Genomic DNA, 144179 nt, shown 5'->3' with positions numbered 1-144179 from the left:
ATAAAATAACCTACAGTCATTTATACAAATCGTTGGAGAGATGGAGCTGTTTTCCCATGTGCGCACTTATTTAGGTGCTGATCAGCATTAGTATAAATACCTCACAATGTGTCCTTCATACTAACTGTCATGGAATTTCTAAGGTTTCTTTTCTCTAGATCATACCATCTTTATTTCATGGAGTTATATATTTATTTATCCATATTAAACTTATGAAGCCGAGTCCTTGCTAGATTGAAGGGGGCTCCAAATTTTTTTATACCAGTGGTTCAGTGTAGTAAATGGAGGATACCTGATGGAGGCTTCATCAGGCCCAGGCTGCATTCACATTTTTCTTAAGGTATGGCTGTATGAAACTGAAAGTACTAAAGCAGTCACATTGACCCACTGTCCAATCAAGTCAATAGAAAACATTAAACGAAGTTCATTTTGGATCAGGCCTCAAATGCAAGGGATTGGGATTCTTACTCTTACTCTCTAAGTTCCCCACCTTAGAGGCTTTTAACATCTGGTTGACCTGATGATAATATAATAAGCCACTAAGATGATTACCTTCTTCATCTAACAGTCTCTGTGGTTTATGTTTAAAGAGCTCTAGAAACAACAGCATTGATTTTTATTTTTTTTTAACTGCGCACTGCTTAGCAATGTCTCAGACAGCTTTCAATTGAAAATGGAGAGGCATAAGGAACTTTTATTTCCCTGTTTAAATACATTCAGACATTTTTCCCTTAAAAACTGGTTAGACAAGCCAAAGTAAACTAAAGCACCAAAGCAAAGGGCAAGTATCTTATTACTGTTTTTTCCCATGAAGTTATTTATTCATGATATCTTCAGCAGGAAAAATAATTTAGAAATGTCTTCTTTCCTAGCTTTGTTACAAATATCATGGATAACACTGTAGCCTTTCATTAAAAGAAAGATGTCCTTTCAGTTTTTTGCTCTGCTCATTTTTTGCTGTATGCTAAAACCTGTCTGTAAGACCCTCTCTGGGACTGGGAAAAAAGTATCCTTTGTAGGCAGGTGGTCTTTCTTAGAGAATTTTCTGATTAGAAACACATGTTCATGAGTGTGTGGAGGCTTCTGTAATGTCAGAGTAAAACAGAGGCCAAGGAACTGGTTGTGCTGCATAAGCAAATGCAGTTGAAGTAGATCAAGTTTGTACTAGTGCTACTTTGCACCTATCAGTATGTTTATTTTTAATATGATCTGTTGCAGTTCTCTGATAAATACTGCAAGCTAGATTGAGTGTTGATGTTTTCTGAACTGGTCAAAGTGCATCCCATCACCCTGAAACACCCTGAAACAGGGCTACTGTTTTGGGGGCTGGGTGGGGACTTCCATGGTGTGTGTCAGCAAGGTGGACAGGTGCTCCAGGAGCTAATGCTTTTCTCTTTGGTTTCCTAAATCTCAGCGGCTAACTCAGTGTGGCTGTCCCATATGCATGTATACTTTCTTCGGCAGGAAACACATTTTCTTGGAGAGGACAAAGCTTGCTTATAATAACAAATGAGTAGGAATAGGTTTAAGAAAGATCCTCCTCAGTGAACAGGGCAACCCCTTCAATGCCAAGATTGCCTCAAAGCACCACAGTGCAGGGCAGTGTTGAAGGAGACCTGTCGACAGCATCACACACCAGGGGAACATGAGAAGGGACAGATGAGCCTGTGTCTCTTCCTACACTGCTACCACTGTCACCTGCTGCTCTTCATCACCTTCATACTCTTCCTCTTGCTCACAGCCATCATCACCAATACAGCACTTACTAAGTGTGGTTAAGAGAAGCTGGAAGGAGCTGTAAGTAGTGGGGAGAGAGAACACTGCTGAAGTGGCCAGAGGCAGCTGTGAGGAGCAGGTGGAAAACACTCAGGGGCTAAAGGGTGGTGAGTGGAAGTAGGCAGTAATGAAGAGCGTGCTGTAGAGGGACTGCAGTTTACAGCTCTAAAGTCTGCACTGAAACAATATGAGTTCTTGGCACTTCTCCCCCATTCAGAGTTACTTCAACACTCAGGTTAAAACATCTGAGTAGTTCCCATCCTCCAATACCTTCTCTCTATTTCCTCTGTGTGTTACAGACACACAAGCTTTCCTGTAACTCATCAGGAAAGGATCTGAGATTGCCCTCACTCCCTGTTGGGGATGTTCCCTGAGGAGTCAGGGAGACACATGGATATGTAAAACATTGGAGGGATGCATTCAAAAGGCATTTGCTGTTAATACTGTGGCCTCTGTTCATATTGGTGGTCAAATACAGGAGCCAAAAACTCAGCCAAAGACAGAGAACTTCACAGCTTTGTGTTTTGTGTTGCTGCAGTGCTGACTATGAGATATAGAGACCTTGAAGGACTGCTCTCTTACCACCTGACAACTTTTCTCAGAGCCATTTAGAAGCTAAAAGTCAGTGGAACCTCCTGTATTTTGGCTGTGGACAATATTATCTTGGGTATCATGTTTGTGAGACGTGAGTTATTTTTTCTCTTACCCCAGCTGAGGAGTCCTCTTTGGCAGATGAACTGTCAATTGTCACTAATGTGCCAATATCTATCCTATCTCCATTACCAGGACTGCACAGACTACATAGTTCAGGAGAGAAGATTTATCCCAATGTCAAACACATAAATTTTGAGTGACCAAGAATCAAATATAAATAAACCAAATAATCATAATAAAACATGGTGTATGCTATTCATGAAAGTGACATATTCATTAAGTTCACATGAGGATAAGGTGCTTTGTTGCAGTCAGTAGCAAAACTCCCACTTAATTCAGTGGGAACAGAGTAAAACTCCTTGCATGCACCATCAGACAGTTACAGACATTTATTATTAAAGTCTACATGCAGCTGGGATGATGACACATTTTTGTTGCACTGCATGGAATAAAGCAATAATAAGCTAAGAAAATTTGACTTTGGATTCGCAAATCAAACAGGCTTTTTCATTTTGTTTTGTTATGTATTTCCAGGGTGTACTCACTGATAAAGAGATTAGTTTCCATTCCTTCACACAGCAAAATATAAAAGATTGACAGACTCTTGGTGAGTCATGAAATTTCAGTGGAGCTGACCAAAATGTTCCTCATAAAACAGCACAAGCTTTAATAGCACCTGCTAAAACCAGACTTACAGTTCCACAAAGAATCCAATGGAACGCATTTAGGAATGTGCCAGATTTTACATGGCTGGTTTCACTCTGAAGAAAAGGTTTAAAAATCTCATGCAACACAATCTATTTGTTGATTTAAGGGCAGTCTGGAAAAGGTATTTAGGCATTTAATGATGCAAATAGATGCTCTGGTGAGACTTTGTAAAATGCACAGCAATCCTAATGGAGGATAGTCAAAACCTACTTTAACCACTTTCCTTCAAAGTTTGGAGAAATGGTCTTGGCTTCCTGAGTATCTCTGGCAACTGTGAAGCCAAACCACATTTCCAAGCCAAACAGCATCTTTTGTGGAAAGCTAGTGGCCACCTTGGTGCTGGAAAGGATTTGCTAACATAAACAGTAACTTGGAGATACTTCAGGTAAATGAGAAAGCAGATATGTCAGCTTGACTTTCACATGATATACCTACACTACATTATCTATTTACTTATTTGAAACACTGTTTTGATTTTTTTTTTTTTACATACATTTATTCACATTATTCTTCAGTAAAGATACATCACACGCGTTGAGAAAAGGCATGTTCAAAAATTGCAGTAATTGAAAATTTTGTGTTTCAAAGATGCAGTGAATTACTTGAACAGAGGAATTAAGCTGAAACAGGAAAATCCAGTCTGCATTTGCAGGCATTTTCTTTAATCATGTGATATTTTGCATTTATTGCAAAGAATCAAGAACAGCTTGTGTAGCTTCACTGGACCCCACAAGCTTTTCTGGATCTAGATATTAATTTGTACTATCAAAAAAGCAAGTGTTTAATTTGCAAACACTAAACAGATGGTTTATGCAATTATAAACACAGACCTCCTGCAAGAAGTGCATGGAGACTGAGGGTTGGTTTGTATGCATCCCATAATTTACGCCCTTGCAGCAAGGACAATATAAACAGGATCTTCTTCTTCCACCACGATCAACATCACTGCCAGATACAGACAGTTTTGGATGGTGTTTCTGGATAATCTTTAAATTCCATCTGCCTGCATGAGGACTTCCTGACCTGCAGGGTGAATTTTATTAACACTGAGTTCTTATGAAAACAACAACCAAAAACAACCCACCCCAAAGCAAAGCACAAATGCCTCCCTGTCTGCAAGACAGGTGGAATTGTAAGTATCTGAGTTTAGCATAATGAAGATGTTAAAATGCAGCTAGTAAATAAGAAATAATGCTGTACCTAAAGGTAGGAGCTGAGCATCATTTTCCAAGTTCCCTGAATTAGAAAGCCTTGCTGTAAGCATTATTACAATAACATTATAATTAACAACAGTTAATATGACAACAATGAGGGCGGTAAACAATTAATCTTCCTGAGAGCCCTCTGAGGCAAATAGATGAGTTTTTCTTGAGAAAACTTACCCAGGAGAAAAGACTCTCCCTCCCTGAAAATCCAATTAGCACCATCCTCTGCAGAACATAACGTGTGGTGCATGACTGTGGGTGGCTGTTCTATGCAACTTTACTCTGTCATCATGGTGGCTGTCTCTGGCCCCTAGCATTATCTTAAAGATGAAAATTGGACATTTTTGCTTGCACAAGGCTAGAAAGAGACAGAATCAGAACCCAAATGAGATCTCACCAGTCATTCCCAATTTGAAGTCTGTCACAGGAGGCACATTGTAGAATCATAGAATCATTGTGGCATTGTGGCCATTGTGGCACATTGTAGGCACCAGGACAAGGTCCACAGAATTCAATGCAGAGCTTCCTTCCAGTTAAAATAAACCTTGAATTAAGACCTATCGTGGTTTAAGAATGAGCTTATTTAGTGGCAGAGATTCAAATAAACCAAAGCCTTTGACTTCAACATCTTGTCCATTGGAGTGCCCAGGTGACTTCAGTTTCTATCAAACCACATTCCAGGTAAAAGACATTTGGCCTAGAAATAAAATGTGACAACTACTCTCTGTAGTGAAAGAGAAGCAATGACAGCACTTAATTTATCCAACATACAGAATACTCTAACAACAACTGGTACTTATGCTCTCAAATGTGAGGGTATATATAGCTTAGTCCAGTACTTTAATGTTTTAATTAGTATTTTGTTTGTATTTAAAAAGACATAAAACAAATTAACAGGTAACTAGTATATAAAGTTAATTAGGAATGATGTTGCTTGCTTCTTAATAAATAACCCTCTCTATTTCCTGTACCTATTTAAAATACTAAAAAACATAAAAATCTGATTACACCAGGAACTGGTAACATTGTAATGAGAAAAATATTAAAAATATGGCAGAAAAAAGAAGCTCCTGTAGTAAGTTTGCTACCCTGACAGTGAACAACAGAATCATAGAATAATCTGTTCTGTCTACAGGGGCTGTCTGGAGGGCATCTGTTCCCACCCCTTGCTCAGAGCAGGGCTAGCTTTGAAGTTGCCTTGGCTTGCTCAGTGCTTTGGCCAGCCGAGTGTGGAGGACCTCCAAGGATGGAGATTCCACCCTGTCCCTGGACACCTGTTCCAACAATGCATACATGTTTCCTTGTAAACACAGTAAGCTCACAAGTGAATATAATTTCAGTGAAAACTCTTCAAAAACATTTGGAAGCTCAGAAATAAAGCTAAAACTGTTAATATTAGTGATTTCTTATGGTGTTGGAAAAGTCTTTAAACACTGCCAGTGGTATGACTCAGTAGAAGAGAAAAAAAAATCCCGTATTCAGGATTTCACTGCTGATGTGACTAGAGGTTGCTGCAGCTGGAAAATCAGCCATCTGCTTCCTCCCCTTCTCCCTTAGAAAGTGCAGCAGCTGGAATTTAGTTGGAAATGGTTAGTGGTTTGTTGGGTCCTTCAAAGGAAGAACCTGTGCCAGTTTTTAACTGTCTTAGGCTTTACTATAAATGGCCCAATTTGCCCATTTACAAAAACAAACAAACAAAAGCACACAACAAAAAGCTACTGAGCACTTACAGATCACGATGATTTGGGAGAGGCAGATACTCAGCCCATTCAAAAGACTGGCATTACTTTTACTTGAATGACTTCACCCAAATTCATCAGGTTTGCTTTAAAACACAACAGATAGAAATTGTGGGTCAAAGGTGTGGGATTTTTTCACTCAGTAGAGGATAAAGTAATATTTGGAAAAGTACTTCTGGTTGTAGTGACCCAAGGATTATTACTTAGTGTAGTAATAAATCACAAAGTGAAGTGTTCTTCAGAACAGGATGATGAAAGGGTCCAAGTCTGTAGATTCCATGGTGGAAGCATGCAGATGTTTCCTTTATTCAACCATTTCATGATTAACAGCAAGTAGTGCTGTAACACTGCAGCAAAAGATTTTCAGGAATGCCTAGATTTATATATATATATATTTATATATATATATATATATATTTATATATATATATATTATATATTTATATTTATATTTATTTATATATATATAAATCTTTATATATTTATATATAATATATATAAATATTATAATGATAATATAAATATTATACAATTATAATTATATAATTAATAATTATAAATATTATATAATAATATTATAAATATTATAATATATATAAATCTTTATATATTTATATATATATAAATAAATCATCAGATCAATATGCAGCAACAAATGTATGATCTATACAGAGATGTGATGATTCTGTTACATTTGATATACATATTGTAGCATACACTCTTAGTCATTCCAGAAGAGTTAGTTGAAACTCAACCTACATCTTTTGGTGAAATCACTAACCACAAAAACAAAGAGAGAAGTACTGTTAGTCTAGATACTACACTATAGCAAATGGCAAAGTAATGATTTCTGGTGAATGTTTATTCCAAATATTTTGGAAAACATATAAGTATAAAAATAAAACAAATATAAATATAAATATAAATATTTGTAAAAATTATATCAATAGGTGAAAATGTTCAATTTAAGTCTGATAGTGCAAATGCACTCACACAGACAAGGTATTAATCTTGAAATATGTAGAACATGGAAATATATGGATATATAATGAAAGTATGAAAAACAAGTCTGAATCACAGCTATGTTATTTAACTGTAAAATACAGTTAATAAAAAATAAAGTCCAGTAAAAACTGTGGTTATGCTTATTGTTTGTACATGAAAATGTATTTCTCATCTTTACTCTTTCCTTGATTTGCCTATAAAGGGAAACCGAAGCAAATAAATGCTTATCCACAGAAATTGTAGACCACAGAAAACAAATATTTTCCTTGAAATCTCTTCGGTGGCCATGTGGAAACTTATTGCTATTTGCAGGGTGGAAAAGTGAGAAAGAAACCTTGGCTTCTGGGTATGAAGACATTTTTGAAGGATATAAAAAAAATAACTCCTCCTCTCTAATGTTGTCACTTCTTTAAAGTATGTCCACGTTTCTCTTTTCAGCTCATGTCTGTGAACTATGAGAAGCTGACGAGTAAGATATCTAAAATAAGGCACATTTAAACCTCCTGCTCTCCAACACTGAATGTTGTTTTTAACTTTGTACTTGGCTCCTGTCTCTTAAAAAAATAAAAAAATAAAAATCACATACTTGAAGTCTCCTTCTAGTTATGTAAACTTGTCTGTGGGTGAGGACACGGGGTAATACAAAATTTCAAACAACTAAGAATAAAACATTTACAGAATATAAAACTTCATTGCTTTTTGACTCCTTAAATAAAAAAAAAAATAAAAATTTCAAATGTCAAAATTCAAACATTAAACAAAAATCTGTGTAAACTAGCATTATAATTCATGCAGAAGTATTATCTAACTGTATCATAACTTTATGCTTGTTGTCTGAAGTACAGCAATAGTACTGAAATATAGGAGTGTCAATTTTATTCTTGATAACTGTTGCATTCCTGCGCATGAATTCCAGAAGAAATTCAGCCTTACCTGACACTGATGTGCTTGCTAAATGGGAGAGTGGTGCCTGTAAGTTTTTATGCATGATATCTCATAGTCTATATCTGACCACTTACTTCATTTAAAAAAAAAAAAAAAAAAAAAAAAAAAAAAAAAAAAAAAAAGCTAATAACCTAAGGAAGGGGGCTGTAACCAAGATATTTCTCTCTGTCAGCAGCACCCTCCTGGGTGCCTCCTGCCTCAGGAAGATCCTCCAGAGCTGCCCCTATCCTGGCCTGTTGGCTGGCAGGGAGGCTCTGACAGGGCATGCCACTTTCATCGGGCTGCTTGTGAGGTCTCCATCGCTGCGGGAAGTGGGGCACACAACCTACCTGAGCAACCCATCCATGTGAGAGCAAATGAACAACACGACACTGTTTTTGCATTACCCTTCACCCTAATATTTCAGGGAGATGGAGACCAGCCCCTGTTCAGCTCTCCCTGTGCAGCTTGCAGTACTGCTCTTTGGATCGCTTGCTGCATAGGAAGAGGGAAGAGGGCAGTGGCATTTCAAACCTTGCCAGTGTATTGGTCACTCAAAGCAGCAGAAACTGCTTTCATTGTACCTTGCTTTCAAAATCCGTGATCAGATATAATTCCTGAAAGGAAAATAAAGACATAAACAAAAAGATGATGAACTTTTTCCTCCTGGATGGAGAAAGAGTGGGACTGGGATGAGATCAGCCCCTGAGAATGTGGCTCCGAACTATGCACGTCCCACCTTGTTCTCTGGATGTTGTTAAATGCCTGCACTCCCTCCGCACCTGAAACTTTGAACTGAAGCAAGTTATAATCTCTGCATTAATATAAAGAAAGGCCTGTGCCGCTCCACTTTTCCACCTGCATGCCTCATTTGAAATGGCAGCATAGCGGTGATTAATCTGAGCGGAGTGTATTTTAAAGTGGCTGATATGTTCTCTAATGATAGGCCAAGCATCTACTTTTTATCACATATCTGTATCTATCTGCAGCTCATTTAAATTCTCATGTACAATGCTTTCTTTACTAGGAAATATATTCTTATCTCTTTTATCGCTGTGTAAATATCTTGCCTTTGTGCCAAGTTATGTCTAATAGCTCACAGCAAATCTTTACCTCACCTATGCTATGGTAAAATCTTCCTTTCTAATAAAATAAAAAAGTAATAGCATGTTTGACTTCAAATTTATTTTAACAGGGATAACATCTGAGGCAGAGTTAGTTACATAGCTCTCCAAAATGCAAGTCTATAAATTAATCATAGTTTAGCCTGGCTTTGTTTGTACTGTTCCCAAGCCATTACTACTATTTTTATTCCAATAGGTGGTGCTGTGTTGAAACCTAAATAATTTTCAAAATTTATGCTGATCTATAAATCCTCATTGAAGATATTAAAAAATTATTATTCCAACAAATTCCTATATGTTATCTGAAGGAAATGTTCCTATTTTCAATAATAATAAAAATACCCATTGTTAGAGGACAGTTGTAGGCAGCTCTTTTGTTTATTTATTTATTTATTTTTTCTTTCTGTTTTCGTTCATTTTTCTCAGTAGTTGTTGTAAGTGTGTTTTTAATACCAAGAAGCACAAACACCCAGGACTGGAACATTCTGTGTCAATGAAGCCTATCCCTTGTTATTGCTTGTGGCTTTGTCGTGTAATCCTTCCACAAATTTATAACGACTAATCTTAAAACAAGTTGTTCCAAAAGCCTAGTCCTGCAAGGATAAGAAATCTTAATCTCCATCCTAAATTGATTCATAGCTAGTTTTTCTCTCAATAGTGTTTATTAAAAAATGCCTAGGCTTTAGGTTTACTAGACCAAACAATGCAAAATTCTTTAAATCTTTTTCTTTTCTTTTCTTTTCTTTTCTTTTCTTTTCTTTTCTTTTCTTTTCTTTTTTTTTTTTTTTTTTTTTTTTTTTTTTTTTTTTTTTCTTCTCATCAGTCTTTGATTAACCCTTCAGTGTGCTGGTTCTCATTCAAGCTCATCTTTCTTGAACACAGAATTGAACACCATTTCATTCTATGCCAGTAGCTTATGAAAGAATTGTGCAAGGGAGTGGCCTTGCATTTCTTAATATCACATTTCCTTTTTTTTAAGGATGCATCACTCTGCAAATCCATTGTTATCCTGCCATCAACCTGTAGACACAGATCTTTTCATCTTGTTGCTTGTTTCCAGTCAATGAGCTCCTCTATCACAGGACAAGTATGTAGTGGTGGCCTCCCAGACTTGCTCTGTTAAATCTTTATGTCAAGTGTACAAGTTCTTCCTGTTTGCTTCTCTCGTGTTTCCTAAATTAGCATCCTTAGTAGATTTCATCAGAAAGTTTCATCAGTGCACTTCTTCATATTCTGTCAGGGACAAAATGATATTAATCCCTGCTCCCAATTCCAAAATCAAGATAATTCCAGATGTAATTCTTGCAATAGAACCTTTTTTTTTTTTTTTTTTTTTTTTCAGATCAAGTTCCCCGTACGTATTACTCATGGTTGTGTCCTTTTTAGTAATTATTCAATTACTATTCTTCTTCAAAACTAAAATGCTCTTGACGTAATTAAATTGTATGTTAAAGGTGGAGTAGAAAGATATAAGAGAGGGCCACAAAGCTCTTAGCAGGATGCTTTTCTAAAGTTTTTAAAAAATGTAATTTAGAAAACAAAGCAAAACAAAACACGAACATCTTACCAAAACTTGATCTGTTTTTCCTGGAAGTTGATGAAGGTTTTGCTATTGATTTTGATTGTACATTAGGGTCTGATGCTGTTTCCAAGGAAGTAAACAACAATGCCCAAATAACTGTTATGGAAACAGGACAGACTTCAGTGATCACAGTTTCAAATTTACTTTGGCATCTAAAGATATAGCAAAGTTTAATGATATTTCATATGCAGTTATGAACACAGAGGACATTAGATCCTTAACTTCTCTTGATTTAAATAAAAAAAAATAATAATCATTTGGTACCTATTTGCATTTCAAGGAAATGCACTCCTATTCCCCCTCCCCCCAGGTTTTGTAAAACAGATCTGAAGAACCTATCTTGTCCAATTAGGTAATCAAATACATCTCCAAACTTGGTAAGAGATTTAAGTATAGGATCAAATCCATGCTTTTTATTTTTTATTTTTTTTTATCTTTTGATCCATGTTTTAATAATTTTTGCAGTTTACAGTGACATCAACATCTCCAAACATAACTGCTTTGGCTTAAAACCCATGTCCGCTTTTATTTTTTGAAATTTCAGTTACTGAGAACTGCTTGTGTTTCTTCCTCTGAAAACAAACAAACAAACAAACAAAAAAACAGATTTTTTGTATTAAGTCTAAAAGTGTCCAGTGGCTTTGGAAGCTAAAAGATCTGGATAGCTGAAAATATACTCCATTTTTGAACTATTGAAACTGTATCTTAAAAACAAACAAACAAACAAACAAATAAAAACAAGTTGCTCTGAACTATCTTAATACAAGTTCCTATTTATGGACCAAAATTTCATTTGAAGATGTTGCCTCACTAAATACCATGTGCCATCATCATGCAGCGTCTCTGACCTAGTTTACGGTGCCTAGTTTATGATACCAAAACAGCTGCTCTGCTGTTTTGTCTTTGTTTCTGTAAAGACATAACATTTTCTCTTCCACAAGATACTGGAATTTTCAATATAGGAAAAAAGACATACCTGTAGTTCTAGTAGGAACAGAAGAGCATTTAAAGTTTCTTGGCAAAGTGAAAGTTATAAAATCATGATTTAATGGAACAATAATAACTTTGGATATGTGAACAATGAATATATAGTAAGAAACCTGTGAGCTTCAGTGCATTACTCCTGACTGATAGAAAGATGGGAAATTAAATAGGCCTAGAGGCTTTCAGTCTCACTTCTATCCATTCACAATGAATGACCACAAGGCCTTTCTTCTTTGTGCATACTGCATAGGTGGATTGCTGCAGCACTGCGTGGATTGTCACTGACTCTGGAGAAGGACTTAGGGTACATTTTCCTCACCAGTACCAGGAGGGGAAAGAGGCCAAGAGCACTGGCAGGAAGTGCATTGATGGGCAAGGTTGAGAGAGCTTTCAAATTCAACTGTACAGGTTTTCCACTCTTGTGTACCCAACTCTTCTAAAATAATTCAAAATTAGTTTCTTAAATATCTTTAGTTTCTCAATCAGTATCTCTGGAAACATCTTCTAGATTTCCAGATATCTGAGAATTTGTTCCTGCCAACAGATAGCACAGAAAGTACCACAGTTTAGTCTTTTCCACTACTACAATATAACATCTGGATCTTTGGTCTCAAGGACAAAAGCTGGCTAAAACACAAAAATTTGAATGACAGGATTTTTTTATTATTAATTTTTTTTTCATTTCGTTTTGATCTGAGCTCACCAAAAGCTAACATAAACAAACAAACAAATAAATAAATACATAAAGGGTTTCTCACTGTTAGCTGATTTTCATAGAGCAAAAGCAGGAAGCTCCTAAGGGTCTGCAAGCTGGGGCGGAACAGTTCCTCACCCAACTGTGGATGTTGTCATTTGCAATGCACATTAGGTTTCCAGCATGTAACACTGCCTGCTCCTACCCTGGTTGCATCATTTCTGGTGGAGGGAAGGGGAAGGAGACTTCACAAACCACCATTCCAGAAGAAAGTTGTCAGCATTCCCAAAATGTGTTTATGAGCATTATTAGTATTAACTTTAATGAATCACTAACCAGAACTGTGTGAGCAAAAGGGTGAGGCTTCAAGACATCCTGACAGTCATATGAATCAGAAGTTGGCTTCACATGGGCTTTCTTCTTCCACAAACATGAAAGATATAGCAGTGCAACTGTTCCTCAACAGTCCTTTGGACTAGTTTGATTCTGTATGCTGAACACCCTTAAACCAGGACTGAGTTCTGGCAGATGCCCCTACAGAGGTAAACAGCACTCCTAGATAAGTCTGTGCATAAGCAGACAAAACCACTATCAATTTTCTCTTGTGCTTGCATATCCATGCTGCTTTGTATTCTTTCTCACAGTCTTTGCAGCTCATGAAGGGTGGCACAAACTAGCTGGAATAACTGGAATGGATAAATACCATCCAGCTTGCTAGGACAAGTACAAGCTCATGCCTCCCAAGAAAGGCTGTAGGGAGCAGGAATGCAGAGCTTCCTTCCCGATATGAAAAGAGCATTTCCAGAGACAAAATCCACAGAGACCCCTAAATATTAATAAATAACACATTTAAGATAATTGTGGTCAGATTTTTTAATTTTAACAATATGGCCTGTTTTATCTGCTCAGAGAAAAGAAAGAAAGAAAAATGAAATGATGGTCTGAACTTTAGTTTCACTTGAAAATTCTTGTATGTAGATCTCAGATAATACCATCAATGCTTTGTTCTGATAAAGTATTAGTTAATGTGTGTTAATGATAACTTTCTGACATGTTTTTCTGATTTATCAGATATACATGCATGTTTTAGCATTACTGAATATTTCTTCTGGTTTTGCTCCTTCCCCGCCTCCCCCCCCCCGCACCAAGTGGTTGATCTATACTTTTTTTTTAAACAATGTCCTTGTGTAAAGTTCTCCTATACTGTGTATTTATCTACAGCTAGCTTTAATTAAGGTAGCTTGAATACAGGAAGCAATTGACTGCTGGCAGAAAAAGTAGCTCCATTCATATTCATCTACCATGTCATGGTAAGGGCGACAGAACGGTGGGGGGGGGGGGGGGGGGAGGGGGCAAAAGTATAATTTTCCCCTAACATCCTTAATTTGTCAGCTGAAACTAAGACGTAGACATCAGAGAAACCTACATATTCGGAATATTCCTACAGTTATGTGGTGCAGGATCTGAGATTAATTGGGATATAAGCAATACCTCGGCCATTTACTTTTCCTCTGCAGAGGGTGAATTTAGCTTGCATGAAACATAAGAAAGATTAAGCATACTGAGTGGTATAATAATGATTTGCTGGCAATGCTGGCAACTGTTTGTGGTTTTTAGTGCCACTTTCGCAGTTTAATCATAAATATATCCTTCTGGGATACAACATCGTGCAGAAATAACACAGGTTTAAATGCAAACTAATATGAACAAAAATCAACAAGAAAAAAAGAAATATTCCTTCCACTGCTATGTGTAGTATTTGTATTTTTGCATCTCTGTGATAAATCAGTTACAAGAAACAACAATTTAGCAGACAAGTACAGACAGAGCTTAAAATGATAGTGACAATGTTTAAGTAAATTGTTTTCATTTAATAAGATAATCATCAGTTTTGTTTTATAGTCATTGTGACATGCACTAAACAAAAGCTAAAAACACAGGTTAAAAGTCCTTGGGAAAAAAAGTATGCTCTTCAGTTTAATGAAAGAACTTATATTAAGGTTTCTAACCACCTTATTTTTTTCTTTCTAAAAAAGAAACCAGAAACTAAACAGAAAGCCTCAAAGTCAATTTATAAATGTCTGTTATTCAAAATTAAGGGACTGTTATTTACTTGGGCCTGACAAATTTTTGAATATTTGAATAAATGTGATTTTAAAAGTCACATTTTGTAAACCTTCATGTCAAAGAGAGGAACTGGTTAGAGATTTTTTAACACAAAAGTTTCTTGACAGAAACTGAATATTTGTGTTTGGAAAAGAATTAATTATACTGCAAATGAAGTCACTTATTTCACTATGGGTTCCCATGAGGAAGTTACGTTGATGTAGCTGTGGTTTATTATGCTGCTATAATTCTGTTGGTTTATTTGTCTACACAGTCAAACAGTAAGGAAAAATAATACTCTGAAACTGCTTTAAAATTAATTCAAAAATGAATGACTAAGGACCTGAGCCATGGGACTTACAGAACATAATACATTAAACAAGCAAGACCTGGGCCTGAAACCTGGATAATATTTTAAAGTATCCTGCTCCTGGATCCTCCTGTGTCTGGTATTTTTAGGTTCCTAACAGCCAAGTGGATTTGTGGATTTCTTTCAAATGCTGACTGCTCGCGACAGACTGAGTTATAAAAGAACTTGCTGTAAATCACATCAGACCCTCTTGCCATCATCAGCTAGTTAAATTTGAGGTACCTCTGGGAAAACTTTGTTTAAATAGCCTGTAGCTTATGGAAAACTGAGCTTTGCCAGTAGAATGGGAGCCTGTCATTTGAAACAAAACAAGAGAAAAAAAAAAAAAAAGAAAAAAAAAAAAAAAAAAAAAAAAAGAAGGAAAGAAAGAAAAAAGCCTAGCAGTACTGAACATTGAGTATCTCCTCCTGTACTGAGACCAGACACATCAGAATTGACGTCTTCCGTCAATGATCCCCATTTCCCCTACATACTGTACGATATGTCCAGCCAGAGGTACACAGAGAACTGTATGAGGAAGACATCTTTGGACCATAACCTTGGCAGGCCACTGCATTAACGCAGTTACAGGGCACTAGGCTTGATACCACCACATGAATGCGGGTGGTTCTCCCTCTTTCAGCTGCCTCAAAGAGCAAGGTGTCCTCAGGAGGAAGCCCTAAACCTCTCCTCCTAGGAGACACTTGGTTAACTAGATACGGTTAACAGGAGAAGGGGTGATCCTAGTCAGGCCCTCTATGATGAAATCCTGTCTCTCAGACAGGACTAGAGCAGTGTCTCCTCAGGCAAGATGGGTCTCCTCTGGCAAGATGGGTCTCCTCAGGCCACTTTGGGGACAGTGGTGATAAATTGGCCGCGAGGGTAGCTCCTTTCTGGGTAGCTCCTGGGAATCAGCACCAATTATTAAAGACCTCCTGAGGCAGGTGGCTGTTCACATGCAGCTGCGGAGCTAGAAGCGAGGAGAAAATGGAAACCTTCTCTCAGAATGAATCAGAAGGATGTCCTGCTGCAGAAATGGCTGACCTGGCTGAAGCTCTGCATCCATGCCACAATGGGAAGCACCAGAAGTGGGTGGCACTGCCACTCGTAATTCCCAAGCCAGAACATCCAGCTTGCTTTGAGCCCTGAGGAACCCTGTCACACCCCTCTCAGGGACAAGCACATGACTGAAAGCAAGGCTGGGACTGCTCAGATGAGTTTCCTTGTAAGAGTGGAGACCAGTATATATCCTACAGGTTACTAAGCAGCCATTGGGTTTATACCATAGTGGGGACTGGAATTTGTCCTCAGTGACCTAAGGGAGAGCAAAAAGCCCCTTTTCGTAACTGCCAGGCATCAAGTGATCTTTTTCCTATTTTTTTCCCATATTTTGGCAGAAAAAAATGACAGAGTATTTTCATTCAAAAAGTTCAAAATGTTTGTGCTCCAATGGCAGGAAGGGTTTGAACAGCTCTAATTATGAGAAGAATCATTCCAGAGCTTATGGGTAGAGTGCAGGGAAAGGTTATTGAAAACAAATCCATTTCTCAAACTGGAATTTTGCATATTTATAATTGTGGATTAACTCAATATACTGTAATTGAAATTAATATTGAAAAATCAGTTGAAAAGAGTACATAGAGCTCTACAGCTTTCAAAAACTGCAGTTGAAATAAAGATCAACAAGTACAAGATTGTACAAATGATTTTTTAATTAACTTTTACAGCTGAGTGCTTTCAATATGCTAGTGCTACAGAGTAGTATATGAATATAAAACACATTGGAGACTCTACTACTGCAACTAAATTAATAATTAAGTACAGTAAGTGTTGCAGCTCTAGGAACAGGGTTCTCTTTTTTTCTGCTGGAAGGTCAGATGAATCATAAGAGTAATGGCTTCATTGTTTGTGGTTTGAACTTTTGGAGTCAAATCCGGTACCACTGAGATCAGAAGAAGCTTTGTGCACATCTTTGGGAGAATAAAACATCTGAAAGATTTTTTAAAAAAAGATATCTGCAATCCTTATTTGCTCTCGAATACATTATAGGGTGATTTTTAATTTTTAATATTTATTTATTTATTTATTTAAAGTTACAACACTTTCACAAAAACAGTGGCCAACAAAGAGGAGTATGATTCTATTCTTCTTATGCATCTTTCCTGCAGATTGTAAAAGTTTGGTTTTGTTTTCCCTACGTGCCTCGGCACTTCTGGCTCCATCTGGAACCGGACATCAAAGCAGAACAATCCCACAAGCAAGCTAGCATTTCTTTCTTGAACTGAACCAGGAAGCACTGGAAGGCTTACAAAGGCACATGCCGTCCCAGGCCTGCCTCCAGAGCTCCACAGAAATTCATCACTTCAACTTACTTCTAGGGGCGTTAAATCACATTGTCAAGGACTGATGGTTAGAAATGCTGCACGAACCTATGTGGACTGCTTATTGCCTTGTTTTACACTTCATTGTAATATGTGTGTCTTAGAAGGGAAGGCCTCTTTTCAAGCACAGTATTATAGTAATCAGACAGAAAGCAGAGGAGAAGCTCATTCAAGTTAACTGGCAACATGCTGTGCACATTATGAGACCTCACTTTCAGTAGACTCATAAATTCCACAGTATTATGAATGGGGCTGTGTTGAAGAACAAAGCAAAATGGGCTGCCTTTAAACATGATTCCCTTTCTGCATTTCCCTTTTCTGAAGGTTGGTAACTTCTGAATTAGAGTAATTACTACAGCTTCTGGTTTGCAGCAATTAGTCTCCTTCCTGCTTTAACATACAGAGTATTGAAAAGGTCAGATCAGAAACAGAGAGGTTCCCTCCCAGTGTGTAGCTGCCTACATCACCCTGAGTGTCTATGATATATGTATTAATACATATATACTTGTCCTTATAGAAGTGACCAAATGTGAATATCCCTTCGATATTTTTCAAGAATCCTTCAGATATTTTTTTTTTTTTACAGATATGTTTAGCTGTAGTTCTACCTTATGTTCTTTAAAGAATACAGACTGCATAGAGCCACCGTTACTGTTCAGAATGATCCTTTTCCAGAGGTATAAAGAAGCATAAGATATGAAAACAAAATTATATTCCAAGAGTGAAATTCTCACTTACCTAACCAGGTAATTTAAATTCCTTTGCTAGAGATGCAAAGATAAAAGACAGAAAGTTTCATCTGACAGGGAAAGGCAGAACTGTGTGAAAAACAGCCATTTTGGTTCACTTAAGGTTTGGTTTCAAGTTGTAGCTGCGAGCTGCATTAATGGTTGGCCACTGCCAAAAGGGGGAAGCCTCACTCTCCGCACTTTCTTCCCTGCACCTCCCTTCCTCCAGGCTCCTTCCTCTCCTTAACCACAGTTCAGCCACCACTTCAGCTAGTGCTGGCATCCCTCTGAACACAAGAGAGACCAGATAACTCGCTGGCCATAAACAAAAATAATATTAAAATAATAATAATTATTATTATTATCTTGTTCTTTTGGGAAGGTGAGGGGATTTTTTTTTTTTTCCTCTTTTGGACATTTTAGTGAATCAAATGAGCTTCTGTCATCACGCAGGTTAGTGCTAGAGCTGGCTCCTGGCAAGAAGGGAGCAGGGAAGATGGGGACAAACAGCTCAGATGGAAGGCCAGGGGGAGAAGGGCCTCCTCCTGTGGTGCAGAACCATCAGTTCAGTGCCAGCTGTTTTAAGAAATCATATCCTTACAACATGAAAGAATCTGAATAGTTTGGTTTTAGTGGATCCCAAACCCAATTTTTGATTACATATAGGTTTTTCACCTAGCTAAATTATTTTTTTTAAAAAATACAGTATTTCAAAGTATATCTTTTTGCATTAAAAAAAAAAAAAAAAAAAGACATTTTGTTTTCAAATGATTTTTAGGTCTTTAGGATGAAATGAATACAGAATTTCAGATGAATTGTCATCTAGAATGAATCTTCACATAGGAACACTTGTTTTGAGTCTCATAAGAAAAGTTTTTCCCTTAAATTTCACTTAAAAGAGTTTGGCAGATTTGATACAAATTCAGGAAATCAGATGACTTGGCTGAATCTTTTTGGCTCCTTCAAGAAAAAATTACTTGAAAAATATAACTGAGATCAAATGTGTCTTCTGGCACATGCATATGCGAGGCTACTAAGAACTTGTGAGAAGGTACACGGGCTTTCAGCATCTTTGTAACATTTACCTCCCTCTCCTTTGTTGTTCTCTCTCCTCTGATTCATTTGAAGCTCTTGGAAATTTAGCTAGTATCAAGCTGAGTCTGGGTCCTGGATAAGGGTTAGCTAATGAAGTCCAGCTAAGAGGTAGTCTCTTTCCAGATAAAACAGAGATTAAGTTGATTTTGATTTTGAAACCTGCTGAATTTGATTGCCTGTATAAATCAAAAATGACTCCACTGAAATCAGTCAGATATAATTTGATTTCTGTCTGTCCGTATAATAATGCTGATCAGAACTGGTCTCCCTCTATACTGAATGTGGTACAAATAGTGATGGGCATGCAAACTCATGACTGATTTGCTGTGAATTTTGGCTGCATGCAGTGAATATCTGCACTCAAAAAATTGGATTAAAAAATATTAATCCCATCTCCAGACTTACCTGTAGCCTAATACAAAAAGAACAAATCTGATTTGTCTGAAGTGGGGCATGCTTTGTTAACTTCAAATTGGTGTTTGCCTGAGACCTCCTGGCCCTGAGCTCTGGCAAAGAGAAATGGCACCGCGCAGTGAGATTGTATCCTGTGATCAGACAGGATCTTCATAAAGGTCTTGAGGGAAGAAGGAAGCTCAGATGTGGGACTAAAAAAATTTTACATTATTTTGAAACTGAAGTGAGGTGATTACTGTTTTTCCATGAGTCATCTGGCATTACTATATTACACAAAGTTTTGTGTAGCACTTTGGTCTTTAGTTTACCCCTTCTTCCTCTTCCATACAAAATATACATGTACAGTTCTTAAGAAAGATGGGTCATTTTACTCAAAAAAAGGAGTGTTACCAAGACATGGAGCCCTTCCAGGACCCACATCAACACCTGGTATCTTTTCTTAGTGAAAAGCATGTCTGAAAGCACATGCTAGGAGAAGAAGGATTATAGTTTTCCCTTACAGCAATGGTTTAGATTAGGGTTCACAAGTGATATCTGTCTTTGTAGAAAGCAGGGAGCTGCCTATAACATAGCAAATCTCCACCACTGCTGCTGGTGGTGATGGTTGCTCCTGCCTGCATTGCTGTGCCAGTGACAACACCAGGCAAAGCAGTGTGGGTATTCCTTCATATTGATTTATTCTCCACCACTGATGACAATGGGGCTTTTTCACTATGGACATACTGCATTCCCTAGTTTGGATGCCCTCAGGTTCTCTCCCTTTCCTCTTTTTGTCTGCATCTCTCTCTCTTTCCAGGTTGGTTGTTTAGGTGCTCGAGCACAGCATTGCTGAAATTACTGCTCGAGCACATTGTTGAAACCTTGTGAACACGCAACCTCCCTTGCAGGGAAAGGGTTTTAGCAGGTCCTGAGTTATACCATCTCCTTTTCTTTTTTCCAGAGCATGAAAGTCATTTTCTTTCCCACTCTCTGACTAGACTTACTGAGCTGGGGCTGGTCAGTCCTGGCTTCTGCTCTCCCAGAGTTAAAAAACCTCACTAGGGAGAAGCCTTTAACACTTGGTCCAGAAGAGGTTTCTGATTTCTTCCTAATTTTGGCCTGCTAGGGATAATGCCCAGGGGCTCTGGTAACCATCTTAGTTATCACTTTAGATCCTACCACTTGAGAAAAAGATGAGGCATTTCCCACAGTTGGAAATGTAATGAGGCAAGAGACTGCAGTGCTTTCATTCAGTCCAAGAACATTCAGATGAGGCTGTGCAGAGCTCACTTGTTAGCAGGAGATTTAATCCAGTCTGTCAATTTATAAACGATAAGTAAAGGAACAGTGTTGTTGAGGTCCCAATGGCCTAAGTATATAATGGAGAATTTAAGTTCTGTAGAAAAAGGTTTTATCTTGTATTAAAAGAACAGATATAATTGGAAAGGACAAGTGTTTCTTAAATGTTTTTGATCATATTAGTCCCCTTGATTGAAGGGAGTTTTACATTACTCTTGGTACGTGGGTTGTAGCAGTAACCAGCTGTTTCCATTTGAGCTGGTGTACAGCTTGTGGCTGGGATGGAGTTAATTTTCCTTGTAGCAACCTGTATTGTATAGTGCTGTCCTTTGGATTTGTGACCAAAACAGTGTTGATAACATACCCTTGGTTTAGCTACTGCTGAACAGTGCTTGTATAGCATCAAAGCCTTCTCTGTTTCCCTCTGTTTCCCCGTTCCCTACCCTGCAGCAAACAGGTTGGAGGTGCTGGTTGGGAGGAAGCACAGCCAGGACAGCTGATCCTAGTTGACCAAAGGGATATCTCCCAAACCATATACTGTCACACTCAGCAGTAAATCTTGGGTGCAGACTACCATTGCTTAGGGGCTGTCTGAGCACTGGTCAGCTGGTGGTGAGCAATTGATTTTTCATCACTTATTTTTCTTTGCTTTCTTTTGTCTTTTTTTTTTTTTTTTTTTTTTTTTTTTTTTTTTTCTCTGTTACCCATTAAACTGCCTTTATCTCAATGTAGGAGTTTTCTCACTTTTACCTTTCTAATTCAATCCCTCAGCCCAGCAAGCAGCTGGATCGGGATTGGCTGCCCTCTGGGATTAACCCACAACAGCTGGGCAGTGAGTTTTTCTTTTGAATATGACTCTACAAATATCTTTAACCTCATTACTCAGAGATAAGACTTTGGCATGGCTTCACCAAGGACAGAGATATACTGGTGGGAGCATACCTGAAGTATGTGTGGAAACAGTTCAAAGGGATTTAAGTCATCTAAAACTTTGGTTGAACAGATTTTCACCTTCCACTACATGAAGTAAAATGGAACCATCTGATGGAAGAAAAGTCAAGCCACATACCCCTTTCCCTGTGGGCGTATCAAAGCAAGGCAAACCAAAGTAATGCAGTGTTTCTCTGAACAGCTATAGTGTAGCCTGTAAATTTCTGAGTGAAGACTTCAGAGTTAAAGGTAGTGCAAGACCCACCAGTGTTTTAGTACCTGGAGAAAGCAATTCTGATGCCTGTTGATTGCACAACTGAGACCTAATATATCTGTACATTTGCTATATACAGTACGACTGATCATGCAGAAGAACAAGTGACTGCGTACAATTCATCCCTTAGATGTACCCAGACTCACCAATTGACTTCTTCAGCAGTTTTCTGCCACTCCTGAGCTTGGAAAATAAATCATTTTTTCATTTAAGCAATGCTTAGAGAGCACTCTCAGCTGATGATTCCACCTGCCAGGGAGTGACTTCTGTATGTCTGGGGACAAAAAGAAACCACAGAAATTTTGGAGCTTCTGTAAAACTGTTTCTCTCTTTTACAACAAGCTCCTGTTCCTCCCATTTGTATTCTCCACACAATCACTTCTCAGAAACAAGCCCCCAACAAGGTATTGTTTGAAAAGGATAAACATAGCAGGGCTGGATTGTTAAATATTTGACAAGTGTTTGTGATATTTCACAACTGGCATATAAAATACCTTTTGTAGAAGGACCAGGCTTAAAGCTGTTTAGCAGTGCTCCATGGAGCAAAACCCCATTTGTTATGAGTTTGGGTTTCTTTTTTTTTTTTTTTTTTTTTTTTTTTTGTTCAGGATGGTACTCCCAGACACTCAGGGAAAGTAACTTGCCTAACTTCCCATTTTTCTTCTCCTTCTCCCACTGTCTTTTTGAACACTTGACCTCTTCCCACAATACACAGCCCTTATTCTTCAGCATATCTCTCACTTCTGCTCTCACTCTGTCTCAGAAAAAGGCTCAAGATCACATTAAGGCACATACCGAAAGACCAATGCAACTGTAGTGCAAATACATCTGTCACCTGCTCTCTGTCATTCTCTGCAGAGGTGGGAGCTTGCTCCAGAGCTGACTTGTAGATGCAGATAAGGCCTTATTTCGAATTGTCTAATTTTTCTTTAACTTTAGCACTGGCAGTTACATACAATGCTTGGTCTCATGCTGGCTTTTGCTTGCCACCATTCTCTTACTTTGAGTATACCTACCAATTCACAGTGCATCTCTTCAAAGTCTGTTTATTAACAAATTGTAAAGGACAAATGCTATCACTACTATATATTAATGCCTTCTAACTCAAATCATTTTGCTCTCTCTCCTTTTCCTGTATGCTGAGGAGTAATGAAAATCCCCCATAAACTGAGCAGCCCATATTCTCCTGGCTTCAGTGCTCATACTCTCAGCTCCAAATTGCACATTGCAAGCTGGCAGGTGTTGTCAAACCTTTTGATCTTTTACAAGGATTGGATTTACTGATCAGCCAGAAAGTTCCCTGCTCTTCCTCCAGTTTCTGTGGGCCAGGAACAATTTGTCCCCTCAGTCCTCTCTTTTGTTTATGATTTGATAAGATAGAATAGTAGATGGTCAAAAAAGAAAGTTTCCAATGTGCCCATATTTCCAAATAACTGGCACATGGCAGGCCCTCTGCCAAAGTGTGCCTACCAGCCAGCTAACAAAATGAGTCATAAATGTAGGTGACTTGAGAGTCAAATATTTATGGTGGATCTGAAACAAAAATGTCCAGGCTTGCTGCCATGCAGAAAAAGTGTACTTTTTTTTTTTATTATTTTTTATTTTTTTAAGTTTTCATGAGGGAAGACCTAGTGACATATGGTAATTTAATACTTGGGATTTGGACTGAGGTCATGAGCACCATGAAGTTTTGTCCTTAGTTTCATTAGGAGCAGGAATGCTGCAGAGTGAGTGGTGTGAGTGGTTTCCTTGTTCTCAGCATGCCTGCAATTGAAGCCCATAAAGTCTCTGAAATGACTGTACGGAGATAAACTTAAAAAACAATTTTATTTCCTCCTACTCTTCCATTTCTCAGGCTGGGCAGGAATCCTGAGGTATTTTCAGTGGAAATATTGAGAGACAAGTGCTTACAGAGGCATTTCCATCAGCTACACCAGGACAGGAACATTGCTTTGGCTATTTATCAACAGAGAAAATAAATTCTGATTTCTGTGCCAGTCAGAGCACTTGGCACAGGGCTAGATTAATCTGAGGATCTGCATTTAAGGGGGCTGGAACCGACACAAGACGAATTTTCTCATTATCATTAGCACTACGTTTGCTATTCTTAACAGCACAAAGAAGGCAGGGGTTACATACATAAAAAATCCAAATTGCTGCTCATTTGGACTGCACAAGCTTCCTTCCTTCATTCAGCAAAGCCAGATTTCTTCTGCTGCACCAGTGCTCACTGGCAAAGCATCATGGTGGCGGTGATAGGCCTTGGGCAGATGCAGGTAGGGGCACAGGCCATGTGAGGGCACCGTGTACCTTGCCCTCCTTGGAGGAGACAACAAAAGCCAGGACTCAAGCTCCTACTCAATGCGTGTCTTCCAGAGAAGAGGACTGATGGAAACAAATACCATATCAATGGACTTATTGTTGTCCCTTAGCAACAGGGGATGACTAGGAATTGTTCTACCATGAAGAAGAAATTTGGGAATTGTTTATTGTTGTCATTTTCCACATGATCCTTTGGTATCTTGGAAATGTACGAAACAAATGAAAATTTGTTTCCTTGTCTTCTTTGGCTTGTTGCTTAAGATATTCTCCCTTTCTACCTTTGGCTTTAGGGCTGGACAAGGCATTTGCAAACTGCTTGCATCATTTTAACAGGTAACTCGTTTTCCGTGAGACTTACTTAGAGGAAATCCCAAAGAATACAGTCTTTGAACAGGATAATACTAGAGGAAAAGCTACTTTCTAAAAGAATTTATAGTTTTCCAAATGGCCCCAATTTAAAAGAAATGAAACAAGAGTATACTCCGTTGGCTATGGCACAAAACTAATGCCAAGGAAATCCTTTGATAAGGACCTATATATCTTTGACTTAGGTTGGGCTTAGCTCTCTGTCAATGTTGTCTATTTGTCAGCATCCTGTGAGGATTACAAGATATATGAGACTGAAAACTTGGAGGAAATTTTAGAGTCAGGGTATGTGCTCATCACCTTTGTCTGCCAATGCTTGCTTCTGTGAGCAATGTAGTCAGTGCTGCCTGAGAATCATCTATACATTTTTGTCTGCAGTAGGTTTTCTTATGTCTAATAAGGTAACAGTTTTGGCTAAAAGCTTTCCAGCTGTTGAAGTGTCTAACATCTCTGTGTCTCTGAAGTGTCTCTGAATGTCTACTATGATTTGCAGATTTTCTAGTGTTCAAAACCAGCAGAGTTTTTACACTATCATTTTCCCCAATCATTTTTTTTTTTTTTTTTTTTTTTCTTCCCATCAGGGCTTCAGCATTTCAGGATCCTTACAGAAATATGTCTACTCTGAAACTTGTAATGCCCTCCTGATTCATCCCAAAGAATTAAAAAGTATTGAAGGAGAAAACTGACAGACTAAAACACTTTGGTACACAAAGAGATGCATAATATATATATACATGGAGCACAATTATATAATATTATTATATATCATAGGTTATATACAATTATATATTTCTTAAGCAAATGAGACTAGAAAGTGCTGTATCTATATTTGGTAGAATTCTATAGATGGCAAGGCATAGGCATTTCCAGCTTCCTGTACTAATGAAAAAATTAGTACTATTCTAATTACTTTTTTTTAAGTCTGCATTTCTCTCTTCCTCATCCCCAAGTCTTCATTTTCTATTTCATATAATAATAATAATAATAATAATAATAATAATAATAATAATAAAAGTCTGTTCACCTTCCACTTGTAAACCTTACAGTGATTAGAAAGAAAACATTTTTTTCCTTTTAATTTTTCCCAACTTTCTTACACAAAAAATTCCATTGGTTGAAGGGAAGTTACCCTAAGCACAGTCTATAACCCCCTTCCCCCCCCCCCCCTCCCCCCCCCCAAAAAAAAGGGGGGGGGGGAATGTCCCTTTTTGTTAAGAAAACATCCAAAACATGTTAATTCTGCCTGGATTATATTGGTCACATGACATCTGGATAAAATGGACAATGTTCTCAGACAGTGGAGATCTAGCAAATATAAATCCACTTGGCTTTGGCAGATAAACTCAGTTGTGTGACAACCCTTCTGGTTCACCTGGGTCAGTCCCAGAGATATTAAGTTATGTTGTTCTAGTCCCTGTTTTGTAAAATTTTTTTGAGTTTGGAAGGATATCCCTAGTTCTCTTCTCCCACTGCTGTCTATCAGCATAGGTATCTGGAGTGCTATTCCTATACAGGAAAAGAAGTGTCTGTTACTGGAAGCTCAGTTATTTCTGTCCTGCAGTGTAGCAACAGCTTAACAGGGAAAAGTGGCAAAGTAGTTTACCATGAATGGAGCTACAGTGAGCTTCAGAATTGTAGTTTCAGCTACTGAAAGGGGAAAACAGAGCAGCAATGTTTGCTCTTTTTCCCCCAAAGTTCCCTACTTGGTCTTACTGCATTTCTTGGGAGGGAGTAGAGTAACCAGGCAATCCTGAGTGAATTAGTCGGTGGTTTAAAAGTTCAACAGAAGAGTTCACTGTCTATTTGTTAATCCTTAAATTCAGCAGTTTTTCATGTAGAAGTTGTGAACAACACACCCAAAGCAACTGGGGAGGGAACAGCATGGTTGTTACCAGGAGTCTAAATTTGGAGACAAAATTTGTTTTAAACAATATTTTGTATTAGTAAGGGAAAAAGTGTTTCTGGTCTGAAATTTTATATAGCAACTTTCACCTCAAGATAATGAAAACAATCTGAGCTATAAACTCTTCAAAACTGGGGTTTATGGAAAGGCTGACAAATCCTTTACTGGAGCGATGTGGCCAGGAGCACTTTAAAAGATTCCCAGGGAGCATTATTGATCATGATTGCACACTTCCAAGGACTGGGGCTGAGAGGCTGCAGGCAGAAGGCCCTCTGTTTCCAATTAGCGTGCTGGCCCAGAGGCATGCCCAGCAGACGGTGCTTTGTTAGTGGCCAGCCTTCTGCTCCCCAGGGCCATGGGGGAGCACAAGGGCTCTGCACTTCCCTTTGCATCCCTGTCCACTCTGTGGCACGTGGAGTCCTGTGATGGACTGCATCACTTCTAGCACAGGCTACTGGTGTTATTTCTGTGAGCTGTGAGAATCAGAAGGAAAACTAAACAGAACAAAATAAACTACAACAGAAGAAAACAAACAAACAAACAAACAAACAAAAAAAACTAACCAACTTGGGTTTTTCCCCATCTTTTCAGTGGAATTAAGCATTACACATCATCGTAATGCTCACGTAAAAGGAATCAGCTTTTAGTGGGAGGGTACGACCTCACTTTCCAGCCTCTTTACTTCGGGTTTCGGAGCAAAGCCATCTGATGTTGGAAGCACCAGCAAGAGCCCATAAGTAGATGTCAGGAAATTCACAGTGGTGTTTTTGTGTTGCTTAATGAGCAACACTGCTGCTTGTAAAGACCTGAGGTAAAATCCTGGCCCCACTGAAGTCCCTGGCAAACCTCCTGCAGCCTTAAGTGAGGCCAGGATTTTACCCCAAGTCCTGCAAGCCATTAGTCATTTGAGGTTTTAATGAGTCCACTCCTGTAAAGACAGACTGCTCTTGTAGGAAAGGGTTAGCTAGATTGGCTCAGATACTACACAATTTAAACCTTAAAGGAAAGCAATTTTGTAGTGAAATTAAGGGACTATAAAAGGAATTTGGCTTTAGACAACTTGCTTCTGTTTGGATTTGGATTAGACTGCAATCTCCTTGTCTGTTTTTAGAGTACATGTCCCTGCCAGCATCAATAATCTATTTTCCTTAGTGCAAGTGAAAGGCTGTAATGGCTCAGAGGTGTAGTCTGGTATCCAGTGCTGCTCTGGATTTCTTCTTTGGTTTAGGAATCAGCCTACAAATAGTCAGACTGCAAGCTGCTCCTTAACGTTTATGTGCTGCCAACAGACGATTCATTGACACGTGGGCTGACACACTCCTTCTCTCCTGTTGCTCTGCTTCCAGTTATTTCTATATTTTTCCTGACCCCCTGAGCTAATCCAACTCCCCAGGCTCTTTCTCTGCCCATGTAGTCCCTCCCACCCCAATCTCAGCATTCACTTGCACTTGGCCTGATTGTGTTTTCGCTGGCAAAACTCCTTTTATCCTGTCCAGCAACGTATTAATCTTCAAGCACTTCCTTGAACTTTTCAGGTTCCGCCAAATACCTCTCCTTCCCCCACCTACTCCAAGGTAAATAAATCAGGACTTTAGATAGTGCACATCAAACATATCATTTCACCTCAGGTTGCAGTGTCACCTGCAAGTTAAGCTCATCAGGGCTAGAGGCTGGAGGTGAAGACTACAGAGAAATCCTGGAGGAGGAATGTGGAGGGGTAGCCATCACTCCTGATGAGCCCATAAAAGATCCATTGGTAACATTAGGAGAGCTTGCACTTGGGGGAGCCCAGATTCTACTGGCATCTGCTGCTGCCTCAGGGGTCTGTGTGCTGTATCCTGCCAAGGCATGGCTCAGCTCGCACTCTCCAAGCAGCAAAATGCTGAAAATTTATTTCCTCTGAAGTTGTCTCCTCCTCCATCCTGTCTGAAATGTTTTGTTTTGTTTTGTTTTGTTTTGTTTTGTTTTTTGTTCTTGTAGTTCTTGGGCACGCGAGGGGCTGCATAGAAACTATGCTTGTCCTTGGCTCATGTGCTGAGTGTAAAGCTGGAAACGCTTCCTGAGCTTCCCTGAGTCTATGTTCGTGCAAAGGCTAAGCCAAATTCAGCAAGCACTTGCCTCTGGTAGTCTGACATAACATTAAGGACACTGTGCTGCTCAGAGGCTGCCTTGCAGAAGATGCCTAAAAGCAGAGCCCCAACAGCCTGTGACAGTCAAAGATCCTTCCAGTGTCACACAAAGCAGTTCTTCACAAAGTGTTGCCAGCTGTATTCTGCTTTATTTTAACAGTCAGTTCTAAGAGGAAGGAAGGTTTCTACTATGAAATCACTGCTGAGAAATGGGGTGAAAGGAATGTTTCCCTGGTAAATTTAATTGATTATAAACAGGCAGATCCTACTGTAACGGGAAAGGACCATCAGCTACTTCATCTTTGTTGAAAGTACATAAATGAGGGACTTTTTTTTTTTTTTTTTTTTTTTGTAAAATCCCAGAAGTTGCATCTTTTTTCAATATGGATAAGCATAATTACTCAATTTGGCCTTGTCTGAAACAGCCATCTGTCTCCTTTAACATTCCCAGTGTTACTAAAGCCATTAATGCTTGTGGCTAAGTATGATGGAAAGTCCCCCTGTGCAGGAAAAATGGGTTGGGAGAGAGAAAGCTGCAAACTGTACTTCTGCCAGTGCAGCTAGAAGATGTGGGAGAGAGGAAAGGAAAGGTGAGGCTTCATCTATGGGATCTTTCATGTTTAAAAGTTGAGATTTAATTACCACTCAACAGTTTTTGTTATGGGAGAATAAGCCATCCTGCCGTAATATCCTTGCAGAGATACGCCTTTGTAATTTTGCTGTCATGGAGACTGACTGAGTCAAACATAAGCAGAGACTGTGGCAGTGAATTTACAGAGCTGACTTGGTACAAATGACAGGTGCTTTATCTCTACTAAGATTTTGTAACATGATGCTTATTGCATGCTGATTTATTACCTCCCACCTTTTGGCAGTGAAGGAACATAAGGAAAAAAAAATCCAAAGCCAAACAGAATAACTGTCCTAACTTGTACAGCACAAAACTGGAGAGGGAGCAACCTACTGAACATGCAAAGTAAGTGTAGCCATGTAAGCACAAAGAAAGTTTACCTTTTGTGAATGCCTCCCTGCTATACATTTGACCCCAGCACCAGAAAAGATGGGCAGTATCACAGAATTCCTGGACATTTATAATGAAGATCAAAAAGCATCCAAGTATTACTGGAGACCAAAATATGTAAAATGTACAATAACATCAGGTCACAGCTTCTTCAAGATTGATTTCAAATGCATTAGCACTCTGTTGTCTGTATAGTAACTCTTCCCAAATAAGCCAGAGCACTTGACGTCTTATATGGTCTTTCTGCATAGCTATTTGAACCTTGGCAAATCAAAAAAAAGTAGCAAATAATTTGTAGTTTGCACTGATGGGGAGTAGTGTATGAAGATTAAGGAGAATTAGGGGGAGTTAACTTCTACTCCAGTATTTAAGAGAGGAAAGAAAGGGTACTCTATGCAATTTGACCTACTATAATACGCATGACTTTTTTTATTTTTTTTATTTTTTTTTTTTTTTAATGCTGATTAATCCATTTTGGAATGTGTTCACTATGTGCCTTATCTTAATGTTCTTCCTCATGGTGACTATATTTTTCCTAATGATTTCAAATGAAAGGGAATTAGGACCTCAGCAAATGTTACTGCCACCAGCAGACAAAGGACCAGGCAGAAACACAAGTGTCACAAGCCTCGTCATTCTCCCCATTTGGTCAAGAACTTTCCATCACTGCTGTGTTTCCCAATCTTCCATGATAAATTGGAGGAAAAATTAATGAGAAGATTATTGTCCTGGCTGACTCTATAGCTGACTGCTCTGTTTCAATTGCACTTCATACTTGTACTGTCTGCTGTACTGTAGTTACATATATTATATGACAAGTCAAATCTGGGTTGAATGGAGTGCTGCCATCTCTTGGTTATTTTAGGCAGATACACTTACAGATTGTTTCATTTTTCTGCCACTCAAGAATGGTATGAGGTATCATAGAAAAACAGCTATTCTAGATTAAAATGTTTAGGCACTTAGGAGGCATAACTGTGGTTTTAATGTATTCAAGCATGGAGAACAGAGTACATTTGCTTGTGTATTGGATCTCTGTGTAACTTCTATTAAGGGTTTTTTAGCTATAAACTATAAACCAAGAACAGTTGGAACAGTTTGTATATAATGTGAACACCACAAAGAAAAAGAAGTGATGCTTTTTATAGATAATTGTAAGCAATGAAGACATTGAAATGCATGCATTAAGGAGTACTGGACAAGTAAGAAATGCTTATCTGATACTATGCAATTTCACAGTAATGAGAGGTCCAATTACTCATACTCAGGGTTTGTCAAATAATTTATTTGAAAATGCTTTTGCCATTATAAATGAGATTTTCCTTCCTTCTCCCTCCTAACTGCCACTGGAGCCAAAATACTTACTAAAAGTACTTCTGTGGTAGGAATCCAGAGCTACCTTCCTCCTGGGCTTTTCCAGAGCTGGAGACACTCCCCTTCTCCAGTAGTAGCAGGAGCCAAATGTTTGTTGGGTTTTCCTTTTCTAATTGAAAGCTGAAATATGGGGGTTGGGGGAGAGGGGGAGAAGGTATGGGAACTCTACTTGAATCCAGGATAAAAGGACAAACTTTCACTGCTCCAACCTCTCCCCGTCCCTAATTGCAAAGAAAAGAAGTATATGACAAGGATTTTAGAATTAGCAATACAGCACATTACTCACATATGTAAGTGGAGATATGTCCATTATGAATAACAACTCACATTAAAAGAAGAGGGGATTATGTTTATGACTGATGTATTCTACATGAGGATTATGGCTCCTCGGGGCCATGCTGTGGCTTCCTCAGAGCAGAGCTCTCAGAGGCTACCTGTCTGCCCCCTTCCTACACTGAAGCTAGAGTACTCCTCAGAGGACCAGAGGGCCATGTTCATACTTAGTCTGATCCTTGATTCATGCTAGGGATGGAATTTAAAAGCCATTCGCTTTCTCTTCAGCAACCAACATTGTCTCTGTACCTGTCCTCCCTTCTAACATGAGAACACAAATCTGGTAGCAGAGGCTTGACAACCTACCACCTCGTCACTGACATGTGTAGGAGAGAAAAGCATTGGCTCTTGTGCAAGCACAGAGCACATGGTGTCTGAGATCTGGAAAGGCTTCCTGGCAAGGGTGTTCTTGAATGAGCTGCTGTTATTGTCTGCCTTTGCTCCTGCTCATCCCTGTGCTTCAGCCTGTCCTAGCTCCCTAGCAGTCCTGTGCAAGGAGCACATGAGTTCTTTGTAATGTCAAAGACTGGAGATACCTTTGTTACCTTGTTTATGCCTTCTGACACATCTGACAGAGGTACCCTAATGTTTAGCAGCTGTCTAGAAGAGTGGCGTTAAACATCTCTAAACAAATGGTCCTAGTTGCTGTCAAAAAATGCTGTTTGATGAGTCTGAGTGCAATGGAGGAAATCCCACTTTGCCTTGTCTAAACTTGGAAATGATAATCTGAGAAGCAAGATAAAGTGCTTAATACTAGCTAACTGTACTAGACATGTTCCAGTACTCATCACCATTTCTTCCTCTTCTGTCCTGAAAGGACAGAGAGAGGGGAAGGTGCCATGCATTCCCTACCCTTTCTGCTACCCAAGGAGCATTGAGGTACAAGAAGTAGAGGTTTTCACTTAAAATGAAAAGAAACAAAATCTCTTTTGAATGAATGAATCTCTGAGGAGCTTAAGAGGTGCCAAGTTTCTCATTTAACAGTGTAAGCAGGGTCATAAATCTTCCTGCTAAGAAGCTGCTCAGTAGAGGCCACAGCTATGTCTTTGCTGTAGCTCCCTGAGCTGACAGCTCCCTTGGCAGCTAGTGTCATCTTCATAGCAGGTGCACAAAGCTTGTGTGCTTCATGCAAATTTTATGAACTCTTCCATAAAAAACTTCACCCCCAAGCCAACCTAAAGAATATGGTAACTTAAGAGTCAGCTCCCAAAAGCATGTATGATTCACCTCAGCTCCTGCATTTTAAGACCCTTGATCATTTCTCCCTTTCTCCTCAGGCTTACATTTGTGAGGTTTGCATTTTTTTTTCTTGTTTTGTTTTTTGTTTTTGTTTTTGTTTTTTTTTTTGGAAGTGATCACTTCTATCTCTAGCCTGAGAACTCTTGCTAAAGAAAGATTATCTAAATGGGTTATAACGGTGTTGTGTTTAGGGTGTTTTGACACAGCTTAGTCTGTTTTCTGAAAAAGTAAGCTTTTTTTTTTTTTTTTTTTTTTTAATAGATAATAGATTTCACTGTACTAATCATAGAATGAAAAGTAACTGATTACTGAGCTAAGTCCTAGAGTCATTCCTAGTCATAGGCAAACCACTTGTTTTTCAAACAGCCATTTCTTAACAAGTTCTACACGTATATTAAGATTTGAACTATAAGGAAGGGCCTCAGTGTCTTATATAGTAACAGGCAGTGTGGGATGGGTTCCTGTGGGGCAGATATAGTGAAGCAGCCACAGAAATCCTAATGAAGGCTACTTCTGCCAGTTTCTCTTTAAATGTTTAAATGAATTTTTTTTTTTTTTTTTTTTTTTTTTTTTTAAGGTAAGAAATGCTTTATATTTACATACATACACATGCTGCTAAGAAGGAATGTGTATAATGCCAAAATACTTTTACAATGATGAAATGACAGATCACCCGCAGGCTTAAGCCATCTTTATAGACTAAATTAAAAAAACAAAACAAAACAAAATAAAAAACGGTTCAAGGCACTCCCTCCAAACAAACCTTTATCTACTTCTTCAGGGGTGTTGACTGTGAATACTGAGGAAATCTCTGGGTGGCAATTTCCTGGAGAGACCTGGAGGAGTTGTGCTGAATTTGAATCTGTTCTTGAATGTGGGTGGCAGGGTGGAGGAGGGAACAAAGGTATTTGGTGTAGCTGTACTTATCTTCATAGCTATTCATCTACCAAAGCAATGACAGCACATACAAGTGTCACTGTGATTTCACAGTTTTGGTCTTGTTTATCATCATTTTTTCCAAGCAGTGCCTCAATGCAGTCAGGGAGGGGAAATACACACTATTGCTCTGCACTGGTACATGACTAACCCTGTTCAAATGTGCAGTCTTTTCCAGAAGTGATGGTTTTATGCCTTATTATGTTTTTTTACATAATACTACGGCATTATCTGCAGCTGATATATATGGAGGGTTGTTTTTGTGTGTGTGTGTTTAGTTGTTGTTCTTGTTTTTGTTTTGCTTTTTGCTTTTTTTTTTTTTTATCAGAAGGAAATAATGAAGATATGACTACTCACAGGAAGTGACTCAGGCACACATAGAAACAGTCTTCTGCCTTTCTGTGCAGCACATGTACCTTTATTTATGAAATTCATAGTTACGACTGATCCACTGTGTATTTTAGAAAAGGAAATCCATTTAATAGGGCAAGGTAGGAATTATGTATTCCTGCATGGATAGATTTGATCGGGACTGTAAGCTCAGGATAAGCAACAAGGTATACTAAGATAGGAATGCGTTTTGGCCAAAAACTGGTGCTTATTTGTGACAGAATCCTTTGAGATATGGTTTGCAATGAGAAACAGATCTACAGCTTTAGAGAAAGATTTGTTTATCGAGTAGCCAATACCCTTGTAACCTGTCAGCTGTCTTTTCCCTGTTGTGGATAAATAGAAGAAAATCAGAAAGACTGTATTTCCATGGATTGGCTGCATTAAACAGTTGTCAGGCTAAGAGACAATTTGGCCAAGATTTATGTCTGGCTCATTCAAGTTGGTATAAGTAGAACCATGATCTCTTACCCAGGCTCATCTTTTGACCCGCTCAATTTCATCAAAGATAAATTAAATACTTGAGTAACAAAAATGAAATGGATAAAAATGGATTATTTGTAATAAGGCGATGAATAAAAATCAAGCCAGGCTGTGCATGTCTGTGAATCTTGAATGGGATGTATCCAGAAATCTTTAGAGGCAGAAGTTAGCAGTAGAAAAACTCCAGTACTACTTCAGCATCAGGAATTAAGATAGAAATGGCATTTCTAAAATAGCTAAGGAGCTCTTTAGTACCTGGGGTTCTGTTAGCTAATATCTATTTGATGCCTATGTCTTAATCAGCTGTGAGTATCTCAGTAATTGACTTTTAATTGGATTATTTTTAAATAATTGCAATTGATGCTTGAAGGCCAGTGTTTAGAAAATTGAGACTTGAACTGAGTAGGATCTAGAAATGTCTACCTGAGAAACGTGTAGGACTCCTTATCAAATAAGAGTATAGGAAGAACTGTGGCTATGAGCTGAAACTAAAGCAATTGAAAGTAGAAAAAAGATGTAGTTTTTGAATGGTGAATAAAATAGCATTTGCAACTACTTACCTAAAAACAAAGTAAATCCTTTAACACTTGACATCTTTAAATGAAGACAGATGTCTAAAATATATTCTGTAGTTCTGCCACAGCTTACTGGACCTCATGTAGTAAGTACCAAGGTAAATTATTCTACAATTTATATTACATGGAAAGTCAGACTAGATCATCAATACAATCTCTTCTGCCTTTTTAAGAAGTGTGAATGTGTGTAGGTACAAAGGTAAGGAGGAATGAGTCCTGGCACTTTTGAACAATATGGTCTTCCTATAAAGCTTAAAAGAGGCAGCTCCTCTATGTTTACAAGTGCAGTTCAGCTTCTGATCACTGATCATAGTATCATACCTTTTCTAAAGTGCATAACTATGAACTCTTTTACTCTAGTTTTTGTTATTTAAGCCAGCCCTGAATTCATTCCAACACAATTTGTGTTGTGCTTTATAGCACTTCTATATAGTGCTATAGTGCTAAAATTCAAGAAATCAATTATGAAGAAGAAAGCAATTGTTACAGTACCCTGTATACCCAGACTGAAGATCCCACTTATGTTACAAGGATGGCTGTAGGCACAAATATTACGGACACAACACATGAGGTGTTTTTCCTTGACTTCATCTGTGAATGCAGAAAAAAATATGAAAAACTTTGCCCAGGCATGGTGATTTCTGCAAAAAATGTCTGCAGTACAATTATGTTCACAAAACCATATTACATTGTCAAAGGGTTCTGTGAACTCAGATCCGCAAGTAGACTTTGAAGGCTTTGATAAGAGTGTAGTGCACTGTCTTCATCCTGGGATACTGACAATCAGGAGGAAGGGAATGTATATGCCACTTGCAGAGGTACAGAAACACATGCATCAAAATTCATACAGCAAAGAAAAATGCCCATCTGAAGAGTGCAGAAACACACAACTCACCAGAACATACACCTGTGAATACACAGAACACAGGCCAAGAGCAGCATAGTATCCCACAGTGGCTGGTGCTGCAGGCACTAACAGGTCAAGTGGGAGTAAAAGGGAGGCAGGGAGGATGGAATCACAACATGCAGCCATGCTGGGTTGCTCTGGGAGCCTCAGTAGGCTCCTGCTGAGCACAAACCCAGCTGCAGGTAACTTACAGCTGGTGTGGATTATGTGAATGCAAAGCTATGTGGGAAGATGAAGCTCATTATATACCCAACCATCTCCTTCTGGTTTCATAAAGGTTTGTACACGGATGTCCCTGGTAGTCTTTTCTCCACTTGTGTCCTGTCCTGCATCCATATGCAGCCTGAAAACTGCCAAATACATGCAACTTTATCTCAAATACAGAGCACATGCTTAGGTCTCACCTGGTCTGTGGGACAGTGCTATCTTATTCTCTCTGGTGACCAGGCAACTTTTGCCACCTTTGGAGTGTCACTAGAGGTGCTGCTTTTGCTGTGATGGATATGCAATTCTGGTGCCAAGGCATTGTGTCTCAGGAGTGTCTTGACCCCTGCATGGGTCTGGGAAGGTGAGAAAGCCTGACAGATGATGAATATCTACCAGACAATAAAGCTTTGAAGTCTTAAACAGCAGAGAATAAGTCTAACAAAATGTTTTGAAGGGAAAGAACACATAAAGCAGACAGGAAGATTTGGTAGTTTAAGAACTAAATACAATTCAGGGAAGTAGTAGAGTCCAGGAGACAGCTTATGCAGCATGTGCAGGCACTAGAGAAGCCTGCAGCGATGGAGAGGAGTGAAACTTCCTTCTGTCAGTATCTTTTCTCATACAGTATCACTAGAACTGAGGGAAGGGACAGAAGGTATGCATAATATTGCATATTTTGATTTACCATTGTGATTTTTAACCATTTCTTACATGATTTATTTGAGAGGAAGTGGAAGGTAACACCTTGTGCATATGTGGAAACATGATAGAATCATATTTATTTGATGCCAATTTTAGGCATCTATAGTACATCTATAGTACCCTTCAAATGGAAGGAAATTACACTTTAATGTATCAGATTGTAACAGGATTTTTAACCCACTGTGAGATGAAAAGTAGAATCAATAGTGAGGACTTCTACTGTGATTATGGCTGTTGATTGGGAACTTGCTTAGAATAATCCACCAATTCTCTTCATTTCTTCAAGAGGTTTAAGTGAAAGGAATTATTATCTGGCAGTCTGGGTCAGCAGATAAGCCAAGACTATCTGATAGCTGGTTGGTAGCCCATGAGAAATAGAGGGCAAGTATAATTTTTTAAATGTTGTTTAAGTTGTGCAAGGAAAAATCTTTTGGATCTTTGAATAGGAAAACATTCTTCTTGTTTTTCAACATTATGTAGATGTTGTGAGTTCTGGCTTTGCCAAATATAGCTACTGATTCAATATACTGCTAACCACTGAAATTTTCACTTATCTGTGCTGTGGGTCTTGGAATTTTTAAAGTCCAGTGTTGTTGTTGTTTTTTTTTGTTTTGTTTTGTTTGTTTGTTTGTTTTTGTTTTTGTTTTGTTTTGTTTTCTAAACAGTGACTCCAAACATCCTTTACGGGAATGTTATTTACACAAAACAAACATTTTGTACATGGTAACAATTCACTAAATAGTTCCCCTTTACCTTTATTGACTTGTTGTAAAACACTTGAATTATTCATTGAGGAGAAAATCAAGATAATGCAGATCATTTTGGGAACCCAAAGATAAGAAGGAGCTTTTTCATCTCTGTAATAGACACACTTTAGCAGTGCTCATTGCCAGTCCTGTGAGAGTCCAGAATTGTTTGTCATCTTCCCACTACCTAAAGTTTGTTTTCATTGTTTTATAACTTCTGCCAAAATAATTGCTTTGAAATGCTAAAAATCAGCTGAAGGAGGTCTTAATCCAGAAACAGTGATACTCAGTTGGAAAAACCTTGGTAGGCTTTAGGATACACAGGGTGGAACTGCTTGCAGATTTACAAACACCTTTGGTTTATTTAACTTGAAAATAGCTTTGGATATGCATTTTTACCAATTTAGCAAGCACATACAGTCTAGGAGGAGAGAGAAGCAAAGCATTAATCTAATTACAAAAGTGTTATGTTTTAAATAATACATTTTCATCTGCAATAATTATTATTTTCCAGGGTTTTTCCTTTCAGTCTGAAAAATTCACATAATTTCTTTATGTACCACTTAGGAAACAGAATTATATATATACAAATATATGCTTTTCAGTAAACATACAAGCCCTTAGTAAGTCCATATATTACTGGCAGCAGGCGCCTCTTCATTTCAACTTGGCAAAGACCTGTAAGTTAACAGCTGGATCCAGTGCTGACTAAAGTTACTGGAAGGATTTCTTCTGACTTCAGTGGACTTTTGTTCAGCTTTGTTGTGTCTTTGACATTTGGCAATGATGACAAAGCACTGATGAAACAGTCCAGAGCAAATGTAGAGACTCCAGTGAAGGTGCGGTTGAGGAAAGTGACGTAGTCTTATGTTTGTGCCTATGGGACTGCTTGTCTTTTTTTTAAAGTCAACTTGACATTAACATTTAAAAAGCAAAACATAACCCATAAAATACGGATTCCTGTAAGCCCAATTCTCTGTCATAAACAGAGAATTTGTTTATGGCCAATGGATACCTCCTCAGGCCAGTGCTAGGCCTCTGGGTTTGACCTGTTTCTGAAGACTTGCACAGCAACATGGTCATACAAAGTGTTTTGCTTAACTGCTCTGAGGGCTCATAATGCTTGTGGATGCAGTCTTAGTCTGCAGAGCTGTCACTTATACAGTCATTAGTTCCTTTTACTATATTTTTACCTGTGTGGTGGTTTTACTCAGGTGGGCAGCCGAGTTCTACAACCACTGCTCTCTCACTCCCCCTCCTCAATGGGAAAGGGGGAGAAAATATGATGCAAAGGACTAAAGGATTGAGATAAGGACAGGGAGATCACTCACCAATCATTGTGATGGGCAAAACAGACTCAGAATAGGGAGATAGGCTTTATTGCCTATTACTAACAAGCTAAAGAAGTGAGAAACAAAGGAAATAAACCAAAAATGCCTTCCCTCCCACCCACCCTGTTCCACCTCCTCTCCCTGAACAGCGCAGGGGAATGGGTGAATGGGGGTTGTGGTCAGTCTACAGCATTTCATCTCTTCCGCTCCTTCACTCTCTGCCCCTGCTCCATGTGGGGTCCCTCCCACAGGATACCGTCCTTCCTGAACTGAGCCTGTGGGGGCTGCCCACAGGCAGCAGCTCTTCCAGAACTGCTCCCACATGGCTTCATACCACAGGGTCCATCCGTCAGGAGCAAACTGCTCCAGCACAGGTCCCTCACGGGCGGCAGCTCCCTGCTACTGTGTGGGCTCCTCTACATGGGCTGCAGCTCTGGCCCAGGGCCTGATCCTGTCGGGGCTCTCCATGAGCCACAGCTTCCTCCAGACCACATCCTGCTTCACTGGGGGCTCCCCCATGGGCTGCAGTGTGGTACCTCACTCCATAGTGGGACCCATGGGCTGCAGAAGGACAACCTGCTTCACCATGGTCCTCACTACAGGTCCTCACAAAGGGGAGCTTCTGCACCTGCACCTGGAGCACCTCTCCCCCTCCTTCTTCACTGACCTTGGTGACTGCAAGGCTGTTTCTCACTCCTCGCTCTCTCCCAGCTGCTGTTCACCGGTAGTTTTTTTTGTTTGTTTGTTTTTGTTTTTCTTTTTCCTTTCTTAAATATGCTTTCACAGAGGCGCAAACAACGTTGCTTATTGGCTGATCTCTGGCCAGCAGCAGGACCCTTATCTTACATGGGGCAGCTTCTGGATTCTTCTCACAGAAGGTACCCCTATCCCTCCCTATTCCACCCCCCCCCAAAAAAAAAAACCTTGCCACATAAACCCACTACAACCCTGTACAAATGGCATCCTTTTAGACAATGTCCACCACATCAGACACTCTGCCACTCAGATGCTGGACAAGTTCAGCCATTTTCCAGACTTTTCTAAAGATAAAAGAATGTAGTTTGCTAGCATAAATAGCATTATATGTATGATACCACTCACTGGTTGCTTTGTTGCCAAAAAGATATAAAGCTCCTAATTAAGCTTTTTCATCACAGGAGGCAGCTGGCGAAATATCCCATAATTAATACTATGATCATGCATGCATTTCACTTCCAAACAGTAAGGGCAGTGACTCCTTACTAACATGAAAGCTGTTAGAGTAAAGATGACTATAAATTTGTAGCATCTTTGAGCTTCCTTAGGAGCTCTTCTATTTGAGATAATCATATCGTTATTCTGCAAACAAAAAAGAAATGATGACCAACTGGAAGAAGAAACTAAGCCTTCATACGTTTTGAGAGAAGAATAGAGGCTTTCAGATAAATTGCTTTTTCTTGCTGGGCTCTCTTTAGCTGTAGTTAATTATGAGTGGCATATACAAGAAAAGACAAGCCAGTAAGAAAAGTTTACAGACAAAACTAAGGAAGCGTCCTAATTCCTCTGGGCATTTTAACATATTGTTGTTCACCACTAACCATTTGCTTTCCAAGTGATCTCACCAGGATACCAACAATGTAGATAGCTTCAATGGATGCTTGTTCAGGCCTAATAATTACAGTTTAAAGAACAGTTGGCTATGCATTGTCTCAGTCAAAATTAAGACACAAATTTTGTTCCCACAAGAGATTTGACTGTGTGTTTTTCTACTGAAGAATGTATAATGCAGAGTCCTGATGAACAATAGGAACCTGCGATCAAGACATAGGTTTTAGAATTGCTAATGTGGCTGAACAACTAAAGAATGTCTTTGGATGTCACAAAGGTCACGAGGAAGCAAACAACGACATGCACACATAATGAATGGCCAAAATACGTGAGCATACTGAAAATAACATTAATTTATATCAAAATAATTTATTTCTTATTCTAAGGGAAATTAGAATAAGCCAATTGTGTATGCAATTCTTTACAACTTAGACATGCTTTTGCATTAGGATGTGAGAACAGAAATAGCACAAGATATTCACTTGAACTGTTGTTTCCTACAGAATAAAATGGAGTATAAAATAGGCAGTTCAACAGAAAACTCTGCCTGCTCAGAGGTAGCTTATATTAATGAATGAATCTTGTTTCTATCAGTCATCTGGGTAGAGGAAAGTATTAGGGTAAGTTATATTGTACTTGTAATTGACCATCTGTGTATTAGGAACTTACTGTATTGGACGCTCTTTCTAGTCCAAGGAGAGAGGAAAAAAGAGCATCTTCAGAAGATGATTCATTCCATACATTTTAAGTTCACTCAGATGCAGTGATTCACCTTCCAGTGTTCTCTCTTAGATGGCTAATTTGAGGTGTGCTCAGTGTCACATTCATGGTAAAACTGGGGTATCTCTGAAGGTGACTGACTGACCAGTTTGCCACTGGTTTCTATAATTCCAAGCTTAAACTCAGCCCCATGGCAAGTGTACGTGAAAGAACCCAACCAGAACAGAACATCCAACCACTTGAATGGGGACAGGACTCATGGATGTCAAAAAGCACTTGAGGCAAAAAATAAATAGCTATAATGTGATGCTGTGGCACATCCTGCTTCCTCCTACTGCTGCTGCTGAGAGGATTCCTACTGATCTCTTTGCCTAAAAAAGGGCAGACGCTAGTACAGAGTAGAGTAGAGGTGGGAGGATGCTTCTGCTTGGTCTCAGTCTTCAGCTGAAGCAGTCCCAGCTATTCTCCTGTCCACAGTGTCCTAGGGCCCACCATGGCTCCACCTGTATGGGCAATGTCCATGAACTTTGCATTCCCCAAAATGAAGCTTTTCCACATGGCGTTCACCACTGACTTTGCAAAGGAAAAATATAGTCCAGTATAGTCCACCACGATTCAGATGACTCAATACTATGTGTTCAGGGTTTTTAACCATTGAGAACATCAGTCCTATCAAACACTATGCCATTCCTAGTTTTTACAATATATTTCTATGTAAATGCTTCTTTACTACTTAAAGTAAAGTTCAGCCTGGAGAAGAGGAGGCTCAGGGGAGACCTTATTGCTCTCTACAGGTACCTTAAAGGAGGCTGTAGCGAGGTGGGGGTTGGTCTGTTCTCCCACATGCCTGGTGACAGGACGAGGGGGAATGGGCTAAAGTTGCGCTGGGGGAGTTTTGGGTCAGATGTTAGGAAGAACTTCTTTACCAAAAGGGTTGTTAGACATTGGAACAGGCTGCCCAGGGAAGTGGTTGAGTCACCATCCCTGGAGGTCTTTAAAAGACGTTTAGATGTAGAGCTTAGTGATATGGTTTAGTGGAGGACTTGTTAGGGTTAGGTCAAAGGTTGGACTCGATGATCTTGAGGTCTCTTCCAACCTAGAAATTCTGTGATTCTGTGATTCTGTGATTAAAGCAGAGGTATAATGGGAGGAAAAGGAGATCATACAGTATATTCTCTTCTTTTGTTTGTTTGTTTATGTTATGCTAAGTGCCCCCAGTACCAACCCTGTATTGTGTGCCTGGGCAGCACAATCATGAGTATCTTATAGATCCAAGTTTACTGATATTAACATTTTGTTACTACTAGTCGTTCCTCACACATGATACTGACTATAGAAATGGTAACGATGAAACTTAAAATGCTGTAAAATATTCTGGAATCTAACACCTGGTGCCACAAGTTTCCATGTTTGTTACTGATCTATCACTTATTAACATCATGAACTTGGAATGAGTAATGATTCTGATTGTTTATTTATTTATTTATTTATTTTTCAGATCAGTTGATGGAGGTCATTGGAAGACTTTGAGGACAAAGGCAATTCCTGGGAAGCTTGCTGCAGTAAACCATCTGACAGATAGACATATATTTTCTGAATTGTTTGCAGCTTGAATAAGTTACATTAAACAAAAAGAACATTGAAAATAACTCCTTAAGGGTTAGAAATGTAGTTAATTGAGTAAGAATTTAATTGATAATTTTCTGTGAAAGCCTTTTGTAGATCAAGATGATGTCATCTACACTAGGTGCTCTGCTAGAGGTTTGCAAAGTCAGAATGCAAAGTAATGTGATGAGTCCTCCAGAGACCATTAAATTGTCCTGGCAACTTCATCTATTTGAAATGATTGTCAGTATGTATTAATAGAGGACTTTAACTAAAAAATAAATAAAAATAAAAATATAAAAAAATCTGAACTTAAAACTTTTATTTTCATTGGGCTAAAGAAGTTGGCAAGAAAGTACAACCCTAAGGACAGGCTCAACATAACCAAAGATATATATATATATTTTTTCTAGTCTCCTTGTGTGTTTCTATTACTCTTGAATCCTACTCTCATTGATATTGATTTAGGGACTCAATAGCCCCAGTTCTTTCGTGCCTTCTGGTCCTACCTGAAGATTTTTGTGACAAAATCAGAGCTACAGAGTCACAGACCTGCCAAAATCTCTGCCCAACCTTAAAAATATATGAGAGCATCTCCCAGGCAACAGCTATTTTAGAACAGCTGGGAATTTCACACATTTTTTATTTGAAATAGAAGCTCATTGTTGTTTTACAGTAGTTTTCTTGTTTCTAAAAGGAAATTTCCTAATTCTCTTGTTTTGACAAGAAAAAATCAGCTTATGACCATAACCATTCTTACATGGGCAAAAGTGTATGGGAGAGTCTTTTTCTTCCCTGGAGTACAGGAGTGAGATATGAAGCTTGGGAAAGTGTTGCTGCAGTTCCTGGGTGTGAAATGAAGGATTATAACTCAAAAGAGTTGCCTGGTCATGGACAAAGTACAAAGTTATGGCTAGATGTCTCCTTTTTTGAGCAAATAAGGGGCTCTAGATGAGGGGACTATCCAGCTCAGATACACTCTGTTGTGTTCAAGACTTGAAGTACTAAGTTCTTAAAAGGCTCCAAGTAACCATAAGCTTTCTCTGCTCTTAACATTTGTGTGTTGTGGTTATTATTTTTCACCCTGTTCCATCTCTGGGATCACTTCTACCTTCACATGTTCTACCTTGCCTCCTCTGATTCTTCTCCCAGTGGCTTCCGACCACATGTCCTGCTGAACCAGTTCATTGGGAGACAGTCCTTAAACCCCTAATTACACCAGGATGCTGGTGGTGGTGCTGGTGGTGTAGTAGGCTAAGCAAGAGGAAGCAACATTTAAGAACTTCTAATCATCATAAATCTCACTGTACCTAAAATAACTAATAAGCAAGCATGAGCAGAGAAGGGCGAATAGAGTTTAAGCTTTGAGAAATTATGTTTCTTGATTCCTATTATGATGTTTCTACAGGATAGTTCTGGACAAAAATTGAAGTATCGTCCTAAATCCCATTGTTTTCCATAGGCATTTCACCAAAAGCCTCAATATGAGTTGGAATGCTTCGGGGAGGAGATCAGAAAATGCCACAAAACATGTACATGGAAGTCTGTCCAGGGTTGCTTGAATGTTAAGAAACACTTGGCATCATTTCATCTGATACTTTCTGTAAATTTATTTTTATTTGAGAGAAAGAGAGAGAGAGAGAGAGAGAAAAAGAAATCATAATTTTTTCACATGCAAGTGACCTAAGCTGTTCTTTTGCACTGGGAGTATAGATGGTGCAATACATGATTTGGAGAAACTGAATCCATTGTATATGTTCCCCAGGACAATGAAATAATAATGTTTAAGTGCTGGCCACTAAAGTTCTTCATCTGACTGCTTTCACAAAATAAACATTGAGTTGGTGGTATTTTGAGATGGAAAGCCACTTTCACGCTGGCATAAAATCGTGAATAAGTTAATTAAAATGTTGTTTGACAGAAAGACTGTGCAATCTACATTTGGAACCTAGACTTAAGAAAATCAGATAGTTAACATAGGAATATTAAAAACGAACAAACAAACAAAAACTATTAATTTGATGATTGGCTATTATGGCCAACATTTCTTATACTCACTAGCTGTGTGAAAAATGACTCGAACTTTATTCAATAACATCGAGGAATGGAGCTGGAATTATGATAAACACTTGTGTATTTTTTTACACAGTAGGATCTGGTAGGATTTCATTCCTCTGAACATCAGATAAGGTTATGTCCTCTTTTTCTCTCAAAGAGCTATTGGAGAAGTTAGATCTGAAGCTAAGATTTAACAAAGTAAAAGTCATTCCCTCTGCATAGCTTTTCTGAAGTAAGACTGTCCATACATTGACAGAAATAAATCTAGGTAAAAAGAAGGTGCCAATTAGCCAAAAGCAAATATTCAATTCAGTTGTACATCATTTTACTGAATCTATAAGCTGTTCTTAGGTGAGAAACGATAATCAATTGCCACGGTTAAAAACAAACAAACAAACAGACATTGAATAAAATTGTCTACTGAATATGCCTTTCAAAGAAATGAGGACATTGAAGATAAAGTGCTCTGGACAGGTTGTTTGATTTCTCTTCTTCTGAAATGCTGTATTCATATTTTTGCCATGGTTGTTCTTGTGGCTCAGCAATTTTCCTGGCTGTTTATCAAGCTAAACCCAATAGCACACTGGGTGGTTACAACCTGTTTATAGAAACATCAAATTCCATACATAGTGTTGATTAAAAAAAAACTAATGTTCAGAATGAAATGATTCTTGTATAATGTCTTCAAGTTCTATTAATAGTCTTTTTTTTTTTTCCTTTCATGTTAAATTAAATGAAGTAAGTACAGTTTTATTTCTGCCAAGTAAGAATTTCTTTCCAGTTTACTGAGTATGCAAAGGGTTCAGAAGGATCTAACTCAAAAGGATCCAATTGATACATATATATAGTCTGTTTGTTTGTTTGTAAGGTATATGAACTCATATTTTCCAACTAACTTTGATAAAGGCATCTTTTTTTTTTTTTTTCCTGTTCTTATAGCAACATTTGTCTTCTGGATCATTCTTGCATGCTGTTCACTCATAGAAGTTAACAGCTGGAGTTACAGTTTGCAGGTTACCAGCATTGAACTAATTTAGACCTTTACTTTGTTTCATTAAGAACAAATGCAAGCTTGCCAAAGCCTATTCATACTGCTTTTCTCACTTCATTGTGCAGCACAGCTGTTTTAAACTTCCTAAAAGGATTCTAGTCTGATCAGCTGGTATTTATTGGCCTTAGAGAATATGCTAGGAGTACATACTTTTGATGTTTAAGAAAAAAGCAATGTTTGTTGTTAAACACTTCTGGAAAATGTTTTAACCACATTTAAGAGGGTGACAAATAACTGTTTTAAGAGAACGAATTTTAAATAAAGTTTCCTTTTGTTTTCTGAAGGAATGCTTCTTTTGAAATTATCAGATTCTCAGTCTTCTCAGAGAGCTGGTACACCAAAAATGCTTTTCTTGTTTCACTGACTACTTCAGACTTCTTTTCTCTTTTAAGTAGTTCCCAAAACAAAGACAGGAGTGAATATATTTTCCCAAGTGGAAATTTTTACATCTGAAAGGTGAAAGAAGAGGGAGGGTAAAGCACAAAATGGGTTCTATTAGTCTGAAATTCTACAAAGATTTTCAGGAATTCCAGCTAAGTAAATGTAATATACTGGAGCATTGGTGCTAGAAAGCAGGCTACCAAAGCAAAAGCAGTGTAGTTAGGGTGAAATTTACTGGTTCTTTCTACCATCTGCTTCCCAAGTCTTTCCTGAAAAGACAACAGAAACTCAGAAACTTCGGAAAATCACTGGAATTCCCTCCTTTTTTTCTTTCTCTCTCTCTCTCTCTCTTTTTTAATTATTATTTTATTTTTATTTTTAAGAGGCATAGACAGTTTTCAATACTCCTGTAGTAAACTTCAAAAACAAAACAACAGCAACAAAAGAAAAATAAAAGGATTTAACTAGTAGTTTAATTGCCCTGGGTACACACTTGTTCCAAATGTTACACGGGAAGTCATGACATATAAATCCAAAGGATGTAGGAAGCATTTGTCTGACTTAATTAAATCTTTGTTATCACCTGAGTGTGTTTGCTGTCAAGTGTGTGTGCTTTAGCGTCTTATTCCTTCTAGCCAGATGAAGAAACTATATTTTTCTTTTATCTTCCTCCATTTTTTGTTTCATATTCAGCAACTTATTGAGTTAATCTTTTCACATACAGTAGCGCAAGGCCTTAATTTTGCTGTTTTTAATAAGAACAGTAATATACAACAGAAACCATGAAAATCCATGTGGTGTACTCGTTGATACCCAGTTGATATGAATAACTCAGAAAATGTACAACATTTTCTAGGGCCAACATGTAAATGATTTTCATACAGTATTGTGAATAGATTAATATATTTGTTAATCAAGATTTATAGGATTCTCTAAAATGTAAAGCATGCCCCTTTACCTTATCCCCTATCCCTTGCCCCTATCCCTTACCAAGGGATAGCACAGTCATATTTAAAGAAAATGTCTGAGAATGTTGAGTGAGTACTCATCACATCTTCTTACCCTCAGCCTCTTCAGAAAACTCTGAAGTAGTCCCTGTTGGACAACATATTGTCAGGGAGAAAGGGCAGCATAATACCTGAATTTCCATTATTAAAATGCTTCAATCTTTTCATTTTTTTCCCCTGTTCTATCCAAAAGAGAGCTAAACAAAATATGGGGAATAATTAAACTTCAGGCAAAGTGGTAAAGAAGAACCTAGGAATTCTGATACCAAGTTCTCAGCTCTCAAAAATAAAAAGATCCAGACTCTATTTATGTATTTATTTATGTATTTATTTATCTGTTTGTTTGTTTGTTTGTTTATTATTTAATTGTGCAGGAACTCTAAGAAACTTATATTTCTCTGTCTCCTATTTGTGGTAGAGGTAAAACATAGGGGAATGGGGGAATGGACATAAATAAATACTATTTTTCTATAATTATTTTTAAAACATCTTGCTTGCATACTTCTGGCATTCTGACTTGCTGGCCTGCTTCTCACTATAATATTTCCTCTAGAATCTGTGAAGGATCTCTAACTACTTCAAATGCAAAATGGCTAATGTCACAGCTACTATTTCACAGTAAGTTCATTATGTAGTGATAGCTGAAATAATTTTTCTCTCTCTCTTCCTCTCTCTTTCTCTCTCCTATTTTTTCTTAAAATATGAGTCACACATGCTTATTTAGCCCAAGGAAAATACAAGAACTGAAATGAAAAATCCATCTCCAAATCCTCTTCTCTCCTGGTTAGAATTGCTCAGCTTCATTAAGCCTAATGGTAGAGTGGTGTTTTTTTGACCATTTTAGGCAGGAAATTTTTGCAGTAACATAATTTTATTCTAACTCTATGAAGTCTTCCACAAAACTAAATGCAATTACCTATTGTGTCTATGAAACACTTGAATGTGAAACAATGACTTTTGTATGGAGTAATTTCATTTCAAATGAAAAGGGAGTTAAAATATGTTTTCCTGATTGAAATGCCCATTTTTCCCAATACTCAATATGTTGAATCAAACATCCCTAACATAAAGATGCAAATCTGAACATAAAGATGGAAATCTGAAATTTATATTACTTACCTTTTTTTTTTTTTTTTTTTTTTCCTTCAAAACCAGTTATGTATCTGCTCATACATTTTTATTTTTTTTTTTTTGGTCTTTTACAGAGAATGCAAGAAACAGACATCTAAATTCCAGCTTAAATTTATTAATGGTCAGTTTTCTCCTATTTATTCCTGTGCCAACATTGTTTTTCCATCTCTACTATTGAGCTGTTCATATTTTATGAAAAGCAGTCATGTCCCTTTTTATCCTTTGTTATACTATATTAAGCAAGCCAACTTCTTTTTCATGTGACAGGTTTACTCTTTCCTTGTTTATCCTATAATGAAAATTCCTTCATCAAGTGTATTGTAAAAACTTTGTCTGAGAAACCCTAGGATTTATAGTGTTTTTTTTTTTTTTAACTTTATAGTGCACTAGGAATGCACTCATTGTTTTTATCCTAAATGTTGTTATATGGTAATGCTTTTTTTTTTTTTTTTTTTTTTTTTTTTTTTTTTTTTTTTTTTTTTTTGATATATATATATATGAGCGGGTGCAGAGAAGGGCGACGAAGCTGGTGAGGGGCCTGGAGAACAAGTCCTACGAGGAGCGGCTGAGGGAGCTGGGCTTGTTCAGCCTGGAGAAGAGGAGGCTCAGGGGTGACCTTATTGCTCTTTACAGATACCTTAAAGGAGGCTGTAGAGAGGTGGGGGTTGGCCTGTTCTCCCACGTGCCTGGTGACAGGACGAGGGGGAATGGGCTTAAGTTGAGCCAGGGGAGTTTTAGGTTAGATGTTAGGAAGAACTTCTTTACAGAAAGGGTTGTGAGGCATTGGAACAGGCTGCCCAGGGAAGTGGTGGAGTCACCATCCCTGGAAGTCTTCAAAAGACGCTTAGATGTAGAGCTTAGGGATATGGTTTAGTGGAGGGCTGTTAGCGTTAGGTTGGAGGTTGGACTCGATGACCTTGAGGTCTCTTCCAACCTAGAAAATTCTGTGATTCTGTGATATATATGCATCTGGGAAACTAATGTAAAAGTGTGATTCATAGATGTTCCCAGGTATTCCTAATCTGATTAAACTAAAGGTTATCACATCTCCTGAGAGTCTTCAATGTCCTCTATTTACCTGCAATGTCTTTCATCTCAGAAGTTGTAGGAGGGTTCTGTCTATCATGTGTGCTCAAACTTACTGTCTGAACAGTAGCAAAAAGTTCACCAGAACAACTCCCTACATTCTTCAAATAGCTCCAGAGCAAACTCTTTGAGCACAGTTAAACTAAAAAACTAAACTAAAAATTATGTTCTTAGCTGTTGTTTTTAGTGAACTACAGAGATGTACAGTGCCCTGAGTATGACATATTACTCAAAATGAGATCTACTAATGTAATTAAGCATGGTGGAGAAGCTACACTGGGTGGTTTGTTAGCAGTTCCCCCCCCCCAAAAAAAAAAAAAAAAGTAAAGAAAAAAATGATCCAAAATTTCAAAAAAAAAGTAAGAAATATTTATCATTGTGATGATTTTTTTGTTGTTGTGATGATTTACTTCCTGTTTAAAAATTAAAAAAAAAGAAAAAAAAAGAAAAAATCTATATTTACCTTCTCCTGATTCCTGGCTGTGCAGAAGCATTAAGATGTTAAAAGAACCTATGATAGATATTTATCCAAAGATATATGCATATTATGTTCATTCTTATTCAAAAAGACTTTTGAAAATATTAAAAATGAAAAAAAAAATAATATCTATAATTAAGCAAAAAGTTCCTATGGAAATTTGTGACTGTCTGAAGTATATTTCTTTCTATGATGTCTGTGATTCCAAGTGATCTTATGTCTGATGTCAACTATATAAAAATATTTGTCACTTGTATTAAGGATTCTTGAAATTATAGATTTACAAATAGAAACAAACTATGCTTTGGAGAGGCCTACTGAAAAGAGTTTTGTTTTGTTTCTGTAACATGCATGAAAGGATTTTAACCTCAAACACAAGAACTGAAACAAGTATGTAAAAGTATATAATAATGTACTTGAATATAAGGTTTCGAGTTTGTTACTAGTACAACTAGCCTCGTACTATATGGAATGAAAATGCTTGCAAACTAAGAGAATATTTTAGATGTAAGTACAGAAGACAGGAAATAAGACTGTGTTTTCCAAGAGGTGCAAAAATCTCTAGCAACATTATGATGGAGACTGAAATAGTTTAAGTTAACATTAGCCAACAGAATGAGGTACATGATGCATATTGTTGTGTCAAACCCAGGGATGTAGCCTACATGTTTGTGTTGGAGTTTTACAGCTTACAGATAAAAATAAGATGCTTAGGGAAAGGAGAATTTGTTTTGAGAAGAGGTCTGTGCCATCTGTCCTTTATCTAGCAACCATACTGGAGAGAAAGCTTGTAATCTTGAAAAAAATCCTACAGGAGCTGCTAAAAGTCTGTCTTTATCAGAAAATTTATTTGACAACCAGTAATAAAGAGAGTTAAGTTTATATTTTATGCAAACATATGCTATATATAATAACTATATTACCTTTCATAATTTTAATGTGGTTGTTTAAATGGAGAAACCAAATCGAGGAACAAGTATTTAATGGGCCTATTTTTATCAGTGTATTTTATCTAATAGTTTACAATGATTTATGTGACATTACGTGTCAGTAATTACAATGCCATTTTAAAGAAAGCTTTTACATCTGGCATAGACTGTACTGAGTACTGGAGTTTAATGTCAAGGAAGATGCAATAAAACAGAGAAAAATAAAAAGAGCCTTTCCCCCTACTAATAAATCCAAACAGAGTTCTGTTTCTGTTCCAGTGACATCAGAGCACTGGATTGATACCAAGTCATTCTGAAAAATGTCTTTAAGAAATATATCTTCACTCTGCAGACATGAGATGTAAGGATTCAAGTTATAAGAATATGTTTTAGTACAACAAATCAAATAAATAAGCAATTAAACATTTTCCCACAAACTAGAATCAGAACATATTACGTTATTACATAATTTATGGGCATGAACTGAAATTTCCTACAAAACAAGCCATTGTGTCTACTTTTACAAGCTAACTAGCAGCATGTGATTGTTTCTTGTATTTCTTAAGGGATATAAAAAGTTTCATTTAAAATACTTTGTTTATTGCATGTTACATTTCTTTCCATATGTGCTGGGCTGTATCATATCAAGTTGACTTCTAACTGCAACATAAAACAGAGCAGGACAATAGGCTAATATCTACCAACTTCTCTCTTTAATTATGTGCTTTCCCACTATACATAACTGCTCATTGAGTTTCATCTGTGTTGGAAGGACAGCTTTGAGTTCATTTGTTAGGCTATACCTTTTTTGGTTTTGGCATATCAACTAAGCCAGGTACCATCTCTAGTGCTCTCTGCTGGAAGTTATCAACTGCTCATTTTCACATGCAGTTGGCTTCCTAATCCACTTTAACCAAGTGAGTTAGGTTAGCAAAGGCCTAGACTGTTTGGTTTTCCTGAAATATTTTATAGGGTTTTCACAAATCTGGTGTGGCCAAAAAGTGTTGAGTTTCCCAAGGGACGCAGCTGCCCCTGGAATGGTGTTCTAATGCAGCTAGCACACTAGCTAGGAGGAATAAGGTATCTAAGAGATTGTAAATGTAGATTAGGTACACAGGTGCTTTAGAAATCCTGATACTTGCTGGTTAGCATTTTTACAGTAACAAAATTAAAAAAAAAAAAAAATGTTTTGGTGTAAATACTTCCATCCATGGAAATTTGGTAAGTTGTTTAAGTATTTTTGTGAAGAATCATAAAGTTCCTTGACAGACAAAATAAACTGAAGAAAGTCCCATTATCCAGAACTGTATGCTGTAGTACAGTCACAATCACTGTAGTATACACAATGACAAAACAATACAAACAATTTTGTTTTAAATTTTGTCTTCAAACTTTTAGCCCTAGGAGGCTAGCCATAGGTGCAAACATTTCCTTAACCACATTTTTTTGTTGTTTTGTTACTGTTTGATTGGCTATTATAGCGTTATGGGGTGACAAAGTGTCGTCTTTTTTTTTTTTTTTTTTTTTTTTAAGGAAGTGCTTAAGTCTATGGCTGTAAATATTCTTATTATAACAGGTCCTGTTCCACATTCAGAATGAGATATTCTTTGTGCATAACTCCATCAGCATGCCTTTGAAATTATAATGATCTGACAGCAAAAACTAACATGAATCAACTGCATTTTAAATACTTTAAATACTCTACTGGATATGGAAGTTATCACCTATGTAAGGTGATTCATATATCACTTGAAGCATACATTCACTGTTTCATACTGGTAGATGGCTTACCTCATATATTTTTTCCCCATAAAATGTTTATATCAATTTGCAGTTCAAAAGAAGCCACACCATTAGGATTTTTTCAGCTTGTCTTTATTTCTAGTTTTAGACTAGTTAATGCTTTGTAATACAGAAAAACAATTCCAGACATGAATTTTGTATACACATGTTTTTCTTATTTTCTTCTCATATTTGCTCTTTCTAGTAATAACCAGTTTTTCTGTTTAGAGGTTCATCAGTTCACAGGAGATTTTAAGCTGTTAAAAATGGGCTGATGCTTAGAAACTCCATATGTGAACATGTCTGTTTCTCCACAATATCAAACTGATCTTCTCAGAATAATCCCTCAAATGGCCATCACTCTTACAATAACAGTATTAATAATAATGGCAACCATATTTCTAATGGTGTATTATTATAATATTGAAGGACAATTATCCCATAATTTGTCAGCAATACAGCTAAGACAAAGACTGGAAAGAATACATGATCTTACAAAATGCCATGTCAGGGTTCTATTTTGTTTATCATTTCAAAATGAAATAAATTTAGAACTAAAAGAAATATATTTTTTTCTCTATATCTGTGCTATATCCATAATAGTCTATTTCTTTATCAGTTTCAGCAATCATAATTATATTAGCTTTAAAAATATCATTCCTTCATAATTAAATCCAATGCCAGAATGCTTACTATTTTTCCTAGCCTCAAAAGTTCACTAAATTCTTCCCATTCCAGCTTCCCCCAAACAAGAGCAGAATTAACCAAAAATGTCCAAAGAGCTGAGAATATCAAGCTGTGAGTAGCTGAATAAAGAATTCTTCAAACAGGATGAGTGAGCTTAAATGTCACTGAAACATATGGTGAAACAGTTTTCTTGACGTGCCTGATTCCAAACCCATTAAGGGGAGCTGTTCCACTGACTTCATTGGGTTTGAATCAGGCCCTATAAAAGGTATTTTAAAATGCTTTTACAATGAATGCCAGCTAATGGGGGTTCTTTTCCAAATGAATATGATCTGGTTTGTCCAAGAAAGTTAATTTATGCTAGATTGGAAGCCTAGTTTCACACATTTGAGTATTCCTATGAATGTTCTGGGTTAGACTTTCAGCTGGCATGTATCAGCCTAATTCCATTAAAGTCTATATGTCTGTGACAATTTACATCTGGACCATGCTTTTGGAACCCATGTTCTAAGTCTTTGGAGATTTTCTCATCATGTCTCACTGCATTTTTCTTGTTTGGTGTTTCAAGTATCAGTTGAAGAAAAACACAATGTCTAGGAAAACAGCCCAAACTCCTTATATATGCAAGGAAAGACACTAGAAATTACATGAGAGGCACTGCAAATGGGGAAAAAAAAATATCAGAAGTCTGGATATCAAATTTTCTTCCGTAAAATTTTTCTTCCATGCAAGGGAGACTGTTAACAACTTTGAGGCAGCAGCCTTTTTGTGTATACTTTTACAAAAATATCAGCCACTCCCTTTTTATTAGCTTCACTAGGAAAGATCTCTGACAGGATCAGACTCATACAGCAGCATGTGAATCTTATGTGAATACCATATTGTTGCAAGGAGAGATAAAATACTTAAGAACAACAGATTGTATTGTGGAATACAATTTTGCTTGCCTGAAGTTGGTGGGATTTTTGTTTTCTAATTTAATACACCATTAATCAAAACATTGACATACTACAAAAACAAACAAACAAACAAACAAATAAATAAATAAAATCCTTCTCTATTTTCTCGATTATGAATATGTCTAGACAAGAAATGAAAGCAGATTGTAAATTTTGGAAGTGAGTTCTTAACTTGTTCTAAGAAGAAATAGTCTTGTAGAAACACATCTGCTGCACTTTTTACAAATTAGGAAGCAAAGGAATACTAAAGAGATGATGAGTTTGAAGCCAAAAAAAAATTCCTGCTATCTTAGTTATTTAAAGTTCAAATGTTAAAATTGGCTCAAACAAAAAGCATTTTGCCATTGCCTATTACAGTTTCTCATAAAAATATGGTGGAGGGATGGAGATGGTATTGTTATGGGGTTTGTCACATCTTCTGATGTCACCGCATTGGATGATGCTTGACATCATATGATGCCTTTTGTGTTCAATAAATGCCAGATTTAGTGTTAATTCAACAGGAAGGTGCAAGTCTTACAAAATCAATACTCTTCAGGTATGTGTGATAAATTGCCTTCAGCATTAGAAGTGTAAAATTCATTTGCTGAAAATTCACTTAGATACACATTCAGAAAACTTATGACCAAATTGTGTGTACTTGACTATCACTCAGTCAGAAAGGTGTTTCACTTCTTTTTAGAAATGTACGTAAACATATTTCCTCTCCTATTGGCTTAATACTAACTGTGGTAAGTAGATCACTTTTGAGTTCATCGTTTATCGACCTTTAGTTCTGTGTCTGGTGCAAATTATGATACCAGCTTAATTTACTTGTATGTTAAGCCACAAAAACTGTGATTATGATCCTGAGTTAAGAGTTTTCATTAAAATATTTTCCTTTAGCAACACAGATAAATTGTAAGATTTGGGATATATTGGTATTTCAGTGAATAATTGTAGTCTGATGAATTATTTACATGTGAGAAATCACACAGAAAATAATTTAAATCAAAAGATATGCTTTCCAAAATTATTTTTAAGAAAAAAAACACTTTTAAACCAACAAAGTTGCTGGGAGCCGCATTGTATGTAGCTGTCTTCTATCACTCTGTACAATAATCCCTCTCATCCCTTCAGAGAGCTGTTTACTCCCATACTCCATGAAAGACATTTGCTTTCCCCTGCACAGCTGTAGGCTGGGCTTACCTAATATCTCAGAATATATTTAATTGCATAGTAGTCCTTCAACGGGGAAAACAGGGAAGATAGGAATTGATACAGAAAATGTAGAGTGCTGTCAAAAAAAAAAAAAAAAAAAAAAATTAAGTATTAGAAAAGGGTGTTATTTAAATGACTACATATAGTTGAAAAAAAGGGACCTTAGCTACCCTATCAACATTGAGCAAGGATTAGCAAGTAAGAATTGGCCATTATTGCCATAGGAAGTGATGGGATCACAGTCATCCCAGTCAGAACAGGTCTGTAAAGAGCGGGCAGTACAAGCGAGGTAATGTAGCAGTGCAGATTCACAATATCATAGTAGCAGATGACTTCCAAGTAGGCTCAAAATGTATTTGGGATTTGGGCATTTTCAGAAGCATGATTAGGTTTAAGATAAGTGATGTAATTGAGACCTACTTCTGCTTGTACTGCTTACATACTACTACTTACTATTGTGTTTTCCATCCAGTAACTTTGATTCTAGATTGTTTTCCAAACACAGAAACTTTCATTAGTACTGTCACTGCCAGTGTCTACAAGGATGTGACATACAATTCCTAAGCTTGATACTATTAAGCAGGGTATGATTCTGTAAAAGTCTATCTTTCCTTAATTTCCTCATCGGTAAGGGAATCATGATATTTCAATTTATAGTTCACTTAGTCTTTGTAATAGAGTTTCTTCTTTTAACCTTCACCAAGTGCTGCACACTGAATCAGAAAATACAGTGCAGTGTGTCCCACATCCTACACATCCAATCAACACTTATTTCAAACTTATTTCACTCTGCTGAAATCACAAGTTACTGCAAGCTTAATCCATATTATTAAGTACACTTTTGAAATAAAACTCAGTCCAGTAGCCACCTTTAATTTACTGGTGCTTTTTTTAAACGTATTTTGAAAATATTTTCTAACATTTTCTCTCTCTCTCTCTCTCTTTTTATTTATTTTTTTTTATTATTTTTTAGTTATATTGCTAAAATGGTTATAAGCAATTAAATAAGGAGAGAAAATCACAAAACACTGAAGTATGAGTTAAAGGGAGATAATGTTAAACCCTGGAAACTTCCTGGAAGCAAACCTGGCAATTTATGAAAGACAATGAGGCAAGTAAAGCACTGAAGAAAAAAATATGTTTGTTTGTTTTTCCTTCACATGGTTTGCAGCATGAATCTTGCATGCAGAAGGTATTTGGGGGTAGACACGGGAATCTGTTTCCACCCACTCCTACCCCTCCTAGACTGTGAGTTCCTGGAACTCAAATTTTACACAGGTGAGATAATTTTAGGTGTAGATATACAATGAATCAGAGTGTGTTGAATCAGTTCCATGGTGAGTTAAGATGTCCATATGAATACAATCTTTGTCAAAAAAGCCCCTTGGACCTGATTTTCAACCTGCCCATTCTTTAAAGCACTTGCAAACTTACACTAAAAAATATACCTACTCACATCCAGCAGTGCAAACATTTGCATTAATGCATGACCTGTTACTTAACACTACCAGTACACAAGTGGCAGAACTGGCATTCAGGCATTCAAAAGATAATCTACACACACATAATACCACATGTTTGTGCAGGTGTTAAACTCAGTCAAATCTGTAGCCATATGTACATGAAGGAATAGTTTTGTACACATGTACCATCAAAGGCCAAGAACAGACTTGGCTGCAAATATAGTCCCTACTACTTCAGCACTGGCGTAATTTTACTTGCATAGAGTTAATTGATGGCATAGTGTGGGAAATGAAAGACATAAAACAATAGCAAATATTTTTAAAGGTCCTATAATGCATGCTGGCTAGGAACAGTACCGTGCATTTTATATTACAAAGCAGTCCGGCTTTTTTCATCTCTCTGTACACTTTGGGACTAAATGAACTCATGAGTCCACTACACATGCTTATGAAAGCCCACTTAAAACTGAACAAAATCACTCCGAAGCTGAAACAAGTCAAGACACTGCTCATCTCTTACAGATTTACCTAGCATGGACTCCTTTATGAACTGTGTATGTTTTCTTAACTCTACGTGGTAACAAGCAATACTGTTTATAATAATAACATCTTTGGTCTACAGATGAACCTGCTTGAAAAGCAATAATGTTTTTCAACACTGTAAATGAGCTCTAAGCAGAAACTAACATTCAAAAGGAATTGCAGTTCCTATCACACTTCCACTTTATTGCAAATACCAGTCACACCAAACCCAAAATCTACCTCTAAAGAGCCTTGCATTACTTTAGGAAAAGAAATTGAAGGTCTAGACAGAAACAGAATGCAGATTTTGATAGCAATGTCCCAGAGTTCATTAAGGTCTACTTCAAAAGGTTTTCCCTACAATTATGTACCAGTAGGTGAGTACTAAGCCATGTGAAAGGTGTACTCCTGCTAAATCCAAAGGTCTTTCAGTAGGGATATTCTGTAGGGCTCTGTTCTCCTACTGCATGTTTAACTTCAGAGTAGCTCTAGTGATTTCAAGGAGAAGCTTATGGGGAACGAAGTAGTCCTACTATACCGTTCTTTAGAATGTGCTGATTATAGATAAAAGCATTTTTTAATGAATATGCTTTTATTCTTATAGGGAACTTTAATCCCTATGTATGGGCCAAGGGAAAAAGTCAAGGAGTAATCACAGGAATATATTGCTCTAGAGTTAATCAAGTGGCAAGGATGTTATAGGATAGAATCTCATAAGAAATATCCTCAGATAAAAAGATTAGTGCATTTAAATGGAATGAATGGATAAACAGAAGTAGGTTTATGATAAAGAATGTTTTTATTATTACTTCAAAGGGTATACATTTTTAAAAAAGTAAGGGTATAGTTAAGAGACAGGATAATTTAGGGACTTAAATGCAAAGGACAAACCCAACAGAGAGTACTTTAAATAAGACATAAAGACACACACACAAAAATCTGTAATTTGTCACTAAATTGAGAAAAATCTTTTAAGAGAAGGCTCTCCAACCTGGCAACCCACTCAAAATAATACCAGCATTAGGAATAGAAAAATGAAATGAGCATTCGGGAAAAAGGGAAGACTTAACATGGAGTAAATGCAGCAACTAAAATAATTAGTTATTGTATAGAACACCAACAAAAAATATATAATATATATAATTAAAAATAATGTCAAGAAAAAGAACAAAGAAAATGCAAGTGAGGCCATGCAAACAGAGGGGCTGGTATTAAGGATAATCTATAGGTAGCCTCCAAGATACTTGGCCTTCATTTTCAAAATGAACCAACCAAACAAAAAAATAGCATTGGTCCAATGGTTCCTGACAAACAAATAAGCAAATCTACACCAAAAACACCTCTTTTTTTCACCTTTCCCTAACCACCAAACTAGCCACTTTCTCAACACACAGGACTGAATATCCAGTATGCAAGAAATCAGATTACCAATATTGAGTTAAAATGATTTGAAATGCTTCAGTAAGGTCTGTGAATAGAATTTAAATTCAGTTAACAGTCAAGAAGAATGAAGAAAGGCAAGTTTAGGTCTGTTAGACAAAAAAATAAATAAACAAATAAATAAAAAGAAGAAAGACCTGAGAATTACAGCACAGTCAACCTAATGGTAGTAGCTAGAAAGATAATGAAACATGTAATTAAATCATCAATTTATAAGTGTTTAATGGATAATGAGATGAGAGGAAAGAACATGAATAAATCTGTCAAGAGCATATCATGGCAAATCAGTTTAATTTCCTTCTTTTAAAGGGAGTGACCAATCTGAAGAAGTAAGAAATCTGACAATGGGGAAAATGCTGAAGCATTTTGTTTCAGCACTTTCTAGACTAAATATTCTGTTTAGGAAATGCTGAAACAGTTGCATTTAACATTTTTCTGAAATCACATTCACATTTCAAAAATTTGATGTAAATATGTCTTCAAAGGTTATATAATTTTACAGAACTTAAACCAAAACAAAATACTTCATGTTGTATCTCTCATCCAAACACAAATATTTTTCCCCATACTTTCAACTATAAATAAATTGTAAGGGATTCAAATGTTGCTATAATCAGGCTGATGATCACAGAATCATAGAATGACTTGAGTTGGAAGGGACGTTAAGGATTATCTAATTCAAACCCTCCTGCCATGGCCAGGGACAGTTGGTTTCATATTCCCCAGAAAAATGGAAATAATAATCAGCTTAACTTTATTGAGCAAGATTTGAATGAAATATTAAACAAGCTTCTTTAACTATACATAGAACCAAACACTGGAACAAGACAGCTAAAAAGGTTATTAATGTTTTCTGAAAGGCAGATCAGAAAACAAACACTGAACATTGATGGTGATGGTCTCTCTGTGTCATTCTGCTGTTGAATGAATCCAGTGACATATTGAGATCTTACCCAACCTTGTATTGCTACTTAGCCTTTAACATCCTTGACAGTGAATGCAGTGATGGCCAACAATTTTGCTGTCACCATCATCTTCAAGTCAGGCTCAAGATATGTGTATGCCCTTTGGATCAAGATCACAATTTATGTTTCAGTTACTGCAAAAACTATAGATTTCTAGTACAATATAGTGTTTAAAATGAATAAAACCCTGTTAACTGCAAAGATGGAATGGCCCAATGTGGGTGTCTTAAGAGGGTAGAAAGAAAAAACAAGATCCTAACAATTTCCATGAGTAGTTAGATGTAAAAAAAAAAAAAAAAAAAAAAAAAAAAAAAGGAAAAAGAAAAAGCATTTCCACTTAACAATACAATGTTGAAGCTATACCCATTAGCAGTCACTTCTGTAAATGTCCATGCTACAAAGTTAAATCGTACAATAAATGAGAATGTGTATATCTAGGACATCAGTTCATTAGAACTAGATTTTAATTTATTATTTTTCCCACACAAATCATGCTCTTAGTAAATCCAAAATGTTTAATGAAGACATATCCAGAGAGATAGCTGTGTCGAAACTGGAGAGAGAGAGAGAAGATGAGTAAGAAAGAAAGCGTAAGTTTAGTAGCTGCTGTGTGATATATAATACAAAAGAATGAAATTAATGTTGGCTTGGTATGTGTAATGAAACAAGAACTTTTAGCAATCAGAACCAGGACTGAACAGTCAAGCTGCGTAGTTACAGTTGCAGTTAGAAGCATCAAACAGATTCAAAGGTTTGTGGATTTGGGACCTATACTGAAACAAAATTTAGAGTCTTTTAAAAGTTGTCTGAATTTGAATTCTATGCTTGTAATCAGCACTTCACTTAAAATTTCCACTTCCAAGTAGAAAAGAAACATTTTTTCCTCCTCAGAAAATAAAAACTTTCTTCCATCATTGCTTGTCTCCAGTTGCCTCTGTCTAGTCCCATTTGTTGAATTCCCAAGGGTATTTGTCAGAATGAGATTAAGAAATTAGAGGGAACCATATTATGCATCTGAGGAACTTGGCAAAGAGACTGTAGCTAATTGAGATATTTCATGGACTAAGATGCCCTGGCTCCTTGCCCAGTCATCAGACCCCTTGGAATAAGCAGTAAGATCATTAATTTGCAAATTTAATACCAGCTGACCTTTGAACCCCTCTTTTTCTGAGAATAAAAAGAATTGTCTGGTCCCTGTAGCATTGAAGAGTGACACTTTAATTCTTCTATTTTTCATTCCCTTTCCTTTTGCCTAAACATTAACTGTTCTTCTTTTTCTTTTTCTTTTTCTTTTTCTTTTTCTTTTTCTTTTTCTTTTTCTTTTTCTTTTTCTTTTTCTTTTTCTTTTTCTTTTTCTTTTTCTTTTTCTTTTTCTTTTTCTTTTTCTTTTTCTTTTTCTTTTTCTTTTTCCTTTTCTCTCTCTTTTTCTCTCTCTTTTTCTTTTTCTTTTTCTCTCTCTTTTTCTCTCTCTTTTTCTCTCTCTTTTTTTTTTTTTTTTTTTCCCCACAGGTCACTGACTGACATGTTGATGGAGATTAAATAATTTCTCTAACAACTTCAGTGGATTTCTAGGATTATTTGATGCCTTCATGTAGCTATCCTGCAGGTGCTTCAGACAACAAGAATTCCAAGTTCTATTATCACTTTGGTCTGGGGTTTAGATATGAGTTAGGGGTATAAATGTAACTTTATATGTATAGACAAGTAATATGTGTGGATCTACATTCTATGGTCTATAATTGTGTTTCATTTGTCTTTGTTTTCCATATGTGTGCTAATAATACTTTTCAGTATTTAGTTCTTCCTTCTTGTTATTCAAAATTTTATGCTGTATATACAATTTAGAGACTCCAGTAGTTTCAAAAAATGTTTGAAATATATAAGAAAATCACCAAGTTTAACACAGACAAAACTCTGAGTTGATTATTTTAGTTTTTGTTTTGTTCTGTTTTTCTCTTACCCTATTGGTTTCAGGGATTCTTCTTAGAAAAACATATTCCTCCGTTACAATTAGACCTGAGCAGTGTAAAGAACAATGTTTTTTGTGTGACAGTTCTTGTCTATTGACACATACAAATACCATTTTCCTCCTTCCATAGACAATCTTGTACAAAGGAATTCAACACACTTTCTCTACAGTCTGAAGCAGCAGCATAGAGTAAGTCACTTTTCTTCATCCAACAGCCAGACTTCACATTGCCTCTGTTCCCTGCAGTACTTCAATCAGTGGAACCTTCCTGGTTAACTCAAGTTTAGAAACTTCAGTCATCTTCAGAGTGACTTTTACAATCTTATTTTCTTTGGCCACCAGGAAATCGTGCTTCTTTGTCCAGCTTAAAAAGTCCTGAATGCTTGATTTTTCATAATAGGTGTGGTTTAATAGTATATAACTTAAAATGGAAGCACTTATGAGTGTGGATGCAGATCCCAGCCCCTCACCACAGGAGTGACTAGCCTTACCCAGGCAAGGTAGACAACATCATCATCTTCTTCTGACACACCTCATTTATAGTGATAATAGCAATGGTATCTGTAGGAAGCCTTCATGGTGTTGGATCAAGTCCTGCAAGGGACGTGACAGAGGAGCACGTAGTTTTTAGATACTTATCAAGTTTGAGTGCTGAGTTGTTTATCTCTGTGTGTTAGCACTGCAACATTATTGGCATGTGCAAGGTTAAAATCTCAAATGCTAATGTCCTGAAGAACATTAAACAGTGAAGTGACAAGAGCGGTCAAGAGCTCTCTATCTATGCTTCTTTATGACCCACTTAATGTTAAGTTATGACTTGCCTGTGTTGCCTCTGGCCCTTGATAGCTAAAGATGGTATCAAACTAGAGATCTCCAAGAAAGGGTATGGTTGCTTATACTGTCTGCAGATTGCTTGATCCACATCCACAGAAAATTCATGGATGATATCAAACCAGAGGTAATGGTGAATGCATAAGAGGGCAGCCTGCCACAAGCAGTCTGAGGAAATGGGCTGACAGGAATCTTGTAAAATTCAACAAAGGAATTTCCTGAGTCCTGCATCTGGGAAGAAACTACCTAATACAACAGCACAATATGGGGACAGACAGACAGGAAAACATCTTTGTAGGCCCTGAAAGTTCTAGTGGACAACAAGTTGATCATGAGCCAGCAATGTGCCCCTGTGGCAAAGAAGGCCAACAGTTTCATGGGTTGTGCTAGGAAAAGCATCACTAGGAAGTAGAGGAAAATGGTCTTTCCCTTCTATTCATCTCTGATGAGACATCTTGAGTGCTGGGTCCAGTTCTGGGGACCCCAGTACATGAGTGGTATGGGTATACTGGAGCAAGTTCAGAGAAAGATCATGAAGATATGTAAGGGACTGGAGCATCTGATATGAGATGACACTGAGAGAGTTAGTATTGTTTAGACTGGAAAAGAGAAGTCTCGGATGGGTTCTGATCAATATGTATATAGACTTGATGGGGGGTGGTAGAGAAGATGGAGACATTCATAGTGGTGCCCAAAGGTGAAGAAGCAGTTGGCACAAACTGAAATACAAGAAATTCCAGTTAAACGTAAGAAAAAATCTTCTTTACTACTTGGATGATCAAACAATAGAACAGGTTGCAAGAATATTGTGTAGTCTCTGACCTCTGAAATATTCAATATTCAAGCCCTGACTGGACATGGCCTGAGAAATCTGTTCTAGTTGACCTTGCTCTGAGCTAGACGATCTCCACATGTGACTTTCAGCCTCAGCCATTCTTTGATTCTGTGACATCGTTTAGGCCTCCCCAGTACAAAACAAACAAACAAACAAACAAACAAACAAAAAAAAAAAGACACAAAAAATACAGGAGCAAGTGCAGGGATGATTATGGGGCCAGAGCAAATGAAATATGTGGAGGGGCTTACAGAAATAGTTTTGTTTAATCTTAAGAAGAAAAGGCTGAAGGGAGATCTTGCTATCTTCAGATGGTAGAGTATAAGACACAATGGAGACAAACTCTTCTCAGAGATGCAAAGTGAAAAGATGAGAGGTAGTGGATGCAAGTAGTAGCAAGGGAAATTACTATTTGTTGGGAGGAGTGGGTTAAAAGTGGAAAACTGGAGAGGAGGATGGGATCAGAAAGGAAGACTGGAGAGGAGTAAATACACTCGTGATCTTGCAGCTGGGAATGCATAAGATCTGGGGAGGAGCAATGTAGAAAAACTTAAATTATGTCTACTGCTGTTTGTGTTGTGTGTTTGACAAGTAGCTCATCTGTGCATAGATAACAGGTGTTTGGTAGACTTGGAGATTCCCTATTGGATGTGCTTGAGCTCCTGGCCTTGGTACAAAGAACAGAGAAGCACAGTGAGAATCACAGCATGGTGGTAAAAACTGTGCCTGAGCAACTCTTGATAAAAACAGGTGAAACCAGAAGGCTGGCAATCTCCTAGCATGGACCTTGTTTAGTGGTTCCTGCATTTCTGTTTGTGTGCCTGTGATCATGTACTTTTGCTTGGGTGCTGTTTCAGGGATTCCCTGGTTGGCAAGGTCATGAGAATAAATCTACTTTTTGCATTTTAGTTGTATGTTGTTGTTTCTGTTGCCTACCTGTGCTTAAAATTAATTTTAAAATAAATAATAAAAAAAAAATCACGAGGAAGTTGTTCAAACATTTATTTGAATTGTTGTACAGTGAAGTTGTAGAATCTCCACCATTGCAACTATTCAAAATTTGTCTGGACAAGGCCCTTAACAACCTCATCTCAATTGCCCCTGCTTTCATTGAAGGATTCCATTAAGTGGAATCACAGGTCCAATAAAAAATATTCTATGATTGTGTGATTTTATGATAGTAGATAAAGCAATGTGCATACTGGGATGTTTTCAAATCTTGGACTTATTTCTTTCTGTCCCCCACTCCCACTTTTCAGCCAACACACTAATGCACCACATCTGATTTTTATGTAATGTATTTGTTTCTTTTTATAATTCCTAGTGATGTAATTGTACTCAGCTTCACACTGGCCTTTGATAATTAGTTTTCTTACCTTGTAAGATAGTGCAGAAGCAAGTTCTATCTGTTTTCCTGTCTTTTATGAAGAGAAAATGTCACTTGTCTGTATTACGCACTGAAAGGATTTTTTTTTTTAATATATAAAAGACTGAAGATTCATGAGAAAAAGCTTGTTTGGTCTACCTTTGGCTAAAAGAAATAAATTTCTATCATTTCCAACATATCCAACAATCTGTTGTCTTGATAGCCAGCATATACAATTTTTGTGATGCAAAGTTTTTCTATGACACCACAGATTATAATCCTATTGTATGTACTAAGAATATAGAGTTGGAACCAAAATTTCATAAGTAAACCACAGAGTACTTTATATGCATACAATTAAAGGACTATCGACCTTGTTATCAGTACAATACGGCTACATCTATTCTAATAAAACAAGACTAAGGGTGTTGCACAGCAGTGAGGCTAAGAGGCTTGGAATGACCTGTGCTCCTGCTAGTAGAGGCTGTTTTAACTTCCAGAGCATGATGGTGTTATACAAATTTCTTGTTTGACACAGTCACAGGAGTCAATGTTCTGACTTAAAGGGAAAATATACATAAATATACAGGGAAAACACTAGCAGGAAGGGGACAGATGTGTGCCGCAGAAGAATTCATGCACTCCTGGGCATGAGTTAATGAAGGAAAACATTCCTGTGCACACTAATATTTGCTAGCATTAACTGTTCCTGCTTTCTTGACTTCTCTAACATCAGTAGTAACTCTCTGTCCATCCATTTTCTAGCAGTAGCAGATATGGAAAAGAAAAGCATTTCAATACTTCCTTTCTGGCTTTCCTATATGAAATAAAGGGCCCAAATGAGCTCAGTGTCTGCTCCTCACTCCAAGTACCTAGTGAAAATCACAAGCTTGGCTATATGAAGGTTTATTTATGATCTTCATTTTTAGTATTTAAATTTAGTCACATAGGGTGAAATAACTGAAGAAAATACCAAAAGTTTGAGCAGAGCCAAGAGTGGACCTGATATCTGTTGTGAGTGAATCAGGATAGTTTGGATAGTCTGGGGAGGTTTAGGTTGGAAAGCAGGAGACATTTCTTCTCAGAAAGAGTAATCAGGCGTTGGAACTGTTTGCTGAGGGAGGTGGTGGAGTCACCGTCCCTGGGGTGTTTAAGGAAAGGTTGGATGTACTGATTAGGGATATGGTTTAGTGGGTGACATTAGTAGTAGGGTGATGGTTGGACCAGATGATTTTGAAGGTCTTTTCCTACCGTACTGGTTCTATGATTCTATGATTAAAACAGATTAAGACAGTCTGGAAGGTTCAGAGTAGCCCTGTGGGGCAGACAAGAATTTACTAGTTTAGTTCATGAACATGAGCTTTCTTGCTTTCCTAGCACAGTACTGTTGTAGAAAGTGATGCTGAATAACTTCAAATGAAATAAAAACAAAAGCTGATAATATATAAGCATGTTAAATGATTGCTTCCTGGGGTTGTTTGGGAGCAGGTAGGAAGAGGTAGATTGGTGTGGTATATCTTCATACTTATCAGACTGGTAGGAGAGGAACTGAGAACAGAAAATAATGAGGGACAAGTAAAGAGGTATTGGTTTCTGCTGAGGAGTGGAGAGGGTGCATTTATTTATTTATTTGTTTGTTTGTTTGTTTGTTTATTGCATGAAGAACTTTAGGCATGTGTGAGTCTTTCAAAAAATAAAAAAAAATAAAAAATAAATGTATAGTAAAATTCCTGGAATAACTATGTGAAAGCACTTACCTCAAAAGCAAAAGGCACATCTTTTACTTTGCCTGTTTCAAGTAGAGATGGAGCCATTCTCTCTTCCTGACAGCTGAGTCAAGCTCACAAGCACTTAGTTATATTCAGTGTAAAAATGTCACCTCTTTCTAATGGAGATGTTTCACTGTATAAAAATCAGCTACATCAGGAGACAGGCTCCAAAATAATCTCACCTGATAGGGTGATATGTAAGATATGTAAGCACAAACAGGTCAGATTAGACCAGGTGTCTAAATCAAGTTATGAGTGTCCCAAGTACTAAAAACTTTGAATCTGTTTAACTGGCATTTTCTGTCAAAAAAGATTCTGTCAGCACTGCTTTACTCACCGATTAAGTTTCCACTGAAATTCACATAAATTAAAATAACTTTTTCTCCAACAGAGACTGGAAAAGAAACATTTGTTAGGAAAGAGGACAGGTTTTCTGTGACAGTTTGTCATCTCACTGCCAAATGAGAAACAAGAACAAGTCATGAAGAGCTCCCAATACCTTACTCTTTTCTGAACACAACAACACACGCATTTGAAAAAATGTGTGCTTTGTGTTGTGAGTGTTTATAGCAAAGGTGATTAATTTCACACAGTTTTCAACTAGTTATCAAGGAATGTGTACCTCCAGGCACAAGTTTTCTGGGATGTGATAGATCTATACAACTCTCTAATACCAAGGCTTAACTTTAAGGTCTGCCTAAACAACAAAATTATTGTTCTAAGGACAAGGAGCTAAAATCTCTCTAAAATAATAATAATAATAATAAAAAAATCTAAAATGAGGAGCTAAAATCTCAGCTCCAGCACCTTCCACAATTTGAAACTGACATTTGCAGAAGGGATTTCTTAAGCCTGAGATGTTAATAGTTCTAAAAGCAAACATTAGGGAAAAAACAAACAAACAAACAAACAAACAAACAAAAAAGCTTCATTAAAAGATCCTTGTGTTAATTAGTACAGAAAAATGTTGGATGCAATGTGCTCTTCACTATTTAAACTATTTGTTTAAATTTTGTGTCTGTCTGGACAATAAAATGAGTTTGCTCCCAGTTCTATTTAGCGTTGATTTTTCACTTCCTGCTTCTCACCATGAACTCAACATTGTTATCTTTGGTTTCTCTGCTCTGCACGAGATGTTTAAACAGAAAGCCACAATATTTTTATTGAAACTTTTTATAAAACCAGTAGTGAAATGTCTTCTGCCCTAAGTGGTTTTTTAAGCCACTGTGCTACAATATTTCCAGGTAAAACCCTAAGATGGTTTAATGAAATCACTGAAAAGATTTTTATGGATATGATATTTATAGAATCACTCTCTCTCTATATATATATATATTTTTTTTTTTTCTAGAGGAGGACTACAGAGTGTCCTGCATGGTGTACTGATCAGTTGCAGTTTGAGTCTTAAATAAATCAATTCATTTCTTCCTATTTTAGAAGTTACCCCTGTTTGTGTATTACAGTAATGTTAGAAATGTAATGCTGATTTGAAATCACTTGGAAGTCATATAAACGACTATTGTATATTGTCTTATTAAGACACAGTTTTAATGTAATTCCAAACAATTTTGTTCAGCTTTCATCCACAAAGAGCAATAAATACTGAGAGGAACTGGGAGCAGTGTACACTTCATCTGTTTCCATAATTTAACTGCAAATTGTTTGGTCCCATGTACGAAATATGTTTTTTTGCATCATTGAGTTGTCAGGGTGAATTGAGGAAAAAAGTTCCCTTCCCACATTGAATAATCTAAATTTTTGTTGTCCAGTCAGAGAAAAAAACATTCAGACATTGAACTGTCTGAACTGTTTCTAATGATTAGAAAGAAAATATTGTTTATTGCTCCAATTGTGGGTTGTATGTCTGTTGTAAGATGAATAGACACACTTGTGGCACTTCCTTTTTTTTTTTTCCTTTCAATCGATGGCCAATTTTTTATTACTTTTTTTTTTTTTTCCCAATCGCATCTTAGCTATTTCAATTTTAAAACCCTTGTTTATGCTGAACTTTATCCACGGTCAGATTAACAAATCAGATGAATATTCTGTGCAGGATGCATAATTTTGTCTGCTCTTTCTAATATGTTTGGAGGAAATGTCCCATTAACAAACAATAAGAGAAAGATATTTGGATGATTAAGGAACAATAGAACAACTGTGGGAAATAATTTGGAAAGTTCTGTCATAGATGTAAAATGGTATAAAACATGAGTGTAAGGAATAGAATTAATTGGGAATTTTCACCTACTATGCCTTTTTCTTCTGAAAAACAGGGGATCAAAGATCTGTGTGCATCAGTGACGCTGTTTTTGGTATTTGGTGTTTTGGTTTTATGACCTAAATCAGCTAAATCTCAGCCTGTAGACTGGTTGCTACTTCATATTCAGCATCTTCTTGTCAATTTTTTCTGTATTTGTAAAAATACACTCTGCCATAAAGCAACCTGTTCATCCACAGGTGCCAAAATTGAAAAGGAATTTGGGAAGTTGGCTTCTGTGAATGAAGAGGTGTGAGGTTGATTTCATTAGGAATGAGTTTCAAAAATATGCACCTCCTTCTGATAAAAGAGATTTAGCAGAATAACATGAACAGAACAAATGAGTAAATAAAGCTATATTCAAGTATTTTGTTCTTATTCTTGTTCTTGTTCTTGTTCTTGTTCTTGTTCTTATTCTTATTCTTATTCTTATTCTTATTCTTATTCTTATTCTTATTCTTATTCTTATTCTTATTCTTATTCTTATTCTTATTCCCTGCCTGAATTCTGAGCCTTTTGCAGACTTCAGGAAATAAAACCCCATTAAGTTGATCTATATCATCAACTAACTTTGAATATATATGTTAACTAAGTGTCATTTTAAAAGGGTGTCATGAATGCAAATATGTTAATGGTTAGGAAAATCTTTCTACCAACTTACTTATTTTTGCCTAGTGATACCTACAACAAACCATGGCTGAAGGAATGTTGAAAAAAAAATAAAATAAACATTTTCTGCTTTTTCTTTGCATATTAGAACCTATTTGAGCTATGAGTAGAAATATCAGTTTAAGCCTGATAAAGCATTTCAGCCTTTACATTTTTGCAAATAAAAGACAAACTTTTCATTGGTTGTTGTTTTTCTTGTAAATTAGGTGAGATCTAAGAATTAAAAATGTGGAATAAAATATAATCTAACAAATGAAACATTTCATTTTGTAGTGCTATATTTTCCACAATTTAAAAAAAAAAAAAAAAAAAAAAGACAGTTCCATTTCACAGTGATCTTTCCAGTGACCTGATCTCTAGAGAAGTTCCATAACAGCAAATTGAAAACAAAAGACACTCATATTACTTACCTGTTCAAGATAATTCTCAGGAAAAATTCTGAGTGAATTATGGGATCAAATCTGTGTTTAGCTAAATAGACTTTTCAATAACATTTTCTGACATTAAAAAAAATGAGAATATTCTGAATAATATATATATATTTCAGCTGTAACACTTTTCATTTATTTTTTAAATAAAAGTTTACAATTTAAATAGAACAAAAGATTCTTAAGCATTGACACTTTTTGAATTTGATACAATGCATAAGATCATAAAACTATTCATTGGGTGGAAATTTTGTTTTAACAAAAGTAATCAATACACATCTCACTAATTAAAGTAACATTTTAATGAAAAAATATGTAATTAAATTTAAGATAATATTCCAATTTAAAGTGAAAATTTAAATCATCCTGATCTCAGTGATGTTCTGGTCTAAAGTCATTATTTAGCTTGGAATGATTTGTAAAAACACCTTTTTTTTTTTTTTTTTTGTGAACGATCCAAAGGTCATTGATGAAAATGCAAAGACTTTCATTGGTTTCCAATGGAAAGACCAGCCTACTGAAGCTATTGTGTCCATTAGTTCTGTCATTTCAGCAAATTAGGAGAGCTGAACTGCTTCTGGAGCTGGAGGTAAAGTGCTTAGGGCTTTTCTTTTTGAAGAGTTCATATGCACTTTAAAATGACAATAAACCTTTTCTATACAGACCAGTAAGCAAAAGACAGTTGGAAGAGAAAACTGTATTCTTTAAATGTTCATGGTTTTCCCCCTGCAAAAGAGAAAGAAAAATATAAGGCAATAAATTAAGCTTTATGTTATGCATTACCATGTATTACTGAGCTTGTAATTTAGTCATTATGATTCCAGAATGCTATTACATATCTTGGATCTCTGTACTGAGTCCTGAATCAGGACATAGGCAGTGAAAACGTAAAAGCCTGGTTTCCCACGCTCTGCATAAGCTATTGTTATAAAAACAATTAGTTGGCAAGACTAATATCTGGAATAAAATAAGTTGAACTCTTTGAACACCTGCAGAGATATGAAGAGAAAGCGATCTGTTGATTTTTTTTGTTGCTGAAAAGTCCCATGGAACCTTTCTAGTGCTCACTGTTATCCTAATCACCTAAGAGGTCACCTAATTATCCTAATCATCTAATAGGTCGCCTAGGGCATGGATTGCCTATCCACAGTGCACACCTTACATTTTAGTGTTTGTCAAAGAGAAAAAAAAATATATTAAAAAAAAAAAAAAAAAGAAAAGATTATTTGTTTAAATATATACAAAAAAATGTTTAAGTAGGCAAGTATAGATTATTAATGCTATCAAATCTCGTATAACATGTTATGTGATATAGCTGAGGTAGCTTAGAGTTTAACCGCAGCAGCTTCCAGCTCACTGCTAGCTGGCTAATGTGAATGTTAATTCCTTGTATACACTTATTCAAACAATAATTTTTTATACTATCTCATCACGTTGTTATTAGTTTCTTTCCACCCTGTATTGCATGACATCCCATTAGTCCACACACAGTTTCAAGTGACGCATCCTATAATTATGTAATGTTGTATCATGCATTATCACCTGGGGCAAAAACAAACAGCAAAATTTTTCACTGAGGATGCAATTACTGAGTAAAGCTAACTGAGCACCTTCCATAGTGGTTTGCAGGTCTGATATGAGTGCCACACAATAGCTACTTAAGCTACTTAGGCTTGTTGGCAGAGCATGATAGAGTTGCTTTGAGTAAACTGTTTTGATTTTGTATGAGGAAGTTTCTTGTATTTTAATTGATAGCTATATTGTACAATTAATAAGCTAAGCCTATGAAATATAGTAGCAAATAGACAAAAAGCCTCTCTCTCCTATTGGAGATACCTGTGAAGTATATAGTAGAAGGAAACATTCAACATGGTGTCTGCTGATCCACAGCAGGACTCTTCTGCAATATATAAAAACAACATCTGCTTAGAGCAGGGGAACCATGTGCAGCTCAGTAAGATATAAACCTCTAACCAGAATGTTCAAAGCTGTATTTAGCCACACAATTCCCCATTAACGTTAATAGGAAGTGTATGGTTTTCATACATCCCTTTGAAAATTATATCCCATGAACTACTTTGAAACAATATATTCCCACAAGTGTTGACTCAGAAACCAGTAAAGAATACTGCAATTGCCATAATTCTGAATCACTGCAGCTTAAAAAGGTGGACTTGTTTCCCCCCAGATCCATGGGGTTCATGGTTTAGAAAAGAGCAGTGCTTTTCGATTTTATAAATAATGCCAATGGGATCTTCATTGTTTTAACAGCTATTTAAGAACAACATATTTTTTTCTGCATATCTGATGATAAGAACAATACTACTAGAAGAGGAATTAATTCTGTATTTTCATTTCTTAGAAGTAATGAGATTTTAATTATAAGTGGACAGTTTTTGATTTCAACTTTATTTTTATGGTGTGAACATATGAAGCCTGTTTACACATTTATGTGTTCTAAGAAAAAGAGTGTCCTTCTCACTATCTTGATTTTTTTTTCTTTCTTCCTCCATTATAAAATAAAAGAAAATTTAAAAACCTTACATAGTGAGTAATCAAGAAAAATATTTTGTGATTTGGATGAATAATTTGTTCACTTTAACTGTGAATGGCTGAAAATTTTCAAGATTTATTTATGACTTACTGATATGGATTTAGAAGAACAAAATGGACCATAAATGTTCTTGTTGCCTTCCTTGTGTTACTGATCATCCATCAGGAAGGTAATCCTGCAACTTCAGTATCCCTCTGGGGTTTGCATCCAGTCTAGTTCATTCAAGACAAAACCGATGATGGTTGCATTCTAAAACATTACAATAGGAGATGAATGTTGTATTAAAACTGTTGTTGTCCTCTGCCCAAGGATAAATGTCACTCATAGGAAGACAACCATAGAAATTGAATTTGAAGATGAATATATTAAAAGAAGGAAAAAAGGTTAATTACTCGTTTGATTTAATTGACTTAAATTCTCCAACCTGCATAAAATAAGGCTTAATGTGTGTGGTATCTGTAACCTATCCTTTTTTCACTGCCTTGTCCCTGCAACAGCTTGTGTTCAACGTTAAAAAAAAAAAAAAAAAAAAAAAAAAAAAAAAAGCAAACAAACAGAACCCTTTATCTATTCTCTGGGAAAACATTAGGGAAGTACAACTCCTATTCAACTGTTTTATGTAATATGTTTTATTGATTTTTTTTTTTTTTGCTTCATGCAAGGAAGTATGTTTTAGGATAGGTAGGAATGAAAGTAAGACATTGAATAGAGCTCCAAAGCTAAGAGCCTTGGATTTCCAGTTTCAGCTAAAAAATTTTTAGATAATTTCTGTTCTGGTCTGTAATTCTTTCTCCAAGCTTTATCAATGTGAGTAACTAATTTGCTGAAAATGCCCTTGGAAAGTCCTCCCAGGTTTTCAGGTAGATTTTATTACAATGAAAAAAAGGTTTCTTTCTGGTGTCAGGAGGAAATACTAAAAGTGCTTGCCCATGACAGGGATCTTCAACATGATGACATCACTTGCAATTCCTCTGTCAAGATTTCATGTCTCTGAATGAATACAGTGAAACAGCTCTGTTTTCTTTCTTTCAAACGCACAAAACACCATGAGTACATCTGGTTAGCCTGATCACTGACAGCTCATCAAAAAAGAAAAGTGCACATTGCACAGTTTTAATCCAAATGAAGTGAAAAATGTCATCTAAAGAGAAAGACTCCGCTGACCTTGTGCCTTCCAACTTTGTTTGCTATGTTTATCCACTCCTAATTTTAAATGGAGAGAAAGAAAAAGGTCATCTAGGTTCAGCATAAACAACTGGAAAAATCAGAGAGAAGAAGAATCAAAACCCAACTTCTATCTGTGAAAGTGGAAAATATTTCCAGCTCCCAAAACAGAGTCCATTAATCCCCCAAAACGGTCAACAATCAAGAGGTTATAGAGCAGTTTGAAAGATGATAACATATTGAGCACTTCCTTGGGATCAGTTTATGCCCTCTGAAGTTGGAGGTGGGCAGTCCACAGCAATGGGTCTATCACACACTTCAGAGTTTGTTGCTATCGAACACCTGACAGTGAACCATGTTGCAAACTGGTTGATTGTGATAGGATGCCAATGTGATGCAACACAAGATGCTGAAGATATAAACAACAAGGATGTACTTGCAAGGTGTTTGCCAAGAAAGCATTTACCCTGCTATGCTATTATCGTTATTGTTTAGTACTTTTGTACTTGGATTTTCTTCAAAAGTTAATAAAAATTATAGCTGGAAAAGAAGGATACATCTGCATTCATGTGAATTCCTTTAATGGGAAATTGTCTGGCTTGTCTTCTGCGTAAAATATTAGTCATATACCACCTCTGGATAACAAAGTTGGTTTATTTGAGGCACTAAGTTTCTATTTTGTGCAGCAGGGAGAAAATGAGGAAATCATGTTCAGGTTTTATAAATTCAAGAGAATTAATATCTTTTTTTTGTTTCTTTTAAAGTAGTTTGCTTGGAGTTTTTAGAAACTTTCCTCAGTAGGAGGCAAATTATCTCTGAAAGTCCAGGGTTGCAAACCTGCTTTTAGCTTTACTAACAAACAACAACAACAAATGGGCAAGAATGTAAAAATAATGCTGGAGTAGTGGGAGAAACATATAGCTTCTATAACACTATCCAGTTTGTGAGTCTAGAATGGATTCTACTGATATAGTAGATATCAGTACTGGTATACTCATATATCCCTGGACATACAGGGATAAGCTGTGATTACATCAGGAATACGATTCAGTGTAACCAGACTGAGTGAAAGCATCATCTACCAGATTCTAGCAAGGCATCAGTAACACCATGGGATCAAGCAGTGCCTGTGTGTGTATTCTTGGTTCATTTGGGAACAACAGTACAAAAGAACAGTGAGGTCAATGTTAGACTAGACAGTCCAAAGTTTTTTGATGTTAATTAGAGCTTTTCTCCTGATTTATACCAGCATTGGACACCAGTTCACCCTTTAATTTTACGAGAACCAAGTCCTATGAACAGACCTCAGTACATAAAATAGCAATAACCTTCCCGGCTTTCTAAGAAACAGAAAAAAATGTATACTTCCATTGATAGATAACAGATGATGGAAACATTTCTATATAACAGAATACATTTTTTTTTTTTCTTTTTTCCATTTACCAGCTACAAGCAAGGTAAATGAAATTTAGAAATTACAAACTAAGCTGAAGAAAGTATATTTGTATTCAGAGTAAAAAGAAAATATCATAAATTTTTACTAACACACAGGATTTCCTTATTGTGGAGACACCAAATATGATAAAATTTTTGAAATAACTGATGATGCAGAAAATTAGTAGTGTCTGTCTATGACGTCATTTACAGTTACAGAAACTCTACAATTAAAAGAGCAGGGAATTACCTTGTGGCACATCGGTATGGCTTATGATGTTCAGAAACAAATGTAACATTTTTATGATCCATTCCACACAATAGGTCTATATCTAACAGTAAATTAGGAAGTGCCAGGACACTGGTACTGGAGATGGAAGTCAATTGCCTATATTATTAAGCTATTATTAAATACTCCTTGGATTAGTTTTTGCCTGGACTAACTAGTGTTGTCCCTAAAAATCCCAGAGGTTTGGAAGTTGTCATACATGTTGATTTACAATGATTTGTGGTCCCACGTGTCCCTCTTTGTGGTATGAAAGGGGTTATAAAGCCTATTTCAGTGCACAGTCATACAAGAACACTTGACAATCTATTGAAAATTGAGTTTGAAGAGTGTCAGAAATACCAGCGTTTTTGCTAGGCAGACAATGTCTTCAGCTTCAGCCAGCAAGTGAGAAAAACTAATACCTACCAATCATGTCTTGCTTTACTTTAAAAAATTTGTCTGCTATGAATTAGGGGTATCTGACTGTAATTACTAACATTTTTAAAAACTGGGCTCTCTTATGTACACAAGTCCCAGAGAATTAACCAGTCTGACTTTAATATAATTTGATCATTATCCAGGTTTCCTACACTATAAAGATAATATTTTTACAACATTCTTCAGGGTCATATTGCTGACATAACTTATTAGTTTGACAGACTGTTATAGAAAATAGAGTGGATCTAATTCTGCCTACAACTCTCAGCATTTTTTTGTGTCTGACAACAGGAAGCATTTGTCACTAACTAACCATTACGAAGAGAAAGATAAACTGAGGCTGAGAGGGGTTAGACAGCAGATCAACAGCAGAACCTGGAGAATGCTCTAGATCTATATTTCTAGTAGCAAAAAAAAAAAAAAAAAAAAAAAAAAGTTTAAGGACCTGAAGGACCTGTCACTGAGGTCAGCTGGCATCGCTCATGTATGTAATTTCAGTTTTCATACCCTATAAAACAGTCCCATTTACACTGTCTATTGGGAATGGTCACTGGACTATGCTAAACCCTGGATTGTGTCCAGGTGTTGCTTGGGAAAGTGCTAGCTGGCCGGAATATTCTGTGGTCCGCGCTGGCAACAACAATCTGCTGACTGGGACAGTAATCAGATTCATGCCTTAGAGTGGTTTGGTTTACTGTCACAGGAAGAAAGAGACTGGTTGTCCAGTCTCCTCCTGGCCATTCTGACAATGAGAATGCTCACCTTCATCTGACTACTAAAGAGATCTAAGTAACAAAGTCTGCCTGAGTAGTTTATTGCACAGGACTATTATACAGGAAATATTATTTTAGGTATGCCAGCATTTTTAGGAATGTTAAAATGTCTGACCCATGAAAAAGCATTTGAGAAAATTCATATCTTCTCTGATATACTAAGTCTTCACAATAATTTCTTTTTCTAAGAAACTGTAAATACATCTGTCAATCAGAACACATGTCGAGATAGAGAACTATGGAGAGCGTCTGGCATTTCATATGTGGAGGTCAAGAGTAATGTCTTTCTGCATTGAGACTGCCTATGATTTCTTTGTTATGGGATAAAAACTGAAGTATATCTTCTTCAATGGACAATGTTATAGAAATGGCTCTGCAGTTGTTCAGATTGTGTTCTCTTTTTCATTGACTTAAATCCAATGTTTTCATATACCTTATTGTGTGATGTAAAGTTGGAAGAAACCTAGTTTTATTTCAAAAAGTGCTTCTTGAAGCAGAAATTAACATTTTAAAAGCTGTCAGGTATGTCTAGAAAATGATTTATATTTCCAGGTAATGTGGCCTTTGGAAGCACAGTGTATATATATATATTTGGGACATTCAGAGTATTTTTTAAACACTGTACTTTGAACTGCTTAATCATTTTTCTTTGTTAAGAGGAATTATGTGGTTAACTCCCCTCAGAACATACCGCATTAAACATTTGTCCCAAACCCTTCAAAGATGATAAACTATATTTTAACATTGCATGAACAATTTAATCTTTTATTTTGAAGCAGCTTGTGCATATGGCTAATAGAAAAAGAGCAAGAAAATTAATCCCCCAAAATATGTCTATATATATGACCTTTGCAGTAAGAATCCCCAAAATTTTGACCAATAAATTTGGGTTATTGCTGAAAACTGAAATGACAAGCAAGGTTCTTTGGCAAAGGATCTGAAGTGAGAGTAAGAAAGCTGAGGGCTTTGCAGTCAGTACACCATTGGCCTTTTTTTATCTGTACCACATTGTCCACTGAAGGAGGCCATTGGTTTCACTTTGATTAAAAGCAGATGCTTAAGACAGATGTTTGGAGTTCAAAAGAATTGAGTGCACGCTTATGAAATGCTTCCCTGCAAGGCACTCAGGGCTATGAAAACAGGTACAGAGTGTCCTCAGGTTCAAATTTCAAATATTCTAGGTAGAGGGGAAAAAAAAAAAAGGAGCATTCACCTCCTACAGACAGTTTTGTGTTTTTTGAGACTGCCTGTACAGTGTAGTCTGATTATACTTGAGCTTTGTCTGGTAATTTTCAGGGGAAAAAACAAACAAACAAACAAAAAGTATTATTACTGTATTATTACTTCTGTAACTCATATCTCTCCATGTCCCCATGGTGGGTTTAGGAGGAGGCGGGGTGGCAGAATGTCAAACTGCTGCTGCCATGGGGGAGAAGGGGTGCTGTAGTCTGAGGACAGCTGCATTTTTGTTATTGTGGGGCACCTTCCGATTTTTTTAAGTAATCACTTACCTATACTAAAAAAGTTCACTGCTATATTATCCAGTTGTGTATAAAATAGTTCAGTTGTAAAAAAAGGTGAAAGAAGCCTCAGTGTTAGGGCTCCCAAGTCACCTCCAAGCCTGGGGCCCCTTCCCACCTTCCCAGGACCCCACATCAAGGTTGCAGCAGGGCTGGGTCCAGCTCCCATCAGAATTGCCTGCCCTGCCTGGCCATGCCCCCCCCGCCCCGAGCTAGGCCTACCTGTGGGCCCAGGTCCTGGCATGACATCAGCCTGTCCCAGTCTCAGGGAGGTGCTGGGGCTGCCATGGTGCCCCTGGCTGCCCTGCTCCTGGGTGGGGATGCCCCCACTTCAGTTCCTGGGCCCAAAGAAAACACCAGTGCCAGGGTGAGGGCAGTGGCTGCACCTTTGGTGGGAATTTAAGTGGCTACAAGACAGAGTCTTGCCAATTCCATAATATTTAACTCTGCCAGATGTGGAAAGCAGCATAGGCACATACAAAGTGCTCCTTGGGGAGTGGTCCTTGTTTCACTCTAACTTGCAGACCTTCCCTGGTAAGCTGACATAACTTCCCTGTGGGCTTCCAGCTGCATGTGCATCACCATTTTCAAAGACAGCATTTTTTATCAGGCCTTTAAAAAAGCCTGAAGCTTTGGAGTTGTTGTTTGTCAGATCTCATGGGCTTTAAAAGTAAATGACAGTTGCATTCCTGGATAGATTCCCTACTGGATGAGCACTATGTTTGCTATAAACATGACCATTTGAAATGCTCCAAAGTCTTTGTAAGCAAACTTGTCTGGCATTATATCCTTGACAATGCGTGTGTTTTCCATTTGCAAATAAATTTCTGTGTCCCACAGGGGTTATAAAGGATTCAGAGGAACAAATATTTCTTTCCCTACATTATTTTACCTCATTTTAGGACAAACAATTGTATAATGTGAGTGACTTTAGTTGTTTCTATAAATATGATTATAATGTACTTTTTAAAACCTTTTATCCTTTTTGGGAACAGTGTAATCTGTTATGTGTTTTATTGGAAACACATGAAAAGGGTCCTCCATGGACAAGCTGAACTGGAAGTGCTTTTTGTTAACCAGCATAGTCTATATGCAAGGAACAGGAGAAAACCTGAAGGCACAAGGAAAGCACCCAGCAAGCTACATATTCTCAGTATTTTTCCAGTGACACTGCAGAAGCTCAGAAAGTTCTTGTAGGTGCATAGCGCTTGTACTGTTTTGGACAGCCAGGATAAGTTTTAGAAGGGATTCTTGACACTTTATCTTGAATTATTCTCTTCTTTCTGTGAGTCTGTAGACCTTTACTTGCACACTTTATAATTCTGACTTGTGTCACTAGAAACTAATTTAGGAAGAAGGTACAGAAAGTACCAAGGATTACAAATTTAGGACCACTATCAGCAAGAATAACAGGAAAGATAAGACACCTCTTAATGAGACACAGAAGATGCATCTTCTGTGTCAGAGAGAAAATCAGGGGAGAATGGAAACCCAGAAGCCAATGGATCACATGGTTTCAGGTACATGAGAGAAGAACCTAAGAGATACTGGCCTAAAAAAGTGGCATGGGTAGGGGTCACTAGAATGACTTCAATAAATGTGTCAGAGGACAGTTCTGAATGAGACACTGGTCGGGTGATTTAGCTTTCTAGAGAAATACACTTGTATCCAGGGAACAAAGAGGATTTTATGATACTCAAAATGAAGATACAAAAGGTATATATGGCTTGGGCTGATGATTTCATGGGAAAGTTGTATAAGGGGACAAGGAAGTGACACAAATATTTCCTAAGAAATAAACTAGGTACTCATATAGTCAAAATTTACACTATCCTGTTTCTATCCTATTCTATGATTGTGCTAATTATTCTTGTTTAAAATTTCTACTCCAATAAAGATCCATACCCGATTTTGCCCATAAAAGTATTTCCAAAACACACAAGTTGTCAAAGTGAGCTTATCTGCTATGCTCCTCAACAGCTTTCCTCTTTTAGAGTTTGTTTTATTGACTTTGACACAGACGCTAGACCTTGAAAGTCTCACAAAACTGATCTATGTAAGTAGTGGGCAAGAAAGCAACAGGCAGAAAAACTTATGAGCAGTAGATTTGAGTTAGTTTCTCCCATTGTTTTCTTGAATTTATTACCCAATTTAATCCTAAAAGTAATCTGGTCACACCTGAAACATATGTGTACTCAAAGGCTGACAGAAGAGAGATGTTGATACCTCTCAACCCAAAACTGCAAGCCTTGCACAACAGCATTTCTCTGACTCAGGGGCATGTGATGACAACCTGGTGGAGATTCAGCTCAGACAATACAAAAGCAGGAAGAGAAGTAGAGAGAAATTGATGGTAGAGATAGAGGAAGTAGCCTCAGTCCCTCAGCTGACTAAGCAAACACATTCATAGCTAAAATTGTTCACAACTTGGAGGACTACCAAGGTGCTTGCTGTTTGATGAAAATTCACACTAGCAGCTCAACCAGGTATTATTAATGCTGTTGACTGACACGCTGACTTTTCACTTTCAGTACAGAGCTTGCTACTGGTCTTTGGAACATCATCACATCAAGATCAGATTATTGCAATATATTCATTACAAGGCTACCCTATGAATTTTCTAGGTTGGAAGAGACCTCAAGATCATCGAGTCCAACCTCTGACCTAACACTAACAAGTTCTCCACTAAACCATATCGCTAAGTTCAACATCTAAACATCTTTTAAAGACCTCCAGGGATGGTGACTCCACCACTTCCCTGGGCAGCCCATTCCAATGCCTCACAACGCTCTCAGTAAAGAAGTTCTTCCTAATATCCAACCTAAAGCACCCATGGTGCAACTTTAGCCCATTCCCCCTCGTCCTGTCTCCAGGCACGTGGGAGAATAGACCAACCCCCACCTCTCTACAGCCTCCTTTAATGTACTTGGAATAGGTGTTTGCACAAAAAGTAATAATTTATGTACAGAAACAGTGTCTTGATGGCAGATGTTTTGCAAGTGGTATCTAGATGAATTTTTCAGCCAAATGCCATGTTTTCTGTAAGAGGCTCATCAGATATCACTCTTAAAAATAGCTTATGTGATGATAATTAAAAATGATAAAGATACATGAATACAATTGAATGAGATGTTTTGCTAGTAGCTTCTCTGTGAAAGAAAAATTCTTTCAACTTTATTACCCACAGAAATCCAGTAGAGTAGTTTTTAATTTAAAAAATGGAAACAGCATAGGGATAAGGAAACACAGGTTAAAAAAAAAAAAAAAAAAAAAAAAAAAGCAAACAGGGAAGAAGGTCTAGTGTTCAGAGAAGCAGTAAAGTATCTTTCAAAGATGTTTTGTCAGGAGATCAAGCTGAATGTGTAATGTATATTAAAAAAGACTTAATAACAAATAAAGAAAAAAAATAAACAGCAGAGAAAAAGTGGCTTTGAAAGTTTTTTGTTTGTTTGTTTGTTTGTTTTTAAATTCAATTATATTAAAACAGCATAAAATACAAAATATAAACTTTAACAAATCAAATGTAAGCCAATAATAACATAGGCCAACGTTCTCAAAATCAACTTGCTAAAGGCATAAAATTATTAATTGGAAGAGATTAATTAGGAAGCAAATATACCAGAAACTAGGGGTGTCTAGTAGTGTCTACAGGGTTAATAAGCAGTCAAGATATAAAAAGTTCTCTCAGAAAAGGCAAGAGTTTAAGAGCAGAGATAAATGATTTTTTTTCTTCCCTACTGAGTGTGAAGGAGCACAAAGAAGCTCCCATCCTGGAACAGTTATTTGTGGGGGATGAGTCAGAGGAGTTATCTCAAGCAGAAGCAACAGCAGAAAAAGCTTAGAGTACTGTTCATTAAATGAAAAGTAATGGGTCACAAGGCCAAGATAACAGTCATCTGAGATCTTTAAAGGAAATTAAATGCTAAGCTATTAAATGGTCTATTTTATTATTTTTTTTAATGTACGAGGGGACTTGTACATTATAGCCTAGTAGCCCTAATTTCCATACTTCCAAAATTGAAAAAATCTGTCATAACTGTAGACTTAGTAGGCATGTAGCTAAACTAGCACAACAGGAAAGAACCAACATGCTTTTTGTAAAGGGACATCATGCTTCAAAAGCTGCTTGTATTCTCTGAGGAAGAGAACAAACATATATCCATGAGATTCAATTAATAGAGTAGACTTTGTTTTTAAGAAGACTCATAGGCAATTCCTCATCAAAGACTATTAGAGAAATAGGCTATCACAGGTTAAGAAAAAGCTCCTCTTATGAACTTAAGACATAAGCAGAAATAAGATGTTATTTAAATATGCAAAACAAAGAATTAGGTATAAGCAGATTTCCCCAACTGAATGAAGTAAACTGCTATCTGAAAAGGCAGATAAAATTAATTAAACATAAGCTGTGTACATCCTGTACAGTGCATGTTCTAATGTGTTCTCAGTTAGCTATTACCACTCAAAACAAACAAAAAAACAAACAAACAAACAAACAAAGGTAATTTTTTGTCTATGAGTAATTGTGAGTTACTTCCTGATCAAAAGAAATCAAAGCCCACATGGATCCTAAAAGACAAATGGAACATTACTAATTAGAAAATTACAATATGTTACAGCATAAGTCTGGTGTGTTCATTTTCTGAATAACACATGGACATGAAGTTGGTTTCATTGTCTTAAAATTTATAGTAGAAAAAATAGAGTAAAAATCAACAGGAATAACACTGTCATAACTGGAATAATAGTGAAGAATGGCTATCATAGAAGTAGGCTACAAAAACTAGGACTTTCCAGTCTGGTAAAAGGAGGAGATGGATTTGAAGACAAAATTTGAATAATGAATGAGATAATGTGAGTAGGAAGTCATTAGTTATTGCTTCTTAAAGTGGAAGAACTAGGAGAGATCAAAAGAGAAATAAAGAGGTCTTTACACTGAACATAACTACAGGTTGCTAAGGATGCCAAGATGCACAGGTTCAAAAAGTGATAAAAATTAGTAGTTACTCCAAGCCCATTGAGGTTTACTTATAGAAAAATGCTATTGTGAACTCCTGAAGTCTCTACATCACATATTTCCTGAAGCTGGGAGGATATACTGTGAAAAGTACCCTGAAATGCTTCGGGCTTTAGTAAGCTTCCTTCCAGCATTTAGCACTGATCATTGTCAGAGGTGTAGTAGTGGGCTCCTTGCACCCAAGATCCAAATGAAATATATTGTTATACACCTCAGTGGGACAACTTGCTCCTCTTGATTGTCTGATAGCCCATTTACACAGATTGTCATTTCCATACTAATCACTAAGGAATTAAAATAAAAAATTGCTTCTCATTTCAGAAACGTTCAATTTAAAAATGAAAACTCTCATTTGGTCTTATACATTGCTAGACTTTATACCGTAAATCATCCTTAAATAGTTCTTTTTTATTTCTCTATAGTTTCTTCAAATAAAAATTAATAAAAAACTAACCATTTTCTCAGCTAACATTGTTAGGTATTTTCTTGACATTTCTGTAGTAATAGTCATAACTATGGAAAAGCCATAGTTTTGACAGAAGGGATCTAAGATGTAAGCGGAAGGTATGGTTTAAATGAGCTAGAAAATATGGTGTGAAGTGGGCTGATAGAATATCATATTTTATGCCCATGACTTTTTTCTTCTGGAGGGAAAGGTTGCCCATGAAGTAGAGTTGAAAACTGTGGTACTGAACCCTTGCTGCTGTTATTGGTTGTAGCAAAATAGTGACAAGTCAGTGAAAATCGCCAGCTCCCAGTCCATAGTCTGAATTTTGGAGATGTGGCACCAACAGGCAAAACTTGTTGAAAGAAAGATATGAAAATGGCATTAAGCAAGCTTTTTATCCTTTAATCCTATGCTATTACGACATAAGAATGATCTGTGATCTAAAACGGTGCAGCCAGAAAACATTCCAACACAATAGTTCTTTCACCTTCTAAATTGCTTTAAGTGCTTAAATTGCCAAAACTATTCTCATACCATCACTGTGACTGTAAAGTAGACTGGTGAGAAAGTCTGCCCAGGACAGCAATAAGAGAAGGCTAAAAGTGAGACGAATGCTTTTGCCAGCAACAGATACTCATGGAATTATGAGAATAAGCATCAGGATTTCCTCAAATGTCAGCTGTCATTTAATTAGGGCTGTGCACATATAAGGTAACTCCTGATGTGAGTTTTAAAGTAAGATTTCTCTGAGAGTAAAAGGCATCAGAACAACAGGATTACAAAAGATTATTTGCATATTCTTGCATTTTATTAGCTGTAAGGACTCATCTAGAAAATGGCTACACCTGTCAAAATGAAATCTTTTTATTTTATCTCTACTAAAAGACTAAAAGGCTGAAGTTTAAAAATTGTGGGTTAAAATGTGAGTAAGTGGATTGTGCCTTTATTTATTGCTTTTAATTTCCTGTGGGGTAAATATGTTACCAGGTCCCTGTGGCTACTTTTGTTATTTAACACTTCACTTTGCACCCTCGATGAGGTTTGTGAAGCAGCAGACTTGAGATCACATTGTCTGTGGGCTTTGCCTTGTTCACAGTGGGAGCAAGCACCATCTTCACGACAGCAACTCTGTCTTCTCTGGTGTGTAATTACATTTCCTCCTGATCACTAGGTGGGAAAAATCTGTGTGCTTGTAATTGTTTTCTTACTTGGTCTGGCCTATCAGCACATTCTTGATGAGTTAAGCTGTTGGCTACAGAAAGAAAAGGCTAAAGAAGCATGAGCTATGAAAACAGAACAAATTCACTTCGTTGAAGCTTCATGTAGACTGTAAGTTTAGAGGCAATGGGCACTAATTTACATTCTCACTTAAAGTTACCCTGGCTTTTTTGAATCCATATTTGAAGTTGATGCCATGGGCCTTCAGGTCTTCTGAGTGTTTGCTTGAGGATTGAGCTTGTCTGTCTTGACCAGTAATTCCATTTAACACAGATTTCAGTCTAAGATAAGGTGGCACTTTCTAAAAATTATAATGAAAGAACATTTTTCATGAATGTTTCATTTTCTGAGAGAAAAGATGGCATATGTTGTTGTTGTTTGTTTTGTTTCAATTTGTTTTGTTTTGTTTTTCTAACAACTTTTGCCAGTTAATAACAACAAAAATGTATTTACAGTTTTGTTTACTATCCTTCAAGCTGTTTCTAGGGCTTTTCTTGATAAGCTCTTTGAGTTACCCTGACCCCTTATTGTGCCCAAAGTTTTCGTACTTACTGTGGCCAGCTTCACTCTTTTGTCCTTGGCTCTACAAGTCACCTAACGCTCTCTGGCAGAGAGGCGTAATTTACATTCTGTTGTGGAAGGTAGGGTCAGATATTTGGAATAAAGAAGGTTATGAACTGCAGAAAACAGGCTGTTCAAACTGAGAGGGAAGTGACTTAGTCAAGGATAGATGGGTTTTACACTAATTTTGGCAACACAAAGTTCACTCTCTTAAAGACAGATGAAATAGTTGAGCTTAGCCATTTCTTACCAGCCGGTGTAACAGTGAGCAGAAGTAGTGGCTGTTGCCACCTAAGAAGCCTGCTAGCAGCCTGGCACCACAACAGTGTCAATGGTCTGTTGATGAAGAACCACAACTCCAATGTGGTCCAAGTGACTTTTGGAATGGACTGCTCTGGAAAGCTCTGCCAGTTACAGCTTGAAGTCTGGAGGTTCAGTACAGTGCATGCTCTCTCTCCATGTACTGTTGGGATAAGTAAAGCTCATTTGTTTAGAATGCTTTTTCTTTCTGTTTGAATACAGGAGAAAATGGAAGGAGACAAAGAGATGGGAGGTGTTACAGAATGACTGTACAGGCAGATCTCAAAATGTAGTGTCAGTGGTCTCTAGGCCAGGAAGACTTACAGTAAGGATATAAATATCAGGAGTGTTGCCAACAGTCTTGTGTTTGTTATTCCAGAGTACTAGACTTGGTTTTGTCTGCAGTCAAGAAGGTGTCATACTCTCATGACAAGTTACCTTAGATCGCTCCCTTTCCTCTTGTTCATTGACTGTACAAGGAGGAAAATTGGGTTTAGAAGCACCTGAATAGCCAGTGCTCTTTTCTCTCTTTTTCTTTCTTCTTTCTTGAAGTATATAATGGGTTATCAGCAATACTTTGGTATGTCTAAAAAAATCATTCAGCCTATGACTAAACATCCATACCTCAAGATTACTATTTTTTGTTTTATTACAAAACAGATACATTAATCAGTCTTGACAAAACAATATTTCAGATAAGAACAAAGTTAAATGAAAATGATTTTTTTGTTTGTTTATTTGTTTGCTTTTGTTTATGGATTGGATAGGTTTGTTGTTTGTGGGTAATCTTACTATTACAATGCCAATCTATATTTTCTCTGTTCATCAAGGGGACATAAAAACACAGGAACTTCTAGAGCGTAGTGGTCCAGTGGTCCTTCCAGTCCACTCTTTCCTTGAAAACAGATGCTTTAGAAATCAAATAAATTGCAATGATTCATATACAGGACTGCAGTAGAAGTCTTGCTTACCGTGTCAGTCCAGATAAATATATTTTCACCTTCCACTGCAATAATGTTGACTGCTTAATTTACCACTTTCGAGAAAGATGTAGAATAATAATTTCCAACAACCAAAAGACAAACAAACAAACACACAAACAAAACAAAATAGAACTCCTCCATGCTTCTGTCCTGAAAGAGACTGATCAGAGACTTGTGTCCAGAGGACATGCAATGTAAAATGGGTGCTAGCAGTTGAGCACAAGACACAGCACTGTGAGAAATAGAGAGAAACTCAGGTCTAAATAAAAGCATCTAGAGCCATTTTTGAGGCCTTATGTTACTTGACAGAGATATGACACAGGATCTTATTGGAGACCTATATCTTTTTGGAACATCTTTTGGAGTCTAAGCAGGACATCCTGGGGCACCAACGAAATGTTCTGTTAACTACACTTAGGTAGCTGTATGTCTCTTTTATTGTCAGAGGCACGTTACTGGCTGAGATGAGTTAGTATGCCTGCTCTTATACTAAATGTCATTTGGATTAGGCATCAATGACTCCACACCTCATTCCAGCACAAATATGCTTTTGTTCTTGTAAACTAGCCATAGTTTTGGCACTACAAGGGCATTCAGTCCCCTCTCTAGCACAGAGCTTAAGCATTTGCTTAATCATAAACACAAAGTGTTACAAACATATAAATCTCAGGTTTACAGACTGTAATTAAGCTTGATTTTAAGAAACTGCTTAAGTGCTCTGCTGAATTATTATCATAATGTCTTTGATTTTACGTGTTCAAGTCTACTATCTGCAAAAAATGATCTTTTTTAAATAGACACGTATTTCCTACATTTCAGTTTTATATAAGTCTCTAGAGATTATAATTTAGTTATGAGAAAATATTCCAAGAGAAGATTATAGTCAATGTAAATTTTTATGCTGAGAGCATTAAACATTTGTGTTTTCAATGGAAAAACAGTGAAACACAGTAGTTATGCCTTGATCTTAGGTTTTGAGGTCAATCCTGGTCACAAGCAATCTTTTAGCGGTCTTGGGGTCAAATAAAGGTCAGTTCAACATTCCTGTCAAATTGAACCTCACAAAAACAAAACTTTCAGAGGGAAGGGTGTAAATCCACAAAAAATGAAACCAAGGAAAATGTTTGCAATAACCTTTGCAGGAGTGAAACTGTCCAGCTTTGGGAACAGTTCTGCATATTTTGCTATCATTACAGCAAGTCAGCAGAAAAATAAATGGCTGAATTACTGATTTTCATGTACTTTTTGTACAGAGTTATAGATTTACATGTTTTTAAAGGTTCATCCTATTTTATTGACAGCAGGCTAAACCGATCATTTTGGAGCTAAAGGAACTATTTTTCAGTTGTTCTAGTGGGTTTTATCTTTGAGAATGCCCCTTAAACTACACATCTGACAATTTTCTTATTGTGAAGGTAACATTGCCATTATCAAATGGACATATACTTGAGTCAACAAAAGAACAAACAAGGAGGAGTTTAGAAAGTGTGAAAACTGAGAGTAGCTAATGGAATCTGCTGGGCAAAAGGACCAGTCTTCCTGAGAGGACTGTTTGTCATTTGGCTGTGGATTAAACAGATGCCCCAGGAAGTGTTTTTGCAATGAAGTATGAAGTTCGTGTTAATCCATCATATTTGTATTTCAGGATAATGACCATCCACATTTGAATTTATGTAAATTAACCTGGTCTGCAAATAAAGTCACTTTCAGCAGGTATATAATAAAGCAAAGCAACTTTATTGTTCTCTACAACTACCTGAAAAGAAGTTATTCGAAGCTGGGAGTCAGCCTCTTCTTGCAGATAGCTAGCAATGGGACTAGAGGGAATGGCCTCTTGTTGTACTAGGGGATGTTTAGGTTGGAAATTAGGAGACAGTTCTTAGAAAAGTAGTCAGGCATTGGAATGGATTGCGCAGGGAGGTAGTGGAGTCACTGTCCTTGAGGGTGTTTAAGGAAAGGTAGGACCTGGTGCTTAGAGACATGGTTTAATGGGTGACACTGGCCAGTTATCTTGAAGATCTTTTCTAACCTTAATGATTCTACGATTCCTTTTTTTCATCTTTACTTAAACAAACCTTGTCAGGAAAGGAATGATAGCAAAAAACATGCATATGTGTGAATGTTTAAAAGTTCATGTAAAATGAATTTAAGAGTCCCTCTCTAACACTACTAATACAATGGAGAATTTAAGAGCAAAATTTTAATTTTAAAGCCATGGATCCAATGCATGTAAGAACTTAATTTATATGACTTAATTGCATCCATATATATGTATAGGGGAAACAATCTACAACATATGTAGATACACAAATTGTGATTTTATTTTTATGTGTTTAAATACATGGTCACAGTATTGCATTCAATTTTTCCATTTGTAAACTCCAAAAAATATAGAACAAAGCAAACTGTGATGTTTGACTGCATATATTGTTCTATATGTCATAAGATACCCAAACAGCTCATTATTTAAGATCTAAATATCCACAGTGGCTGGAAAGGCATTCATTCTTACTGACAGCTAAGCCCCTACAATTCCAAAAATCAAGCATTTCCTAAGTAATTTGAGTACCTCACAAAGCATTTAAAACATATCTTAATACCATATTTTCATTCTGGAATAATTAAAAGCAGTCAAATTGGCACTTACCAAATTTCACAGAATCAAAGAATCACAGAATTTCTAGGTTGGAAGAGACCTCAAGATCATCAAGTTCAACCTCTGACCTAACACTAACAGTCCCCACTAAACCATATCACTAAGCTCTACATCTAAATGTCTTTTAAAGACCTCCAGGGATGGTGACTCCACCACTTCCCTGGGCAGCCTGTTCCAATGTCTAACAATCCTTTCGGTAAAGAAGTTCTTCCTAATATCCAACCTAAAACTCCCCTGGCGCAACTTAAGCCCATTCCCTCTCATCCTGTCACCAGGCACGTGGGAGAACAGACCAACCCCCACCTCGCTACAGCCTCCTTTAAGGTACCTGTAGAGAGCAATAAGGTCGCCCCTGAGCCTCTTTTTCTCCAGGCTGAACAAGCCCAGCTCCCTCAGCCGCTCCTCGTAGAACTTGTTCTCCAGGCCCCTCACCAGCTTCATCGCCCTTCTCTGGACTCGCTCGAGCACCTCGATTTATGCCACAAAAAATGTCTCTCTTTACATACAAAGAAGTATGTAAAATGTAAATCTCAGGAACAACTTTTAGGGGCAGAAATAAGTGCAATAATAATGAGCGGATCAGATCATAGTCCCAGCTTTATGTTAAAACAAGCAGACAAAACACACTATTGAACAAGTTTGAGGACCATGGATGTATTATGGAGTGTAAGTGATGTAAGTGTGTAAGTGTGTTAATTATTCCAGAAGATTTGGAGAATAAATTATATGCCATAAAATTTATTTTTAAGGTCCCAAGTCTCATCCTTTTCAGTCATTTTTCACACCTTCTGTGACTCTAATATCATGGTAGCAGCAGATATTATCCTGAATACAGTAGGTAAAAGGAATTATACTATTAATGAAAGAAAAATCCTGAGCTCAGCTCTGCAAAAGAGTAAGGTTTGAGTTCAACAAGGATTTTTATACGATGATAAAGACTTACCCATGAATACTTAAATTGTTGGATGAGAGCCTTTGTTCTTAGTTCTTGACTTTAAGATCTCCCTGTGACTTTGAGATGTATACAAGGTTATATACAAGGTTGTATACAAGGTGAATACACAATCTGTGCTTGTTATTATTTTTTACTCTAGTGGTACTTCAATGGCTTTGCAAAACTTAAAGGAAACTCTCCTAGATGTACATGATTATTTACAGCCTGGTGACATTCTGAATATTGTTTTTGTCTATGAAAAATTAACATTGTCCATGGAAAGCTGGTAACTATATTTATTATTTTACATATCAAAATAAGATTAACCATTCTTATCTTTGAATTGTGAAGGGTTTCTCCTCTCTCTTTGTCCTTGCTATGTTCTTGGCAAGAAAAAACAAACCAAAACAAAAACAACAACCACCCTCTTTGACCTTCTAGAACTTTTAAATCTCTCATAACACTTACTTGCTAGATTATCATATCTTAAGCTTTCAAGTACCTTTTATTTAAAAATAATAACTAAAAAAAAAAAAAAAAAAAAAAGAGATTCTGTTTACCTTAAACACAGCTGACAAATTCTTCCTTTTCTACCTCATTTTACCCCAACTAAGTTATGCTATGGAATATGTCTGCCTTATAAATGAATATTTATCAAGTGAGATTACATCCAGTACAACTCCTTAACCACAGAAAAAAATACATAGAATGATATGGCATCTTTTACTAACAAAAACTTTGCCTGCATTCTATGTAAAATATCTAGGTTAAGATTTTCCCCTTCCAAGGGAGCTCAAAAGTGATCAGATCAAAGTCACGAACCTAACTGAGAAAACAGAATTCAACATAAAAGCTTCCAAAAGACTAAATAAAACTTCTATGCTCTCTTAGAGTGAGCAAGGACATAACCCAAATGCTGCTAAAGCATGTGGGATTTTTTTTCTGGGATATGAATGCTGGCTAGATCACGTCTAAATCCAAGCTCTATAGAATGTTGTCCTGGTTTCAGTTAGAACAGAATTAATTTTCTTCCTAGTAGCTGGTGGAATGCTGTGTTTTGGCTTAGGATGAGAAGAGTGCTGATAACACCCCGATGTTTTAATTGTTGCAGAGCAGTGCTTATACCAAGCCAAGGATATCTCAGCCTTTTGCTCTGTCCTGCCAACAGGCAGGCTGGGGGTGCAGTAAGAGCTGGGAGGGGACAGACCCAGGACAGGTGACCCAAACTAGCCAAAGTGGTATTCCATACCATCTGACGTCATGCTAAACAATATATAGGGGTGGCTAGCTGGGGGGAGGGGGACAGACTGCTCGAGGTTAGGCTGGGCATTGGTCAGCGGGTGGTGAGCAATTGCATTGTGCATCACTTGTTTGTACATATTATTAGTAGTAGTACTATTATCATCATTGTATTATTATTATTATTATTATTATTATTATTATTATTATTATCCTGTCTTATTAAACTGTCTTTATCTCAACTCACGGGCTTCACTTTCCATTTCTCTCCCCCGTCCCAGAGAGGGAGGGGGGAGGGTGAGCGAACGACTGCGTGGTGTTTACCTGCCGGCCGGGTTAAACCACGACAAATGTATAGTATTCCAGGCACTAATTCTGTACTGTGTGTCCAAATACTTATGATAAGCTATCAGATATATGAAACAGATTGTTCCATCCTTACGTTTTCTAAAGCCTAACAGGAATTTAAATTTATGAGTGTGGCGGGGTTTTTTGTTTGTTTGTTTGTTTTTTAAATGATAGTTTTCAGGAGTTTAAAATTGGACACCTATGAAGTTTTCAAAGCAGGAACACACACACACAAGAATAATAAATATTTGTACAGTAGTATCATAATGAAAATGTCTCCCATTCAAAATCTCTAAAACCCATTTTTAGGCTCAGAACCTGTTCTGAAATATGCAAACCACAATTTGTGTTATCTTTAATTTTTATATTACCTTTATATGTAATATGTATGTGTTTGTGTGTGTGTATAAGGATTAAAATACGTCCTGTCATATGCATAAACAAATAATTGTTTTTGACATTCTCAGAGGTGTTGCTTTGTAAATGGTTGTCACAATAAGATGATAGGGGGTAATCATATTTTTTTCTTTTCATTTTGACATCAAAAAAAGTTGGATTTTTCTCACAGTGTATTTTTTTGGATGGTTTAAGAGGATGTTGTTTCATTGAAAGGCCTTTCTGCTAAGTAGATATGAGAAAAATGTAAGTGCTGCTGTTCAGCAGCACAATGGGTTTTGCCAGCTGTGCACTTGCGTACCCACAGAAGGAGCCTGGGAACACCCAGGAGACTGAGTGAAGTGGGCAGGACATGGAGGGCTTCTTTTCCAGTCAATTCTTTGTACTCCTGAATTTGGGCAGTGTCTAAGGGAATAAAGAGCTGAAAGATTTATATGTCTTCTTGAGGAACCAGAGGAATGGCACATCTACTTAATGTGAACAAAAGCAGTAACATGAACCCTGCTCTCTTCTCTACTCTTATGTCATTAGATTCTTAAATTATATTTTTGTTAAAAGTATGTCTATATCATTAAGAACTGAGACTTAACCAAATCCAACAACGGGCTAAACTGAAAATCAACAGTTTCAATAAATATCCCATGAAAAATACAACACTCTCCAAAGTAAAATCTGCAGTCAAGGAAATGGCTGAAAATTTTCTTGGAGGTCTTCCATGAGGAATTAAGAGTGTGTTGAGAACATGGACCCTAAGTCATCTGATCCCTCTCATACCATAACCCCATAATAAAAACAATCTCGGGACCACATGATAGGATTTAGCATGAAGAAAAGTTCAAAGCTATTGAAAATCCTTGAGGAAGATCCTAGAAACAGGTCAGTATCATTAAGAGGTTTTGAACTTTCAAGAAAGTTTTGGTACCAGACACTAAGGCCCCTGTCACTCTTGGAATCTGCAAGTGATTAGCCAAGACCTGTGAACAAAACAATGAAAGTTTATTTTTGCATTTCATTTGTAATTTAGTTGCTTTGTTTTGGAAAAACAAAACAAAACAACAACAACAAAACAAACAAAAAACATTAGAATTTCTCTTAAAATTAGTTAATAATGGAAAAACTATGATTCTCAGCTTCTTACAGAGTGAAAGGGAGGAAGACAGATGAAATCCACAGAATTAGGTACCAGTAGGAAGACAAAAGGAAATGGAAGACCTTGGTATCAGAGAAGAACTGTTAAAACCAGGGAAGTGGAGCAGTAAAGAAGACATGATACATAGCTGGACTTCTGTCAATTGAGCTAGAGATGCACAGAAATCTTCCAACAAATTATCATGTCATTTTCAGTGGAGACACATATGTAGTTTTGGTGAGGATGGGGTTTCTGTTCAGAAAGAGGTGTCTGAGAAGGCCTAATATATAACTGTTAAGGTGTTCACTGAGATATAAAAAATGGAAGTCAAGATTTTAATAGGGGTGGATTTGGAACAATGATTTGGCTCTCAGTCCCTTGTACCGAACATTCTCAAGTGTCTGTGCTGGGTGGGCTCTTTCACTGACCCCTGTTGTAGCTATTCTGCTTTACATACTGGAACAGCATCAGTCTTACATACTGGAACAGCATCACCCCTAATGAGGGCTATCATCTGTTGTTGGGCTTTTGAACATTGGCTAAGTAAATATTGGATGGGTGAGCAACTTTGGCTTGCTAACAACAGCAAGTTTCATTCCCTCTAATAATAAATGATCAATTATATGTACAGATTGGAAGAAATCAGAAAGACATTACAGGCTTTTTCCCTCTCCCCTCCTCTGCAATACCTATTTGAGATATTGGTACATTTATTTTCCTGAAACAAGCTGAATAAAGAGTTTGTCTGTGGTATTTCAGCTAAGTGTCCTTAGGATATTTGGGTTACTACCACTACTGCAGCTGCTACTACTACTACTACTACTACTACTACTACTACTACTATTGCTACTAGGAAAATATTGGGTTTGTTTTGAGAAAGAATGTGAAAAAAATTCTTCATTCTTGAGAATTTTGGTAGGACAGGTAAAGTTGTTCTTTGGTCAGGTCTATTCAATTCTGTGGTTTGATCTGTCTGTTTAAATAGCTGAACTCCATGAGCAAACACAAGAGTCAATTAAAAACAGAAGATAAATTCTGTTAAATAAATCCTCTTCTGATATATTATAATAATTCTGTTCTGATAAATTTCTTCACAGAGCAAAAAATGGCATGTGCCACGCACTTAAGCATATTAGGCATCTGCACAGATAATAACTGGCATGAACGTTCAAAATTCCAGTGTGCTCTACTTTGAAAATCTGTTCTTAAACATGTGTTTAACAAACATATCAGAAGGTTGATACACTAGAAAAAAAGTTTCTCAAGCAGTTTTTAAAATTCACTTGAAATAACCAAGTCAGTGAAATGAAGCTGGCAGTCTCACAAGACTGGGCTTTTCGGTTTGAAATCTCCTCTTTTGTCTGCTTAGGCAGACATCAAACCTTTTAGCAGTAGTAACTTGCTTAACCTGACAGCTATCAGCTATTTTTCACCTTGAAGGGAAAATTAATTGGCTGGACATGATAGTTTATTGGGTTTCCCTGTATCCAAGCCTTTCTTTCAGACTGAAGATAACTTTCTGTGCAAAAAAAATAAAAATAAAAATAAATTCCCCTAATTTTTCCATTAGGGAAGGACAGAGCTATGATATGGTTGTCATTGAAATCAAGTTTTAGTGTTGACAGGGAACTCTTCTACTGTCTTTAGCAAGGTACATGGAGGAATGTAGGGTAGCAGAATATCTCATCTTCTCACAGAAGCACATAAACTCATTTTGTTGTTGAATTCATTTTGTCAGAGTTTAGTAGATGCTTAGCGCAGAAAATAATTTGGCAGTAAGTACCACTCTAAAATTGGCTGGAACTGGAAGTGAAGCTATGAAAAAGTAACTCCAGTACACCAGCTAAAGAAGTACTAATCAGAAGATATGAGTATAATGTTTTCTGCCTTATATCTCTAGAGAGGAATTAGGCCCTAAAGATAGCCAAGCTTGTTCTAGAGATAGTTATTTGTATCATTATAACTGTAATCATTTTGTATCATTATAACTGTAAGAATTGTACAGCTTATAAAGCAACAGTTACAGTTGCTGACACAGCTTTGCTCATGTACTCAAGTGTTGCTTATTTTTCATCTTCACATCTGATCTTTTGCTAACCTTATTAATCATCAGTTAATATATGTTGAACAAAATCTTTTTTAATCAGAAATAAAGGAAAGGTCTTGGTAATGCGTCGAGTGTTCCTGGAAAGTGGATGTTGCTGCCTAAAGTTATTTTACAAACAGTTCTTGGTTTGATGGAGCTTTTTCATCCCTCCCTTCGAAAGTAAACATGCAAAAGGTTCCAGTCATATTTCCATTTCTCTTTCTGCCCAGTAGGAGTGTAAGAAAGCAGTATTTCTATGTGGGATACTTGACTTAAGCCAAGTATTCAAGTTGGCTTGAGAGAAGATCACATAACACATGCCAGAGGGACACCTCAAGTTAAACACATCATCTGGTTGGATACAGAGTCATTTTCACACAGGCTGGGGTCTAAATTAGTACTAGGGTCTTGCTTTTATCATCTACCTTACACACTTTCTCTAAGGGAGAGGAGAAGGAAAATTACCTTTCAGGGCAAATTGCACAAATAACAGCTTGTCAGGAGGGGCTGAGAGCCCTGTGAAAGTTGAAGTGTCAGGCCTGGTTTGGACTAGCAGAAGTTTGTCTTACTGATTTCTGTACCACAGCACCTGGATGGCTCCAGCTCCTCTCCCCACCCCCTTACCCCCCACTGCAGTTCAAACACTCTTCTCCTCCTTTACAGATCTAGCACTAACTTGTTATACCAGAGCTTTTTGTTTTACTGCAACTTCCAACACCAACATGCAGAATCTTGCTTTTATTAAAAATGTGCTTTTATTTCTATTTTCTGTACAGAACAAACTTTTTGGCATGAGAGCAAAATTTGTCTCATCAAAGGAGAGCAAAGCATAATACACTGCATTCTCATAACAATGAGGGGAGGCAGAAGGTGGTGTTTAGATATGCTTATAACTTATTTGCTTTGTGTGCCACAAATTCCTGTGGTTGACAGAATGCCAGCAGTAGAAATAATACTTACTACCTATGAAATGAGGGGCTGCCTTTCATCTGGAGATCAGAAAACTAGGGCTTTTACACTTTAGGCAGTTTTCAAAAGGCTTTTATTTTGTGCATGAAATGCAATCATATACCAGTTCTACCACGTTGATAAGAAACTTCTGATCAATATGGGAGAGTACTGGGACTTAAAAAAGAATTTGTAGGAATACATGGAGAACTGCTTACATGGGTTTCAGAAAAATATTTTTTTTTTTTCCACCAAAAATGTCTATCTGCCAAAAGGCTGTTAAATATGGGAAGTAACTTTGATTTTAACAAGTTATTTCATAAGTAAAGATGAACAACAGTTTTAGTAGGGTTGAAATGCTGATTTAGGACTTATTGGTATAGAGATTATTTTTTTATTATTATTATTTTTTTTTTTCAGATTTCAAACTGCTTATTCCACCAGTAAAATATACAATTAAACATACAGAAACCATAGTCATTACTCTTCATTTGCAGAAAGCTTTTTTTTTTTTTTAATTTATTTAAGCCATTGCCAGACTTTCCCCAAAATGTCAACTTGGACTTCTAAATTCTCATAACAAGTAGGGCCCCTTTAGGTGTCTGTGGTATTTTGACCTTGCACAATCACAATCATAAAATGGGATAGTTCATCTATTGTCTTCTGATAAACCCAAGTGATGGAAATCTGATATCAACGAGGAATGTATTTCTGTATCAAATGTAAAGAAAGCTATGTAAGGGAATATGATTAGAACTGGTAATAATATGATAATAGGAATGATAATAGGAAACTGGTTTAAGTAGAACTTCTAAATCCAGGTATATCTGTTTAAAATTCTTTTCAAATATTCATGCTTCAGAAAAGTAAAAAATCTCTGGAAATAGGACTACCATGGTGTACATAGCTATCTCAACAATAGGTTTTGCATAGCCCTTATTAGGCTTGTATATTGTATCAGTTGTGGACAAAATAAAAATAATAAATAAATAAATTAAAAAAAAAAAAAAAAAAAAAAAAGAGAGAGAGGTACTAACTTGGAAGTCTCCAGCATGTTAGAAAATATCTTGAAGCCTCTAGTTAATCCTCTATTTCAAGGAGTTATCACAGTTTCCTATTGGACTAAGCCAGCACATGGCCGAACTCTGAGTAATTGTAAGGGGAAATTATTTGCAGAACAGAAATGATTGCAGAATGGAAACAAGCAGGTGCACAGACATTACTTTGTCGTGCTCTGAACACAAGGCGATGGTAGGATAAAGCAGGAGGCTTCTTTGTGCAGATATCTTGATCAGGCCACCGACTCTTATAAATGAAGGAGAGAGGAAAAGGAGGACACATTCTTAGACTGCTTTTGTACTCAGTAAAGACTAAGAAAAGGTCCCTCTTAAAGGAAATCAAGTAGAAGCCCTGGATTTCACTCCAGAGGAGTCTGTCTTTTTCCACTGAGACACACTACCTACTATACTCTTTGTGCAAAAGCTGAACTTTGGGACAGATTGCTGACTAATCAGTAACGTAAATTCTTTTAGTACTAGCCAGCCACTAGCTCTAATACATTGCTAGTTTAAAAATAAAGCTCTTAATCTAAAGATATTCCTTCTTTTTCTACATTGAAAATTTGTCAGCAGTTTAACAGAAAATATTCTGGATATTCTCATACATTTTTTCCTACAGTTTTCCCCAAGTACCCAGGCCATTCAGTTAAAATTTAGTGCTCTAAATTATAGCAGTAGCATATATCTATGGCATGGGATCTATTGGAGGCTCTGATAATGTGGTTCTTAAACCCACCCTTTAGAAACCATCTTTGGTAGTGATCAAAGGTATTCTGACATAATTTTAAGTCAAATGCCTTGGATCTTTGTCTTCAGTAAACATAAAATCATCCAAAAGTTAGTGTTATCTGTATATACAGTACCAGTGAATTTTCTTACTCCCTGACTAAATGCCAAGGAAGGAATCACAACTCAATAGAGTTTGCAGAAGTCGGAATGGTTTTATTTGACACAAGAGAAAAAGCGGGCTCATAGAGGATAGAGTGTTTCTTTCCTCCTCTACCTTGAAAATTCAAGCAACATGTCTCCTTGTTTTCTTTAGCTCAAGATTACAGTTTCACAGCTCATCTTCTATAAACTAGATTCATGACGTTATTTGGAGAAGGAAGTTGTTTTTCTCATATACTGTCTCACACAGTGTGCTAACCTCTGACTATGGCAATCAGGATCTTTCTTATTAATTTCCAGTGGGAACTGCAAGACAAATGAAATATTGTTGACAACAGCAAGAAAAGGTGTATGGTATTTCAATGTACTGTTTTCTGAACAATTATGGGAAAATACTTGGTGGAAAAAGTTTCTGCCTTCCTGAGAGTTCAAAGATGGGACATGAAGTTCCTGAAATCTGTAATGAGAAATTATAATAATTACCATTTTAGGTTTGGTATAATTGACTTAGAACAGTTTTCATTCAGTTTGTGTATTGTCTACTATTTACGGTAAGAAGTTGAACAGAAACTACTACTAAGAATACAGGATGTTGGCCAGAGGCACAACTTCTTGTGAAAAGTTTGATTATGGGTGGAAATGGGGTTTGGATGGATAAAACACTACATATATTCATTTTTATCTAACATTTTTATCAAGTGTTCTTGGAAACAACATTTTTTTTTATTTTATTTTTTTTTCCCGTGTTTCACCAGTTTATGTCACTCTGAAGTCCTTGCCAGATGACACCTTCATCTTTGCAGGAAATGCATCATGCAGATGACTAATAGGTTCCAGAACCACTTACAACTGAGTATCAGGCACACTGCAAGTCATGTAGCTGTGCAATCACTCATGAGAAGGGAAAAAAAAAATCTAAAAATGAAAAAAGCATCCTTACTTTTACTGTTTCAGTTGTTTTAAAACTGTAATTTCCACATGTAAATTGGTATATTTTAATATATTCTATTATAAAATACTTCACTGTAAATCATAGATCAACAAGACTAAGATGGCTCTGCAAAGTCTTTTATTTAAATAAAATACTGCATTTATGCTAAATTCAACTATAATGAAGAATGGCAATCAAGAAGTAATATGAGTTAATTTGGTAATATGCAAAGGTTTGCATGGAGACTACTGCAGTCAATATGTGCAATTGGACAAGACAAAAAGAGTCACTGCAACCTATTTCTTTAATTGACTATTTATATGGAAAACTCTATTTTCAATTTTGCTTTATAACTAAAGCTTTTCATATGGATAAACTTATCCTTACCAGGGAAAGCTGTTCTTACACATGGAACATTAATGTTCTTACATGAAGGGTGGTTGTTTTATGCTTTTTTTTTATTCATAAGATAGTGAGTATTGTATAAAACCATCTGAGCTGGAGTTTATCCAAAACACCTTCTTGCGAGGGGTGTTGATGTTTCCATAACATTCCCCCCCAGAATTCAAACTTGTTCAGAGACAGATTTTGCATCATTAAGTGCTGATTCCTCATGTGTTGGATTCATGATTGATTGCCAGGCACACACATGGGAGATTTGTTCAATTAGGAGACATATCACTGACTTCTTAAGATTTATGTTTTTAAGGCTATGAAAGACTCATTAACGTTCTCCTTGGCTCTTAAAGAAGTTACATTTCTTTGGCTCAGGTTATCTTTGGAAAGAAATCTTTGCCATAGATGTTAATCACCAGTCTGCCAGATATTAAGGCTGTAATACATTGACATTTTTTAAAAAATATTAATCTGAAGATATTCCATCCTTTTATACATTTAAAATTTGTCAGCAGTTTAACAGAAAATATTCTGGATACTCTCACAGGCACATCATACATTTTTTTCCTACATTTTTCCCCAAGTACCCAGGCCATCCAGTTTAAATTTCCCAAACTCTTCCTTTTCCGTTTGTGATTCTCCAATAGAGTTCAAATTCAACATTCAGATTATGCTTTCTGTGGTTCAAAAAACTCTAGTGATGAAACAGTCTGATTTCAGATTAATAACTCTTCTTTCCCAGGCACCTTGGCACCTTTGTATTGCTCTCTAGAGTTATCATTTTATTTATATCTAGCTCACAGCAGTTGAAAACAAAGAAAAATAAATAATGCAACAGTTGGAATATGTGCATACAGTGTTGAGATGTGTAAAAAAGGACAAACGTTAAGGGAAGAAATTGCATTTTATATACATGTATTTTCTACATGTATCTTCTAGTATTCTCTGTTCAGTGTCTGTGTAATTTTCTCTCTGTAAATTCTTTTTCTTCTACTGTATTGCTATTCAAAAGTATGTTGCTTGGCCCTTCAAAATCTGGCAAATTAGGTTCAAAAAAGCATGTGAAAGTTCAAAGCTGTTCTCTATATATTCTCATCTCTTTGATCTGAAATTTCTATAAGTACAAGCTTTTCCAGAGACCTTACTTTCCTTCCTGGTAGCTGCCTGGAAAATATGGTGAGAATCCTCTTTTGTGCTTTATTTCTAAGCCTTCGCTTCTAATTCTGTTTTGAATTATTAAGTGAAAATATGTGTGAAAAAAAAAAATGTATATATGAGCATTTATGAATGTTTTTTAGACATTGGAAAAAATATATATATATATTTTTTTTCATTTAATTTTTCTCCTGTGAAGAAAGGCTGAGAGAACTGGGGCTGTTCAATCTGAAGAAAAGGTTCCGAGGTGATCTTATTTTCAATACTTAAAGAGGGCTTATAAAAAAGTTGGAGCAAAAACTTTTTGCTCAGTCAGATAATGACAGGACAAGAGGGAATGGTTTTAAACTAAAAGAGGGTAGGCTTAGATTAGAGGTTAGGAAGAAAGTCTTCACTCACAGTGGTGAGGCATTAGAACAGGTTGCTCAGAGAACTAGTGGATGCCCCATCCCTGGAGATGTTTTCGTACAGACACTAGTAACAAACCAGCCAAGTGTTCTATATGACAAAATGACAGATCTGTAACCTCTGTGTCATAGCTTTAGGTATTAAAAAGTAGCACAAAGAAATCCAGGCAGAGGGAAAGAGAGGCTAAGGTGAAAATGGAGAAAAGCACAAGATAAGTAAAGAAACAATGAGATTAATGAAGGAATACTGCTTTTGCAATTAAGATGCCTGTGTGGCATCTTACCAGATGATCTTACCAGATCATCTATAGACTGGAAATAGGATGAAGCTATTCACTCATTAGCCATAGAGATTTGACACTGCAGAGGCTATGTGCTTCTTTTATACATCAACTGATGCAGAAAGCACTCCAGGACCTGTGGCAGAGAGATGCTCTATTTTTCTGTACAGCCCTTTCTCTCCTTCCCTCTCTACTTCTTCCTTGACACTGTAGTCAATTTTGGCCTCAATCACCAGCCTATGTAAAAGAATAGAATAATGTTTTCTTGCTATATTGTAAACCTTTTTGGGCGGTGATCTGGAAATGTCTGATGGCTAATTTGCTAGCATGTTGTTTGCTACTTATTTTTCTCCTTATATATAGTATAGAAATCATATAGAACATTAATATGGATAGTATATATAATAACATATAGCAATAGTATATATAATGTAGCCATTGGTACACCAGACTGGGAAAAAAAAAAAAAAGTGTTGTATAGTATGTAGTATATTACAGTAACATAGCATCTTGTTGGTTAGTGATGATATGTTGATATATGTTGCATGGTAATAATCAGAGAAATGCTACAGTGATGAGCTTGTTTTCCCGAGCTCTTCAGAAGGTATGGAATCCCAGACACTTTTGCAGAAATAACCTCCTCCTCTGAAAATTTTCCCTTCAATTCTTTATTGCTACTTATCATTCTTTAACACTTGAACTCAGCATCAGCTAAAGTTCCTATTCGTTAACTCCATTTCCTCTTACTTTCATTAATTCCAAACAATTATGATGTTTGTTTACTCACATAGCACTGCAAATTATGCTAATCAATTGAGATTGCACCCAGCTGGGATTCCTCATGCTGTGTGGATATCTGTGGTTGTTGAAATGAAGAGAGATAGGTGTGATGCATTTAATTAAGTAATTTATCATCCTAAAAGCATGCCCAGACCAAAATTTTTTCTGCAGACTGCTGTCAAACCTCAAAAGCTTGGATCTGAGAGCTCATCTGAAACCCTTCCCGTAGAGAGGCTGCTGAACTACTGGAAAGGTCTCTAGAGAGTCTGAGTTTTTTAGAAATAGTTGATGGTTTATGTTTCTGTTTCCCTTTAGGTGCTTTGAAAACTGAGTTGTTCTGGTAGTTGCTGGACAGTTATGTAACCACACACAGTTCACTTCTGCTGAAAAAAAAATAAATAAATAAAATGAATTACAGCTGTGGGAAAGGTAAGGTTCACAGAAAAAAATAAAAAATAAAAAATAAGGGAAAGATGTTTCTGCATCATGCTACCCTGTCTTTCAGTCCTCTACTTCTACTGTTCATGAACTTTCTGTATGAGGATCTACCTGTTTGTTTTCTACCATCCCTAGACATTGTTGGTAATCCTTCTGGAGATTCTTTGAAGCATACAATAAGCTACAATCCAAAATATAGCAGTATAAAAAACACATTTCCAGTCTTTAGTGATTACCAAAATATTATTGGTTCCTTATGTAAGTAAAAACATTCTGATCTTTGTATGTTAAAGTAATTTCTGTGGATTGACAGAAAGAATTGTGAGTTCAGTGCTGACTAATAGCTGGAGTCTGAAAAAAAAAATAATAAAGAAAAAAATTAAAATGCTTATGCTTAAGTGATATATGGAACAATTCACCCTGGAATCTCACTCTGGAAAGGTATTTCATTTATCACTTTTCATATTGTGATTTACCTGATAGTTGCATTTACTCCCAGATCCTTACATATCATTACAGTAGGTGAAGCAACATCATTGCATATGCAATTTCCAATGCAAACTTCAAACATTTTCAAAATCTGAAGAGAGGGAGGACACTTTTTAAAATATACTATGCATATAAATAATTATTTGGAGCTACATGCTATTTCAAAAGAGCAAAAATGAAGCAACTGTTTTCAGCCACTTATTTTTCCTATGAACATTTTTCTGTTTGTCAGAAAAACATACCAGTAAGTTCCAGACATGCTCACATATTCGTAATATTGGCAAAAGTACAGTATTGCCAAGGGGGCACATTTGGAGGTAAATTGATTTCACTCTTCTAATGGAAAGAATGCATGGCATTCCAGAGTCTTTTGAAAAACACCAGAGTGAAGCAGCATCCCTTTACATATGCATTGGAATCATTCCTAAATGCATAAAGATGCTTAGGTGATTTTTAGTCAGACCAAAAAGTTATATCCAGATGTGAATAAATGGTTAGGCGGAGTGCTTTTTCTATGTGAAAAATGATCTATGTACCACAAAATAATAAATAACACATAGCAGACTAATCTCCTGGTGTCATCTTTGTGATGAATGAACATTATGGGGGATGAGGAAACTTGCCTTCTTCCTATTTTTCCTTCCATATTTTTAGATTTATATTGAGATGAAAAATGAGGATGGTGCATTTGCTGTTAAGTTAGTTTTTGAGATGCAGCCTATTCACTAGCACTGCTCAAAGAAATCAGCAGCTTGTGGAAGAAACTTGTGATGATATCTGGCCAGTAACTGATGGAGATAGAAGTAAGGATGGGGCTCTCTTACCTGCCTGCCTTCCTGTTGTACACCTGCTCTGCAGACAACCAAGAGAATATCAGTATAAAGGGATGTGCTTAAATGTGTAGAGGCCTGAGTGTTCCAGGGACTACTCCCCAGATTGCACATGCAAGACAACTGTCTGCATGTTTGCTCAGAAATTTGACTTTGAGGGCATCTGTAAAGCCAAGAGTTGTCTGCCTGGGCATTTAAGACGTTGCATAGCAGCTAAGAAAACTCCATTTTCTCTCCAGCTTCTTTAAAATCTTTACAAATACTTTCCAAAAGCATCATTTAAAAGACAGAGTGGTAGGTCAGCCAAAGCAAATGGAAATCCTTAAAAGCAAGATAATGCTGTCTTACTTTATTCAAATGCCTATGCAGGAAATCTCCACTGAAGTGGCTGACATATTGTTACAATATTTTTTTCCCATTGCCCATCTTATTTAATGTTCTTAAGAAGTCCCTTTTACCAGTATGTGCAAAGGAAAAACTCTACAGCACTGCTATGGTCATCCAATTAATCTCTGATTCCTTAACTTCAAATTCAACAATGGTAATGGTTCTTCTGACCCAGACAAGAGTGGATGGGGCTGTGTGTTTTTCACTTTCCTTGTAATTAACGTATCAGAAAAGGGGGCCAATATTCTCCTAAGAATATACTTTTCTCTCTGTGTATCTCAACTGATATAAGACAGTTTTTTACATACCTTTAAACAGAATAGTGATGATTCTAAGGGAGAATAAACAGCCATCATACCAGAGGGAAAGACAATGGCTTTTTTCTTCTCTCTACTATCTTGATATGATACACCTGATTTTGTTTTAAAAAGAAAACTATGCATCTGGATATAAGACATCTTGTTCGTGAGACCAATTTAAGTAAGACCAATTAATTTTCAGAAGAAAATAAAGGAACTGACTGAATGAGAAAAACTGATGTAGGACTTACTCCTTTTTGGTTCCTACAGGTAAGAAAACCATGTAGCTAAAAACATCCTTCATCATTTGAATCAGAAATATTTGTGACTTGTGCTGATGTAATCAGGGCACGCTTAGAAAAGGACATCAGCAAAGTGTTACAAGTGCATTTACAAGCTCTAACTGAATACTACAGAGAGAACTTTGCAGGCCTTTGGCTTCCAGATAATGCAGATGATTTTGTTTCCTTTCTGGCAGTCTCAAAAAAAGACAGGAGAGGAAGTGCTACAATGTTGGCTGAGCTGAGTATGTCCATCTGCACAGGAGTCTCTGGTGAGACAATATCATGAAATAGCCAAAGCAAGGATTTCCTTTTTCTTTCCCCTCCCCTCCCCCCTAAAACATGATATTCTGGTGGACTTTGAATACTGCTTTGTTTGTTTCTTTGTTTCTTTAATGGGTGTCCCAAATTATAGATTTGAAAAGATCTATATCTATATAGATCTGTTTAAAACAAATTATAGATCTGAAAGAAAATGTATGCAACTCCCTGCAACAGGTATATTTAGTACACCTCCCACACTTAATCTCTAGAATAAGATTCCAGATCTTCCAAATATTTTGGAGAATAATCTCAAGCAACTCCAAGAATAGCGAGCCAATGACAGGATAGAAAACAGATGCCTGGACTCTGAAGGCACTTTCAGAATGATAACTGGTCCTGTCAGCTATCTCAACATTTACCAAAGTGGGAAGGAAATCATTTTGGCTGTCATTGAAAATAAGAATTGTTTGATGAACAAAAAGTATTTTAAATCAGCACTTCAACACAGCTCCCTTATTCCCAGCACTAAAATAATTGGTGTGATACATTTATCACACACACAAGACCTGAGACAGACACCCCTAACTTAATTTTCCCTGTGGCTTTGGTGTATACCAGATACATAGCATTCTTTCTCTTAACAGGTCTAGCTGAAGAAGACCTGTGGGCCAGACGAGTAATCAAAACCTTTTGGTGGATTGCCCAGTTCACCTCACTCAGCCAAGATGTACTCCTTTACATCCAAGGCATCAGGCCAAGGTCATTTTCTGGTGTTTTTAGTGGCTGACATCAACAGCATTACTGAGAGACCTTGTGGGAGAGATTGGGGTCCCTGGAGTTCACCAGTAGGCAAAAGCCCAAAGAAGGTGTTTTCCTCATTTGGGGAAAAGAAGTGAAGAGTCTCATAGAACCCCTCTTTTTTGCTCCTGACCCAAATCAGAAAGTGCTCCTGCAGCCTGAAGTGCCCTGTAAATGACCTGAAGCAAGTCATTTAATCCATCTGTCCTTTGCTTCCACATCTGTAAAATGGAGATAATCCTTCTCTTCTTCTCCAGGCAGTTTGGAAGATAAATTCATTAATTCTTGGGAGTTGCTCAGTGCTTTGACAAATTGGGCTCTATGCATGCAACAACATACAAAAAAAAAAAAAAAAAAAGTGTTCCTGAAGCAAACCCTCTTCTCTCTGACAGCTGAAAGTTATAGGTTTGAACATACTAATCCACTGGGCCTTAAAACTTTAATCCTCCAAAGTCACCCTCGTGATTATTTTGCCTGGTTGAGCATCAGAACTGAACAAACAAATGCTGAAAAGTCAGCCTTGCAAAAGATTTCATTTAAGACATTTTGGTTTTGCTGAGGTTCCTTACCTCAAGCTCTCTGAAGAAAAAGAAAACAAGCTGATTGAATATTGAGACAGCTGCCAGACTTGGGTTTTGTCACAAAGACCATAGAATAGCAGCCATGGAACACAAAACCCAAATGTCTCACTGTGCCTGGGGAGGTAGGATAATAACCAAGAAAAAAGAGAAGGAAGGAAGAACATTTAAGGACAGAGAAAACTGTGATAAAGTTTGGCCCAGTGGGGCTCGATCAGGTCCATTGAAGTTTTGTGCATCTTCACAGGCAGCAAGCTCTAGGGCAAAAGCTGGAACATGGGTAGCATTAAAGTCTTGCCACTGTGGACATACAATATTACTGTACAACACAGTAGTCACCAGAATTGTTCACTTGCTTTAAACTTGGAAGTATCACTTTTATGATCAATACTAACTTAGAATTTGTGGATAGATCTACATATAAGATTTACAAGTTTGGTGTGATTCTAATCAGCAGCATACTGTTCAAGCACTATTTATGAGAACATATTGATATGGAAAACAGTGCTGGAAATTTTGTAAAAACACTTTCAGTCTGGTATGGAAACAACTTCCAAGAAGCTATTTTTGAGCAATTTCCACTTCTTGTCTTGTCCTTAAACAGGAAGCAGTAAGAATCATAACAATAACTATGTTTATGTTCCAAAACTTTGCAAACAAGTTAAAGTCACCGGCATAAGTACTGGGAAGTTTTTATTAAATTCAGATAAATTTTACCGTACTCATTTTATGCTTTCCTGACCAAAAATGCCTGTAAATGCAAAGGTATTTTAATCAGAAATGCTTTTTAAAAAACAAAGACCATGTCTCTGTGTCAATCCTTTGACAACAAAGAACTTATACAAGTTTTTCTCAGTTGGAGAACTAGTCTGAGAGGTTCTTGTCTCATGGTTTCTTCAATATATAACTACATTAATCATGTTTTCCATTATCCTGAATCTACAAATAAATGCTTAGCAAATTAATCTCATTTTTAAGTCCTCAGGAGTCTACTTCAGAATTTGATGGATGTCTATTCAGATTAATAGAAAGGTTTCTTTATTGTGCTTCAAACATACAGTTAGTCCAAGTGAGTGCCAGTAATACTGTGGGTGTAACGTGTTTGTCCTAGCTGTCCTTGGCTGCTAGTAAAGGAACTGACAACTAGTGAGCAGAATAGTTGTTATAGAAGGAAAAAAATAATAATAAAATAATAATAATAATAAAAGTATCTTACACCTGAAATTACTGCTAGCAGGGAGAAAAATAAAAAGAAAGAAGAGCACTTTTCCCTGTTTCATATCTATATATCTCCATTCACTCAGCATATTCTACTTGTTTTACTGGAGAAATCATTTCATCAGCTAATTGTGTTTGTAACAATCTTCTTCCCTACAGAGAGGATTTCTGTCAGTGACCTTCATGTTGAGCTATTTTTGTTGGTGGGGTTAATTTAGAATGTAAACCAGAAAGGAACTTGTTACCATTAGGAAGGAAAAACACCACATAACCTTTGTGGAAGTTTTATCTGTGGTCCATATCTCAAAGTCATAAAAACACTTTGAGTTAAATGACTGGTACCTGTGAGAATTGAACTAGGATCTTAAAACAATTTTAAAATTTAGAGCAAAACCACTACTCTTTGTTTTTTTTTTGTTCTTTCTTTTTCTTCTCTTGCAAGTTAATTCAGTATTTACATTTCCTCTGAGTTCCTCTAAATTTCTTCTCTTTACTCCCCTCTTACTTAGTTGGAGCAGATTTGTGTTTTATCTAGGTGATAGTATTTTATTTAGGTGATGGACTTCATCAGAAATGAAAAAAAAAATAAAAATCTAATGATCTTTTTTAAACTTTAAGGAATTATTAAGAAACACTGTACAAAATATTATTGTATGATTAGTAAATGAGTTCAGATGTTCATTGCCTGCACAGATTTACAAAAGGAGAAACTTAATAAAGATATCTTGTTGAAAAGGATCTCAGAAAAGTTGGCTCAAAAAGGAGCTGAGGAATTGAAGTAACTGCTTGTTTCCTTTCTCTGTTTTTAAATCTTTATCCTGAGACACAGAGGGTAGATTACAGTGGTGAAACAACATATGCCTCACAGCGCCATTACTTCAGTTAATTGCAGAATATGCAAGGATGGAAAGTAACGCATACTGTTTTCTGTTTGCTACAAGAAACATGCACAGACACACATACACACGTATATATATGTGTGTGTATATACAATACATACATGGATTTTTTTTAATTTTTTTTTTTTTAATGTTAAAACAAGATATTTTAATCCTCCAGGAAAGGACACTTCCTCCAGATGTGCGCCCTTTTCCAGACAGAAGTCTAGATGGTGGTGCAGAGCAGGAATAGGAGGAATGCTGTTTGGCACCTGCTTTCTGTTCAGATGAACAACAGGATTTCTGAATGCCATGGCATTGTAGCACACTTCAGAAACAGTGAAAATCTACAATGATGATATTTCTGCTGGAATTTGAGAACTTTTCACAGACACGTGACAAGACTTTGGGCAATCTGAGACTGAAATAAGCCTTTAATTAGAGTTTTTCAGAATCTTTGTCCCAGTTTAAAATTAGTCCTGCTGAGATGAATGCAAATTCAAATTCAAATGGAAAACAGTCTCCTCACTATTTTAAAGTGATCTGATCTGTATGTTTCATAACATCTCTGTCACACTAGCAGCCCTCTCTCAAGGAAAACCAACAATGAGGAATCTGCCATATCTCCAATAATCTGGCTTAAAACAAACAGTGCCTAGTTAACCTGACAAAAATATTATGCTGTTACTGAGTTTCATTTTGTATTTTCTCACTGTTTAATCTCCCTAATTGTTTTCAGTGAAACTGAGGAAGTCGTCTTTTATTCTGGATAAATTAAAAGGAAAAAACAAACAAACAAAAACAACAAAACTAAACCAAAACAACAACAAAAAAATCTTACATAATTCTATTTGTTTCTTAGTAATATAAGCATCCCTATTTTGTTTGTTTGTTTGGTTTGGTTTGGTTTTCATTTTAAATTTCCTTTTTGAAGTAAGAGCAAGTAAATTTTACTGTTTTCGTGTAAGAGTGAAACAGATCACAATAATGATCTCATTAATAGCTTTTTAAGAGACAGTATTACTGGCTAGTTTTTCAATGTATTCATTTGTTTATACATCCAAGAATGATGTTTAATTTCTAAGTGTTTTTGCCTCTGTAGGAGTTTATGTCTACCTACCTACCTTACCTACAAAGGAACATGAAATCCATCTCAGCATCACTGCTTTCTAGGATGTAATCCCTCTTCTTATAAATATGGCTGTACAGTTATTCCTGGATTAATGATCACGCATTTTGCTGTGCTAAACTGCTTATTTTACAACTGCACCTAATTTATCAAGTTAGTTTGATTGCCAAGTACCACTGATATGACGAAATGTGAACTCTCCAAAGTCATTCAAGGTAGAATTCATCTTGTCAAACTTAGCCTATTTAAAAACTGGCCATCCAAGTTGCATTAGCCACGTAGGCTAAAAAGATAGAGTATCTCTTGAGAGATAACAATAAATTTATATTTATAATGAACAGGATGAACCACAATCTGCAAATGCCTGGTTTTCCTCCATTGTGCGTGAAGGCAGATATTGTGATTTGCTTGGACTTCACTCCTAACTTGTAAAGGGATAAAAGACATGATCCCCAGTTTAAAAGTTCTACCCTTGTCCATTACAGTATTATTGATAGTTTGTCCTTCTGAACCACACCAAGAACTTCTTGTGTCTCTCTCCTCCCCTGCAGGTAATAATACTGAAGGAGTAGTAATTTTAGATATTTTAACAAGATCAGTTATACTGTATTGCACTGCCAAGACCAATATTCATGTGGAGATTATATGTTTTCTCTTCTGGTATCATGCTCACTGGGTTTCTCTTTGTGGTTTCTCAGAATATGTTTTGTTTTGTTTTGTTTTTTTCCTGTATTTTTATAAAATGTAAAGTGAAGTTTATGTTTATGAAGAGAGTTTTGGAAACCAGAAATATCTCAGAAGTCCAGTAAGGGTATCAAGAGGTCAAGTGTGCATTGTTCTGAGTGTAACCCTGAAGGCTCATGCACTCTGGAAAGAGTGGGCAGTTCTGAGCTTTGCAGTGGTTGACCTCAAGGTGGCTCACATGCAAGGTGTAGCTCAGAGTTTTCTCCACCTGGAATTCAGCTGACACTATGTTTCTCTCATAAATTTCAACAGATATCGGAAGATATAAATGATTTTTAATCAGTGGTAGACTGGGCCAAGTTTGAAGCCATGACCAGAAGTAGAGAGGCTTCCTTTCTCACAGGATATGTTTTTTTGGATCCTGAAGGTTTCAACCAAAAAAATTTTTTACACACAAAAAAAAAAAAAAAAAAATCTAGGCCAAAACCTTCCCACTTACATCTATGCAAACCTCATTGATTTCCTAGCCAAAGCCTGATGTTGTGAGACCCAAACCCTAAGACTCTAGCAGCAAAGAAAATAGAAAGGTCATGTATTTATCCACAGACCACTAATTTCCTAATTTTATGCTCATTATCCTAGATTATGAGACATCAGCAATGCTGTCCACTCTTCTTTGGTTGTGAATGTATTATAAACTTCACTGCACACATATACTTTATATCTGTCATAGGGAAAAAACGTCTTTTAAAATTGCCTATATTACACACTGAGAAAGTTTCTGTAGATTTAGAAATGAAGTGACCCTTAATTTGATCAAGATTGGGGATTTTTTTTTCAAGGAAAAGCAATACTGTGATTAAAGCACTGGACTGGTACTCTCTCACAAAATTCCTACTTTCTTCTAATAGTGCTTTCTGAAGCATTGAATTGCAGAGGCAAGTCTTTAATAAAGGGAGCTAAGGTACAGTAACAATACAGCAAAACCTAAAATGCACTCTTAGCTCTAGGAATAGTATTAATTACGCTGAAAAACATCTCTCTGTTAGGTAGCTATGTGACACATCTTCATTATTGGAAGGAGTTAGTCTTCTTCACCGGAATACTCAGCAGCTATGTCTGGGAGTTGGGACACTTCAGAGAGACAGTAGCAAGAAAGAGCCAAGAGATGCAAATTTGAAGTTCCCTCTCTTGACTGAGTTGGGTGTATGTTTCAGTGCAGTATTTAAGCAGATTTATAAGGATTTGTCATCCACCGTCCAAAATTACTTTAGTTTATCTGTCTCCACTACAGTTTTTTGAGTATTGTACATCAGACTTCTGCTGAAAATATCAAATCTATTCTGCAGAGCAGAATCTCCCTTTCTTCTCTGAATGTTGTTGTGTAAGAAATACTGCTTTTCTGGTTTCACATGGGCCTGACTTCCTTGGAGATACAAGCAATGATTTCACACAGAAAATTTCATAGCCTTTTACCATGGTCACTGCCTTGGTAACTTGTAACTTGGTAATACTGGTGACTCAAACCTCATAAGGATAAGAAGGATTCAGAGTCCAGAGGAGTAGCTACCATCCTGACCACTACTATCTCTGAGTGGAGGTAGACATCTAGGTAGTCAGTTGCTTTTCAGTAGGTAGAACATTAGGTTGAGATTTTTTCTCCCTGAAGTTTTCAGTAAGGTTATCCTAAACCTCTTTGCTGGACCTGGGATCTCACAGTAAGGACACTTAGGCACACAAGTCATGTGCTGAAGCACATGTTCCCACCCAGCATTAGGCAACCTTCTCCATGTGGGAGGAAGTGAGTGGCAAGACGGGGTCACCAGATCAGCACACACACAGCTACAGGAAAGGAATTCAGCAAGTGCAGCACTCCTGGCCCAGCCAAGCACAGAAAACACAATCCTTGAATCAAGATGCCAGTCAATGCTGCCTCCCTTTGATGTCATGCAAGATGGGAGGCATCAGCCACAGGTATGCAAACATGAAAGATGAATGCCATCAATCACAAGGGAGCAGCTGCCTCAGCAAACCAGACAGAGCATGGTTTTCCATTTGGCTAAAACAAATAAAATCCAGGAGAGAAAAGAAATAACTGCAAACATAATGAAGTCACAGCTGAACTCTTCACTGCCAAATACAGGATAGAAAACATAGGAAAATGACAGCTTTCAGATGCACATTTTATTAAGATTAGTTATTACAACAAAGGGGTGGGTTAGGAAAGGAAGGATATTCGCTTTTCTACTTAGAAAAGAATGTGGACTTCACGCTACACAAACAGTTGCCTTTCTGTGAGTTTCTTTGAGACTTTATTCATCACAGCAAGCAACATGCTTTCTGAAAAGCTCCACACATTTGCTCCACAGATGTAGCTTCCATTTTTTATTATCACTTCAGATCAGTTTGTCTGAATCCTTTTGTTATAAGCATTAAAACCTAGATCACGTCATTCCCCAGAGCTAGCTTTAAGGGAAATGTGGGTCCCTCACATTTGATGACTGCCCTGGGACTTCCTGGATCTGTAGTTTAGATGTGGAGGGTTGCACGTGTGCTACAAGAGAGCTCAGGAGTGGATGGAAACCTGCTTGATATTTTCCAGTCCTTCTGTCTCAGCTGGCAGAGCCGGTACTCTGTACTATGCTACACTTTAAATAGAAATGCCACAAAGCCAACACTAGCTTAGCTGACGTCTTTTCTTTTCCCTAGTCAGGACCTGATCCAGGAAAACTCTTCAGTTCAGGCTTACCTTTAATAGCTAAATGGTCCGTGGAACTTCTTACAGCTCAGCATGTACTTCAAAACATCTGTGAGAGGCAATTCCACTGGGCACATGTTTATACAGTTGTGTTTTTCTGACAATGTCCATGGACTGTGGTATAGTAGAAGGACAGTGACTTTGACGAGTTGTCAGGTCAGGCCCTGACAGTGAGCCTGTTTGGCTCCTTAGTGGATGGACTAAGTCAGAGTGAAGAATTAAGATGCCCTGTCCTCTATCTATTTAGTTTCTGTTCAGAAGAGTAATCAAAATTTTACTTTAATTCTGAATTATTCTGAGTGGAAAATGCAGTCAGTAAAGCAGTAACTGGAATAATAAACATCGTTTAGGTGATACACATGATATATGCTTGTAGCACTAAATATCAATACTATGTTTTCCCAGAAAAAGAACTTTCACAGACAGAAAAATATCTATTTTCTCCATACCAATTTTTATAATCTGCCTTCTTAAAAAATCTAAAAATCCCAAGAAACACATCAGTGTGGTCAGCTGAGGTTTGGACCCCTCCTCCTGTGTTCACTGGTGTCCTGGGATTTATTCCCTGCTCTGCACGACCTACCTTTGATCTAGGACTGCAGAGAGAAGTCAGCCAAAGACTGAAGCACTCCAATCAAAGACTTCCACGGTACTCAGATCACTTTTTCAGCTGTTTCAAATCACAGCAGCCTGTCTACCCAATGACACAAACCACAGAGAGCACACAAGTCTGCGTTCTTTCTCTTCGCTGGTGCCCCATTGACAAGTGGGTCGAATGCAAGTCTTCACGCTTCCTTTCAAAAGCCCTAAGCAGGACTGGCTTAAATTACTGAGTACACTTCATACTGCATGACTCTCATGTCACTTACCTTCTGCTGAAAGGATGGACTTGTCAACTTCAAGTAAATATTGTGATGCAGGAAACAAAAGCTTCCCGAAGGGCAACCCATGACCCTGGAGCTCACTCCTCGAAAGGCAGAAATGACGAGGAACAACCATACCAGGGCAAAAGACAGTTTCTCTTTCACTTGCCCTGTCCCACAGCTGCAACAGGGGATCAAGGAGAGAAGCAGCTGCTCAAGCAACTAATAAGCGATATACTGCAAAGTGGGGAGCTGTATTCTAGAGTGAGCAGTTAATATAGTTTGTCCTTCGTTGATAGCAGCTAGTCAAAAGCATAAAGCAAAAGGCAGGGTTTTGTTGGATCCTGGAAGTGTTCAGCATTTCATAAGACTGCACAGTTTATGCATTTGCAGTTCATCTGAGGTCAGAAGCACATGCCTGCCTTCACTTTTTTTGCTTGCCCCGTTCACTTACTCCAGATTACTTTTCCTGCTCCTTTAATTCTCAGTAGTAGCATAAAGTAGATGAGACTCAAGTGCTATAATTTATTCATTTTAGTCTGTAAAACAAGTGAATCCCCTTTTAAAATGTCCTTTTTAATACTGTGAGGTTTTAAAAATATTTCTGATGTGTGTGTGTGTGTGCTTTGTTGTTTTGTTTTGTTTTGTTTTGTTTTCATTATACTCAGTCTGTTAAGCATGTACTGATGAATTACCCTAATGGAGCATTAATGTTTTTTATGCTCTTGAAACTGGCTTGTAGTCCAAATTCATTTATTTTAGAAAGAAAACAAACTATTATTTAGGCTGTTGAAGGCAGTTGTTTTAATATTTCACATTTCATCTACTGTTCTAAAGAATATGGCTATTTACATTTTTTTTCTGTGTTTAAAGAAAACAAATATATCTTTCAAGCTGTGTGCTTTTAATGATAAAATTATCTTTTGTTCACATGTAAGAAAAGACCTCAAAACAGAAGAGACTGTTCTGTCTGTAGGACAGCACAGTTCTACAGCTGGTTACATTTTACGATGAAGTGGAACAAGTACTTTCGCAGCTATGCAGACCATTTAACTGTAATTAGCAGAGAAAAGAATGGGTTACTATGAAAGCTGTCTGGAGAATGATGCCCTCTCCACCCAATGCTTGCTAGTGGGGGGGGGGGACAGTTTCCCTCAGTTTCTGTGACAGACACCTGAGTGTTTGACTTTTCAATTAGGGATTGAAAAAAAAAAGTGTTGCCACTAAGCCAGAAAATTCTATTATATATATATATATATATATATATTTTTAGTGAAAATATAAAATATTTCAACATGAAAAGTAAAAGTATCTTTTTTTTTTTTTTCCTCCTTTTCAAATCATGTTTTCTGGGGACCCAATGTTAGTGACACAGTAAATCTTATGTATGACACTAAAAGTCTTTGGAACTACATTCAAATTATAGCTGTTTTGTATCCAGGTATAAAGAAACTTCACTATGTACTTAACCTTGTTTGCATACTTAAATACTATAAAAAGTTTGGTTGATAAATCCAAATACATTGCAACCTAGGTAAGCATCTGCTATCACTGGTGAGCCAAATTTTCTTTATATTTTACCTCTTTTTGGAACACTGGGCTTTTTTTGGTAGAAATGTCTGGGACTCATTAATAAAGGTTATACAACAACACATAAATCCAGCTTCCTTTAACCACACACAGAGGCAAATGGTTTTGTTAAATAGCAATTGTCATTTCAGAATGAATGATGATTTAAGATGCATTATGTCATTTTTTTTCATGTTGTGCCATTTGGTCTCTGATCAGTGAGGAGGCCCAGCACTTTCTATGGAATCAATTAACCCTGAGGACTGGTCATAGTTCTAACCTTATGCTTTAATGGAAACCACTGGACTCCTTCTTTAGCCACCTCTAACGTAATGTGCAACTTGAGCCATGTATGTGAGCCAGCTGGCCAGGAGAGCAGGGTTCCCTCCATCTCTCCATTTACATTGCTATGTGAGATACCTGGGAAGATGGAGTATTGTTTGTGACAGTAATTAAAACACATGGTGGCCTACCAGACAGCTAGGTGATCCTTGACTTCATTACCCAATCTAAGTCAGAACAGTATGCAAGGTGCTGCAGTGAGAAGAAACAGTGAAGTTCTCCATCTCAGGTTAAACTGGTAGCTGAAAATACTTGGTGACCATCAAAACCACCCAGTGAAATTCTAACTAAGGGATTTAGCTAAATACACAGAAAAACATAAACATATGAAGAAATAATTTTACCAATATATACTTGCATAACATTATTTCCGTAGTGTCAGGTAACATGTTTTAGCTGTTGTTTTTTTTTGTTTGTTTGTTTGCTTGTTTTTGTCTGTTTGTTTTTGTTTTCTACAGTTCTTTTTGTTCCTCCCTTAAATGTACAATTTTTTTTTCTAGCATGATTATGTTTCCAATCCTGGCAAAAAGCATGTAATATGTGTGTTATTTCTGTCTTTATTTGATTTTATACAAAATAAGTATATTTTGTATAAAATAAGGTAGAGCTTCTTAAGTTTTGGTTGGAAAAAAAAAAATCCAACCAAAGAATTTCCATAATTTGTTGCAAAATACATTCAAGCAAATAATAATAATAATAATAATAATCTAAAAAAAAAAAAAAAATCACCATTGCCTCAGCTCACATTACCCCCTAAAACCAAGGGAAAAAATAAGAATTTTGCAATATTCTTGAGAGAGACAGTAAATGTGGTTGCCTTCAGACCAAAGACAAAATACATTCCAAAGATGAGCATCCATACTAGCCAGTGACTTCCCAGAAGCCTGGTATTTCTAAGCTAAGCAGGTTCCTGCTTATGAGCCTCATCTAATTGCTCTGATTACAGATTCACACTGGGAACAAATAAAAATAAAAAATAAAAAAATAAATAAAATAAAAAAGAGGTGGTCTCTCCAGTAGATGGTTCCATGCCACTCAGTCAAAGCCAAAAAACCTCCCCCACAAACCAGCAGACCAGTGACTTTTAATCTCATGGTTCAGGGGCATTGTAACTCTATAGCCCTGCTCACATCCAGAGGAAATGAGAGTCTGTTGTGGAAAGTACAGTGCTGCATACAGCACACAGCATGCTTAGCTGATGAGTCGGCAGCAGCTGGGGACTGTGGCATCCTCATTGCCAGCCCTCTGTCTGCATGCTCACAGGAAGATCTGCCCTCAGCAGATCTGGGTGTCTACTTCTTGTACTTCACTCACTTTAGCCAAATTTTGAAACCAAATTATTGTTTATTTGTTTTACTCTTAAGGAGTGGTCTTTCTTGCCATTTATTTTGGAGATTTTAAAAATATACATCAGTTTAAATATCATATAAGAATGTTTATCTTCTAGATCTCCTACATGTCTTGTATCCTGGAGTTCATTCTCACAGCCACTGAATGAGGTTAAAGCTGACACAATGACAGCAACATTTCAGAGGGCCAAAATTAGCTGAAATATCATAAACATAAATCAGGGTGAAACAACAGGAAAAAGATACCAACATACTCATGATTAGGTTGAACCGGAGACAGGTCAGTGCAGGTGTGACTTAAATCCCTTCTGTCCTGAACATGTCAGCTGTGGATCATGAAAATTAATTTGACTCTCAGTTCACAGGGAAAGGGAAGCTAAAATTAAGGAATGCAACAAGTGACTGCATACAATTACCTACAAGCCTGAAGTCCAGAAGGCCTTTCTAGTAATGTTTGGCACATATAGGTTTAAGTATAGTTGGAATTAAAAAAATATATATATTAATGAGAAATCATATTTCCATTTAATTTGGATCCCATTATAAATGTTAAATAAATCCTTTGTGTTTCAGTAATCTAAATAATCCTTTCTCCTCTTAACCTAGGCTTTTGTTATTGTTCCTGAAAGTATTTAAATTCATAATATTTTATGGTTCCAAGATCACTGTTTTTATTGACATTTATTCCCTTTATATGATAATATTATTTTATTTATAAGTGTTTTGTTTGATCAAAGCTTTTTTTTTTTTTTTTTTCCCTATAAGAAAAAGCTAAATAGAGGCAAAAAGCAGAGAAGAGAATATGTCATAATCCCTCTTTGATGAGGTCTACTTCATGTTAACATTGATGTCAACAACAGCAGAATGAAATAAGCAGACTTCTAAAAGTCACAAGCCGATTATGGCCTTGTTCTGTTCCTCCAAGATACTGTATGAAGTGTGGTCTATACTGGACACAGATAAAAGACACAGTTCTTTTGATTCAACGGCTGAGGTCACTGGGCCTGTTCAGCCTGGAGAAGAGGAGGCTGAGGGGAGACCTCATCGCAGTCTACAACTTCCTCGTAAGGGGTTGTCAAGAGGCAGGAGACCTTTTCTCCATTAACACTAGTGACAGGACTCGCGGGAACGGGGTTAAGCTGAGGCAGGGGAAATTTAGGCTGGACGTCAGGAGGGGGTTCTTCACAGAGAGGGTGGTTGCACACTGGAACAGGCTCCCCAGGGAAGTGGTCACTGCACCGAGCCTCTCTGAATTTAAGAAGAGATTGGACTGTGAACTTAGGCACATGGTCTGAACTTTTGGGTACACCTGTGCGGTGTCGAGAGTTGGACTTGATGATCCTTAAGGGTCCCTTCCAACTCAGGATATTCTATGATTCTATGATTCTAAGTATGAAAAAAGAAACTACTGAAGAGAGTGCTACCTGACAGCAGGGATGGGATCCAGCTCACCTAACTATAGAAGACTATAGAAGTTTCAGGCAAGCTGAATTGTGTTCTAGAATCCTTCCCTAAAAAAGGAACCTAAATGATCAGGTTAGATCACAGGCATGTGTTTGCTCAGATTAAATTTTACCAAAGATATTTGCACTTAAAAGTCTAGTGACACAATGCAAATCTCACATAGTTGACTTAAACTGGATGGTTAAGTTATAATACTTTTGGTAGAAAAGTTTTTGTTTGTTTGTTTGTTTTTAAACAATGTAAATAATTACTATCCAAACAGGTGAACAGGTTAGCTCTAGAATAATAAGTTTCACTAAAATTCTTTATTTTTATTAAATATTATTTAAATATGTATTAAATTTATTTATTTTTTTTTCAGTTCTGATAGCTTAAAGATTTTTCTACTTTTGAACAGTAACATTCTCCCACAGGTTTGACACTGAGTGAGTCTGGCTGTGGACAGGGCACCAGGCTCTTGAGTTGAAAGCTGCAAGTTTTAAGTGATTTATTTCAGGGAAGAAATAGCCCCAACACCATCAGGTCTATGTTCTCCTTCAGGCTTTTGTTTTGCCTCTTTGTACGATAATTTTTTTTAAAACCAGGAGCAATTTACCTAGCACAGATCTTAGTAGTAACCAGCTCCTGGTCTGATACTACAAGTAATAAAAAGTACATCCACAAAAAGTTCTTCAGCCCTTATTGCTCCACTTTTCCTGCAATCCCTCTGGCTAGCAGAATGTATCTGAATACCCCTTTTGTTATTGCAGGTTGAATAGAGGCTAGTGGCAGAACAAAAACAGGGAGTGGGTCTCCTGCCATTAAAGCCACTCCTCTGTCCCCTGTGTTGCATTGTCCACACAGAAGCTTTTCTGTACTAAAGTAAAAAGAAAGAAGATGGTAACATCTCATTTGTGTGGTCATAAGACTTTTCTAAATTTCTTCACTCTGTTTTTGTTCTCATGGGATGACATATTCAAACCCAGAGCACATTAATGTCAAGCAAAGCAAGGAAAGAGTTAAAAGTTTGTGATAGGAAGAGTCAGTCGCAACTGTTGGTGGAGCCACCTGGTAGCCATTAAGAATTAGTTATGAGAGAGGAGTGAGAGATAAAGTAGGAAAGTTTTATAGCATAGGAGAGAATGTTCAAGAGGCAGTGCTGGGTTAGTTGTAGAGGTAGTAACCAAAGCCAGGTGTTTGAAGCTATCAAGAGAGAAGAGATTTATAGGCCTCTTCAATAGACAAAAAAATACATTCTTCTTCTGCCTGTAGGTAATGAGATACTGGTTGAGCCTAAACCAGCTACATACTGATACGGAGAAGATACCAAAATAGTGTGCAGGTTACTGGATCTTTGCTTAAGACTGTAACAATGATCCTAAGTTAAAATGGAGGGGCTTACAGGTGTTCCAGGACATGTCCTGTCTGTGTTTCTTGTTAACCTTTGAGGGTCTAAATTTTACAAGAATCTGAAGAACACCCTTCTGGCCACTGGTCTGGTATTTTTTAGGTAATAAAGATGGCTAAAAAGACAATCTGCTAACTTCTCTTTTTGTAAGATATGTCTTGCCCTGAAAAAAAAATGTTTCTCAATTTCTACTAGAGCAGGTTGGATGTTATTAATCTTTATTCTCAGTTGCTAGGTTGTCTGCTACTTCTTCTTTTCTGTTTTCCTGTTTGTAAAATCAAAATCTATGGTGAGCAGTACATAAATCATAATGGATATTTAACTAATTAAAAAAAAAAAAAAAAAAAAAAAAAAAAAACTTTTGAATTTTGATGTTATTTTCCCTTCTAAATAAGGTATTTTTATTTGTGACACAGGGCTTAAAATAAGACTGCTGAGTTGTCTTTCAGTGATCCTACTGCAGGACATCAATTGTAAAAATTTGGGGTAGCAAAAATGGCTCTGGGTACCCACTTCTGCCATGCAGTCTCCATGACAGGCAGCAGTGTTGGAGCTTCAAAAGGAAGGACAAACCATTACTTCTTGCCTTGCTCTAACCTGCAAACCAGGATCCTCTTCCCTGAGTCAGCCTTGCAGATGTGGTTACAAGTAAGTGGCCAGCTGGGGGACAATTTGCTTGTCTTTGAGGGTTAAAATGCATAGTGACTGCATTGAATTTAAATAAATACAACCTAGATTTACATTTCTCGAGTTCTGATAGGGAAATATACGTGTGCATTGTCTTTGTGGTAAAAATGATCAAAATGCAAACTCCTAAATGTATGTGTTTTTTTCTACTCATTTCTTCTGTGGCCTAAGTATTGTTATCAGAGATGCTGTTTTGTTCAGTGGTCATTTGGCAACCGTGAGTGCTGAAAACACAAAACACAATAGCAGATGTGCTAGAGCACTTATCTGTTCCCATGATCCTCTGACGAGCTATTAAGCTCATACATCTTAATGCCAGCAGAACTGGAATAATTTTAGAAATAGCTTTTGTAACACTATTTTTGGGGAAGTGGGAGGAGCAGAGCTGAGAAGATTGAATCTGCCCAGGGTGAGTATATAAGCTGTTCTCTGCACAGCCAAAATGCATTGGGCAAGTGACTTTCATTTTTGTGTGTGGACTGCCAGCAGTTTCTTAACAGGCATGCTGGAGCCTTGTAGGGACCCTGTTCCTTCCTCTTCCCCATGCAGTTTTCCCACTGCTGGTCAAGCTTTATGTTAGGTACTAGTTGAAATTATTTGGTCTCTAATTAACTAACAGTAAAGTACTTCAATGAAATACTGGCAGTAGTTCTGCATAATACTGGTTTAGCAACTCACTGGTAATTTAGGTGTTTTCCTGAGCAGAAAGTCTGAAGAAAGCCTGCATTTACTATTAGAGTACCTCTGACATGCCCTGGGTTTCAGAAAGTGTAATTTTATTTTTTTTTCCTTCTCCCTAGTGGTTTAAAAATGTAAGTGTGAGAGCTGGCCCGACAGACTAGCAATGACAAGGTTAAACTACGAATGTTTAGGAAATCCAAGCAGGCTGCCTGTGCCACAACAAAGCAATGCTGGCTATGGCTACCTGTTTCAGCAGACTTCTCCTCCTGTCCTCCATGGGGCCCAGGGACTCAGCTGTGCCCTGCAAAGCTTCCTGTTTACAATCACGCATCCTCCGAAAACAACGCACGCTCTGCTTCCCACATCTCTGAAGCCCTACAAGGATCCAATAACATCCTGTGACTTGCCGTCACTGCAGCCCTTGTTTTTCTGAGAACTGGCGGGAGAAGGCTCTCACAGGATTGTTAACAATCGGTCATCACCTTTTGGATGTGTCAGACTGCCGAGGACTCCAGGCTTAACTGACAAGGAAACAATATCAGCAAAACGTTTGGACTTTGTTCCTGTCATATATTGGTTCACAGTGTATTGCGGCAGTTAGTGCACTTCCTATGTGGAGGAAACATTTTGATTTAAGGCTGGATCTTACGTAGCCTTCAGAGCACTGATTGAACTGGGACAGTAGCATGATTCAGTACTGAATGGTCTTGGCAATTGCACAGCTTGTCTGCCCTGGTTGTCTCCTCACGGTTACAGCCAAGGTACGTGCACCATCTGGATCCTGCCAGCACCACAGCCTCCTTGAGGAGAAAAAAAAATCTGGTCTCCAGCTCCGTCCAAAGAGGAGCCCAGATTAAGATTTCATTCCTCCCATTTCTTCCTCTGTCCTCTGCCCTGCAAAACAGGCCTGGTGTCCTCAGTGGTTCCTTAACAGCACTCAGGAGAGAATGAACTGGCAATGATGAACTGGAATTTAAAGAGCGAAATACTCCCTAGTATTAAAAATAAAATATAAGGAATGAGCTATCTGGTACTGTAGGTAGTAACCCTTTTCTTCTAGGAGCTGCTTTTGTGTCATCAACAAACAAATAAATAAATACATAAAACTGAGCATGCTCTTTTTTCAAAAGTATGGTAGCTCCTGATTACGTAACCCAAACCTGACCCCATCCTTGTACCCACTTCTCAAGGGAAGAAGGCTGGTGCAGCAGGCAGCACCACCTCCTGCAGCTCTACATGGCTGGGCAGGGAGCTTCACTGCCTCTGCCCCCAGTCCCGAGAGCAGTGGGGTGCTGGTGCCTCCATGTTTGTGATATGTATCACGTGGAGATAGAGAGAAAAAAAAAAAAAAAAAAAGATGGGATTTGGCTTTAATGAGCAAATCTAGTTTTGCCATGTAGCATTGAGATTGCATGAGGTTTGGAATGCGTATGGCTCTTGTTTAAAGGCTACATCTAATTAAGGCCCTCCAAACATTTGGGATTGTAGATTCCTCATAGCATTTCCATTGTTCTTGAAGTCAAAATAGCAGCCTTAACCACGCATACCATATCATCAACAAGACTGCAGTTTAAAAGAAAGACTATAATTTGCACACCACTAGATAAAATGTATACTCTAGAAATTCTTTCCAACATATTAAATGATTTAATAGGAAGTAGAACTTAACAAAAATAAAGTTGCTATAAGTCTCAAAGACCCACCCACAATCTCTTATGAAGAAAAAATATTTTCAAACACAAAAAATCTGAAGGTAATACTCTTAAAAGATTGAATTCATACAAAACCCAAATCTACTGCTAAAGGAGAGTAAATTGGAGAGTAAATTCTTCTTCAACATACAGTTGAAATTAACACAACAGAAATGAAGTTATGGATAAATTAATACCCTTATTCCCCAAGTAAAATCAGTAATAAAATCAAATAATAAACCAATCCTTTTTTTCCCATACACACTCTCAAAAATAGACAACAGACAGAATTTGTATGAAAAGGGGCTCTGGGAAAAGCAATGAAATGTTGCCAGAATTCATTAACTCTACCAACTTAATTTTTTTCCCATCCATCTGGAATACACATACACACTGGCCTTCTCACTGAAAAATTGTTTCCACACGTGCACATACACACATGTAAAGTCAAACAAAAAGAAACCCAAAGGGGCAATGCAATTACCTGGCACATGCCTTGGAATTTTAATGTATCTTTCTTGTCTGTCTTTGTGTACGTATGCAGTACGTTTGTAGGACCAGAAATATAAACTTTATTCTTAAAAACTTTACTTAGTCCATTGCTGGAATACTGGCACATTATCAAGCAATAGATTTAGTGTCATGTTGCTTTGTTGACACTGGGTTTTTGATATTACCACTGGCAAGGTAGGACTCAACTTGCTAGAGTGATCTTGCATGGGAAGATTTCTTTTTGCTTGGAGGGAATTTTAGACACCAGCAGAGTGTTTTGTTTCACATATTTGACAAACTGTGTGACTGAGGTATATATATTTATTTCTGTGGGACTGGTATTAAAGCCGTAAACCTGTTGCCAGATCGCAGTAACGACAAAGGTGACTCAAGTTCCCTGTGAATTTTGCTGTGACTGAGCACCCTAGGTAATTCAGGAAAAGTCCTGCCCAACAGCATCCCATGGCTATTGCGTGATTGTGATTGAGTCAACAAAAGGCTGACCCTGAGTGAATTTACACAGGGCCAAAATAAACTTATCGGCCTCAATAACCTTCACACTTCTTTCTTCCTTCCTTCTATTTCAAAGCATGCTTGTTGCGCTCTGTGGTAGCACAGATGCTTTGTGAGCCTCAGTGACCTTCCTTTCCCTTTCTAAATCTTGTTATCATATTTCTTTCTCAATCCAAAATTTTATTTACTCTATGGATCTTGCTTCTGCAATCTCTTGAATAGGGCCTTGGCTCTTACATCTTTAGAATGGAACAGCTGCCTGTAGAGGGATGTAGACTGGCACTCATAAGGCTTGCTTGTCTCAAAAGAAAAAAAATTTAAAAAAAAAAGTAAAACTTGGAAGAGACCTACAACTTCACATTTACAGGCATCAGTCAGCCTCTAGTTTAAAGCAGATTCATTTATATTTTTCACCCCAGATTTTAGGCACCATCCCCTGAAGAAAAAAAGAAAAGATAAAAGAAAACATACCTGCCTTAACTGCTGGTCTGCCCATTTCCATGATCCTCTTTGTCTTGTGAGCCATCAGGTTACTTCAAAGACTGAAACATTGCCATTGACTTCTGTTATTTCCAAGCATCAGTGATTACTTAATTTTACAATAAAGCCAAAAGGAAATGTATCTTAACTAAATCCCTTACTAAATTCCTAACTGAAAATTAATAATAACACTGGTAATTTTACCAACTCAACCTGATGTTAGGGCCATAAGTAAACTTAGCTGTATTTATTCATGCTCAGTACACTGCACTATGGACACTGGTCTTCCTAGATCTCATTGGTATCCTTTGCCTGACTCCTTCACTGAAGCTGCAAGCACTTCAGCAGGTAAATTTAGCATCAGCTGTAAAACTCAGGCTGTCTAGATTTGAGTGATCCATGGACTTTAGCACAGGCTTCAGACAGATGTTCATTTGTGTTCACTGTATTCTCACATGGAGAAAACAAATGACACAAAGTGAAACAGTGAATTATGCAGTGTTCAGTAACAAATATTATGTTAAATAAAACCCTTAAAAAAAAATGTAGAAATGAAGTTATCATAGAATCATAGAATCATAGAATATCCTGAGTTGGAAGGGACCCTTAAGGATCATCAAGTCCAACTCTTGACACCGCACAGGTCTACCCAAAAGTTCAGACCACGTGACTAAGTGCACAGTCCAATCTCTTCTTAAATTCAGACAGGCTCGGTGCAGTGACCACTTCCCTGGGGAGCCTGTTCCAGTGTGCAACCACCCTCTCTGTGAAGAACCCCCTCCTGATGTCAAGCCTAAACTTCCCCTGCCTCAGCTTAACCCCGTTCCCGCGAGTCCTGTCACTGGTGTTAATGGAGAAAAGGTCTCCTGCCTCTCGACACCCCATTACGAGGAAGTTGTAGACTGTGATGAGGTCTCCCCTCAGCCTCCTCTTCTCCAGGCTGAACAGGCCCAGTGACTTCAGCCGTTCTTCGTACGTCTTCCCCTCCAGGCCTTTCACCATCTTCGTAGCCCTCCTCTGGACACTTTCCAACAGTTTCATGTCCTTTTTATACTGTGGTGCCCAGAACTGCACACAGTACTCGAGGTGAGGCCGCACCAGCGCAGAGTAGAGCGGGACAATCACCTCCCTTGACCTACTAGCGATGCCGTGCTTGATGCACCCCAGGACACGGTTGGCCCTCCTGTTATGGAGGTCTCTGCCTGACCTTTCCCTTTCAGCTGACAGGTCAAACTCCGTACCAGGAAGTATGTGTATTCTCTGTACTGAATTTGCTCTACAATGCTAATTAGACACTCTCTGGAAGAGGTGTCATCCTTGAGGAATAGCTGTTGAACTGAGGTCATGTCTGCATATCGTTTGTCTATGCTTCACTTTTATTTAAAGAATATGGAAATAAATGCTTACATCCTGGTCAATATTTCCTGCCCCTGCTAAGCATTTTCTTCCATTTAGGACTGTATCAGTGAGTTTTCTGACTGCTACGCTTGCCACAGTAACATGCTACTCTACAGTATTCTACACAATGCTTTATTGAAAGTTTTGTACATCTAAGACACATCTGTGGTATCTGAGCACAACGTGATCAAATAGACAGCATTTGCTAGCATGTAGGTAACCCCACTGACTCTTATCTCAATACAGGCTTTTCTTTTAGCACAGTCCTTTCTCTCATACCACATCACAGATAGTGGCAATGTTTCCAGAAACTATTCTTTTTCTGATAATAAGAATGCTACTACCATCTACATTTTGTTGTTGTTTGTTTGTTTTTAATTTTCTTCACTTTAGATACCAGTGGGACCTGCATTTAAAACTCATGTTTACTAACATTTATTTATTTATTTATTTATTTTAAGGAATTTAGGCCTTGCATTTAAGAAAGCATTATTGCAGACTCTAAGCAATGTAGGATCTGGTTTTATTTGTAATATCCAGCAGCTCCTCAGTTCCTCTCCAAATATATGCAATATTTATAAGTCTTGTGTTTTACTGGGGTAAATTATATCCTACTGACAGCCTGCTACTTGTCAATGTACAACAAGTAGTCCCTGCTACTTGTCAATGGACTCCCTTCAGTAATTAGTTCATTCTCTCTCTTTCTGTTCCTGAGGCAAGTTTAGTTGAGGATTGTGCTAGATGTATCATAAAAATTTCTTTACAGCATCTCCCAAGGTGAAGGAGTCTTGGTAGGGCATTTGTCATAGGAGTTTCCAGAAGTCCAGAGACTATGCCTATACAGCCAAAAAAAAAAATAATAAATAAATAAAATAAAATAAAATAAAATAAAATAAAATAAAATAAAATAAAATAATAAAATAAAATAAAATAAAATAAAATAAATAAAATAAAATAAAATAAAATAAAATAAAATAAAATAAAATAAAATAAAATAAAATAAAATAAAATAAAATAAAATAAAGTCCCCAGTGAAAAAAAAGATGAATCAAAAATATTGCCCTGACCATTTCCTGCCACGCAAGCAAACACCAGCCAGACTAATCTAGAGGATGATCAAATGGGAGCAAGCGTCAGGTCCACAGCTGCCTAGCGGAGGAGAGGAATTCACCCAGATTAGCTCCTCTGGCCATTTACTTTGTAATATGGGGCAATGGCAAGCACTCTACAGCTATCATGAAGAGATATTGTTTTTGCATATTTAAGAATAAGGAAAGGAAGTGGGAAGTCAAGGAGTAAGAATGCTCAGGTAGACTGAGTGCACAGAATTTCTCTATGTCATCTGCAGTATGAATTTGATTATGTAAAACTTAGCCATCCAGCTGATTGAGGTTACTTTCTCAGCTTAAGTTGACATTCCAGAGGTAAAGACTTCCTGGAAGTATAAAGATTCCACTGATTTTTTATTATTTTCCCCATGATACATGAATGAAAATCTCACCAAAATTAGTGGGAGTTGCATGCATCCAAATCACTAAGAAGGAAGCCCTTCCAGTCCCTCATGTTACTGACAACATTAAAAATGTAAATTCTTAATTCTTAACTATTTGCTGCTCTGTTAATTTCCAGACTCATAACCTGTGACAGATAATTCTGTCACAAGAAGTGTCGGGAAAACTGAGAGAACACTTCCAGCTTCTGCTTATATTATTCTTTTACTTTTCTCCAATTTGTTTTCAAACTTTTAACATGGATGGATACTCTTAGACAAAGAAACTTGGAATTTGACTTTTTTTTTTTTTTCTTTCTTTAACATTTTACCCTCTAGTGAAAGATCTGACTAAGTGGACAGACACTTGAGAAATGGTAAATCAGGCTATAGCAATTACAAAACAGTATCTTAAACTTATATGACTCAACTCTACGAAGGCATCATAAACCCATACAGTAGAGAAATTTCTCCCCAAGAACATGACAAATGATTAATTGGGATTCCAGGTCTCTAGCTTTCAACCTGCATGTTTTTGCACATTTTTGTATTGTGACTTGTTTATTCCTCAGGCTCAGTCTTTCCAGTAATAATTCCATGCTGTAATGACTGGACTCAATAAATAAATAAATAATAATAATAATAATAATAAAATTCTTCTGTGGTGAGAGTTAACAATCCAGTATCTTCCCAGCTGAAGGTTAAGTTGCGTCTTCCTTTCTTACTCTAATTTAGTGCTATGGAGACAAAGCTGTGAGTTCTGTAAAGGAAGAGAGATTTATAACACATGGTAAAAAATCGGTTGTTACTCCGTTCAATTACATATTTTTTTGAGATTGATCTACTCCCCACTGAAGTCAGTGGGTGGTTTTTCCTCTGAATTCAATAGCTTTTGGATTGAGCCAAAATGAAGGAATGAAGCACTACAGCACTAGTAAAGGGCAGGACAGTACATAAAAAAACATGTGTTTTTTCATCATGATTGGTGTTTCAGACTGCTAAAGCACTGCCTCTCCCCATATCATAACAATATCTGGGACTGGAAAAATATAAATTATTTCAGTGTTATTTCTCCTATTGATTTTTGCTAGATGTATCCCAATAGTGCGTGCCAAATTGTGACTCAGTTTCAATGTTTATGTAAATTCATAGAAGGCCGGTTCTGTAAAAAAAAACAGAACAACGCAAAACAAAACAAGACACATCTTTAGTACTTTTTTGGAAATAATCACCTAGCTTTTCCAAACTATCTGTGTACTTACAACAAGCGTTTTTAAATTCTGATAGTTATATGCCAGCACGGACACATATTCAAACCCAAACAAATGTCATAAGAATTTCCCTTGATGGTAGCTCATATATCTTAATATCTGTTAATATTAGTCATCTGCACATTTAAGTTTTATTAAATGTACAAACTCTGTGGAACTCCACCCTTATTACAACATCAGTTTGCAGTCTCAAGCATTTTTTTTGTGTTCTGAGGACATACTATTAGGCTAGTGGCCTATAGAAAATATTATTTGCATAATGGGAAAAAGTGAAGAGAAAAAGAATCATAATATTTTTCAGACACTTAGCTAGCTTAGTCAATGCATAGGTATTTATTTGTTTAATAAAATTTACTGGGAAAAAGTCAAAACTTGAAAAGTTAGAAACTAATTATGCTAAGGTCATCTTTGCAATGTAAATTTATGCTTGCTGCATTTATACTTCGTAGTAAAGCCTTACAGTTACGTTCAAATAACACTCTCTTTTAATAAAACCATTCAATTCAGAGGATGTATAGTGCTCCAGGGATGACAGAAAGTTGTACAATTATGGCTATAAGACAAGTGGTGACATCGGACTGGTTGCTCCAACTAAAGACAGTATACACCAAACAGTGGTAGGTCAGTGCCAATGAGAGGAAGGAGCCAGAAAGTGGGACAAGATACTACTTGATACCTGCTGAAATCTCTCACTGAAAGGGGACTAAAGTTCTTACATAATGGTATGCACGAAAAAGATGCTTTTTGACCCTGAAATTTGGATAGTTTTAGTACCCTTGATATTGCAGAGGAAAAAAACTTAGTTCCCTGGTTAGCTTTCCCATGTCCACATCCTGGTTATCCATACTCCACGATGTTTAGTTTTTCTGTGGATTATTATTTTATTTTATTTTTTTAAATAAACAAACAAGCCAAACCACTAATACTTCTCAAGAGAAAATCCTGGTATAGTTTATAAAGGGACTGTTGCTTATATGAAGTATGGATAATATTTCACTTAAGATTGCTGCTTTCTGTACAGTTTCATCTTCCATCACTACTCCCAGGATCACTGTGCCCTCCAATACCCACACAAGACACCAAAACATACTTCAACATACCTGCAACTTACAACATGCAAACTCTACCTGTATTTCCATATGGAACCCATGGAGTCCAGAAGACACTTCAAATTTCATGTCATGTGGATGAGTTCAATCCATGGTAGATGGGACTAGCTCTGAGTAATTTGGATTTGAACAATTTTGCACTATTTGGTCTAGGGATGAAGGTGAGTCTTTGCAAAAGAGGCCTTGAACCAGAGGTACAAGTCCTGGAGTAGACTGGTAACCTAAAGACATCAAATTAATCTGAATATATTTTAGAGAAAGAATCAGCTGGATTTAGCAAAAATCTCTGTGGAAAAGGCAAAAACTGACAGCAGGAGGCAACAGAGTTTGTCTACCCCTCAAAATACGTTGATTTAACCATTCATGGAAATGAACAGGGCTAAAACCTCACTGGTATGTATGAAATGAGAAAGAACTTTTTGTGTTTTATCAGCATAAAAATGTTTCCTGCATCAGAAAAAGCAGAAAGGAATTAACATTGGAAAAAAACTGTGGAAGGAAGAGGGGAAAACCAAGATGTATCTCTGTAGAGCTGGAACTGGGCCTCCCAAGCCTTTACTTTGTTATGAGTAGCTGAGATATATTCCACCTCATTTCATTTCTAGAGGAAATTACAAATCCTTACAAACCCCACAATAGCCATGCAGCATCAAATATTGAAAATCTGAGAAACCTCGATGCCTTCTGGGGTATTTCTAGATCCCACTTAATGCCTGACTCACGATGGCAATTATCTTTTCTATGCTAGGGACACAGTAACTAATTAAGTGGGCTCATGAAAGCACATCCAGAATCTGGAAGGAAAGCATAACTGATGTGATCATATTCCTGACATATTCCTTGGTCCAATGCAAGCTTAAAGCAGTTCAAGTCAGGAGTCTGAATGACTGAATCTGAATGACTCTTGAAATCAAGTGCCAGGGATAGAAAGTACTGTAGTTTAATGTATCATTTATTTTAAAATATGTTGTTCTTTGGAGGAGTCATTCTTTGTATTTTATGATGTTTGGAGGCAGAGTTGTCTAATGACTGTAGCTAAAAGCTATCTGGGTTATAAGTACAAGTGATCTACTTAAACATTGTTCAGTATGATGGGAGACTGATGGCTACCTTGATTCATAGTCTGCCAAGTTAAAAGAAGGGCAGTGGACTGGACCTCCTGGAAACCAAATAAACTGTACATCCTGAGCAGACCCAAATGCCAATGCTAGCAAGAGTTCTGCTTGCACCCTCTGTTGAACTCTGAGTCCCTGAGAAGGAGGACAGTCAAAGCACCTGTGCTCCTGATACTAACTTAACTTCTTATCATACCTTTACATTCTTCCTATGTTCTTTTTAGGCAAGGCAAGGCAAGGCAAGACAAGGCAAGGCAAGGCAAGGCGTGTATTGCCATTTGTGTGTATATGGCATAAATACTTATGTAGTATATAAACTTCATGTTCTCTGAGCATGTATTTCTGTATGTGCACCAAAATTTGTAGCTCTTTGAAGCTTGATTTGGTTCCATGGTACTCTGCTACAAATTACTCAAATTCTAAAGCACAGAAGTGCATTCATCTGCTTGAAATGCTACATTGGCTGAAACTATAGAAAGCTTTCTTTTCAATAAAACTGTCACCTTTGGGGAAGATGATAAGCCATTCCTTTTCCTTCTCTTCTTAAAGACATAATTCTTCTTTTCATTCATTTCATACTGTATGTTATCTTCTTGTGTTCTAACTGAACATTTTAAAATGTTATCACATAATTACATTCAGAAAAAGACAGTTTTGCCTCTTGTAACAGAACAAAAGTAGATTTTAAAGTAAAGGAGTTGCCTCCTCTTATGGTCCTTACTGCAAGTGTCGTTTATTTTACATGAAAGAATATTTCAGTCTTCTGAAATCAGGATAATGATTTTAATCCACGTCTTATGGTAATGGAGGCTGAGATATTCAGAGCTATCTAGGGTATTTAGCTACAAAACAGCAATTAAATTAATGGGAATTACATGGCTAAACCCTCTATTTGGTACTTTCATAGCATCTGCTGCAAGATCCTAAACACTGGAAAAGCTGCTGTCAGCTTTGGAACTGGCTGGATTGCTTAGTCTTTCTGCTTACCTCAAGCCTTGCCTGGCAAATGGTGACAAAAACCTTGACATAATTGCCCTGTTTTCCTTTTGAAAATAAAGTGTGTAAATAATTTCATGTTGTTACTAGGGTTTTGCACTTATAAATCTTGCCTGTCCTTACAACTGGAGAATTAAGGTAGTAAGTAAATGGAAGACTGTCAATTTCCTACTGTTCTGAAATTAAAATAAATATTCATAAAGGTATAAAAGAAATTGGAAAAAAATGTTGAAGAGAACTCTGAATCACAGTACAGTGGGTTTGAATGTAGAAAATTGGTGTTACTAGTATCATTAGTATTTCTAAAAGCTCTGTCCTTCTTTTAGCCTGTTTCCTCACATTTGAGGATTATGTCTTTGTCTTTCTGGAATGGAATAATCCAGTGCAGGCAGGTCAGATACTGCCCTCATATTTTCAGTTATTGTTATAAGCCTGAAAGTGAGCCCAGAAGGAAAACAGAAGGGAGTTAGAAAACATCCAGCCAAAATAATAATAATCTTTCACATTTGTCTAAATACTTTCAAATGTTACAACATTCACTGCTTTGCTGCTAGAACATGCTGACACACAATGGACACTGATACAACAGGATTTCATTCAGACTCACCGGGGTTCTCCTTGTTTTGAGTATGAGCCAGTTCCCAATAGAAATGTAAGAAACACTTCCACCCCACAAGAATCAGGAGGGAGGTGGTCAAGGGCCTCCGAGGAAGGGATCACAGGGAAAAATCAGTGCAAATTCTTTCATTTCCCTATGGGCTGGCACAACCATGCAGTGCCCTGAGGAGTATTGTTGCAGTCTATTGGATGAATGAATCAATGCCAAAAGCTTTGGCTTTTGTTATTCTTAAGCTAGAAGGCAATATAAGGACATTTTTCCCTGTGATGAAAATGGAATATTTTAGGAGAAAGCGTATGATGCTTACAGTTTCAAGAGCCCTTTCAGCTTAAAAAAGGAAAGTGAGATGTGAAGTGTTACTAACATGAAATATCTTTAAATTCTAACGGATAAAGTAATTTAAAACCTATTTACAGTACACTTAAGAAATGGGGTAACTACTACTTTTCTGGAGACAAGTGTTTATTGGGAGCTATATAGCCCCCTACGCACTCTGCAGCTGCACATGGTCTTACAGTACCAGAAGGGCGAGAGGCAACTGTTGGGGCTCCACCAGATACAAAGAGATTCTGAAAGCATCGGGAACCACAGGGAATGGAAGCCAGGGACTTTGAAAATGCCACAGTTCTTTAGGACAACAAAAACAAATAACAAACAATTAACAAACACAGAAGCAGCAAGAATCACTCTTTAAGGAGAGAACTGGAAGAAAAACTCATCTTAAATTCTATTTAATAAAGACAGCAAAAAGAGGCATTACTGGGAGCAGCAAAGATACTAAAATCAATGTTTTTAATTGCTTTTATGGAGCAAAAACTGCCTTATTTGAGATCATGTTGGATACTTGCAAAACTGCTATTGTTTCTGTTCCTTAGTTTCAAGACCTGGAAATACAGATCTATCAGCTCATCACACAATTCATACAATCTGCTAAATAAAAAAATTTAAATGTCACAGTAAAGAAAATGTTTCAGTTAAAATAAGAAAGAAATATTATAGAAATTATTGAGAGTAAGGTATTTGCTATGACTTATTTCCCATCTTTGTCTAGCACCAGTGCAGTAGCAAGTTATTTTCATAGATAAATTTGTTCTATACAACTATTCCCTTTCATGGCACATACAACAGAATTATATTAAACAATTTAAAATTTTGTAGTAGTCTTTCATTTTCAAATACTAGGAAAAAAAAAAAAAAAAAAAAAGAAAAAAAAAAAGTACTTAATCTCTATCTTCCTGCCAAATTTTGATTTCCTAAGTATGAAAGTTCATTTATACAGTGATCATGAAATGTAAAAAATGTTTCCTTTTTGATCTTCAGGATTTTATCTGCCTCTTTAAACCACACACCCCACCATCTTTGTCAAAACATTGAAACAAAGAGATTTTCAAGTTGCAGGAGAAGGTCTCAAGGGAAAATGTAATCCTTCATCATCCAAAAACTGCTCTCTCTGTCTTTTTATTTTTAAATACACCATACACCATATAGATTATATCAACATTTTTTCAAAAATTCTCTGACCGCCTACCAGCATCATTAAAGATATGTCCACACATATATGTTTCAGGAGCAGGTACCAAGGGAAAATGTAAATCCGTAATGATCCCAAAATCTCTCTCTCTCTCTTTTTTTTTTTTTTTTTTTTTTTTTTTTTTAAACACACCATAGACTGGATATATTATGTCAACATTTTATCAAAAATTCTCTGACCACCTATCAGCATTGTTAAAGATATAGACACACATATACGCATGTGCTTATGCAGGTATAGAGTATAAAACAGAACTATTTGGAGAATATTTTTGTTACCTCTATTAAATGAGTTGGTAAAAGTTGTAAAAGTTGGTAAAAAGATTTGCACAAAGAAAATAAGAAACAATTCTAAATTCCATAATAGCCACCAGACAATTTTTTGAATATGTTTTTAAATTGCACATGATTCTATCTCTTTACTATAACAACTCAGGCACCTAAAAGACAAAAAACCTTGAAAGTCTTGGTGATTCATTTTGTTTGTATACATACCCTGTTCACCTGAATCCTTTCAGGACTTCTTTTCCTACTTTTTTCTCCACATTCCATGTACCCTCATTGTGATCTTTCAGTGTTCTGACCATTTTCCCAGAAAACAGACACAAGAAGATCCTTCTGAAGTGATATTCTTCCTTCCAGTTCCACTTAAGGAAGCAATTTAACATCACTTGGATTAAGCTCAAATAAATATGTTCACTTTAATAATATGAAGATACTGAAATCTAAATTTATTCAGGTCTTTTGAACAAGAAATTGCCATTGCAATAGACTGATCTTCAACACCAAACCTTCTATCTCCAGTCTTTACAAGTTTTCTCTTTGGTATCAGGCACTAGGATCTTGGAAAAAAAGAAAAAATCGATCACTGAGAGGATTATGTCAGGTAATTCACATCTATCCTTACTCTTCAGAAAGGAATTACTCGTAATGAATATCAAACCCCAAAGCTGAACTGAGCTTTTTATAAGGATGGAGGCAGAACACTGTTCCAAGAAGCAGCTGTGAATCTTGTTCTTTCTAATGTTGCTATTCAGGTAGATTTGTGTATTTGTCTTTCATCTCCTACTGAATTAACTTTGCAAGGAATCTTCAGCAAATAGTTAGGGACAGTGGGAGAGGGGCAGAAAACACATAAAACCCTTGGTAGTGATGAGTAGGGGAAAACACTTCCTGTATATGTGTTTCACTGGGTGCACAGTAATAGAAGACTCATTAGAAAAACTGGTTTTGGATCTCAAATTTTCCTAGTGTGAATCTAAACAATGCTTTGTTATACTTGTATGGCATTATTTCATGGAAGGTAAGATTCCTCTCACCTAGATTTAACCATTGTAAACAGAGTCCTGCAGTCTGAGCTAATCTTTGAGTCTTGCATTATGGACAGTTCTAAGAGGACCTTCCTGTGAGTAAAACAGTTATTTGTCTTAGGGAAGGAAGAAGAATCGTCCAGAAATGCCTGTCTTCCTCCACTGACTGTGGAGGGAGCTTAGGTGGTTTTTCCAACCAGATGAATAACCTTCACGAGGCTAGCGTCAGGCCTGTCTCAGCTTGTAGGATAACACCCAAAATAAGGAATGGCAGAGCAGAATACAGCTTCATCCATTCTTCCCTTCTTCTAACCTATTTTTGGTGTGCTCCTTCTGAGCACCAAGCCCCTTCTGTTTTGGGAATCAGGGCATAAATTAGTGAGGAATAGAAATGTACGCTGCATCCTTTCTTCAATCAGAAAAATATGAAGTTCCAGTACAGACTTTGCAAAGCAAACTTCTAGGGAACAGGCTGAAGAAAGAGAAATGATCATCAGACAATACTGTGGGAAATACTATCTCCGCATTAAATGCTCAAACAATTCGCAAAACAGAAAAAGGCCAAATTATGTGAGAATACTTTTCCTTTTGAATTTAATAGCTAATTACAAATGCACATACCACTGCCACAGCATAGACTGTTGTGACATCCATATATTAGTGAAATGGAAGTTATGGGAATTACTATTTTTATTCTGTTTACAACTTGTAGGAAAAAAAAAAAAAGAAAAAAAAAAAACTAAAATAGTTGTATGTGAAGTCAGACCATCCTTACTATAGGCCCTTAGTTCCATTCAGATAACCTCTATGAAACACAACATGAAAGCCAATGAAAATAAAGCATGGAACATTCAAAACTATCCTAAATTTAGATGGCTGGTATTTTATGGCATTACTAGTTACCCTATCCTTATTTTAATCCTCCACCCATATCATTCCTATTTTCATCTAGGCTTACCATGTAGTTATTCTTAGTTATTCTTATAACATTGTCATTCTTCCAAATACAATCACCATTTCTACTAAGACAGGATATTGAACATTGAGAAACCGTTCTTACTTGCAAGCAGCTTCAAAAGTGTTTAAAATATATATAAAATGCTTACTTTTTTAAAATATAATTTCACACAGTAAAATGCCCCAACATACTTTACATATTAAACAGTTGATTCCAGAGAAACATTTGCAATTATTTCAGGTACAACAGAATAAAATCAATTAAACTAATTTAAAATAGTATACTCTCAGCTCTCACTTACATGATGTAATATACTTAATACACAACTTCAACTGCACGAGTTATTCACAAGGTGTAGAATCAAAGAGGAAAAAAATCTTTTTAACAATCACCTTTTGCTCTGAATGGCTATTTAAACTTAAGTGTCTTTTTTTCACTGTGTGTTTAAAGACACGTCTCTTGTGATGGTAAGGACAAACATCAGGACTCCTTTGTTTTGTGCCGAACTATTTATTTCAACACAACAGCAGTGGGATAATTTATTGCAGGCATGTTGACTAATGTATACATTTACACCTCCTAAACGTGACAAGCTGCAGGTATGAAAACTGGGTGGTGTCTTAAAAGGATACAGCATTGTTAGACCCACATTCAATTCATTTTATCTAAAAATCCTGGAAGAGTTACTGAATTTAAAACACCTATTATTATTATTCCTTAATGTTTAGCATATATTAAATACACTGATAGTAGTTGATTTTTGATTTCTCCTTTGGATTTTGCACCAAGTAAATTCAACTAGTTAGTAGAATATCAACATTCCTCTTATTCAAAAAAAAAAAAAATAATAATAATAATAAAAAAAAAAAAAAGGAAAGAAAAAGAAAGGGAAAAAAAAAAAAAAGAAAAGAAACAGGTGATGAAATGTATAAATGTGACAGAAACTCCATTCCCGTCTATTTCTATATGTAATGCAAATGTAAATTCTGGAGGGTCTTTTGCAGAATTCTGCACTCCTGTAAGAAGAACCAGGAGAAGATTTGGGAGCATTCTGCATTTCCAGCTAGGGCTGTCTACTATAATACAAAGTAAATGACCCTTACAGAGTTCTGAACTAATAACATATACAAAACTGATTGCCACATACCAGAATACATTTCAGCTGAACAGCTTCAGTTTTAATTTGGAAATGGCAATTAAAAGTAACAAATCTAAAAGTCTTTTTAAGATGCAATGCATTCTCCTTTGCTTTGACATTTCCTGGCCCATCTCTTTCCTCATTCTTCCTGTTAATTCCGTCCCGTAGACAAGCCATTTTTTTTTGGTATTGTTTTAAAGAGAATGTAATACATATTACCTGTCTCTGAAATAGTTGCACAGGGGAGAGGTAAATGGTGACGTCCAGATTTTTTTGGAAGTTTGTTTGCAAGCTCATTACAGGGTTAGGTTTAAGATTAAAATTTGCACTGGATTTGATATAAAATTTAGCAATGATGGTGCTGCTGATGGACAAAAATGAAGTTTCTGAAAGCTCTGTAGTGCTTCTCTTCCTACTCTGCAACCAGAAGTACTGCAGGGCTGCACAGAACAAAGGGAAAGGGTGCACTGGTACAAGCAAGTTTTAGCACTTATACGAATAGGTCTGGCTGTGGGAAGCCAATACTGGTTTTGAGAACAATCTGTGGAAGCAGAGTACATTTCTCAGGAAACTCTGCAGGTGGCCCTAGTGCTGAGCTTTTAGAAGCACAGAGCTTTTAGTCATCATCCCACAGATTTGCTGTATGCTTAAGACTGTTCATAGAATGGATGTAAGGTGCCCTAAATGCAAGGTTGTTATAATAATAATAATAATTAATTATAATAGCACTATTAACAACAGCTATGGACTCACTACCTATGTGCTCAAAACATAGATCCTTAAAAGGGAAGCTCAAAAGCTATAGTGTAGAAATAGCTTTTTATTGGTTTCTCCTTTCTATGACATTTATGAATCACGTCTATCAAGAAAAAATAAATAAAAGAAAATAAAAAGAAAAAAGAAAAAAAAAGCTTAGACCTGCTTCTTTTTAATAGTTTAGCTGCACTTGGAGAAAGATGATGCAAGCTATTTCACTCACTGCTGACCGAGCTTCTTGCTCAGGACATGATAGAACTTGACTGTAGAATCAAGAATCCCTGCAAGAGGCAGAATGGAAAAGGGGTATCCCTGGAGGCTGCTCTGCCTTTCATTGCCAGCCTCTATAATTACACATCACCTTTCAAAGCAGCTTGTGAAAGCTGTCTTTGCAGTCTGTTTCTTTTTCCCAGGCCCTGAGGAAAGTGCATCATAGCCATTCCCTGCCAAATCCAAACACCTTACAATCAAGCATTGCTAAATATGGCTCTGCAGTAGAGCTGCTGGGACTAATAATAATAAAAGTAAATGTAAAAAGAAAAAAAAAAAAAAAGAAAAAAAATGCTTTTTGTTTTCACTGAAAAATTACATTTTCTTCAACCCATCAAGCTTTATGTAGATATCTAGATTGTGATGAAAGTCTCACCTGGAAAGTTTTTCTGATCCAGAATAATATTACTGAAGAGAAAGGAGTAAAAAAGCTCTATGGTAGTCAATAGCCCTAACTCTCTGACATTTTTGTTCAATTTCCAAGTCATTAGCTACAATAAATTTTGCTTGCTTTGGGATTTGAAAGATTTGGGAAAATCTTTCAAAACCTTAAAGCTCTTCATAAAGTGGTAGTCCTCTCAATCTAGCCCTAATGTCAAAGCAGCTTTCAAAACCATGAATGAGAAAAGTCTTTTTGCTATTACTAATAAATGCTTACTGCACAGATAACAAAGGATCAACACATATCCTCCTGAATGGTTACAGGCAGGGAAGAATAGCAATTTTTCTCTCCACGGCCTCATGTGGTAAGGAGCCAGATCATTCCAGCTCATGTTATTGCATTCCTTGGGAACATTTCTTTACACTACCATGTTGCTTCCCCATTGCTAAGTGATAAGAACTGTAACTCCTTGACTCAGTCTGGTGAACATTTGTGTGAGTAGGTTCAATTTCTTAAGCGAGTAAATGCTCACTGACACAAAAGTGTCAGAGGCTACCCCTGGATAGGGAAAGGTAAAGGCAAGCATAGATGTGTCCGTCAGTTGCTCTTTTCTCAGCTGATTCAGGTTCCCAAGGGTAAACTTGTGTTATCCTTTCCAGTGACTGTGCACTTTGGAAGGATAAAGAACTATTTTAAGTTCTCATTTATATGGTGTGCTATAAAATAAGGCCCAAGATGGATGAACAGGGGCTCTGTTTTTTAACAACACTGACTTAGAGATTTGCACATCAGCCATCTCTTCTGTAGAGTCAGACAGATTTACAGTGCCTGGAAATGTTTGCCAACAAAGATGTTATTGTAACTCCAGTGCCTGTTCAGGGAAGTTTATGAGGTAGAGTTAGAAACTGTTCATATTGTCTTCCTGAACTTGATGTATAGGATAGACAATATGCCAAATGCATTGCCGAGTTAAAAGCAAAGCTACTGCAAAGTTGGGATTCTATCTACCATCAAACATCGCACTCTCTGGTTTGCTGCCTCCACCCTTACCCTAGAAAATAACAGCCATATTTAACCTTCCTTGTGTGACTGTGGGTAACTCAATTATCCTTTCTGTGTTTCTTCTTGCACACTGATAAATAGAGGTAATGTTCACTATCTGACTTAAATTATTTACATCTGCTCAACTCTATGAGAAAGTCATCTGGTCTTATATGCGATTAGTTCTAGTTTACAATACTAATAATCAACTTTTCTCCCTCAGATGCCATCAAAGATGTGTCATTAAATGATGTGTCATTTCTATAAGTTGCCATAACTCCATCAGGGTTATAGCAACTGAACTATTGTCTGGATATTTGTTTCCATTCTCAAACACTCTAATGCTTTTTTTTTTTTTTTTTTTTTCCTCAGACTGACCTTTCAGGTTGCCATTTTTGCTTATTCTAACCACCGATTGACTACAAATAGAATTACTCAAGACAGCTCATAAATCTTTATCAGAAGACAGTTCCGTTTGCTAGTGGAGAACAGAAGGTAGCTCTGCTTCTTCTGCTTGTAATTTTTGGAAGGTGTTTAGTAGGTGTTTATATGTCTAAAATGCACCTTTACCAAACCCCTCCTGTGGTTCTCATACCAAATATTAACTGCCTTTTTCATTAGTGAGATTTTAAATAGCTTTGGTCTTTTTTATATTCTCCTGGAGCTCTCTAGGCTCTGAAGTCTCTGTAGTAAATAGGCACCTTGCTCAGGGATGATCCCCTGCCTCATTTCTTCTACACTTTGCACTGTTTGTGTTAAGGCTATGCTCAAGAACTAATGCTTTTCTGTAAATAAATCACTGACATTAGCTGCACATTCCTTGGATAGCAGCAAAGGATTCGGCTGTCTAGACACAACCAAATAAGAGCACAAAGCTTACTTTGAGCAAATCACCAACTACTTCTGCTGGCCAACAATGGGCAGAAAGGTTCTCTGATCCCCTTAGCTGTGGTGCATGGGAGTAAGTCCAGGCTTTACATGAAGTAAGTCACTGCAACAGTTTCTTCTCTGTCATTTCCATTCTGGGAAGAAAAATATGATCCAGGGAGGTTATAAAGAAATGTGGGAACACAGCCAGAGTAGTTGCTGCTAAATCTCTCATGTTGGTGTGGTCATTTTTTAATAGCCCAGGTGTAGTATAATGTTGGAGGGATATACAACAGGCAGATGGTACCTGGCCAATCACTTTGTTATTGGAACAGTACAGTTTCTCTCATATTACTGTCCAGTTCTATGTTTGGAACATTACTTTTTTTAGGCTGAAAATTTAGCATCAACTATTTTTTCTACTTGTGCGGAAATCAGATTTTGTCTTTGTGACCCATTTGGATATAAAAGTAAAGATTTGAAAGGAGTTGTTTTTTGCCTACATCCTTAGTTTTAGGAAATGTCCAGAAAATTTACTCTTGGGAAATAAAGTACCCAAAAGACAGATTTAAGCATACACTTCGTTGGAAATACTGAAAAAAAACTGTACACATTTCAGGATAGATGTTAAAAAGACATGGTAAAAAGAGCTTCAGTCAATGACTCAAGAGATCTGTAGGCCTGAATGAAAATTCAATCAACAGAATTACCATTTTCTATGATTTTATTTGGTATCATTTCAATCCTACTTGATTAAAGTTTCAAACTGATATAAGGGTTATTTTTCAGTGTTGCGTAAAGTAGATTAGACGTAACACTCTTGGCAGAAATCGATTGTTCTGAATAAGATGAAAATATATATCTTCAAAGTACTTGCCATTAATGACAACTAGAGAAGCTGACCTTGTGAGGAATGTAGATTTTCCATCCATTTTGATTATATATTTTTCTAATTTTTAATGATCTTCATATGAAGAATAAGCCTTGAGATTACCAGTAATGATATTCCAAAGAAAATTTGTCTTTTATTCTCCATTGTCATTAAAGTTGCTGCATCATTCTAATTACATTGTAACCCACAATAAAGACCTACGTGTTTGGATTTTTAGAGTTATGTCAAAACACAAATGCAGGAGGTCTCTTGAACAGCATGTTTCATAGAAATAGGGCATGTAATGCTTCAGCCCATTCAAGAATTTCAAACCCATGAAAGCTTGTGGAGAAATGACAGATAATAAATTATTTACATGAAAATATGTTAAGCAAGTTGGAACTGTAATTAACAAAATGAGTGCATTCATTCTGCTTCATGGACCATTTTCTGCTTCTCCTATTGGGAATATCCAAGAACCTGTGTTGCTTCACTGCTAGTTCACCATTGCAACATATAACATACAATGCTGTAGAGCATAATAGAGTGGTGCAGGAAAAAAAAAAAAAAAAGTGACAAAATAGCTTTGACTTTTTTTTTCTCCCTCCCACTTTCTCTCCATTCAAAATACTATTCTTAGCTCACCAAATATATCTAACAGAAGGTCTTCTGGCTTTACACATGCTGCTGTTTTCAGCTGTCCACAGCCAAGCTGTAGATTTACCAGCAGGGGAAAAACTTTGTTTTCTAATATCATTTCAATTATATTATTTCAGGATAATGATAAAGGAACTGTGATATAGCAACAGACAACATAGTAAGTATTATATAGCAAGTATTCAGCCGATTTTTCCTATACTTTAAAATCTATAACGAAATGTCTCAGATACAAGTAAAGATTTAATTTCCTTGCATACACACTAGAGTTACCTGAAAAGAATTGTTGGCTTTTAAATAATCAGTTTTCCAAACTACTGTAAGCACATTGATGTCTCTTTTGTCCACTTGAAGAAATAGTTGTTTTTCTAAAAACAGAGGTTAATCAAGAAGCAAGTGTCAAAAAAAGTCTATGTACATGGTCTTCACACTTTTGCAATTTCTTTTGGCCTTGCAAGGAGTGAAGTTCAAGGTCATCAGAAAGGAATGTTCCAGAAACTTGTCACATTTAGCACAAAAATACCACATTCATCGATCATCTCTGTGAAGCAAACAGGATCCTGACAAATAACATGTTTGTATAAAGCGCCTGGAACTATTGCTATTTTAGGAGGCCTTGCTCTATTGTGAAAGTAGCCAAAGCTATTTCACTTCTTTATGCAGTAAAATTACCTGTTGGACCGTGGCACTACAGTCTTGCTGATAACAAAACTTGAATACTTGCTTTGTGCCTTCTCTTTCTGCTCTGCTGGCACAAATCTTGGCACAAATCTTCCTCAACAACACAGGATTGGAGTGAGTATGGTACCTCTTTCCACTTCTGTTGGCTGGAAGGCAAAGTCCTATTTTCCAAAGGCTATACAGGCACTGCTTGCTGGCTGTATGATAAGAGACCTCTGTCCCACTTGGGGCTGAAGAACCACGTTCTTCAACCATCCTCTTTATCAGCTTGTTTTGTCTTCTTTTCTTCTTCCTCTTTGGTATGTTAGATGGCCATCTGATTTTCCTAAACAGTCTTCTGCCATTTTCTTACATAGTCTTTATTTTTGCCTTAGCTGGTGCAATGTCCTTCAGTATCTGTGGGTAGATACCTTCAGAGGTGGAAGATCAGATAACAAACATGATATTAAGGAAGATTTTGTCCAGACAACCTTGGTCTGTCAGCTGTAAATTCACAAGATGGTGTCATAAGTAGGAGACACAAAAGAGGAGCCTCAATGTGATAAATTCATACACCACAAAAGTGGCCTTTGTCTTTTTAATACACCTTCACTTCTGAAAGTATGCAGAGCATTTTCATTTTAGCATCATTTCTGTTTTCTCCTTCAGGAACTGTGAGGGTGTCAAAACCAACAAAAATAGATTAAATACTAACACCAGGTAAAAAAAAAAAAAAAAAAAGTATCTGCGTTTTCTGTGTTTTGTAATTCTAGTTTTTTATTTTGAAATTTGTC

The 144179-nt window shown here is 36.9% G+C and overlaps 3 long non-coding RNA genes across 3 annotated transcripts in view; 1 reads left to right on the top strand and 2 right to left on the bottom strand.

Annotated features, from left to right (window-relative positions):
* Window positions 1–70518: 70518 nt before the first annotated feature.
* On the bottom strand, window positions 70519–114629 carry LOC311434948. The gene is made up of 4 exons (XR_014691854.1): window positions 114300–114629; window positions 72734–72892; window positions 71926–71989; window positions 70519–70815 (listed from the first exon to the last, which is right to left on the bottom strand). It is a non-coding gene; the product is annotated as an uncharacterized lncRNA (long non-coding RNA).
* A 5474-nt stretch (window positions 114630–120103) lies between these two features.
* LOC311434525 lies at window positions 120104–122925 on the top strand. The gene is made up of 3 exons (XR_014691564.1): window positions 120104–120506; window positions 120821–121052; window positions 121892–122925. It is a non-coding gene; the product is annotated as an uncharacterized lncRNA (long non-coding RNA).
* Window positions 122926–143007: 20082 nt separating this feature from the next.
* Window positions 143008–144179, bottom strand: part of LOC311434689 — a 6432-nt gene continuing 5260 nt past the window's right edge. Inside the window, exon 4 of the long non-coding RNA XR_014691647.1 lies at window positions 143008–144057. This is a non-coding gene — a long non-coding RNA (uncharacterized lncRNA). The remainder of the gene's footprint in view (window positions 144058–144179) is intronic.

Source organism: Aythya ferina, assembly GCF_964211825.1.
Source record: "Aythya ferina genome assembly, chromosome: 3".
Classification (NCBI taxonomy): Eukaryota; Metazoa; Chordata; class Aves; order Anseriformes; family Anatidae; genus Aythya; species Aythya ferina.
This window is presented reverse-complemented; position numbering and strand designations above follow the sequence as displayed.